Below are 123,684 nucleotides of genomic sequence, written 5' to 3'. Positions count from 1 at the left end.
TCTAACTTCATACTAACTAGCTTAGCCTCAGCATACTGCAGATCCTCCTTTGCACTCTGATTCATTTCCGAAACTTGCAGAGACCTTCAGGAATTGACGTCAGGCGTGTGAAGTTATGGTGGATACATCATGCCCCCCCCCCAAATTACATTCAGAATTTAAAGTTTTAAATTCTTGCTTTCTGTCAACCAATTATGCAAACTGTTCCTTTCTTTTTTTTTTTTATAATTTATTTATCCAATTTCAGATACAAACATCAGACATGAACGTATATTATACATGTCCACATTTAAAAAACATACAGTACATATAAAACACATACTACATATAAAGACAATCACAAATACATACAATCAATCAGATCTTATATAAATAGATTTCTAGGTTTCGGACTCTATCCCCTAGCTTTTAAGGTTTTTTGGTTTCAAGTTTTCGTTTTACCTAGTTTTCTAAGAAGGTTCCTATAGATTTACCTTAATACTCCCATCTGTTATTTAACATTTATACATCTTTTATGGCCTCCCAGAAGGCATCTCCCTCACGTTCTATATATTGTTTCCAGACTTCCCACTTTTTAAGTGTTTTCATGTTTCCTATCGAATCGTTTGTCTCCATTCTATAAGCATAATTTATTTTATTTACTATCAATATAATGGGTGGATTTTTTTCTTGTCTCCAATTTGTATCCAAGCCCAGTCTATTGCCGTTTTTGCAGCTATAAACGCTTGATTTAAAAAATATGCATTTGTCTGCTTTCTATCTTGTGTATCAACGTGAAGTAGTGCCTTCTGGGGGGTCAATTCCACTTCTTCTCCTAGTACTTTTATTAGTAAAGCTCCTACTTCTCTCCAGACCTCTTGTACTTTATTACATGTCCAAAAAATATGTATTAAATCTGCGCTCCCCTCCCCGCATCTCCAACACACATTTATTTGCTGAGGATGTATCTTATTTATTTTTTCTGGGGTGTAGTACATTCTATGCAGTAGCTTCATATATCTTTCTATATGTGTGATGGATTTAGTCATCTTGTGTATTGTCGAGAAGGTCTTCTCCTATTGTTCTTCATTAATTTCGAGATCTAGGTCTTTCTCCCATCTAAGCTGTCCCTTCATTTTTCCTTCTATTTTATTATTTATCAAAGTTTTATACTAGAAGGTAATCCCTGCTGGTTGATATCCTCCCCTTATTCTATTAATTACGCTATTTGTCAATTGTTTTAACTCTCCTTCTTTTATTTGTTGTTTGTTTACCCAGCTTCTTATTTGTAGATATTTATAAAAATCTATTGACATTACTCCATATTTTTGTTGGAGTTGTGCAAATGGAATTACTCCCTCTTTGTCCATTATATTTTACAGAGTTTTTATACCTCTGAAAATCCAGGTCTCGACCCTAAGGTCTGGGATATGTTTCATTATTGTTTGTATTTCCATATATTTTAGAGGCGTTCTAATTTCTTCATGTGTATTCAGAAACAGGTCCCAGACTTTGAGTGTGTCTTTAATTGCTTTTGGGGTATCATTGCTTATTTTTCTCATATTTGGTGGTATAAAATTAAGGGCCTTATTCTGATCGGTGCGGCCGGATTCGATTATGCGGCCAGGACCTTGCGTGCGAAACCCCGCCTTCCATACGGATCGCCAACTCAGTCCGTATGTGGTAAGAAGCTGGCCTCCTCCATCTAAGGGAACCTCCCCCATCATTCGATGGTCGCAGACCATCGAATGCAGGACCGAGTGCTCCACCAGCTCCCGCAACCTCAGACCACACGGACATTTTTCCGTGCAAAAGCAGGGATCTGGGCGGGCAGCTGACATCCGGCGATGTCATATGTCCACCCCCTACACGTGCGTCACGACCGCATTACCATAGGTACGCCCAGCGTTTGCATGGGAACGCCCATGAAACGCGGGGCGTATGCATATGGTAATGAGCCCAAATAGCCCTTCACGCCCCTCTCCACCCCCTGTTCAGAGTGTTCACATATCATGCGGGATTTGGCCGTACGCCCCGCTCGCACATGCGCAGAGACGCCTCTGCACATGCGCAGACACAAAACATCGGCGGGCCGAACGCACGCGGATATATCCGCACTGACCAGAATAAGGGCCTAAAGCTGGGTACACATATGTACAATTTCATTTTTCTTGCGACCGTTCGATCGACCGAATACACGTTCGGCCGTCCAAAACATACGACCGTTCTGCGCGTACACATATGTACAATTTTACTTGCGACGTCCGATGTACTCCCGTCCAAACAATCGCAAGAAGAAGTATATGAGAGACCCTGTAACCCTTTGCCTGCTGTTTTAACTAATGTGTGTTTAATGCCTCACTGCCTAACACTTTAGAGGCATCACTTTAAGACATTAATCAATGTTGAAGTTTTAATAGTGTGTTATGGTGCCCTGCAAAGAGCTTCCAGCACACTCTATTAAAACTTCAACATTGATTAATGTCTTAAAGTGATGCCTCTAAAGTGTTTGGCAGTGAGGCATTAAACACACATTAGTTAAAACAGCAGGCAAAGGGTTACAGGGTCTCTCATAATGCAGCATACCACCGTGCTTTGTCAAACTGTCAAGCATATCGATCGAACGTGCGTACACACTTCACTTTTGTTCCGATATGGAGCCGTCCTGTCGGATGAAATATTAAGCAGCAAAGAACCTTCAACCGACCGACCGTGGACGGCCAAGAGCGTTTTTGGCCGTTTATCGATCGCACAGCAGCAATTGGGACAGCGTACACACCTATACAATCGAACGGCCGTTTGCCCCCAGATTGGAAGAACGGCCCAACGATTGTATATATGTGTACCTAGCTTTAGTCTTTTATCCCAAACTCTCCCATTAATAATTCTTCTAGTTTTACCCAAGGTTTCTCTTCCCCTTTTCTTATACTTTCTGGGATCTGGTTCAGAATACATGCCTGTTGATATATTTGTATATCGGGGAGCGCCACTCCTCCTTTTGTTTTTGGTTTTATCAAGTGTTTTTTTGCAATTATTGCCTTTTTATCCTTCCAAATGTATCTATTTATTATTGTATTAAATCTATTTAACCAATATTTTGGGAGCACTCTTGGTATTGCCCTAAACAGATATAGTAGTTTGGGTAATAGAAACATTTTCATTGTTGCTATTCTGCCCATCCATGTTATTTCTTTATAAATCCAGTCTCTGTTTTTTTTTCCAGTTGTTTTAGTAGAGGCATGTAATTGTACTCTATTAAGTCTGATTCATTAGCTACCAAGTTCACTCCCAAATATTTTATGGACTTATCTTTCCACTGGAAGCTATATGTCTTTTTAAGGTTCTCCACTACTCCTATTTCTATATTTATTGGTAATATTTCTGTCTTGTTTTTATTTAACTTATAATATGAGACCTTTGTGTATTGATCTATTATTTGCATTAACTTGGGTATTGAAGTCTGGGGTTCAGTAAGAAGTATCAACACATCGTCTGCGAACAGTAGTGTCTTATGTTGTTTTCTATTAATCTCAGGAGCCTCTATCGATTGTGTACCTCGTATTGTTTCTGCAAAGGGTTCTATTGCCAGTACAAATATGATTGGCGATAGTGGGCAGCCTTGTCGTGTCCCATTAGTGATGGAGAATTTGGGGGATATACAAGAATTGCACAACACATGCGCTTCCGGGACTGAATATAATGCCATTACAGCTTTCAAAATTTTCCCTATCATCCCAAACTTTTTTAATACCTCTTCCATGTAGCCCCAATGGAGCCTGTCAAAGGCTTTTTGTGCGTCTAGTGACATTACCATTAGGGGTTTGTCTTTTTTTATATGGAATTCCATCACATCTATCGCCCTTCTTATGTTTTCTGTCCCCTGTCTATCTTTGAATCCTGCTTGATCTGGGTTGATAAGGCTTGGTAAAAATTGTTTTAATCGATTTGCTATAATTTTCGCATATATTTTTATGTCCGTATTTAAGCGAGCTATTGGTCTGTAATTTTGTACATTTTTTGGATCTTTACCCTCTTTAAGTATTGTCACTAACCTCGCCTCTAGCATTTCTGCTGGGAATTTTTCTTTTTTTATTGCTTCTTCGAATGTGGCCATTAAGATTGGTCCTATTTGTTTCTGGAAAAGTTTATAGAATTCATTACTAAATCTGTCCGGTCCTACCGCTTTATTTAATTTTAAAGTTTTGATTGCCTCTCGCATTTCTTGGTCTGTCAAATTTTTATTTAATTTTGTTATCTGATCTGTGTCTAATTTTGGTAATTTTATTTTCGATAAAAACTTGTTTATTTCTTCCTTTGTTGGTTGGATCGTTTCCTTGTCTGTTTTGAGATTATATAGGCTTTTATAATATTCTGCAAACACGTTTTTTATTTCTGATGGGTTAGTAATTTTCACTCCATTTTTGTTATAGATTTCTCTTATTTGCTTTCTTGTCTGTCTCCCTTTTATTTTATTTGCTAGTAGTTTAGTTGCTTTATTGGTCTCACAATATAATTTTTGCTGAAATTTTTCCATATTTCTTTTTATTTATATTATATTTTTATTTTCTATTTCTGCCCTTACTTTATTCAGTTTCCCCAGTATTTTATCATTTTTTGGGTTATTTTTATGTATTTCTTCTAATTTTTTTAGTTGGTCTTGTAAGTGAGTTTGCTTATCCTGTTCCTGTTTCCTCTCTTTAGAGTTTATTTGAATGATTTTACCTCTTAGTACCGCCTTCAAGGTGCACCAAAAGTTCACCTGATTTGTTTCCCCTGGTGTATTAGTGATACAAAATTGTTCTATAGTGTCTTCTACTTGTTGTTTTATATCAGCTCTTTTTATCAGATATTTTGGTATCGTCCACATTCTATGTTTTGGTACTCTACTTTTATTATCCCATATTATCATAACTGGGGCATGGTCAGACCAAGTTTTTGGCAAAATCTCTGCTCTTTTAACCTGTTGTAGTGTGTTTTTATCTGTTAATACCAAATCAATTCTTGAATATGTCTTATGTGGGTTAGAAAAAAAGGTATAATCCCTTGTATTCGGGTTTTTCACCCTCCAGACATCGTACAGTCCTGCTTCAAAAATGTTGTTACTCATTTTTTGTGAAAATGTTTTTTATTGTCGATTTATCCATATGTGGGTCTAGTGTAGCGTTTAGGTCTCCTAACATAATTATTGTTTTTGCTACTTGTTTTAATTTTTTTAATACATTTTTTAAAAAAACGTCCTGGGCCGAGTTGGGTGCATATATTGCTATAAGGGTTACTTCTTGATCTTCTAATACCCCATTAAGTATTATGTACCTGCCTTGTTTATCAACTATTTGAGTTTCCAATTCAAAATTGATGGTCTTTTTAAAGAGGATTGCCACCCCTCTTTTCTTACATACATCCCTAGCAAAATAGGCCTTTGTATAATTGTGGTCCCCCAATTTGGGAGCTGCGATCCTAGAGAAGTGGGTCTCCTGTATGGCCGCCACCTCGATTTCATGTGTATGTAAATATTGGAGGACTCTTTTCCTTTTTTGGGGCGAATTCAAGCCCTTTGCATTAACCGTCAGTATTTTAATCATAGTTATTTTTCTTATTTTTGCTTTTTCCTGCTTTTCCTTTAACCTTCTTATCTAACCTTTCCAACCTTCTTTTTGTTTCCGATCCCTGAATCTGACATTTCAACACATATTCTAAGTTCTGATTGTTACATTTACATCTACACTTACACACATCCATTTTTTTGTGCTCTTTCGTTATTTCTAGAGTGTCAGCGCAGGCGGGTTCTGTGTTCCCGGCTGTGACCGTGGTGGACCAGTGGAGGGCGCTGGAGAGCCAAAGGCAGAAGGTTTGATGTAGGACATACACGGGGAGATCAGGGCACAGCGAACCAGAGAGTTGACGGAGACCAGGAACAGGGGCGCGGAGTCTAACCTGCCAGCGGTATTCACCAGGGAGCCCCGCAAGGAACTTTGGACTTAGCTGCGTCTGACAGGCAGGTCGCGGCCCCCTGCCCTGGTCCTCTGGACGCAGGCAAGGGAGATGATACTGGAGGTAATAATGAAGAAGGAAAGGCAATCTGGAAACTGCGGAGGATTGCCCAGGATGTCGACAACTGAGGTAGACTGTGGTGCCGACAATGGTGCCGACGGCTGGTAGATGGCTCAGGTATATGCTGGAGCAATAGGACGTAGGTGGCAAAGTCTCTATAGAGCACAGCAGCTGAATGTCGACGCTGGTGTCGACAGAGCCAGTCGCTAGTTCAGGACAAGATGGAGAATGTCGCTGAAAGGCTTGGAAGCCAATGGTGGTAATGGCGAGGCACCTGTACTCGACTGCAGAGGTGGAAAGGCAGGAGTCTTCTGGAGATGGATAACCCAGGAAGGTATAGCGGGTGCAGGTAACGCTGGAGAGAATCACAGGGGAGCCTGGAGATCTCGGAGTCTTGGGAACTTCTCTGTCACAGGAGAATACTGAGAGCAGGTAAGCAATTGTTCAAGACAAGGAAGGAAGGCCGCAGGCCGGCTTTATCCCCCTTGCTTGTCTGTGATTGGCTGCCAGCTGCAGCACCAATCAATGCTGGGAAAAGGAGCACACATCTTGATCCAGGTACAGGTGTGTGGGTCAGAGGTGACGTGGATGCGCAGCAGGGATTGGTCTGGGGAATCAGCTGACCTGAGAGTGTCATGGCGGCACCCATGCTGCCCGGGAACGGCGTGCGCTTGGCAGGGAACCATGGCAACGAGCCGTGGGGACACAGGGGACATCGCGCCACACATCAGAGACCATGCGGATGACAGGCCTCTCACGCAGTACCGACCATCGAGATGGTAATGAGCGATGTTTCCGATGGTAAGATCTGCGGTTTGTGACAGTACCCCCTCCTTTTAGGGTGGGCACCGAACACCCTTTGGGCTTGGAAGGATGTTCCTGATGGAACTTTTCCCTTAGACGAGGAGCATGAACGTCTTCAGCATTGGTCCAACTTCTCTCCTCAGGACCATATCCCTTCCAGTCAATGAGATACTGAAGGCGTCCATAACGATGGCGAGAATCCACAATCTTTTTTATCTCAAACTCCACTCCTCGCTCAGTTCTGACTTGAGGTGATACCGGGGATGAAGACTGGAAGCGATTAAGAATTAGAGGTCGTAGCAAGGAGACATGAAAGGAGTTGGGAATGCGTAAAGACTTGGGTAATTTTATTTTGTATGCTACCGGGTTGATCTTCTGTTCGACAATATATGGACCTATGAATCGAGGCGCAAATTTCATTGAGGGAACCCTCAGTCGTATGTTTCGGGTAGACAGCCATACTTTGTCACCAGGACGGAATTCTGGTACTGCACGTCTCTTACGATCCGCAAAGAACTTGTAACGAACAGAAGCTTTTTTTAGATTGAAGTGCACTTTTTTCCAGATTTGTGAAAAGTGTCTTAGGGCTGCGGTAGCTGCTGGCACTTCGATGGTTGCTAATGCCTCGAAGGTGGGTGGCCTGGGATGTTGGCCATAAACAATGAAGAAGGGGGAGTGACCTGTGGATGAATGGTACCTGTAATTATGGGCAAACTCAGCCCAATGGAGTAGCTTGGACCAATCATCCTGGGAAGATGAGATGTACAGCCGTAGGAATGTCTCGAGGTCCTGATTGACTCTTTCTGTCTGGCCATTGGACTGCGGATGATAAGCAGATGAAAACTTCAATTTAATTTGAAGGGCTGAAGACAGGGCTCTCCAAAAGCGTGCCACAAATTGCACTCCTCGGTCAGAGACGATTTCTGTAGGCAGGCCATGGCTTTTGAAGATGTGCTGCACGAATAACTGCGCCAAAGTAGGAGCGGAGGGTAACCCGGAGAGAGGTATGAATCGGGCCATCTTCGAAAAACGGTCAACTACCACCCAGACGGTGTTGTATTCTTGGGACTTGGGTAACTCTGTGATGAAGTCCATTGAAATGTGCGTCCATGGACGCGTTGGAATAGATAAGGGGCAAAGTTTTCCAGCAGGAATTTGACGAGGGGTTTTATGCTGGGTACAGACAGTACACGATGCCACAAAGTCTTTGACGTCTTTTCTCATCTGGGGCCACCAGTAAGAACGTTGGAGGATTTCAAAAGTGCCCTGAACGCCAGGGTGTCCGGAGAATAAGGACTTGTGAGCCCAGGACAGCAGTCTTTGGCGGAGCTCAGGGGGTACAAGAGTTTTGCCAGGAGGAGGTACCGGAGAAAGTTGCGTGGGAGCAAATGCGATGGGGTCAATGATGGGATGATTCTCGGGTACTAGAGGATCCTCTTCCATGGAGCGAGATAAGGCATCGGCCTTTACATTTTGAGAACCAGGACGGTACAAGATCTTGAAAGAAAATCTGGAAAAGAATAAAGACCACCGGGCCTGACGAGGATTCATACACTGAGCCGACTGCAAGTACAGGAGATTTTTATGATCAGTGTATATGATGACTGGAAACTTGGCGCCTTCCAGGAGATACCTCCATTCTTCGAGTGCTAATTTAATAGCCAGTAACTCCTGGTCGCCTATGGAATAATTTCTCTCTGCTGGTAAGAATTTGCGTGAGAAAAAACCACAGGGATGCTGTTTCCCATCCTCGGATGTCTGAGACAGTACTGCACCTACCCCTATGTTGGAGGCATCGACTTCTAGGGAAAAAGGTCGTTCCATATCAGGCTGGGACAGGATGGGTGCAGAGATGAATGACTGTTTCAGCAACTGGAATGCCGACAAGGCCTCTGGGGACCAGACAGACGGGTTGCTACCCTTGCGGTTGAGAGCTGTAATAGGAGCAATCAGAGTGGAGAAACCCCGGATGAATTTTCGGTAATAGTTGGCGAAGCCAATAAAGCGTTGTACGGCTTTCAATGTAGTGGGTTGAGACCACCCAGTGATGGCTTCCAATTTCTCGGGGTCCATGCTCAATTGTGACCCGGAAATTAGGTATCCTAGAAATGGGACTGAGGGTACCTCAAATGTGCATTTGGAGATCTTGCCGTAAAGTCGATTTTTTCTGAGACGGAGGAGGACCTCTTTGACTTGGGAGCGGTGTGAATGTAAGTCTCTGGAGAATATTAGAATGTCATCCAAATAGACCACAAGACAGACGTACAGCATGTCCCGGAAGACCTCATTAACGAATTGTTGAAAGACAGCTGGGGCATTGCAGAGGCCGAAGGGCATCACTAAATACTCGTAGTGACCATCCCTCGTATTGAATGCAGTATTCCACTCATCACCCTTGCGGATACGTATCAAGTTGTATGCCCCACGGAGGTCCAGCTTGGTGAAGACGGTGGCACCTTCCACTCGATCGAATAATTCTGTGATCAAGGGGAGCGGATAGCTGTTTTTGACTGTGATGTTATTTAAGCCTCTGTAATCAATACAAGGTCGCAGACCACCATCTTTTTTTTTTACAAAAAAGAATCCTGCGCCCGCTGGGGACTTTGAGGGCCTGATGAAGCCTTTCTGTAAGTTCTCACGAATGTATGTAGACATGGCTTGAGTCTCAGGAACCGATAGGGGGTATGTACGTCCCTTGGGAGGAGTCTTTCCAGGGAGGAGGTCAATTGGACAATCCCACTGACGGTGGGGCGGCAGTGTGTCGGCTGATTGTTCACAGAACACATCAGCAAAGTCTCTGTAAACTTCGGGGAGACCAGGCACAGAGGTGGCCACGGCAGAGCGCACAGGTATCACAGGGTTAATGCAATGCTGATGACAATGATGACTCCATTGCTCTAATTGTAAAAGCGACCAGTTGATGGTGGGGTTGTGGAGCCTGAGCCAGGGAAGGCCCAATACAATATCATAAGACACCTTAGGAATGACAAAAAATTTAATGTGCTCTTGATGTAATGTGCCCACTTTCAGCAGAACCGGTTCGGTACTGGCACGTACCTCACTGCCCGGAATTTTACTGCCATCCACTGCTGTGACAATGAGATGAGGATGTAGAGGCGTCACGGGAATTTGTAACTTGGTAACAAGATGCTGAGAAATGAAATTTCCTGCCGACCCGGAGTCGACCAAAGCGGAGCTTGATCTGAGTCCAGCAGGGGTCTCTAAGGACACTGGAAGGGTAAAGTCAGTACTGGGAGGAGACTTTGAGACATGACCTAACCTAACTCCTCCGTTACAGGTTAGGCCCTGGAGTTTCCCGACCGCTCGGGACAATCATTGATGAAGTGACTGGGAGCAGCACAGTAAATGCAGAGTTTGTTGCGCTGTCGACGGGAACGCTCCTCAGGAGTCAGGCGTGATCTACCTATTTGCATTGGTTCTTCACTCGCAGGGGACTCTGAGCGTACTCGAGGAGTAAACTTGGGAATTAACTTCTTTTGTTTCTCTAGACCTCTTTCTCTGAGGCGGAGATCAATCTTTACACACAGAGAGATTAAGTCTTCCAAGGAATCAGGAAGATCGCGGGTGGCCAGTTCGTCTTTAATGCGGTCTGATACCCCTAGCCAGAACGCGGCTGTCAGGGCTTCGTTATTCCATTGTAACTCAGAGGCCAAAGTCTGGAACTGGATCACATATTGTCCCATGGATCGGGACCCTTGTTTGACCCGTAGTAAATCTGTGGATGCTGAAGTAGAGCGTCCAGGTACATCAAATATACGGCGGAAAGTCTGTAGGAATTTGCCATAGTCTGACAACAGGGGATCAGATCTCTCCCATAACGGTGATACCCAATTGAGGGCGGAGCCAGTTAGCAAAGAAACCATGTAGGCTATGTTAATTCTGGCGGTAGGGAAATTGTGTGGAAGAAGTTCAAACTGGATCTGACACTGGTTGATAAACCCCCGGCAGAGTTTTGGATCGCCGTCATATTTGCTGGGAACAGGTAGCTGGAGACGGGAAGGTAAAGCAGCGGGTGGAGATAGATTCCCCTGGGTAGTTGACACAGGAGTCGGCAATGACTGCTGCAATGTGTCCAAGCGATTGGATACTTCTTGAAGGAATTTTATCACTCGCTGCTGCGTGGCTTCTTGAGTCTCTATTCGGGCGGTAACATTTTGAATGACCGCTGGTCCCACACTGGGGTCTTGAGCCGAGTCCATCGGTCTTGAACAAACTGTCAGCGCAGGCGGGTTCTGTGTTCCCGGCTGTGACCGTGGTGGATCAGTGGAGGGCGCTGGAGAGCCAAAGGCAGAAGGTTTGATGTAGGACATACACGGGGAGATCAGGGCACAGCGAACCAGAGAGTTGACGGAGACCAGGAACAGGGGCGCGGAGTCTAACCTGCCAGCGGTATTCACCAGGGAGCCCCGCAAGGAACTTTGGACTTAGCTGCGTCTGACAGGCAGGTCGCGGCCCCCTGCCCTGGTCCTCTGGACGCAGGCAAGGGAGATGATACTGGAGGTAATAATGAAGAAGGAAAGGCAATCTGGAAACTGCGGAGGATTGCCCAGGATGTCGACAACTGAGGTAGACTGTGGTGCCGACAATGGTGCCGATGGCTGGTAGATGGCTCAGGTATATGCTGGAGCAATAGGACGTAGGTGGCAAAGTCTCTATAGAGCACAGCAGCTGAATGTCGACGGAGCCAGTCGCTAGTTCAGGACAAGATGGAGAATGTCGCTGAAAGGCTTGGAAGCCAATGGTGGTAATGGCGAGGCACCTGTACTCGAATGCAGAGGTGGAAAGGCAGGAGTCTTCTGGAGATGGATAACCCAGGAAGGTATAGCGGGTGCAGGTAACGCTGGAGAGAATCACAGGGGAGCCTGGAGATCTCGGAGTCTTGGGAACTTCTCTGTCACAGGAGAATACTGAGAGCAGGTAAGCAATTGTTCAAGACAAGGAAGGAAGGCCGCAGGCCGGCTTTATCCCCCTTGCTTGTCTGTGATTGGCTGCCAGCTGCAGCACCAATCAATGCTGGGAAAAGGAGCACACATCTTGATCCAGGTACAGGTGTGTGGGTCAGAGGTGACGTGGATGCGCAGCAGGGATTGGTCTGGGGAATCAGCTGACCTGAGAGTGTCATGGCGGCACCCAGGAACCGGGAACGGCGTGCGCTTGGCAGGGAACCATGGCAACGAGCCGTGGGGACACAGGGGACATCGCGCCACACATCAGAGACCATGCGGATGACAGGCCTCTCACGCAGTACCGACCATCGAGATGGTAATGAGCGATGTTTCCGATGGTAAGATCTGCGGTTTGTGACATAGAGCCTTGGTCTCTATCCATCGAGACTCCTTTGTTTACAGGGGGTAGTGGCTTGCCAACCATACGCCTACGTTCATTACTCTATATTAAGCAGACGCAGAAGAATGAGGACAAAGAGGTGTATCTTGTTAGACAGAAGGAGGCTAAGAAGGTAATCAGATGTGCAAAAGCACAGGCTGAAGAGAAAATGGCCCAGTCAGTGGGTAAAGGGGGGAAAACTTTTTTTAGGTATATAAGTGAAAGGAGAAAAACAAAAAGTGGAATAATTAGACTGAAGACAGAGAGTGGAAGTTTTCTTGAGGGGGACAATGTAATAGCAGATAATATTAATAATTATTTCTGCTCAGTATTCACTGCTGAAAGAGAGGGGAAGGGGCCACAGTTAAGTTGCAAGTATAGTCAGAAAACTGAGGGAGAGACAAGTACATTTACAGAGGAGAAAGTCCTCACAGAACTCTCAAAACTGAAAGTGGATAAATCAATGGGGCCAGATGGGATACATCCAAGGATATTAAAAGAGTTTAAAGGGGAGCTGGTAAAACCAATAACAGAATTATTTAACCAGTCACTAGCTACTGGAGTAATCCCAGAGGACTGGAAAACAGCGAATGTAGTCCCACTGCTCAAAAGTGGAAGCAAGGAAGAGGTAAGCAACTATCGACCAGTGAGCCTTACATCAGTAGTAGGGAAATTGATGGAAACACTCTTAAAACAAAGAGTTGTAGAATATCTCAAAACCAGCAATTTACAGGATCCAAAACAGCATGGGTTTACTGGGGGAAGATCATGTCAAACAAATCTTATTGACTTTTTTGACTGGGTGACTAAAGTAATAGATCAAGGTGGGGCTGTAGATGTAGCTTATCTAGACTTTAGTAAAGCTTTTGACACTGTCCCACATTGCAGACTGTTAAATAAACTTGAAAGCTTGGGATTGGATTCAAAGATAGTTGAATGGATAAGAGCATGGTTGCAGGACAGAAAACAGAGAGTTGTAGTAAACGGAGTACAGTCAAAGGAGGGAAAGGTTACAAGTGGAGTACCCCAGGGATCTGTACTTGGACCGGTGGTTTTTAATATCTTTATTGGTGATATTGCAAATGGAATTGAGGGTAAAATGTGCCTTTTTGCAGATGACACAAAGGTATGCAACAGGGTAGACACACCAGGAGGGGTAAAACAAATGATTGAGGATCTAGGCAGATTAGAGAAATGGTCAAGAGAATGGCAACTACAGTTTAATGCCAAAAAATGCAAAATCATGCACTTGGGTCTCAGAAATCCAAAGACTCAATATAGTATAAATGGCACTATAATGGAAACTACTGAGGAAGAGAGGGATCTAGGTGTCACTATTTCAGGGGACTTAAAAGCAGGTAGGCAATGTAACAAAGCAATGAAGAAGGCAAGTCAGATGCGTGGTTGCATAGGGAGAGGTATCAGCAGTAGAAAGAAAGAAGTAATAATGCCACTGTATAGGTCATTGGTACGACCTCACCTAGAGTATTGTGTTCAGTTCTGGAGGCCATATCTCCAGAAGGATATAAATACATTAGAGACTGTACAAAGAAGAGCAACTAAAATGGTGCATGCCCTACATCACAAAACGTACCAGGAAAGACTAAAAGATCTTAATATGTATACTTTAGAGCAGAGAAGGGAAAGGGGGGACATGATAGAAACTTTCAAATATATCAAGGGCTTTAACAAGGTACAGGTGGGAGACATTCTTCAAAGGAAGAGGAGCAACAGAACACGAGGACATGCACTGAAACTAGAGGGAGGAAGATTCAGGGGAAATGCGAGGAAGAATTTTTTCACAGAAAGAGTAGTAGATAAGTGGAATAGCCTCCCAACAGAGGTGGTAGACGCAAATACAGTAGTACAATTTAAACATGCTTGGGATAAGCATATTGATATCCTTTCAAAAAAATAAGGATCAAATATGGTTTGAGGTAACATGTTTAAAAAAAGGGGCAGACTAGATGGGCCAAGTGGTTCTTATCTGCCGTCAAATTCTATGTTTCTATGTTCATGCTCTTCTCTTCCAGAGTGTGTTTTTACTTTTCCTTTCTTTTCCCTACTCTTCCCTCCTCCCATCTTCCTTTCCCCCTCCTTCACTCTTCTACTCTGCCTCCCTTTTCTTCAGTCCCTTCCCCGCCCCCTCCTCCCCAAATAAAAAATAATAATTAAAAAAAATAACAGAAAAAAAGAAACCCCCTCCTCCAATCCCCTTTCTCCTGCTATCAATTATATATCTTGTGCTAACACTCTCGTCAGAGTACCAATTAATCTTATTACAATATAGCACATACTGTAATGTTAATATTTTCCCTATTGGAGTTTATCTTGTGTTTTATGTTGTTTCCCTCTTTTTTTTTTATTGCTTCTGTACCTCCTTTCGATATTTCCCTACATTTTTCATAATATTATACAACATAAGCCAGCCAAGAAAAAAAAAAAAAACATAGTGCCCAATTCACAATCAATACTTAATTTTCATAATCATCGTCCTATTATTGTAGATCTAATCTTTATTCTGTGTATGATAAGCTTATGTATATATAGCTTATGTATCTACTCACCCGTGTTGACATATCCTGCCACTACGTACATTAAATCAGTTCTGTGAAATATATGCCGAATCTTTCCTTTCCTTCTTTCATATATGTATATCCTATGTTCTATTCATCACTCATTTGTCTTTTTCCCCTGATTAACTTGGTGGACCCATGCATTTTTAAATTCATCCCATGAAATTCGTGATACTGTAACTGTACTCCTTTGCACTCTGATTCATTTCCGAAACTTGCAGAGACCTTCAGGAATTGACGTCAGGCGTGTGAAGTTATGGTGGATACATCATGCCCCCCCCCCCAAATTACATTCAGAATTTAAAGTTTTCAATTCTTGCATTCTGTCAACCAATTATGCAAACTGTTCCTTTCTATGATTTAAATATCTGCACTTTACAGGGTTACGTAGAAACTATTTATTCTTTAAATGTACATAAACTAAATAAATTAAAAAAAAAAACATAAAGTTGAACCCCTGCATTCCCCTTGTGGGCCTTCATGTCTCAGACTAGCACTGTACACAGAGTGAGCACAAATTAAACACTCCCATATTTTATAGGCATGGTAAATGCTATTCCCAGTTTTAGTACTTAAATCTGAAGCCCAATACACACTAGCTGACCCGTCCTATGTCAATATAGTTAACTATATCGACCACTGGTGTGGGGCGGCCGTTATTGTGCGTACACACTAACTGATTTCATTGTTGAGTGTACACACTAGACAATATAGTGTATAATGTCGCTCAGAAAGCCTTTCTGAGTGATATCTTTCACTATAGCCACAATAATGCAGCGATTTTTAACTTTTTTAACTTGTGGCACACCAAACAAGATTTTAAAATTGCCAAGGCACACTATCAGACCCCACAGGAAATAAAACAAAAAAAAAACATGGCCCTCATATGAAAGAAACAATCACACTAGTCCCCACAGGTAAAACAAATATAATACATTGTCCCTCACAGGAATAAAAACAAACCCCATATGAAAACAGATCACTGACTAACAGTTGAACTGGTGGTTGCTGTATATGGATGTGGGCATCTCTAGCTCTGGGGGAATACTTGAGAACAGCTCGAGGCACACTAGATGAAAATAATGCTCTAGTGCAGGCATGTCCAACGTTGGCCCTCCAGATGTTGTGAAACTCCACATCCCAGCAGTTTTGCTATTAGAGAATGCTAAAACTATTGCAAAGCATGCTGGGATGTGTAGTTTCAAAACATCTGGAGGGCCAATGTTGGACATACCTCTAGTGTGTGCATGGGGCCTTAAGGTGTCTGGTATACAGTTTATTGTCAATTGGTTTTGAATATAATATTGTCTAGAAAGTGGCCTTTATTTCCTGTACACATTTGTAGTTTATTCCTGAAAATGAGCTTTGTCACTTTCAGACCAGGGATTGCAGGAACATTTGGTGGGATATTCTCACAACATACCATTCTATTCCATCTGCACAAAATGATGGTTTGTCAGGAACTTAATGACTGCAACAGGGAGAACTGAATGTCATGTTGTGAGGATAACCTTCAAAATGTTCCTGCAAACACTGTTCTCCTCACAAGTACTGACGCTTACAGTTCTTTCAGAAATTGACTACAAGTACTGTACTGTATGTACTGCAAATACAGGCCTCCATCTGGATGATATATTCAAAACCAATTGAAAATAAGCTGTATTCCATGCATTTTTAGGTTATGCACTAACATTTTGAATAGGATTTACCATATTTTTTTTTTAAACCCTTAAATTTGTGTGTTTATTTGACTTCTCTCCTGATCTTGACTACTCTAATCCAGAAGTGTAAAACCTATAGAACAAAACTTTTTTTTGTGATAGGCCAGGAAGATTATATTGTTCCTAATTAATTGCTTCCTAATCTATTAATTATAATTATAATTGTGTATAATAATTATTACTCACATTTGATTATACTATACTTGTCCCCAATAATAGTAATAATGGTTTAGTTCTAAATCTGACTTTGAAGTCACTGCTTTAAAAACATATACGCGACAAAGCTAAAGTAATATACACATTTTCTATTGGTGCAAACACACAATGTGATTTTGTTTAAGGGCAATTTTGATTATGTGATTTCGTTTGCACCCCTTGGGTCCCAAAACCACCGATATTTACTAAGGTAGTGCGATTTTGGCTATGGACGATTTTGAGTGGGTATTTCTGATGCTGTATATTGGTATTGCAGGCTTTAATCGGTCACGACTGTACACCCTTACCAATATGCACTAGATTGTACTTTCTAGTCAAAATGGATCTGCCTGCACTATACGTTTTTTCTTGCAACACTGACCCCACTATCTTGCGCATCAGCATCATAAGTTATATACATACAGTACACAATATGTACTATATTTTAGATCTGTAGTTCATATGGCAGTGTGCAGTGGGACGTACTAAAAGGAATGACAGCGAAAAAAAGAGGTACAATGTTCCCTCCACTGGCGCTTGCTAGGATGGTACCTCCCTTTTAATTGAGGTACGATCCTCTTCTCCCAATTAAACGATAACCAAGGTATATAAATAAATACCATACATCCCTCTTAGCGTGAAAACGTTCCTCTTCTCCGCATCTGTTATAGATAATTTCTGTGTCACCAGAATGGAGTCCCTCTTTTTCTTAGTAGGTCTGTGAGTGATGTAAACTCGCCCCAAAAAGAGATTCAGAAAATGGCAAAATAGTGTGATACCATTTAATAAGACAATACACAATGACAAAAGTGACACAGTTAAAAAATAGGTGAGTGTTAGAATGGCCTGTTACCCGATGTGGTGGAGAATATGGATGAACAATCCAGTCCTCATAGATCGCAAAAAGAATGAGGATGATCCCGGGTTTCACCCTCAAACAGACACCGCAGCAGGCACAGAGTCCATCCAGTCCAGACATGCTATCCACATAAGAAGTCCCAGCTCCAAGCGCTTTCAACCTCCACTGAGGTCTTTTTCAGCCGCACAGCCGTCACTGCAACAACGGGGGGATGTCACGCGGCCAGGTCATAGTGGTGCTGCCATTGTTGAAGTGGGGAGAGGGCGGGAAGATCTGTATACCCTGTCCCACTTCCAGCGCTGTTTCTTCCGGATCTCGGTCTCTTAGTTATGCCACTGGCTGCTGCTGCTATTAAGTGGCCGCTGCATCATGCCTGGTGCTCCCATTTGCAGTGAGCAGTGCTTTGCATAGGAGCTGCCGGGCACTCGGAAGCAGCAACGGCAGGATGAAAATAGTAAATTGTGGCGAGTGATGCGGCAAGGGCCGCTAGTCACTCTACGGGGGGTGGGGGGGAGATGAGAGTTGCTGCTGCTTACCTTAATCCCATCCAGGGGGGGGGACACACCTGATCCTAACGTCCGCCCTCTAGTGGCCGGCGCCCTAGGCAAAAGCCTAAAGCTGCCTAGTGGTTGCGCCGGCCCTGCAGATAGAGCAAATCCGGCCATAGCGGAAGAGGCCGAGGGGAAGGGGGAGCTATGGACATGGGAAGAAGGTCCGCGTACCAAACCCTCTTCGGTCTGTTGGGAGCCAACTCCTGCTTGAGTTGTCTGAGTAGATGAGGTAGCAAGGCTACTAGTGGATAGAGCGTCCACTAAAAAGTTGTCTGGGTCTCTGGCGCGGGACCCATAGCAAGGCTGTTGTCAATTGAGCCAGGAGGACATCAGGTCTATCTGTGGAAGGCCCCAGCATTGGACGATTGTCTGAAAACTTATGGGTGCAGCGCCCATTCCCCCCGCCAGAATGTCTTGCCAACTGAGGAAGTCTCCCAATACTGGCCTGGTTAGGAAGGACAACGCCTCCCTCATCGCTGCACGACTTCTGGACTTCAGAGCTTTCACCCTACACAGAGTGATATGAATTGCTCTTAGCTCTAGGTGTCCCGTTCACTCGTCACCGCCGGCAGTGGGTGCCCTACTCACCTGCTCAGTGGGTGCCTCTCCTTGCACTGGTCGGGGGGGGGGGGGTTTGACATCATGCTGGAGGTTGGTGGTCTCAGCAGAGGTCCAGTGCAGCAACCTGCAGGAGTTGTGTGGGAGACCGGAGCTGCCATCTTGGATATGGGCAAAAGTGCCAATGGCCAGTCTGCACTCCTTTCCTGTGCTTCCTGACTCTCAGCCTATGAGAGGTTTGTGCTGGGTATATACCCTAGTCTTTCAATCCAGAGAGCTGTCAGTCCAAAGTGTCTCTTCATCTGTGCACTACCTGGAACATGCAGATTTCCCTATGCCTATGCTGGTCACTCTGCCCAGCCTGCCACAGCTTCTTTCCTGAGGTTTACTTCTGGCAAACCTGCTGATGACATCTTTACTCCTGTTGACGCTAGTACCATCTGCACAAGTGGACGCAGGGGGATGAGCCACAAAGCACAGGGCTACCTCTGTCCTTTTTGGCTCCCCCCCCCCCCCTGCATCATTCTTCAAGCCATCAGGATTCAGCTAAGTCCAAGATATCATTGTTGTTTCAAAGTTCAAGTATTTCACAGACTGTCATTATTTCTTCTAAGTCCAAGCAATGATGGTTAAAGTTCTAAGTCCAGCTATTTCATAGACTGCCATATTATTTCAAAGTCTAAGAAGTTTGTTGTTGTCGTTATTCTTCAAAGAAGTCTTAGTATATTATTCAAAGTCAAAGAAGATAGTGGGGAAAATTTACTAAGATGTGAGTTGTATTTCACATTGGATGTTGCTATGGGTAACCAATCAGAAGATAATAAATAGCATCTGATTGGTTGCCCATAGCAACATCGCATGTGAAATAAATCACAACTCCACCATTGTGTTTATCCTATTCTCTATTGGCTTGTAATCTTAATGAGCAAGAATGATATAAAACCTGCAAGCTTTAACCCTAAGTCGTCTGTCTCCATGACTCCTGCTACACCACTGATTCCATCATACACTACAGTTGTGACACTAGAACATTGATGGGGAGAGAGGACTCCTCGCTGGACCAACGGTTCAACAAAACTGCCCGCCCAGCTTCGGAGACTAGCATCTGTTGTTAAAAACACCCAGTCTTGAATCGAAAAACAGACGACCCCGCCAAACAATGGAGACATGGAGCCCCCAATGGAGAGATATTGAACTTCCCTGGAGAGGAGAATGGTTTGGGACCACAGGCCCCAGGGGGAACGGTTCTACTTGCAGAGAGTCTCCAGCTGTATGGTGAGAGAATGTAGCTGGGCATATTCTACCATGTCAAAACCTATGACCAAGTTTGTTCTATCACTGTCTGCTGCGCTATATAAGAAACTGTAAATAAATAAATAAAACAAATAAATAAGAAATGTATGGATACTCTGCATTGTTTGAAACTCCCGCACGAGAGACTCAAATGCCAGGATTTAGTCCTCGGAATGGTAAACTCTCTTAGCTAGAGAGTCCGGATTTGCCCCCAAATGAAACATTAATTTAGATGGTGTAAAACAGAATTTGCGCCAGTTCATCAGCCACCTGTGGAACAGAAGCAGGTCTAGAGACAGTTGCAAATGTCAGCAAAGTGTAACGGATCAAAGTGATTCCATCCTGAATTTTGGGACCCTGAGGAAAATATTCAGGTCGTTTAGAGTCAGGATGGGATGGAAGGAGCCACCAAGCTCCTAACCAGGTAACAGCTTTGAGTAGAAACCTGAGCCCAGCTGGTAACATGGTACTCGAACAATCAAGTCCGCGAACAGTTCTGAAAGGTCTGAACAGCTTCTGACAGTGCGGACTCCCATTCCAGCTCTGATTGGAGGCCAGTGGTGAAGAAAAGACCTGGAGGGTGACCCTGAAAAAAGTTAACTATGGCTCTTACCCACGTGTCTGGGGCGGCCGCCTGCCCCACCAAGGTGAAGCATAGAAAGCGGCCACCCACCCAAGAATCCTCTAGGAGGGTAGTTAAACCATCATGCTGCTGGCTTTTTAGGTTGTTTAGATGCCTGTTGACGACCGACCCAGGAATTCTGACTCCAAGATGCTTGACCCCACTTAGTGGGAGGAGGCAGTCTAGCTGAGAACTGACCTGTAGGTGAAAGGACCAGAAGGAGACGGACCTGGACTTTGGGGGAGCTGATTGTAAAAAGGCTGTCTTGTGGCAACAGTGGCCACAATCTTGTCAAGCTCTGGGCCAAATAATACATTACCAGAGAAGGCCTTCTTAGAATCAGTATCAGCATTTCACGTGCGTAACCACAGTACCCTACGTGTCACTTCTGATGATGCAGAGACCTTAGAAGAGAGGGCCACAGAATCCAATACTGCTTCGCTTAAATATGTGGAAGCTTCTCAAAAAGAATCTACGAACGAAAGGAACTCAGAATGGCGAGTGCCGGAACTGATATGCTCATCCACCCAGCTACCAATGGCCTTAGCTATCCATGCAGACGCGAGGGCTGGACACGCTGCATTAGTAAAATAATCTTTACAAGATGTTACAATTTCCTGTCAGTAGGGTCCTTAAGAGACTTCACTATAGGAATAGGGAGAGTTGTTGACTTAACAAGTCTGGGCATCAATTTGAGGAGGCGTCTCCCATTTCAGATGGTCTGCCTGCTCAAAAGGGTAAAATGAGGTAAAGCACTTTTTTTATTCAAGTGAAACCAAGCATCCAGAAGTACGGCCTACAGCTGTGAAGATGGAGGAAATATTGCTTGATCCTTTTAATTACATTTGAAAAGGGAGGCATCCAGAGTAGTGGGTTAGTCATCCTTATTCTTAACTGATGTACGAACCGCCTTAATAAGTTCAAATGAAAAATTCTGCTTACACTCAGTGTAGGTTTAGGCTCACAGCATGGGAGCATTCTTATCTCCATGTGAGGATTTAGATGGGGCTCTGTTGGAGGAACCCTAGATATTCCCACGAAAAAGATTTGTCACTTAAAGTGCAATAATAAACTGTAACTTGTACCAACAGATAACAATTATGAGTGGTGCACTTTGCCTGGGCAGCTTCTGTGTAAAAATCACTCATTTGCACAGCAATACACACACAAGAGAAGAATAAAAAAAATGTATATGGCACACTGAGATCTATATATCAACTAGAACAGTGTAGTATGAGTGCACATAGAATGGGGTGAAGAGAAGCATCCCCAGAGCATGAAGACCTAGAACAGGCACCCGATCTAAGGCCAGGGATGGAGAGACAGGAAATGCACACCCCCTCCTGGAACCCCTGAGGCCCGCTAATGTCTGTCGCACAGCAAGACAACCCAGTGGTCGCACTAAAACAACACAGTGCCACTGCCAGGGTTGCTGGGAAATGCACCCTTTCCTCGACAATGTAGCCTCTAATGGTAACCACCACCACTGGTGTAATTTCCCAGCCACAGCCACTGCTGTCTGTTAAAGTTTAACAACTGCCTCAAGTGTCTGCTCTATTCTGGATAGTGTTCGGCATGCTGCAGACTCGTTTATTAGACCTACCCAGTAGTTAATGCAGGGAGCATCTAGCAGGAAAGATCAGCCTTGGAGGGTCTTCTCCGTCAAGCTCAGGGACAAGCTCCAGCCCAAACACCAGAGAACAGGTTGTTCGTCCCTCCATCTCTAAGACGCAGAGTCTTGGCAGAATGTCATGACTCCAAGATTGCTGGTCATCCAGAAGTATATAAGACACTTGCTCTTCTGTCTCGTGTGGTCTGGTGGCCAGGGATGGCCAGCGACAACAAGGATTTTGTGCTGTCTTGTCCGGATTGTGCCCGACATAAGGTTCCACGTTCTCGACCCTTAGGAGAATTGTTGCCTCTGTCCATTCCCTGCAGGCCTTGGTCCTATCTGGCCATGGATTTTATTGTTGGTCTTCCGATCTCTTCCCAGTGTCAGGTCATCTGGGTAGTCATCGATAGATTTTCCAAGATGGCACACTTTGTGGCCTTGAGACAGTTACCTTCGGCTAAGGAACTGGCCACTTTGTTTCTCCAGCACATTTTTCGGTTGCATGGATTACCCAGTGATATCGTTTCCGACCGTGGTCCACAGTTTGTGGCACAGTTCTGGAGACTGTTCTGTGCAGCCTTAAAGGTAAAGACCAGTCTCACTTCTGCATTTCATCCACAGGCCAATGGGCAAACGGAACATCTCAATCAGTCTCTCAAACAGTACTTGAGGGTCTTTGTTTCCTAGCTGCAAAATGATTGGGTCAGTTTCCTGCCGTTAGCTGAATTTGCGTATAATAACGCACATCATTCAGCCTCTAAACCCTCACCCTTTTTTACGATCTATGGATTCCATCCACGAGCCAACTCTTTGGGACCTGATGCCCCCGGTTCTTCTTCATCAGCTGCCTCTCGACTCAGAGTCATATGGAAAAAGGTCCATTTGGCCCTTAAAGAAGCTTCTTTCAGAGAGAAGGTATTTTCTGACAAATCCAGACGTCCTTGCCGTTTTAAAGTTGGTGACTGGGTGTGGCTATCCACCCGTAATATAAAGCTTCACCAACCATCAGCGAGATTAGGGCCTCGGTTCATTGGTCCTTTCCAGATTGTCAGGAGGGTTAATCCGGTACCGTTCCGTCTTTCCCTACCTAAGTCCCTCAGAATTGCAAGTACCTTCCATGCTTCGCTCCTCAAGCCAGTGGTCTTTTCACAAAAATTTTCACGCAGACTGAGGAATGGCTCCGCCCCGGTGATGGTGCAGGGGCAACAGGAGTTCTGTGTGGAGAAAATCCTTGATTCCAGACTCATGAGAGGTTCTCTGCAGTTTCTCGTACACTGGAGGGGGTTCGGTCCCGAGGAAAGGTCTTGGGTTTCAGATAGGGATTTGCATTCACCCAACCTGAAAAGGGTTTTTTTTCCCGCAATTTCCCAATAAACCCGGTGGAAAAGGGTTGTTAACCCTTCCTCAAGGGGGGGGGGTACTGTTGCATGCCGCCGTCCGGGCTGTAATGCACCCGGACGGCCGGCGGATGCGGCACAGAGTGACGTGGCCGGGGACATTGCCAGGCAGTGTCCCAAGCCTCACTCTGACACGGAGCGTCGGGACGTTGCCAGGCAACGTCCTCGAGCTTCCGCCCAGCGGCCGCAGACGCGCGCGCCTGTCGATAGTCAGGCGGCGCGAAATTCAAATAAATAGCCGGCGTCTGCTGGGCACAGACGCCGGTTATAGCTTTTGCTTTTTGAAGCTCATAGCTTTCTGCCCTGCTAGCAGACAGCCCTGCTTTCCGGTCCTCTGGGCTTTCCAGTCCACAGTCCTTGTCCAGCTCCTTGTTCCTTCTGTGTCTGCTTTCCCCAGCCTTCCGTGGAGTGTCCTGTCCAGTATCCTGCTTCAGCCAGAAGACCTGCTTCAGCCTGAGCCTGCGCTTGGCCCACTGTCTCCATCTTCTCGTGGGTCATGTAAGTGCTCCAGTGGAGCCTCTGTCTTTTCTTTCTATCTCCAGTGGCCCGCCGTGGTCGTGCCCTTCCGTGGGTTCATTCTTCTTATCATTCTTTATTGTATCCTTCTTGTCCTCTGGTTCTTTCTCTTTTGTCTTTATTAGTATCTTTCAGGCAGGGAGTGTCCTCTATTGCTATCCTTGTTTTGGGGAGTCGCCATTCCTGGGGCGTAGCCTGCTGGGGACTCCTCTTCTGGTCCACTTGTGTCTGCGACTTGGTTGCATCCCGGTTTGGCCAGGTGCCGGCAGTCAGGGGTCACTCTCAGCTAGGCCCGGTAGTTAGCGATCCTCTTGGGTACTCTTTGGCGATCGTCTACCCCTTGTCAATTCCTAAGACCTGGCTGCATCGGGGTCGGAGCGGGCCTAACTCGCTCCTTCGGACGCGGCGGCCACAGGTGAAGCCTAGCTCAGCAGGGGTTTACCATCTACCTCAGAGACTCAACAGAGTTAGAGTAGCATCCGCTGTGGCCGTCCTAACCGGCGGTCCTGGCTACGGGCTCACGCCTGACCACCTGTCTACATCCACCAACCGTTGCTCCTTGTGCCACAGTGGGCAACGTAACAATTGCGGAGTGTTATATGGTATGTCGTGGGCATTGCGGAGTATTTTATAGTATGTTGTGGGTATTGCGGAGTGTTATATAGTATGTCATGGGCATTGCGGAGTGTTATATAGTATGTTGTGGGCATTGCGGAGTGTTATATAGTATGTCGTGGGCATTGCGGAGTGTTATATAGTATGTCATGGGCATTGCGGAGTATGTGGGCTTATGTGTAATTGGAATTACAAAGTTCACTAATGTGCAATGGGCATTACGGTGTGTGGTATAATGTTGGTCCGTGCCCACTTTTCACTGCGCAGGAGCCCCCCCCCCCCCAACAAATTGGGGGGGGCGCGAAACATGCCCTTGCTCCGGGCGCCGTGGCACCTAGCTACACCACTGTGGGTAGGTGAGAGAGGCAGTAACAGCAAAACATTGGTATAGAGCAGTGGTTCCCAACCCTGGTCCTCAAGTACCCCCTAACAATGCACGTTTTCCAGGTCTCCACACAGAATCACAGGCAAAATAATTAGCTCCACCTGTGGGTCTTTTAAAATATGTCTGAATAATGAGTGCACCTCCCAGGTGACCTGGAAAACGTGCACTGTTGGGGGTACTTGAGGACCAGGGTTGGGAACCACTGGTATAGAGCAGGCAGTCACTATTATGACATCACCGCACAACCTCATTTGTCTTCTACAATCCTTAAAGGAGAAGCGCTCAAAGTAATTTCTAGTGATGTGTGATGTGTCTATTCCTCCGTTATACCAGCACTCCCTATTATACACCTATTATGTAATACACATCTGTCCCCTTACCATCTCTATAATACCAGCACTTCCTATTACACACCTATCATGTAATACACATCTGTCCCCGTACCATCTCTATAATACCAGCAGTCCCTATTATACAGCTATCATGTAATACACATCTGTCCCCGTACCATCTCTATAATACCACTACTTCCTATTATACAGCTATCATGTAATACACATCTGTCCCCTTACCATCTCTATAATACCACTACTTCCTATTATACACCTGTCATGTAATACACATCTGTCCCGGTACCATCTCTATAACTACCATATTGCACTCAGGATATTGTATTTCAGGACTGCTAGTAGGGCAGAAAACAAGCAAAAAGTGTGAAATAATACCAAAACACTGTTTCTCCTTCTGGGGGGTATACGATCATTGGGTCGACACACAAAAGGTCAAAATGCATTGGGTCAACCATTGATGGTGGACATGGCTTAGTCGACACCTGAAATAAGTCAACATGCTTAATGTCAACATGGACTGAATGTTAACACAAGCATTAAGTCGACAGTGTCTAGGTCGACAATCAAAAGGTTGAACATTGGTGTTTTCACTTCTTTTTTGCACTGACATGTGCCGACAGGCGGTATTCATGCCCTACCACCCACTAGGGCATGGAGGGAGAATAGAATAGTGTGCCACGCATAGTAGGGCACCGTGCCCGAAGCATGGCGAGCGCAATGAGACATGCGAGGGGACGTGGTACACTGATATGTTGTCCATGTCGATATCAGGACAAAAAAAAAGTGAAAACCCCATGTTGTCCTTTTGCCTTTTGACCTAGATACTGTCAACCTAAGTCTTCTGTCGACCTTCTATCCATTTTGATCTTAAGCATGAGGACCTATTTTAGGTGTAGGAACCCCCATGAAAATCCTGCATTTGCCACTGGGGCCACATCATAAAAATAAGTGACTGGCTGATAAGTGGCCTCACTGGTGGGTCGGCCTACTTACAACTATTGTTTCAGTTTAAAATAAAATTTATAATGTAAGATCCTTTTCTGCCCAGTGCCAAATGCTCATTAGTTTAGAAGCCGCATGCATGATTGCCAGTACAGCCGGTTTTGCCCGTGATCCCTGCCACCCAATACAGCAAGCTATATATAACCAGATATAAACTATAAAGCTATATACAACCAGATATAAACTAGTACGTGCCCCCTGCAGCCGGCAGACCCAGCACCCATCTCTCACCCCAGCAATGCCAGCTCTATTTCCAGGGGTTCCGGTGCGCGGAGCTTGGTGCGGGCATCAGACTCGGCAGTTCCCCATTCAGGAGACAGTATGTTCCAGCACCTCCATGGGAAAAGAAGTGGCGGCAGGAGGAGGGTGCTGGAAGAGAATTACCGAGGATGAGAAGGCAGTGCCCGATACACGGGATAGTGTAATGGTCGGCCACCCCGGGATCTCCTCTGCAAGGCGCGGTCACGTCTGCAAAGTTCTGAAGAGAACATTAAATTAAAAGCAGTAATACTTGCCTGGCCCCATTGTGCATGCGCATAATGATAAAAAAAAAACCGAAAAAATAACGCAGGAGGGCTCAGTATACGCAGCCCATTCAAATTAAAAAAATAATAGTACATGACGTGGAAACTTCCAGAAAACGGCGGCGAAACGGGCACGAAAATTAAATTTACACTCACGAATGTTGATACACCCCGGCCTCAGTGCATAGGTTCCAGATTTTATGAAATATTCATTATAGCAATTTTGCAGTCTGAAGGCCAGTCTGTCATTCTTTTTAGTACGTCCTCAGTGCGTATGCCCCTTCAGTCCAGTAAATAGTAATATTGGAAATCAAAAGCTTATCATAAAGCCTAATCTTCCCCTGCCTCGTCTTGTTATTTTGTATGTTTTTAAAGTGTAGGCAATAGTATTTTATGAGCAGACAGAGCTGGGAGTTGAATAATGCGACATTAACCTAGTTTTCAGACATTAGCAAGAAATGTATATAAATAATGTAAGACAGCCAAACACTGGTTTTAATGCAGAGTATTATGTAAAATGCATTTTGCAAAGTTGAACATGCAGCACAATTCTCTGTAGCTGACAGGCTCCCATAAAGCATAAATCTGGGTAGGATGGAGGCAGGATGGAGACAGCTAAGCAAGGGCAGCAGCACCATGTGTGAGGCGATGTGTGTCACTGTGTGATGTGTGTCAGTGTGTGATGTGTGTGCGCATCACTGCTCTGCCTGATGCTGCTGCTGCTGCTGCGCTGTTCACCACACAGACACACACACTCACTCATTCAGTTTGTGCTGAGAAAAGGACGCGCCCATTCCCTACAAGAAGGGGAGCACCACATGTGTCATCGCGTACGAGCCGGTGTTATCAACCGCAGCTGCTTGTTTCCAGCCTACCCGAGAGGGACAAGCCCGGCGAGGGCTCCCATGAGGCGGAGTTGGCAGCCGGAGCCGATGTACCCTCTGTGGGTGTGACGATCGCTGCGGGCGCCCCCCTCCCCCGGCGTGTGCGGTGCCGGCTCACGGCTGGGCTGTAAGCTGCTGTACAATCCGCTCAGCTGCTGCCGCCGCTGCTACAGGGTGAAGAAGAGGAGATAGTGACTGCTGCTGTCACACACCGGCGGGAGACGGGCGCACCGGGTGACACCGGTTCAGCGGCAGCGGCTGGCAGAGAGAGGGTTCATACACCGGCACACGCAGCGGGCACCGGGGCACTGGAAGAGATTACACCCTGATCCGAGGATAGGACACAGGGACAAGCCAGGTAACATACAGGGGCGGCCGCCGGCCGGTGCGCCTAGCCCATATGTGCTGTTATCTAATCACAGGCACGGGTTACATTATTATCCTGCAGGACCCCACAGCGCATATTTATATAGAGCGTATAAAGCTAAACTTCGTGTAGCACATAAATATTTATATATATATATATATATATATATATATATATATATATAATGTGTGTGTGTCTATGTAATGTAACGTCATCACAGTTGTTTAAAAGACTGTCCCAAACATTCACTGTCAGTCTAAATAATATCACAAAGATTTGCCCAATTGCCTGGAGGTGACATAGCACTAGGTGTCATTTGTAACTGTAGTATACACTTATTTACTGTGCAGTTGTGCATATATAACATGACTTATGTAACAAATAAATATATTCATAGTACAGTAGGGTATGCATAATTTGAACAAACAGTGCACATTAGCAGTATGTAATATGTACCCGCCATATATCTGCCACTTCATCTGTAAATAATAATATAAGGGGAAACCTAAAAATGACGTTGTTCTGGCTTGGTATATGCTTTTCTGCTGCTCACATGAAATTCTGTTTTTTTTCTGTTTTTTTTTTTAAAGCGTAACCGTGTTATTGGATCATTTGTTGTCCAATCTTGTTTTGCAACTCCAAGCAAACATCATTGATGACTGTTTGGGCTCCCCTAGGATCCCCCTCTCCCTTAGAGGTCACATCTGCTGGGTTTGGTGTCCAGAGATAGTCTGCACATGCCAGCTGTGCTGAACAGCTGTACCAGACCCTGGGATAATCCGAGATCAGCCAGCCGGTAATGAATTCCCCTCGCACATAGGGAGGAGGGTGACATGCCTGCATGGAACACACGCATGTATTCGTGTATCAGGATCAGTAATTTAGGCCCTTTATTATGAACATGTTCCCTATGTATATAAATATCTACATTATATTAATGGTTTATATTAATTTAACATTTTAAATGTCCCCCTAAAAATAAATTATATTCAGCAGCTTTATAATTACTTAAATTTTTATTTATTTTATTCTTTAATTTATCTACTACAGTTTATGCCTATATTATCAGAGGGAAAAAATAAAATAATCTCTAATTGCAAAATGAATAGTCAGCACAAAGCATATGTACCGGTAGTTGCTAAAGATCATTTGCATACTGTAAAACACATGCAGGACATTTACATCTGAATCAACTATTGCAGAATTGCGCACACAGGTGATGTCAGATTGGCGCCTTTAATGCTTGGCATGTGACTGCACTGGGAACTCGATGCGTATTACCTCCTTATGCATGCCCTTCCTGGACGACTTACTGTATATGGCGGGTGCCGGAAGTGCCTAAATGACACCACCTAAATATGAATTTATTAGTTTTTATGCAAAAAGTCACAGAACAGGTTTGTGCATACTTCTGAGAGCTTTTTCTTAGATAGTAGGAGCGTCATTTACCTTTGCTGCCCACAATTGTATTAGGCCTTAATGTAACTCCTGTTTTGTGCCTATATTCTGTCTTTTATCATGTTTACTATAGTTTAAGGCAAATCTGTGAACAGTTCTTTAGTACATTTTATTGTTTTTAATTAATCATACCTTGTGCATAATATATTTAACAAAAAGGAGCCAGCTGATTAGTTATGTGTTGATCATTTGCCGAAGAGGCACTGTGCATTTCACCTTAAAAATTACCCTTAAAATTGTCCCTATTTTGGCATAAGTATTATAATGTCAGATTATGGAGGGGGAGGGGGGGGGGGGCAGAAGGGTCTGTAGCCAGCTAAATCCTGTGAAGCCCGGGCTGGATGTCTGATTGCTCACTGTAGTGAGAGGTGGTTCACCTGGCTAATGCAGCTGTAGAGTGACAGTCAGGGGTTCTCCTTTGTGTCTTTTCTTCTCCTTCACTACAGAATCAGATGGAGGGGGTATGCTTGGGATCAACCATTGTGTCCCCTAAATAACATTTCCTGTAATCATTATGTTCCATAATCCAACCAAAATAATCTAGTAGATATCAGGGAGGCCAAAAGTAAAAAAAAAAAGCAGATCCTCATAGTAGCTCACACTTCATGATCAGTAATATGCCCTGCAGTGAAGGATTATAGGGGACAGTCCTGGTAGACTCCATCACTAGAAAGCAAACTATACATTAAAACCAGGACACAGACAGAATTGTTTGTTGAAAATTGAAGCAAAGTGGCAGAAATGATTTAAAAAGAGTGAGGGCGATAGTCTGGCAACCTGCAAGCAGTTTGGGGTATGTGCCTGATTCACTGTGACCGTGTTATGTCTTTATTTCTGTCATTGCCATCAGGCCTAATGGAGATTCATTTCACCAATTCTACTGGTTGTGCCAAGCTTCCAACAAACAGGTTGGCATTTAACGTTCTCTTCAGGTACCCAGCAACAGAACTATGAAATGTGGGTGCGTGACCACTCGTCCTTTTAAGGTTCTACTATAATGCCTGGTACACACCAGAACGATCCTGATTGTTAGCAGATCTGAGATGGTCGCACGATCTGCTAACGATCCAATCCGATCTGAGTCTGTATCCAGTTAAATGGATCTTTTATAGATCCTATCTGCAGCAGGAAGGATCTGTAAAATGACCAAACGACAGCGGGGACGCGCATTGGATGGGAATCGGTTAGGAATCGGATCTAAACATGCAAAAAAATGCCTAATCTACATACAATCTACATCCAATCGGTCGTAATTGGATCCACATAGATGGGATTGAGCCCTAATCGTTCTGGTGTGTACCCTACATACTTCTTGGGGGGTATGCAATCTCCGTCGAGCATCTCCCATGGGGGAGATGCTCGACGGGCCCTATTCAATGCTGTCTTCCCCGACAGCATTGAACAGGGTTTCACTGCAGAACGAGCCCGACATCTCTAGCTGTCGGGCTCGTTATGCCGAGAACAGCCGGGAAGTCCTGGCCGCAACTCGCGGCCACGCCCCCTTCTCGCCGCTCGGCGGCCGGGACATTGAATCCCGACTGCCGAGCTCCAGGCGAGCTAACCGAGAACGGGACAGTGGCACGGCTGTCGCGCTAGCTCGACAGCCGTGCCCCTGACATTGAATACCCCCCTAAGGCTCAGTAAATCTTTCTGAAAATGAAAAAGCCAATACCAAAGTTAGGAGCCACAACCCATTTACAGCAGCATATGGTATAAAAAAGGAACAAAGTAAACGGTCAATAGGTTGACACCATATGTCAAGGTTGACATAAGCAAAAGGTCAACATGGCAGTGGTTGACACATGAAGAGGTCTACATAACTACTTGTCTACTTGAGTCCGATTGCGACTGTGTCCCCGAAGCCTGACGAGGGAAGCAGTACACAAATTTGGGGTCTATGTGCTTATATCAACAAATTGACACTATAAAACCATGAAAAACTCATGGAGAACTTTTCACGTTGACTATTTTCAAGTAGATTTTTTTGTCCATGCCGACATTGTGCATGATGACCATTTGGTGTCAAACTGGACCCAGTTGACCCTTTGTACCTATTGAGAATAAAATTCAATAAGAAGTTCTGTCACATATCACTTTTTTATCTAATGTGGCATATCTATACCTAGGTAGCGAACCAATGTGAGTATTCTCACATTCTAGCTGGCATCCCCCGGAGGTGGCGAGCTGAGATGTGCAAAAAGCTTAAATGGCAGCACTGTTCTCATTGCATCCCTTAGCTTAGTTGGGTTTTACTTCTTTAAGCCACTAGACCCTGACTAATTGGGAACAATATTTAAAGGGCGTCCAAAACAATTTAATTGCAATATTGGATGCCCATTAATCATTACAACGTTAATGCCTCCCCAATTAAACATAGCTATAAAGGAGATTTAATTAGTAAATTGGTTAATTGGTTTTAACTATCTGTCCTCAAGCATGGATATACTGTTACTAAAACCTGGACTGCTAGTGTGCCTTGAGGACTGAGTTTGGGAAGCACTGCATTAGATTTTGCAGCTAGATCTACTTCTAGGACGGTCTGTCTGATATTACCCAGTTTTGTTTGATCACTTCCAATGTGCGTGATTCCGTATCATGTTCAAAATAGAGCATACACACCAGACAATAAGCACTATCTATATCTTTATCGTTAACAATATGTCTCATTGTGTACCCAGCATTAATGCCAGATTTGATTCTGCTTTGTGTGTCTGATGCCATTAAATTTATCTGGTGCCTGAATCTTTTTTCAAATCATAAAGAATGTATGTGTGTTTCTTTGTAAAGTTTCCATTAAACCATGCAAAATTGTGCGTAAATAAAGGAATCCATAAACAGCACTTAGTCCAGCCATTCCATGGATACATTATAAATTCAGGTAATTGTAGAGTCAAATTAATGAAGTACTTTAAACCATTTCCTCCATTCAATGTGAAAACACCACATATTTTACAATGGCAGTTGGAAAGTAAATGTATCTCCTGTTACAAAAATGCAACAAAGCACAGCGGAGACACATATACAGCTGAATAGTTGTATTGTTGTGTTATAGATGTCTCACTCAGGATCCCTGTAATAGGTTGACAGTCAGTTGGTTAACCTCATATGGTCTACATCAGTGGTAGCCAACCCTAGCCCTCGAGAGCTACCAACAGTTCACATTTTCCAGACAACCTAGCTGCTGCACAGCTGCACTCATTAATCCCTGACACATTTTAAAAGATACACAGATGGAGCTAATTAGCTCACTTGTGATTCTGTAAGGAGACCTGCAAAACATGCACTGTTGGTAGCTCTCGAGGACTAGGGTTGGCTACCCCAGGTCTACATGTTCAAAGGGTCAATACAAGTTCTTATATTTTCATTTTTAGCAACTTTCTCTTCATTTACGATGAGCTCAGTGGTAGGAGAGAAAGAGACACACAGTTTCCGAAGAATGCCGAGCGAAGCGGTACACCTATTGGGTTCATGTGTTTTAAAATGGTATATGGCACCCAAAAAACCCCCTTTGACCCATTTCCATGTGTTTCTTCTCAGGTTTCGACCTTTTTACACATCGACCATTTAACCATGTCAACCTATTGACTGTTGTCCTAATTTTGGTCTACCCAATGATCCACAAAAGTTATTCCTAGGTTGATCCCTTTTACACTGAACCCATGTCAGACCTGCAAAAGTGTAGTCATCAAAAGTAGATGTCACAGGATGATGATTCACGAGTCAATGCTCCAGATCCACCAATTGGCTCTATTTAAGCATGACCCTGGTCGGCAAACTTGGGTACACACTTTCATATTCCTGGTTATTGCTGGATCTACCCCAACCACAGCTTGGTGTAAAAGGGCCCTTAGTAAAATAACTCCGGTTTTAGAGACCTGGAAATCTGGCCCTAGCTACCAGGTTGGAGCCAGATAATGGTGCAGTATAAACAGCTCGACCCTACCTAGGTTATGCATAAAAGCTGATTTGTAAGCAGAAGTCTAACTCAGTGGCGTGCTATCAAGTGACATGCAGGCCAGGCCTGACCCAGGTTCAGATTAATAGATCTTTCACATCATAAATGCCAAGAGCGACCCGGCATTTGCGAGGTGAAGCTCCCCTCAGCAAACCAGCAATAAGCCATGTTGCTGACGGCACACAAAGGCATTACAGGGCGTCATGGGGTGTGGGGGAGGAGGCAGTGCTTGGAACTGGTGCTGCCTCCTCTCTATAGTTTACCCATTTACATTGCCCAGCAACCTGAGTCTGACACGGGTAAAACCCTTTTAACCGGGGTCGGAATGCTGGGTTGCTGGAACTGGGTTTTTCCAAATGCCGCTTTCGCACCGCATAGAGACCGATGTCGGACCAGGGTTATTTGTGCGGTGTGAAAGGGGCATAAATAATCCAGGTCCAGGGTGCAGTGTAAACAGGGGCAGACCTGGTTCTAACCCAGGCTTTTGCCGTATTCAGAAACCTAGGTTGAACCTGGGTCTTTGGTGGAAAAGTTGTATAAAGAGCTCAACCTAGGTTATGCTTTAAAGCTGATGATTGGCTGTGAATGCAGAGGTACACCTCAAATGAGAGTCTATTACCCCTTTCACATTCCAAAGCTTGGTGGGATCTGGGATCACTATACCTAGTCCAACCTGGATTTGACCCGGGTACGACGCTTTCTCTTTAAACCTGGGTTGCCCATTATACAGAGGGCTACCTGGGTTTAACCTTTATATAACCCGGGTCAAATTGCTGGGTTGGTTGACCTGGGTTATAAGCTGTGGTGCTTTCTCACTACACCTCGACCCAGGTCCATACGGCAATAACCTGGGTACGATGTGCATTATGAAAGGGGTATATGATACCCCTTTTCTACTGTTCCTAAAAACCCAGGTTATTGCCATGATAACCTGGGAGCAGCTCAATGGAAAAGGTTTAACCTGGGCCCATTAACCCGGCAATACAACCCAGCCAGCTTGCAGGGTTGGTACTAGGATGGACCCAGGGTGCGATGCAGTGTTGATGCAACACGCTTCCCGTTTACTACATAGGGTGAGCCAGCACTAGGCGGTGACCTAATTATCAAATGCTTGCACTGGTCACGTGTGTGGTGACCTTATTGGGGGGTCCAGCTGCTACTCTGAAAGGGGTCTCGTCCATTTCACACCTAGGTATCCAAAATCCCGGGTGTGACCTGCATTTCAATAAAAAAAAAACTAGATGCATGACATGCAGGCCAGACCTGGGTTCAGTGTTCATGGAGTAGATGCTGGAATAAACAGGGTGGAGCAGTGTCCAGGTCCATAGGTAAAGTGAACATTAATGTAAGTACACATTTAAACTATTTTTATTTTAAACCTTTGTGAAGGTTACATATGAGGTAATTACAGATAATCACTGCAAATGAAAAAATGACTAGAATATCTATTTAAATGTAAAATGTCCTTTTTTTTTTTACAATATAAGTATTTCAAAATCACACATTTTAAGATCCAAGGGTCATGCATTATTTAATATCTTAATTAATTAGATGTTTCAGTCACTTCTACTATTAAAGGGCCTAACCTCTATAACATGCCACATAAAATAGGCTATTACCTGTTATCCTGATGGTATATGATCGACATAAGCATTAGGCGGACATTGGGAAGGTTAACAGTCAAAAGGTCAACAAGGATTTTTCAAGGTGGTTTCTTTTTGAGCCGACATGTGCCGACAGGCAGTATTTCATGCCCTACCATCCACTAGGGCATGGATGCAGAATATAATAGTGTGCTGAGCGTAGTGAGGCACCGAGCCCGAAGCATGTTGAGCCATGCGAGGGGAAGCGTTACGGTGTCCATGTTGATTATGTCGACATTTGGGACAAAAAAACATGAAAATTCATGTCAACCTTTTGACTTTCGATGTTCCCAATGTTGACCTAATGTATGTGTTGACTTTTTGACCATTCTACCTTAGACATGTCGTCCTTTGACTGTGTTGACCCAATGTATGTAAACCTTAATTTGGTCAACCCAATGACCCATAACCATTCTGATAATAATATCTTGACACAGTGGTATCATGTCTCGTTCATAATTCTGACGGTGAGTCAGTAGTGATTTTGGAAATTCTGACGGTGAGTCAGTAGTGATTTTGGAAATTCTGACGGTGAGTCAGTAGTGATTTTGGAATACTTAGGATTGGTGATTGGGTACTTGTGTAATATCTGGGCGCCCGATTTTTTCATTGCATCGCATGCAATATAGTGGCATACAATTCATGCGATGCAATTTTTCATTGTAAAGACCCAATTTTTAATTGTATAGTCACCCATGGGTGATTTCATACCCCCACTATCCAACTACGCATGGAGTTGATTTTATATAGTGTGGCGAGCGCAGCGAGCCACCGAGCCCGAAGCGTGGCGAGCGGATGCAGAATACATGTAAAGTAATCCGCGTCCCATCGCGGGGCTCGCCACGCTTCGGGCTTGGTGGCTCGCTGCGCTCGCCACACTATATAAATTCAACTCCATGCGTAGTTGGATAGTGGGGGTATGAAATCACCCATGGGTGACTATACAATTAAAAATCTGGTCTTTACAATGAAAAATCGCATCGCATGAATTGTATGCCACTATATTGCATGTGATGCGATGAAAAAATCGGGCGCCCAGATAATACACAAGTACCCAATCACCAATCCTAAGTATTCCAAAATCACTACTGACTCACAGTCAGAATTATGAACGAGACATGATACCACTGAAAAATCGCATGCCTTAAGTAGTGGCATGCAATGATAAAATCGGGCGCCCAGATAATACACAAGTACCGGTGATTGTCTACATCCCAAATAATAATTGTAAGGAATTGTACACAGGGGAGTGTCTAGAAACCCAAATAATATTTGTAAGGAACAATACACATAGGGGGGTATCCAATTAACCCGGTAAAACATTGGAAGTGAAAAATGGAGAGTTTTCACAAATTTTTCTGATGTTTTCCGTTGGGCGATCGTATTGGATCACCCAGTAAAAGCCCTGTGAATGTGGCTGGTTTCAAAGATTTTGCTTCACCTGCCTGAGTTAGTTGAAACAAACCCCTGATAAGCTGTGGCATGTGCCGGGCTTATCGGGACTAATTAGTTAGCCTGGGCGAGCCAGTTACCTGTGATCAACGATAGCAGGTAATAGGATGTTGGGTAAAGTCAATTCAAAATTGTTAAGCATAGACAAAATCTTGTACTTAGTCCTCATTCATTCAAAGAATGTTCTCAAGGACCCTCTTCATATAATATTATTATCATTCTCATCATCGCCACTTTTTTTTTGGGGTATATAGCACCAACAGATTCCACAGTGATTTTAGATGTTTAATTCGCCCATGTCCCAGTGAAGCTTGCAGTCTTGATCCTAGCAATTTGTGTCGGGCTGGAGGAGAGAACCTTTGAAGGAAACGGACATGCTCACAGGAAACCTAACCTCCCCAATCTAACCCTAATCCCCCCCCCCCACCTTCTTACAGTGGTATCCTAGTATGTATATGTATCCCAGCATCATGACCGCATCCCCTCTGGACAGCCCAATATGATACTACAGTGGTTCCCAAACTAGTGTCCTGCAGGTTTCTTGCAGGGGTGCCTCAGGTTGGTGGTCCAGGACCAAACTAAAATTTTTATTGTCCAAACCAATAGACAAAACCAGTGCTAGTGGCTAAAAAACGTGGACAATCAGCAGCACAACGCTGCACACCCCCACATACTGACCCTAAGGATGAAACGAGGCACAATTTACTTAATAGCAAACAAATAAATGCCGCCCGCTGGCTGTTTGACCGCCTGCCCCGCGCATCCCTGCAATTGCTTGCGAGGGGAGGTATACGGTTACACATTCCCTTGCATACGGCCGCACGGGTGAAAAATCATTTAATGGTCACCAACCATCGAGTTATGTTTTTACCCGTTCGCAGATAAAAGTCAGTCTAGACCAGGGCTGGGCAACACCGACCCTCCAGATGTTAATGAACTACACATCCCAGGATGCATTGCATTAGTTTTGCTATGTGGCCATGCTGAAACTGATGCAAAGCATGCTGGGATGTGTAGTTCATCAACATCTGGAGGGCCGGTGTTGCCCAGCCCTGGTCTAGACTGACTTATATCTTGGCTGGAGATGGCCGAATTTGGGGCGGGTGCTGACGTCATGTGATGTCAGCTGCCCATCTGAGCAGGCATAGACAAGCCTGCGTTCACGGGGGAACGCCCAGAGTTTTTATGCACTTGCCCATAAAATGTTTTTATGCACTTGCCCCTGCACCAGCCCCCTGTCTGCCCCCTTCCTTCCCCTCAAAGTGCGAACGACTTAGCAAATGTGATACTGGTATTTGTGCATGTGCAGACCCCCGCCATCGTAAACGGGGCCGAATTTGGCACCATCTGAATCAGACCCGTTGTCCCGGTGCAGTATACAGACCTAAGGGCCAATGGGATATCTCTGAGCACATGAGGCAGAGGCATGACCTGATAGGCAATAAGAAGGTTGCTCAGGGTATTGCTCACATGACTGTTTACTGTCTACAATGAGGGAATGACTGATTTTAGGGATTTGGGGTCTAGGCGCCTAATTCAGTATGAGTTGTAACTGTGCATTTTCACAAAATTCCAATTCCCCACGGGTGGGCTGCGGGGGCCGTTGAGCAAAGGGCAAGGCCGCCCCACATATCAGGTCCCTCCACGGGATGCAAACGCCAAATTGTGTGTTTGCATATCTATTGAGTGCAGCACTCGCACATTACTGTTGGTCCCCCGGTTGTGCAGCCTAACTGCTAAGCCAGGCGTAGTACAGCATCATTTAGGTTGCAGCAGTCTGTAAACTCCTCTGCTGTCCAAAATGCGCCCCAAAAAAGTTGTTGGTCGATGATGGATTTAGAGTCATAATGAACAGTATTTGCTAGCACTGTATGTGGTGCTTTGTTACTGCTTTTATGTGTGATAGATTTGTACTGTATCATTGGGGCAGATGTATTAAGCTTTAACAAGAGATAAATGTAAGGGTGATAAAGAGAGATAAACGTCCAGCCAATCAGCTCCTTAAGGCCCCCATACACTAGCCGATTTTGGTCAGATTTAGGCCAGATCAGTCGGATCTGGCCTAAATCGGACCAAAATCAGCTAGTTTTGATGTCCCCTCAGATCCGATGCGCAGTCCCGTGCGCATAGGATCTGCGTCGGGTGGTCGGACCTGCTGCACGTCCGACCACCCGACTTGGGACCTAGTGGGGCGGTGCGGCGGTGGAGGGAGCAGGGGGGGCTGGGGACGCTGCGGGGGACACAGGCGGCATAGAGCCGGGCAGGGGGAGCCGGGAGCTGTCAGCACTGAATAAAAAAAAAAAGCCCATACAATGAATGGGCGGCCTGTGATTGGCTGAGCGCTCTCTCAGCCAGTCAGCAATTGGCTGAGAGAGCGCTCAGCCAATCACAGACTGCCCATTCATTGTATACAGTAGGCTTTTTTATCTAGCACTGACAGCTCCCGGCTCCCTCTGCCCGGCTCTATGCCGCCTGTGTCCCCCGCAGCGTCTGTGTCCCCGCAGCGTCCCCAGCCCCCCTGCTCCCACCAGCAGCCCCCCCCCCCCTGCTCCCCGGGTTTTTTACATGTGATAAATCGAGACGATTTATCACATGTAAAAAATGGCACATAAAGTGCCAATCTAAGGACAAGTCGCCCTAGTGTATGGGGGCCTTTACTGACTTTTTTTAAACACAGCCTGTAACATGGCAGTTAGGAGGCGATTGGCTGGAAGTTTATCTCTCTTTATTACCCTTGCTTTTATCTCTTGTTGAGGCTTAATACATCTGCCCCATTATTAAACAAACCATCCTCCTGTCGATGTATTGTTTGATATGTTTATAATGAGAGTAAAGTTTATATATCTCAGCGTTTTTTTCAACACTATTCCCTCCCCCCATTGCCACCTCCAAATAACTAAATCTTTATCAATTATGAATTTTTTTATATTGAACTCGAGATTAACTATTTTAAATTAAATAATTCACTAGTTCAGGGGTTCCCAATCTTTTTCGAATCACGGCACCCTAGAGTATCAGAATTTTTCTACGGCACCTCTAGGCCCCCCAAAAATATATAACATTAGATTGTGTTTATATGTGCCTCTTATGGTCAGTTAGGTGGTAAAGGGCAGGATTTGCTTCTGATTGTACACATATTTTATGATTGGCAGCCACCAGCACTGGTTTTGGCCATAAATAATTGATCATAAATAATTTGAATTGGTCCTGGACCACCAACCCACGGCACCCCTGCAAGTGTCCCGAGGCACCCCAGGGAGCCACGGCACACAGTTTGGGAACCACTGCACTAGTTTTTAAAGACTCTTGCAAACATTGCTTATTTGCATACTGAGACACAGTGCAAGTCTGCCTTTCTGCCACATTCCTGTTGTCCAAACCATGCCCTGCCTCTTAAAGATGGAGTGGGGGGAATCTCTTACTGTGCCTCTCGTAGTAACATAAGTGCAGTGCAACTCTTACAGAGGAGGGAGTGAATGCAGCTGAAGGGGGCACATCCATTGCTCTCCCTGCACCCCTCATCCCCCATTTATCTAAATGCCATGCAACCAAGCTGAGTCCTAGGAAGCTGTGCTGCTCGTCCAGTTTCATGGGTGTTCCCATGGGAACGCTGGGTGTTTTCATGGTAATAAGGGCATAATGGACAGGCGGGGGGGCAGGCAGCTGACCTCACCTGATGTCAGCTGCCCGCCTACTTCCACCCGAGCGGACATGCATATGTAAGGTTCCTCAGAGCAATCTTACATATGCCTGGGCCTTCACCATCATTCGATGGGTGGGTCCCCAGAGCCTGTGAATGGATGTTTATGTTAAACATCCATTTGCAGCCAGTGGGGACCCGCACCTCGAGGTAGAGGGCGAAGTTTTGTTGCATATTCTGGACAGGGTTTGGTGGACTCGTAAGGCTGCGAATTTGCAGCCTTGCAAGTCAACAAGAATAACCCCGTGAATCTCCTCCAAAGGAGCTGGCAAGCTGTTAGGAAATACGAATTTAATGCACTTATTAGTCCAAGTAAATTACAGTTGGGGAATGTAATTAGTGGTATATCTTCCAGTCATGCAACCATGTTGGATAGACGATCACCGGGTTCCTTAAGTATGGATGGAAAACAAGGGGAAGTAATTAGGCCGAATAGAAGGGGTGTGGGAGAAGCACTTGTATACATTTGTTTCTTATTAGTTTCCTTTAGAGCATGCCATAGTCTGATGTGATTTACAATTGGAAGCTACCGTAATAAAAAAAAAATCTTGATAATAACAGATAGAGGTGTATGCAATCCCGGATCATGGCTGTCTATTCCTCCCGACAGCCATCATAATGGCCCGTTTGAGCCACCGAAAAAGGGGGCGTGTGGGCGAATCGGCCTTAGCTTGTCGATCTGCTACAGGGATCGCAACAATCCACAGCCGTTATCGTCAGAATGAGCCAGAGTTTCTAAACTCATGTCGACTTTTTGACCTGTCTACATTTTAAATGTCTGTATTTTGACCGTGTCTATATTTTGACCTTATCAGTATTTTGACCGTTGATCAATGGTTGTCGGTATTTTGACTGTCTGGATTTTGATTCTAGGTATATTGACTGCATCCCTCCCTCGAATGGCAGGAGACAGTCATTCACTGACAAGTCTGCTGCCTTCCTCTTTCCAATGTCATAGGAACCGGTTGCACACACACACAGAACAGGTCCTGTCCATGTGCAAAGTACCAAACATTGGTAATTTGTGCATGATATTGTAGGTGCAACTGCTCCTGAATGCCTCCTGTGAGCATCCAATCAGAAGTATAGTACTGAAAACAGGTTTCAAAGTAGATATTTGGGGTAATGATATACTTTGACTTCCAGGCATTAGTGAAATCCCGGTTTATTAGGATTGATGATTGCATCTGGCCACCAGCAGTGAATATAGCCAGGGGAGAGCAGGGAGTTGCCGCTATCCTTAGCCTGGGCTGTAGGACTACTGTCTTCCTGTAGCTAGGGTGCTACCCTGCGTGGTGGCTGTTGCTGTGGCCTCGTGAGCTGAGAGAGATGCAACTGTTTCATGGAAAGCCCAGGCTCCTGGTTGAATGAATGCTTCTTTGAACAGGCGATTACTTGTATACCAAACATTATAAAACATTAGTATATAGTAGAAATGGTTCCTACAGTTTGTTTCCCGTCACCTGTGGATCTTTCAAATTTGACAGTTTTTGAGGTACTTATATGATAGATGGGCACCCACTAAGCTATTTGCTTAGTTTTACACGTCCCTTACACTCACCACGCTGCGCTCGCCACACTATAAAAAAATCAACTCCATGCCGATATGAATAATGGGGGTATGGAGATAATGCTATACTTATCTGTTAGTGGGCGCCCAACTAACATATAAGTACTGTTTTTCATACACAGCACTGGCAGTCAGAAAAAAACGTGAATTGTTAGGGGTTCCGAGGACCGAGTTTCAAAAGCCATGCACTGGAAGTAAATTATCAAATTAAGAGCAAAAAATGGGATAAAGTAGAGAGAATAAAAACAAGGGGAGGGGCTACCCACTACTGAAGTAGACATTGGTCCAAGCCAGTTATTAAATAAATCAAAGTGGCCTCTAGGCTTGTTACCCGGTCTGGGGAAAGGAGGTATGGGCCCGGTTCATGGTGGTAAAGATGTTACACATCCCCCACAGACATAGGGCCTGTGAACAGGTTTACTACTCGTTCCAAGCATGACTTGCATCATTCATCTGAGAGTCCCTGTCCCCAATACACCCGCTCTTCTACAGCTCGGACACAGAACCCTGCAGTTGAGGATATGGAGAGCTAAACATTACAGGATTTTAAACAGGTTGCTGGATAGCGCACTCTGTGATTGTTTGCAGTGTTGGTCAGTTTAAGTGTAGGGTGGGGGAAAGGGGAGGGTGGGGGAAAGGGGAGGGGGGGTAGGGTGATGTGGAGGGAGGGGGAATAGGGGATTGGGGTGGGTGGAAAAGGGTTGGGGAGGGAGTGGGGTGGTTAACAGGGTTATCTGGGTATTTAAAGGATGGTCAGAGAGAGGTTTATGGTAAAATACATGAATTTATTATGTGGAAATAATAATACGATATGTAGGGCTTGTGCTCCAAAGGAGATAATGGTGACACTGTCAATTAATGAGTTCAATGGGTGTCTGGGAATCACCCCACTGTTCCTATTAGGAGCCCTTTGGGGGAATAGGGATGCCAACAGGTTCCCTTCTACCATATGTCCTAAAAGGACCAATGTCTCCTCATTGGGGTGCAGTATGGATGCGGGTGGTGTGCTGCCTCTGTGTGTTACGGAGGTAACAATTGTTGATGGCGTAAGTCTGTGCTGGTCAGGAGCCCCGTGGGAATCAGGACACCAACAGGTACCTCTAAACCATAGATCAAAATGGACTATGTCTCCTGGAGTCTCCAGAATAAGTTTACTGTACAGTGGTGATGCGTGCGGAAGTCCTGGAGGGGAGAAAGATACGCAAGTGGCAGCGTCCCGCAGCTCGATTCTTACCCCGTTCCTAGTAGATATGTTGTGCCGTCCAAACAGTTCTCCTGGAGTTCAGAAGGCTCCTGTTCGTGCTGGGATCGGTGCGGCGTCTGTTGTGGATGATGGTACTTGTCTGCTGACAGCGTGTGCCCCGAGTTGCCGTTTTGTCAGACCTGGCGTGTCTCGGCGCACCGCTTGTGATGTCAGCGCGCTCGACTCACTTGGAGGAGGCTTATTGGAGGTCTGCAATGACTTGTGGGTGCTGTAGACCAACGCGTTTCGGCTTCAAAAGCCTTTGTCAAGGATACTGACTTGTAGTGTGGGCAATCTTATATAGGACATGGGGGTGTGTCTGACCTTGTTAGTAATTGTGCCATCTACAATTGTTACCTCCGTAACACACAGAGAGACTTACGCCATCAACAATTGTTACCTCCGTAACACACAGAGGCAGCACACCACCCGCACCCATACTGCACCCCTATGAGGAGACATAGGTCCTTTTAGGACATATGGTAGAAGGGAACCTGTTGGCATCCCTATTCCCCCAAAGGGCTCCTAATAGGAACAGTGGGGTGATTCCCAGACACCCATTGAACTCATTTATTGACAGTGTCACCATTATCTCCTTTGGAGCACGAGCCCTACATATCGTATTATTATTTCCACATAATAAATTCATGTATTTTACCATAAACCTCTCTCTGACCATCATTTAAATACCCAGATAACCCTGTCAACCACCCCACTCCCTCCCCAACCCTTTTCCACCCACCCCAATCCCCCATTTCCCCTCCCTCCACATCACCCTACCCCCCCCTCCCCTTTCCCCCACCCTACCCTTAAACTGACCAACACTGCAAACAATCACAGAGTGCGCTATCCATCATCCTGTTTAAAATCATTACCAAAGGGGTTCTGGACAACCCCTAGGACTAGCAGCACCAAGCACATACATCAGGTAGAGCGCAATATACCCTGATTTTCTAAACATTACAGGAGACTGCAGGGTCCCTGCAAGATTCACGGCTCTGACAAATACGCAAGCTAAACTGCACTTCTGACATCAACCACAAATGCTAAGCACCTAGACAAAGCTTTGAATTTTGGGGAAGCAACTGTAACAGAAGGGTCACAAAGTACCGGGTGAGTAGGTGGGCTGCTCTGTGGATGTTTTGTCATACCCCCCTGAGGTGTAATGTTGTTGCAAGTCTGCTCCAGATTTTGCAGCCCGCCCGGATCAGCCAGGTGTTTTGCAGTACACATTTTTGCAGAGTTCAGGGATTCTGATGCTGAACAAGCCAGCTAGACAATAGGCTGGGGGTATTGGTTAGTGTCGGGATGCTGGGAATAGGAAGGTCCATAGATATCCTGCGTGTTGTGAGCTGGAGATGTATACCTGCTGCTGTGTATGCTTCATATTATATCAGAGCAGGTTACAGATGCAATACAACCACTGACACTTGCAGTACAGTGGGCTGCTAAACTGAGTTAATAAACAACCCACTGTTACCACATACTGCTGGACAGGGTTCTTCCCAAGTTGTCATACAAGCAACACAACTAAAGCCTTGATCTATAAAATCATTTTGGATAAAAAGGCCGGTATCCAATTAGCCACCATAAAATTGCCTGGGTCTATCCAATTAGCCCTGATAGTTGGCACGTAGAGGCCTTATAATGTTTAAATCTTGTGACAGCAGGTGTGTAAGGTTCCCATACACTAAGGCGATTCCACAGTGATTTGGTGACTTTCATCCGATTCTGTTGAGAAATCGGATGAAAAGTCAAAATGTGTTTAAATCAGGTCTGTTGCGGTGCGCGGTCCCGGGAGAATCGCATTGGAGCCTGATGTTTGCACGGGCTGCAATATAGATATATTGCATCGGCAGGCGTGGCTGGTATCACATACAATACATTGGCATGTATTCAATGACGGTGCGAGGGGGTTAAACTGCGAGGATCACAGAAAACCAATGGTCCTCGCAGTTTAACCCCCGCGCCGGCCGCTCGCACTATGCAACGTTCCGGGGGAATCCTCGCCGTCACAGAACGGCGAGGATTCCCCTAAACTGCGAGAGCCGAGGCTAGTGCAGCAAACTCGCTATAATTAGCCTCGATTCTTGCAGCTTTTGGAGGCACATATGCCAATTCTCCCTCGCTCAAAAAACGGAGCAAGGGGGAATTTGCGTATGAGGGGGGGTCAGTTGAATACTGACAGGGTGAGCGGTGACTGCGAGCAAAAAGTCCTGCTCGCAGTCACCGCTCACCCACGGCATTGAATATATGCCAGTATATGCAAAAGGACTACAAACAATGTATCATATGCACTCATGCCATCCGTGAGGTTCCTGAGAAGTTGCCTGCACGCAACTTCTCCCTTTTGTAGAAGTCGCCTTAGTGTATGGGCACCTTAACCCTTGGATTAACTTTGTGTAGCTGTCGCTATTAAAACACGGGTGAGTAAATTCATAAGCTACTTTTAATGAAGGAAAGTATGAATCTCCCTGTCTTTTCTAAAGGCTATTACCGCTTGAATATTTCATTTATGCCGTTGTTCACATTCTCATTATTTTTTTAATGGTTTCTTTTAGTTAATTTATAAACTCTTTAGGTGTTTAGCTGCAGTTATTATCTGTAATGTAATGCTGATACCTGTTTGTCTAGGATAAGTGTATTGGAGCCAGACAATGCTTACTGCTCCCACTCACCGCTAGCAATGGACAATAAATTCCTGATCTACCAATCCCACTTCCCCACACAGTTGATCCTAATCCCTCTATACTACTGTGGTTTCCTAATGACCCTTTCAGACCGCACTAAAAAAACTGCATTTTGCAGATTTTTAACCGTTTTAAAACGGTAATATGTGCGGTCTGAAAGGTGCAGAGTGATTTTACCGTTTCCCAAAAAAAACCACGTTTTGTTTTGGTGAGTGCTGCAGATAGCCGGCTCCTGCACCCAGCAGCTTCGCGGTCCTATTCCGGTAGTAGCCAGCGCCTGGTGCAGCCTGTATGGTGGTAGTATCTCCTGGGCGAGGTGAGTGATCCGGGGGGGGGTGCTGCCCGGGGGTCCACCCGGGCGAACTAAGTTAAGACAGCCCTGGGGGGGGGGGGGGGGGGGAGCTGCCCCCAGAATGTACTTACATTTGATGTGAAAGGGGTTAAACTTGCTCTGACCCCTTTAAAAAAAAAACACATTTTAAATACCTGGTCTAAGCAGGTTTTGCGGTGTGAAAGTAGCATAAATGACTAGTCCCATCACATGTGAGTAGAGTTGGATGGTTATAAGGGGACAAATCTGTGAGGGATAGGGGGAAATTTACTGAGATGGAAGTTCTATTTCACATGGGATGTTGCTATGGGCAATCAATCAGTCTACTTCTTATTATTTAGCATCTTCTAGAAGATAAAAGTATCTGATTGGTTGCCCATAGCAACATCCCATGTGAATTAGAACTCCCATTTTAGTTAATTTTCCCTCATATTCTTAACCCCATATACCCTAAGCGATCTTTTAGCCGATTATCGCGCAAGACTATAGAGCAGAATTTACGGACTCAGGGGCAGATTTATTAAGCTTGGTGAAGTGATACTGGGCCAGATGCACTAAATCTCAAAAGTGATAAAATGGAGAGTGATAAACAGCCAGCCAATCAGCTCCTGTCTGACATTTTTCAAACACGGTCTGTGACATGGCAGGTAGGAGCTGATTGGCTGTCTGTTTATCACTCTACATCTTATCACTTTTGAAGCTTAGTGCATCTGGCCTAATTCTCTGGTTTTTATCACCGGACAATCCGCTCCTACCTGTCATTTTTCAAACCAAGCCTGTAACTTCACAGTTAGGAGCAGATTGGACAATTTATCACTTCACCAAGCTTAATAAATCTGACCCTCAATTCTGAGTGAGCTACACCAGAATGCAACCGTTTAGGTACTAAACATGGAGGCTGAGGGAAACCATTAATTCCTCCAAATCCTTTCAATAAACATGTTGCATTTGTAAGTAAGTATAAAAAAAAAATAGATTTTGTGTCGGCATCTTTTTGCTAATTGTATGTTCTAGAAACAGTTTGTCTTATGTAGGGTACACACCAGGGCGACCCGCTCACGATGCACATCGTGAGCGGGTCGTCAGTGTCTCGTCCGACCCGCTCACGGTGAGCGGGTCCGATCCGATGGTGACCCGCACCCGGCTGTATGGTCGTCATTGAGATCCTACCTGCAGCAGGTAGGATCTCAATAACGACCGACCGACCCACGGGACCGCGCATCGGATCGGTATCGGTCCACACCAGGACAGAAAAGGGCCCAATCACCACACAATCTACATCCAATTGGTCGGAATTGGATCTAGATTGAGGGGATCGGGCCCTAGTCGTCCTGGTGTGTACCCAGCATAACTTGGACTTAATTTGTTTTTACATATGTCTAAGTATGACATCCCGTCACCTTTGCTGGACCTGAATCTTTCTCCCTCTAGCTTAAGTGCATGTCCTCATGATCTGTTGCTCCTCTTTTTGTGAAGAATGTCTCCCACCAGTGCCTTGTTAAAACTCTTCTTCACCTTACCCGACATTCAGGAAAATGTGACTGCAGTCAAAGGGCTGGCAGGGTGAGGCGATGCAGTGTTTCCGGAGTGTTGCCATGGCGTTGCGGGTATGTGGTCAGGACAACGCAGGCATGTCCGGACTGTTTGCGGGGCTGCCACCCAAAAGATGGCGGCCCAGCAACTGGCTTTGATGCTCGGCTGTGCAGTCAGAGGGCTATCCTTAACATTCGAGCGCTTCTTTGTATAGCGCGTTTGCATAACTTTGCAATCACATCGCTGATAGGGACCTGGCATGTGGGTGGCTCTACCCTGTGCTGGGTGGGCCCCCACATACTGGCATCGGGAGTTGGAGTTTTGTGATTATTCACAAAACTACAACTCAAGCTGAATTACTGTAGGCCTATTGTGTGATCTCATCCAGGTGGATAACTGGTACAAAATACTAATTGGATAGAAAGTCTTTCACTTTCTTGCTTTTGCCATATAAAGAAAATCAAAAAGATTTCGTGAGAAGGATTGGATCCCATCAATTCTTGCTTCGATCCTATGCAATCTGCAAATATAGTGTGCCTAAAACATTTATTGTAAATTGTGAAGGAAACATGTTACCATATTAACCATTTTACAGATTACTTAATTTAGAGGGTTCTCTGACCCCATCCACATACTGTATGTAGAATATTTGGAGAACAAATACAATTATTTAGGTGTAAAGTCTACCTAGTTGACCAGACACCTATACATTGATCTACTTCACTACTTTTAACGAATACTGTTCTGCTGGGTATAGAAATATTAAAAATTGCATGTTATATTGGAAATGGGTATTGAAAAGTCTGCATTAAAGCAAATTAAAAGATCTCAGCACGGTAGCTTGCTGAGGGAGTTGTGACTACATTTTTTCCCATTGTAAAATATGCATTCTACCCTGACTATATTTTTGCATTGTTTCTTTTAGTTCCATTGTCCTAGTCCTGAAAAATTATGATTTTTGTACTTATTGTAACATACTTTTCTCTATCATTATGGGGAACACTGTGGCATGGAGAGTTGCGTAGGAGGCTGGCACTTTGAGACCTAAGAATGTTTGAATTGGCTATTCCATTATATCCGAGATCAGTTTTATGGCAAGAACAAAAATCTTAATGTCTCCTTCAACTATGGCCAATTCCCCAAAGCTGTCCTCCCAGGAGACAATGCTCTGATGCAGCCTGCAACAACTGGGAAGCGGTTGAAAGGTCTACAGTGTCTAGGTATACAGTAAATAGGTTGAAGCCAAAAGATGGACATACAATAGTCGACATAGTTAAAAGGTTGACATGAGTTTTTTTAGATTTTTTTTAAATTCATTGGACTTTTTCCCATAAATTATCATCCACGTGAGCTACAATTGCGAGCGGTAAAGTGTGCCGATCAAAGCGAGGCACCAGCTCCGAAGAATGGCGAGTTTTACAATTGTGGGTCGACGTTGACCCTTTCAGGTACCGACCTTTTGTGTCAACCTATTGACTGTCTAACTAGACACCGTAGACCTTTCAGTCCACACCCCAACAATTTATGTAGAAAACTAGTAAGTGTATAAAATGTATATAATCTGGTGAAGGTATGCACAGACAACCAGATGTTGAGTAATGTTAATCCTGGCACCGGGATGTTGGTTTTCTTATATAAACTCGTAATAGGGGGAAATGAGCTGTGGAGATCTTTGCGAGATCTAAGGATATACAAAACAGGGAGAAAAATAAGACTCTTTTGTGGGAGAACTGCTTATTACAATTCAGACAGAAAAAGATATGGTATGGCGTACAAGTTTCACAAATACCCCAATAGTGTAGCTTTAAATCATACAGTTAAGATGTGTATATGGCAAAAGATAAAATGTAACCTTTATTAGATTCTGGGGGTATGCAATCTGCCGCCACTATTTCCGACGGGGGAAATAGCGGCGGCTCCCTATTCAATGCTGTCTTTAGCGACATCATTGAAGTGGGATCACGGCAGAATGGGCTCGAGTTTAGAAGCTGTCGGGCCCATTCTGCCGATAACGGCCGTGGATTGTTGCGATCCCAGCCGCAGTTCGACAATCTACGGCCGTATTTGCGGCCACGCCCCCTTTGCACCGATTGGCAGGCGGGACATTGAATCCCGCCTGTCATTCTACAGTCAATCAGACCGCAAACGGGCCAGGATCATGGCTGTCTGAAGGGGTCGGCAGCCCTGATCCCGGATTGCATACCCCCCCATAGTATTAAAATAAATAGAGGAACAATCACATAAACTGGAAAATGTGCTAAATATTTATGTCCCAGAATAGTTACCATAGGTACTGCTGGATAGATATTAGTGTCAAATACTCCAAGATGTAGCGTAGACTGGCACAAATAATAATTGTATTGTCAAAAATCTGTAATAATTATAATTCTGTAAATTAGTAGATGGTGGAACACTCTTGACTGTAGTGTTAAGTCAGTCAATATAGGACAGCTAATAGCTGAATATATTTGTATCAGGCTCTCAAATGAAAATCTGACGCATCAAACATCAATCAAAGGTGTCACTGATCTTCAGTCAGTTGGACACTTTATCCAGCATATAAACTTGGATGACTTATATTAGGAACATAGAAAGAAAAACAGATACATAACATTGTATCTAAAATGATACCGTTCTCCTAAATCAAGCGTATATTTTAAACAGCTTGAAGCCCAGGTGATTTATATTAAACACAACGTACAGCATAATTTGTGGAATAAAAAGTACTGCATATCACGTATAATCTCCGTGGATCAAATGGACACTAAGCGGAATGTAAGCCAAGATCATTTATTTTAGGCCCAATGCACAGCAAAAAAGTAAAGCATCAGAATCGTGTGTATATATTGGCTTATGCACAGTATAAATAGATCTCTGCATGTGCTCCATTAGAAGCAGTCCACAATTCTGTCTACATAGAATACATCCTAAGTGCAAACACCCAGTTACACCCACGCAGATGCAAGTGGAGAGGCAGCTGAGATGCATACACATATAGGGGTGTATTCAATGCTGCCGGCGAGGGGGTTAAACATCGGGGATTGACGAAAAACAAGTGATCCTCGCCGTTTATCCCCCGCGCCGGCTGCTCACCCTATTCAACGTTCTGGGGGAATCCTCGCTGTCACATGATGGCGAGGATTCCCCTAAACAGCGAGGCTCACGGCTAAGGCAGGAAGCCTGCTGCATTTAGCCATGAGTCTCGCTGTTTCAGCGGCCGCATGTGCCGTTTCCTCCTCACTCCAAAAACGGAGCGAGGGGGGAAACAGTGTATGCAGGGGGGTGAGTTGAATACTGAGCAGGCAGCTCTGTGAGCGGTCACAGCTCGCCCCAAGCATTGCATATATCCCATAGACGCTCAAAAGTTGCATATAGAAACACTGACACATGCACGGTTGCTAAAATTCTTCTGTCTGCAAAGCGGACTTGAGTGCAACTCAGAAGCAGCCTCCGCAGGTCCAAAGGTAATTGGTGCTTTCTTCATGTTAGAGACTACGAGAGATGTCGTCGTGATAAGGGTTGTTCAGGATTTCATGGGAAATTGGATAGATATTGGATCGGATTATACCGGATATTTATCAGTGTGTGGGCGCCTTATGTAGTTCTGCAGGTGTACCTAGGGGCTGAAATCATTTAGCTGATAGAAGAAAAGTGCTTGTAGCCTTAGTCTTTTGGGGTGAAATTTACAAAGAATCCTGATTACGGATGATCCCATGTATGAACAGGTATGACCGGGATTGGGCGGAATTGGCCCGAAAATACAAACTGAGAATACTCAAATTTACTAAGCTGCTGTATTCTCAGGATTTGTATTTTCCAATGCCAATGTCATTCATATCTGGCTGCCAAATTGACCTGCAATGTTCAACAGACATGGAGAACAGAGGGGTTGATATATGAAGCAGTGATAAGGGAGGAGAAGTGATACAGTGCCTGGTACTTTATCACCGGCCAATCGGCTCCTGACTGTTAAGTTACAGGCTGGGTTTGAAAAGGGACAGTTAGGTGCTGATTGGCCGGTGATAAAGTACCAAACACTTTATCACTTCTCCTCCCTTATCACTGCTTCATATATCTATCCCAGAGAGTGGTTGCAAATGATGCAGTTTCAAATATGATACCTGTACTAAGTGGAGTGACACAGGTTTCAGTGCTAGGGCCTATTTTATTTAATATATTCATTAATGATATTGGGGTGGGTATAATCAGTCTCAATCTTTGCTAATGACGCAAAACTGAGCAGAGTAATTAGAGCAGACATGGATGTATCTACTTAATTGCGCTCCTACCACTTTAACACGTAACTATAAGATGGATATAATAAAAATAGTGGGACAAAATGATCGTCTGTCGCTCACTGCACTCACAATCAAGGGGTGAATAACACGAGTTTACACATGAAGTCCTTTATGTTCCCTTTCCAATATGTATTCTTATACGATTCAGGATCAGTTAGATATGTGAAAGAAAAAAGAAGCCAAATTGTATAATATGTTTCGTAACGGTGAAATAGAATTTACACCAAAAATTCTGTATTATTTTGCTCAAATAAATGGCATACCGTACTCACGCCAGGGTGATGGACGTTCTTCCTATAAAGGTATATTTTTTCTTAGACTTAGATATATTCGCGTACCCAGACTCCCGTTGTTCTAAATATTTATCCTTACATAAGGGTATCTTTACTTCATAATGCACCCGCAGCCACCAGGATCACCACTCAATGGCCCTTATTCTGATCGGTGCGGCCGGAGCCGATTATGCGGCCAGGACCGTGCGTGCGAAACCCCGCCTTCCATACGGATCGCCAACTCCGTCCGTATGCGGTAAGAAGCTGTCCGAATGGACCGCACGTGTATTTTTCACGGAATACGCCTCCTCCATCTAAGGGAACCTCCCCCATCATTCGATGGTCGCAGACCATCGAATGCAGGACCGAGTGCTCCACCAGCACCCGCAACCTCAGACCACACGGACATTTTTCCGTGCAAAAGCAGAGATCTGGGCGGGCAGCTTACATCCGGCGATGTCATATGTCCGCCCCCTACACGTGCGTCACGGCCGCATTACCATACGTACGCCCAGCGTTTTCATGGGAACTCCCATGAAACGCGGGGCGTATGCATATGGTAATGAGCCCAAATAGCCCTTCACGCCCCTCTCCACCCCCTGTTCGGAGTGTTCACATATCATGCGGAATTTGGCCGTACGCCCCGCTCGCACATGCGCAGAGACGCCTCTGCACATGCGCAGACACAAAACATCGGCGGGCCGAACGCACGCGGATATATCCGCACCGATCAGAATAAGGGCCAATGTGACAGAAAAGGAAACGTAGGGCGTACCTAACTTACGAGTTCAGCTGCAACACCATACATATAATGGTTTCTATGTAGGTTCCCAGAACTCGGAACTTGGTTTTTCCCACCGTAAATTTCGGATGATGTTACCTACAGTCAATACCTGCATCACCGTTACAAAACATATTATACAATTTGGCTTCTTTTTCCTTTTACATATATAACTGCCGAGGAGAAGGGAAGATCCTGAATCATATAAGAATACATATGGGAAAAGAAAAGGGAACAGAATGGACATTGTGTGTAAACTCATGTTATTCACACCTTAGGTTGTGAGCGCGGTGTGCAACAGGCAATCATTTTGTTCCACTATTTTTATTATACCCATCTTGTAATTACGTGTTAAAGTGGTAGGAGCCTAATTAAGGAGAATATCCTTTACCCCGTTTTTCTACTAGCTATAAGAGGTTTGGCGACCTCTTTTTAATATATTCCTTTTTTGCTACTTGTGGCGCAGTCAAAATTGTCGTTTTATACCTTTTCATGGATGTATCTATTCTTCAGAGCAATCTAAAAAAACTTGATGAGTGGCCAAAAAAGTGGAAAATGAGGTTCAATGTGGATAAATGCAAGATTATGCATCTCGGGAGACATAATCAGTGTGCTAGTTATAACCTAAATGGAGTCATTGGGTAAATCAGAATTGGAAAAGGATCTAAGAGTTCAAATAGACATCAAACTGGTGTGTAGTGCTCAATGTCACCTAGCTACTAAAAAGGCCAGTAGGATACTAGCATGTATAAAAAAAGGGAAGGAGTCTAGGGATGCAAATGTAATTATGCCGCTTTACAAAGCATTGGTCAGACCGCACCTAGAACATGGAGTACAATTCTGGTCCCCCACTACAAAAAAGATATCATGGAACTTGAACAAGTCCAAAAAGGAGTAACAAAGCTAATAAAAGTGTTGGAGAAATGTAATTATGTAGACAGATTGGACAATTTGGGATGGTTTACGCTAGAAAAGAGATGTTTAAGGGGAGACATGCTTAAGATTATAAATATATTAGGGACCAATATAATGAACAGGCACCCTCTTTGCTTTGAGGAAGGACTCTAGGACATGTGGGCATGAGTTTAGACTAGCGGAAAGAAGATTTTGTACCCTTAAAACAAAAAAAAACTTTTTTACAGTCAGGGCAGTAAAATTGTGGAACTCTCCTCCTGAAGAGGTGGTGTTGGCAGAGACAATAAATTCTTCTGAAATAAGGTTGGACAATTATCTATTGGGTAAAAACATCCAAGGGTACAAATAACAACCAAAATCTGTAAATAATTAAATCAGATTTCAGTTTATATAAGGGATGGAACAAATTTTTTGAAGGTTGAACTTGATGGACGCACGACTTTATTCAGCCTTAACTACTATGTAACATAAGTCATTGTTAACAGCGTGTGCTAGCCCCTTTCTGACTGATATTTTTCACAATATCCTCTAGTGTGCATGGGGCTACACTGTTGATGTAAAAACCATGTTGATACTTAATTTTGCCCTTATTAAATGCATCAGTCAAAGCCACTGATCATCATCAGCTTTGTAAATCTGTTGTTTAGTAAATCTAATCCTTAATGTCATACAACTTGTTGCAGTGTAGGTACAAATGGATTTTTTAAAATGAAAAATGGTTACTTGTTTCCTAGCAGGGCACCCAGATTTCCTATAGTGTGGCTAGCGCAGCGAGCCACTGATTCCGAAGCGTGGCGAGCGGACGCGGAATACATGTAAAGTAATCCGTGTAACCTCGCGGGGCTCGCTACGCTTGCCACGCTTCGGGCTCGGAACGCATCCTCCGACCTTTTCATACCCCCACTATCCACGTCGGCGTGGAGTTGATTTTATATAGTGTGGCGAGCCCCGTGAGGGGACGCGGAATACATATAAAGCAATCAGCGGACGCTCGCCACGCTTCAGGCTTAGTGGCTCGCTGCGCTCGCCACACTATATAAAATCAACGCCACGCCAACGTGGATAGTGGGGGTATGAAAAGGACGGAGGATGCGTTCCGCTGCGCTTGCCACACTTCGTGGAGAGTGGTGCTGTTTTAGGTGTTTTACCATATGAACTACTGAGATCTCATCTAATCTGCGATGGGATTTCACTCAGGGTGCAGTGAATAAATTAACTACTGAGATTGCATCGCACACATCGCAAGGCACAAAAAGCCATGCGATGCGATTTCACTACGCAGAATAGCACACTAAGCAAATAGCTTAGTGGGCGCCCTGCTAGGAAACAAGTACCGAAATATGTAATGATCCCATTTGCCCAACCTACACGTTAACTAGAACAGTGAAATCTCTCCTCCCTGTCTATGTGTAAGGAAGTCTAAAATGTATTTCTTTTTTATTCCTTGGATTGTACAGGCAATGGGGAAGCAGAACAGCAAGCTTCGTCCAGAGATGCTGCAAGATCTGCGGGAGAATACAGAGTTCTCGGATCATGAGCTGCAGGAGTGGTATAAAGGCTTCCTAAAGGATTGTCCTTCCGGCATTCTTAATGTAGAAGAGTTCAAGAAGATCTATGCCAACTTCTTCCCATATGGAGATGCCTCTAAGTTTGCTGAGCACGTTTTCCGTACATTTGACACAAATGGTGATGGGACTATAGATTTCCGGGAGTTTATCATTGCTCTGAGTGTCACATCAAGAGGGAAGTTAGAGCAGAAACTGAAGTGGGCGTTCAGCATGTACGACCTGGATGGGAATGGCTACATCAGCCGCGATGAGATGCTGGAGATAGTACAGGCAAGTGGGGAATGCAAACCTGTGGGTCTGCGCATACTAAAATACTATATAATTTCCAGTGTTTTCAGATTTGTTAAATCAAAAGAAAATCTAAAAAGCAAATTGATATACATTTAATTCTTTGTTGAATTGGACACATTTTGTACTTCATATTTGCTTGGTTTTATTATTCTTTCAGTTTCTTTTTGAAGATGTGGGTGTGGATAATAAGGTTGACGTACAATAGATCGACCACTATTGGTCAACAGGCAAAATGTCGACATACATTAGGTCGACACAAGCAAAAGGTCAATACAAGAAAAGGTTGACAGGAGTTTTTCAGGTGTTTTTGTGTCTGCCAGCAGATGTTGACATGGACACCGTTTGTACCGCGTCCCCTCACATGGTGCACTGCGCTTGCCATGCTTCAAACACGTTTATGTTCTCCCTCTATGCCCACTGGGATGGTAAAGTAAGAACAAGTATGTTCTAACAAAGCAAAAAATCACGAAAAACTCACATCGACCTGTGGACCATATCAACAGTTTTCGGGCCTTATTCAGATCTCAGAATGCGCGCAGTACCGATGTTGGCGGGTATCTGTGCATGTGCAGGCGTATGGTGCGTGCACCCACGGAAACCTTTCGGTTCGCCAGGTGCACGCACCCATGGGGGGGGGGGGGGGGGCGGAGATGGGCGGGGGGTGCCGGGCTGCCCCATTACCATATGGGAACGCCCAGCGTTCCATGGGCGTTCCCATGAGAACGCTGGGTGTTCTCATGGTAATGAGGCAGTGACGCGAGTGTGGGGGGCGGGTAGCTGACATCACCGGATGTCAGCTGCCCGCCCATATCCACGCCAGCGTGCACGCAAATGTAAGTGACTGTAAAGTCACTTTTAAAGGCGTGCACGCTAAACATCATTCGATGGTCGGTGACCATCGAAAGATGTGGGAGGTTACCCGAGCCATGCGAAGGGATGTTTATGCAAAACATCCATTCGCAGCTGTTCGGGCGAAGCCGCACTTTGAGGGGGGGGGGCTGTCGTTCGCCGGGCGGGGTTTGGTGGACTCGCAAGGCTGCGAATTTGCAGCCTTGCAAATCAACCTGAATAACCCCTTCATGTGTTGACCAATAGTGATCGACCTGTTGACTGTGCGATATGACTGCATATTGAAGATGCAAGGATTAATACTGTATGATTAGATATAGCAATTTTAGGCTGTGACTCCCAGCATGCTCAGGGGCAAGCTATAAATATGACAACCAAAAATGGTTCATGTAACAATTGATAATTCACAATAGATACATTTTTATTAAAAACATTACACTGAATTATGTCTGTACTAAAATAAAAATACAAAAATACACATACTTTCCCGCATTTATCTTTTTAAACATTTGAAGGATAAATGTACAAATGACATTATACAATGAGCTGCCACTCTTACTGGCTGCTGAACAACTTAACTTAGTGGCAGCATCATTTTGCAGCAAGCTTCTCTGTGTGATTGTTGATACAGAGACATTACATCACTTTTCAGTTATATTGAAAATAAAACATTATATACAGGTACATTTCTGCTTGAAATAGTGTTTTTTTTTTTTTTTTAAGAAGATCATAGTACATAACCAAATCTTTTATTAGAGGCAACCAAACTGCTGTGGTGATGCATTGACCTGGAATGTTATCCCATGCCTGCATGCTTTGTTTTTCTAACTTTTTGGATGTATACGTTTTTTTTGGTGCTTGTGTATTATCACGGCGCCCATTAAGCAATTAACGTAGTATCCTATTCAGCGTAGTGAGATCGCATCGCATGCAATTTGCGTGCGATGCGATGATACTTGTTCAGTTTCACTGCACCCCTGCCCCAGGATCGCATCGCACGTAAATTGCATGCGATGCAATGCGATTAAGCATACAGCGTATGCGTGGCGAGCGGATGCGGATTACTTGATGTGTATTCCACTAAATCGCATTGCATCGCACACATTAAAATTGCATGCAATGCGATCCGTGGGCAGGGGTGCCGTGAAACTGAACAAGTACCATCGCATTGCATCGCACGCAAATTGCATGCGATGCGATCCCTGCACCGACGTACAAAAAAATTATTTGGGTGCCGTGATAATACACAAGTAAAGTTTTTTTAATTGGTTAGTTCACACTGAACAACAAGACCCATAAAATTTAAGTCTCAGTGCAGTATTCGTAAATCGCGCCCGCCGCCTATTCAATGCTGCTGTATCTGTCAGCATTGAAGGCGGATTTTGGCAAAACAGATCCGACTCTAAAACAAGTCGGATCTGTTGTGTCAGAAACGGATGTGGAATGTCAAATTCACTGCTATTTATCGACAATCTGCAGCCATTTTCGCCAATGCGCCCAGTTTTCAACACTCGGCAGGTGGAACATTGAATTCCACTTGTTGAGTTGCAGGTGAGCTGACTGAAAACATCCTGGGATTCTGACTGTCAGGATCCCACATTGAATACACCCCTTAATATCATAAGAATGAAGTAGTATAGAAACTGATCCATACAAAGTTAAACAAATACTATGATCTATTCTAATCGTAATACATAAGAAAGAATTCTGGCATACACAACAACTAAGCAGGCCATAAGAAGGCAGTGGGAAGGGAAGAGAAGAAAATAAAGAGAAAGAGAGTGAAGATGGGTGAATCTTATATGGAGGTTCCTAGATTAGGACTAATGCTGCCCATACATATGTGAGATATTGCATGCAATCATTTGATTTCGGCCACATCTGGCCGATAAATTTAATGATTGCATGCATTTTGAAGGGGACATTCGACTCGATGTGCAGGCATGCCGTCAAATGTCGCATCGATAGATATTATGTGCTGCACATAATATTTATCGAATTGGTTTTTAACCACATGCGATTGCTCAGATGCAATTGGCAGGGGACCGGAGCTGGCAGTGGCGGAGGAGCGGGACAGGAGCGCTGGTGGGGAGCGGGGTACATACCTGGCTGGGAACTGGAGCTGTCAGGCGGCAGGACTCAGCAGTGGCAGCATATGACTTTGAAACGCTGGATGGCCCTCTGATTGGCTGAGGCCGCTGAGAGAGCTCTCTCAGCCAATCAGCAGCTGTCTGATCGCATAAGTGTATGGGCAGCATTAGGAAAAGTCACTTAATGCGAAGACTATCACATTGCAAAAGGGGAAGGGGCTTGTTGATGGTATAACCATGGGTTCCATATTTTCTCAAACAATTTGGAGGAATTCTTAATGATTCCTTTCATATACTCCTGAGTTTGGATTGAAACGTTTAATAGTAATAATAAAACTTATACATTTATTCCAAAGTGTTTGTTACATTGTATGATGTTTTATTGTCCACATTTTATGACTTTCCTTTGCTGCTGAACGGTTGCAGTGGCTGCTAAATCCATAGTGTAGAATGTCAAGGCTGTATGTAGCTTTATTTAAAAAGAATAAGGGGGAGGTGTACTAGGTGGTCTACTAAGCGGTGTACCAGCCAGTCAGCTCCTAATTGCCATTTTACAGGCTGTGTTTGAAAACCAATGACAGGAGCTGGCTCTTTAACTCTCCACTTTATCACTCTCCAAGGCCCTCTGCCCCTATTTTGCTAACTGTAGTGAGAACATGCACACCAGAGTAGTTTATACTAAGAGCTTACACCAGGGCTGGGCAACACCGGCCCTCCAGATGTTAATGAACTACACATCCCAGGATGCCTTGCAGCAGTTTCAGCATGGCCACATAGCAAAACTAATGCAAAGCATCCTGGGATGTGTAGTTCATTAACATCTGGAGGGCCGGTGTTGCCCAGCCATGGCTTACACCTTATTCATCACCCACAGTGATCAAATATAGATTATCATTATTATAGCTAGGTGTAAAAAAAAACCTTTCTAAAGGTGCCCTTACATGGTGCTATTTTACCTTGCGATGCGCGCTCCCACATACATCATATTGTGTACATCATATCGCGTGCATCATATCGCAAGGTACAAAAAGTATGTGCAGCACGTACTTTTTTGTACTAGATTGCATCGCATCTAGTTCAAAACACACACTGCTTTAGCATATTGCATGCGTTTTAAACTAGATGCAATGCGATCGAATCCAAAATTCATGGAGCTCATCGCGTATGGGCAGAATAAGATCTTTGGAGAAGATTTTTAGTATCCATACTACAACATTTGTGTTTATTTTACAGGCAATTTATAAGATGGTTTCCTCTGTAATGAAGATGCCAGAGGACGAATCCACTCCAGAGAAACGTACAGAGAAAATATTCAGACAGATGGACACAAATAATGATGGTAAGTTGGAAGCATAGACCAAAGTCCTTTCTTAACTAGACATAAAAGTATCTGTCAGGTTTGTGAGACAGAACATTTTATATAAGGAGGGATGCACTATGGGAAAATGTGTTCAAAAGCCCGTTTTGTGGCCTTAGCTGCATTTCCCATATATACTAAGGCCTGGACGCTGAGGCTGAGGGTAATGCCAGCAAAACCTGGTACTAATCTATAGAAGCCTATGGGCTTCTTTCTGTATCTGTGCTGTATTCTTCCCAGCATCCCTTGTATCCTTCTGGGTGAGCACAATTGGACTCCTGGGCCATAAAACCAGAAATCCAAGGACCCGTGCTCATAGTAAAGTGCAGCTCCTAATGGGAGAGCTGCCCTATGCGTTCTTAATCACATATGTTAGTACATATGCAATAAGTATTGATGCAATGTGTGGTACGATGTACTACAAGAGGTTGGTACGTCCTAACCATATTGCTCTATGTCTATGCTGTCCTCAATATCACTTCTGCTCATTTCAGTTTCCTGCAATATCACAGCATCTGTCTGATGCAATATACGAGGAAACCACCAGGAACATGAGTGACACTGAGGCAGGAACACTTCATTGACATGTACTTTAGGGTGCAACAATATTTAACCTTTTGATTGCCAACTCAGAATATCCGCTAAAAATACCAGCGTCGCTCACAATTGTTATATAAATGAAAACACACAATGTGTAAAAAAAGATTATACAGATGGAGCGCCGCTCGTTCTTGCAGGGGCTGGCGCTTCCATCGACAGGGGGCGCACAAGCACGGGACACTCGTGCGCCCCGTAGAGATGGAGCTCGCCGCCATTGCCGGCCCCCACCGCCGTCCCGGTTTACCCCCCTACCCTGCGACGGGCAGGGTCCCGCCGCCGAGAGACTGTGACGCACGTGCGTCCCAGTCTGATGGAGTCCCTCTCTGCTGGCTCTCGAAAAGGGGGACTTTCTGGCGAGAGCTGAGCAAGAATGAGAGGGGCTCCATCTGTATTTCCTATAAACATTACAGGTCATTGTGATGTTTGCTTGCCAATTTTTACACCTATTTTGACAAATTCACTTGGCACTCAAAAGGTTAATGCTTCTTATTGGGGTTATTCGGAGTATATGCAAACAGGATACCTGTATATTGTATAAAATGGAAACTGTTCATGTTCACAAACCTTACAGGGCCATTTAAATTGTCTCTATATTGCTGCACTATTATTATCCTCTCATCTCTTGTTTTGCTTCATTCAGGTAAGCTATCCTTGGAGGAGTTTATTAAAGGTGCCAAGAGTGACCCATCTATTGTACGGTTACTGCAGTGCGATCCCAGCACGGCCTCACAATTCTGAGCCTTGATGCACCCTGGGAAATCTCAATTTCTTCCAGTGGCAATGCCTCGCCTCTGCACAGCGGCATGTCCCAGAATCCTTTTGGGCATTAGATGGACATGATTGCACTGCCAACCAATCAGCCCACTTCCTACCCCCTATTTATTTATTACTTAAATCTCGTATTATGTTTATTATATGGAAAAACCATGGGTTGCATGGAGAAAATGGGCACAAGGGAAGGGTGGGGTGGGCATTATGAAGTGTGTAATTTGACCAGACACACACTGCACGATATCAGTATTTTGCTAAGTAAAATAACTGGCCATCAGCTGTTTTGCTTTAGTACAGCCTGCTGGAGAAAGTGGGCTATTCCGAGGGAGCAGCAGTGGGTTTGGTTGCACTAATGCAGGGAGTAACTATGCACGTTACATTTAATATATTTATTAGGGTATGGGGTGGGTAGATTATAGATTATTATATTGTCTAGATTTGCACTTCCCACACTAGTGTTTGTCCCTCTGTGGTTAAGAAATGTGTACATCCACTGATTTCCTGCGTTTATGAGCAAAACAACACATGTGAACTGACTCCCAGCTCACAGATCTGTATCACTCCTTCTGCTGGTTTAGTAGTTGACCATAAAGCAAGGAAGCGAACACTATATCTTACTGAAATGGCACATCCACACAGAACACTGCAGCCATACCGAACTGTTTACACTGCATTTGAGTGAATAGTTATTATTACATACTATTATCTTGCTCATGTGACTGTACGTCCTGAACAAACTGGATGCGGAGAACATAGCCTGGTCATGTGTTTTTGTTTTTTGTCAATCGCTCGTTCTCCCAGTGGGTGTTTGCCCTGCACAGCGGATTTCAGCAGTATTGCTGGAAACTATAGCCAAAGTCCATCAATGCTATATTTTTGCAATGAGCATAGCTTGTTTATTTATTTATATATATATATATATATATATATATATACATACATATATATATATATATATATACATACACACACACACTCTCTGTTCAGAGATTGACCTTAATCATACCGTTTTATCACTGTTAAATACCCAGAAAAGGTGCATTGCTGTAGACGTTTCTGTATAAAATGAAGGTTAATGTCCATGTCCTGAATACCAGGTACTGTAGATCTACTCAGTGCATGTTCCAGGCAGCACCCATGTTAATACTCCATAAACACACATTGGATCTGCAGAAACAATACTGGTGCCAAATGCAGCTTGTACCATATAGCATATTATGATGTAAATCTTACCCACACAGCCAACATGCCATTACACTGCACCATCTAAAAATAGGGTCCTGCTGCATAAATATTCTTCTGGAGGATCCTCAATGCTGGATATTTAAACTGTATAATCCTGTGGATTGTTTGGTAATCTAGCCTGCAGCCAGTGGGACGAGTCCATATACAGTCCTTGTATCAAAGCCACTCACTTTGGCTGCCATTCCCATTCAGATCTTCTTGTTCTGCATTCATACATTCTTTTTCTTGAGGAATCTGTATTCTGACCTATAATAGAATGAGAGAAATACACTGCTTTGCTCCAAGTTGCCAATTAACCATCTAATCACTGTCATCTACATGGGCTTACAAGTGTAGGGTATTAGCTGAGGGACAAGGATCTCTTCTGTTGTAAAATGTTGGCTCATCATTAAGGCATCAGAATCTTGATTAATGAGTCATTTAGACTAATTTACAACAATTATCTATTGTCATTGGAAATTGTATTAATTATTAATTAATCATTTGGCAGAGTGATTAAACATGCTACTGTGTTACCCTAAATTACTATTAAATATAAGGATCCTCTATTCAGGTTTCTTGTTTAAAAAAAAAAACAACTTTATAATAAACCTTACTTATTTTGTATATGATATGAGGGGATATCAAATTATCTGTGGTAATTTACCACAGATGATGGATTTGCTGGGGGCTGTCCAAGTAGCCCCTGATATATTACGCAAAGCATAATCTACATAATCAGCTTGGTTTTTCAGCGACAACTCACGGGTCTGGATATTTAGCATGAAAACCTGACCTATCCAGTCAACAAAAATGGCCTGCAATTTGATAGCCTGATAATGACCATCAGCCTGTTTTTGTTGGCTGAAAAATTAGCACATGTAATTGGCAAAGGCTAAAATTTGGTCAAACCAGGCTTGTCTAAAGTTTTAATTATTTATTGTCAATGATGATCATTTTAGCAATTGCAGCAAAGTCTACTAAGGATGTTGTGATGTTACGCTATTCTTAAGCACATCAAGATATCTACTAAGCCAGTGGCAGCCAACTCCAGTCCTCGAGAGCTACCAACAGTGCACATTTTCCAGACAACCTAGCTGCTGCACAGGTGCACTCATTACTGACTGACACATTTTAAAAAAATCCACAGGTGGAGCTAATTACGTCACTTGTGATTCTGTGAGGAGATCGGGAAACATTAACTGTTGGTAGCTCTCGAGGACTGGAGTTGGCTACCCCAGTACTAAGCTGTATGGCTCTGCATAGAGGGCAGGGGGCATGGTGAGGGTGTACAAAAGCACAGCCCTGCAAACAAACTAATTATGTTTAAGCACTTATCCGTAATATAAGTGGTTACATTTTTAATAAAGCATTTATAGGCCAATACAGGAAAAAAAAAAAAAAACAGGTGTATATATAAAAATCTATCCATTAATAACAAGTTAAATGATCAAGTCTTGTGGGCTTATTGACATTGCTGAATAAAGTTTCCTTTAGGGTAGTGCACAAAAGCAAGAACAAAGAATCATTTGTCTATTCCACATAACCTATCATTTCTATTATGTGCACTCACTTTCCTTCTCCTCTTGTGGCACAGGCGGACATTCATCAGCTGGATTACAGTAAAATAGCAGCGTGCGCTGAATACCACCTCTACAGCATCCAGCAATACTGAAATCACCCACAGACTTAGTGTAGTGCTCTGAAATATATATAAAAGAAAGTAGCCATCATGTAGGCCATAGTGTGCAATCTGTGTTCACACAACAGTTGTGCTATAATCTGTCATTACTTACATAGATTCGTGTAGGATCGAAAGGGCACTCATGTGAAATCTGTATAAGCTGCAGATTGGTGAACGTACATGAGGACAGTAATGTACGACCTCCATTGGCCACAGTGATTATGACTGAGACAGCAAGGCCTACCGTGCAGGCAGCAGAGAGCACCACATTAATTATATTTAGAATCACTGCTGACCAACGCTGCAAGACAAGACACACCGTTAATACTTATGAACATGGATACGTTTACTAAAACATGAAAAGGGTAGAAAAAGCGGCAAAACCCCATTCATTTTTACCAATGCCAACATGTAAATAGCACCCAACGTTATATGTTCTCTCACCAAAGTAGTGTGTGCAAGTAAGCGTGAGAGGACAATGGCCACTATTCCACAGGATATGCTCTGTGAGACAAAAAGAAAGAAAGTTGGTCATACATCACACCTATACAATTCTCAAAATAATATAGCAGATTCATAAATGCATGCAGGAAATGTCTGCTTATACCAGATACCTCTTGCTGCATTAACATATCTGTGCGACGCTGCTACTTCCAAGTAAGCAGCCGCGATGCATTCTCCACCCACATCTGGCTCAGGCCAAATGTGAACAATTGCATCAAATACTGTTGCTGAGTTTTGCAGCTACCAGATTTTCTATGCATCTACAACCGTCTCAGGGGTAGATGTATGAAGCAGTGATTAGGGAGGAGAAGTGATAAAGTGCCTGGTACTTTATCACCGGCCAATCAGCTCCTATTTAAACCCAGCCTGTAACTTAACAGTCAGAAGCTGCTTGGCCAGTGATAAAGTACCAGGTACTTTATCACTTCTCTTTTATTACTGTTTCATACATCTAGCCCTCAATTCCACCCAGATTGCATTGTAAACGCGATCATTGATAAATGGGCCCCATAGTCTCTTAATTTACATGATAGGAGTAGGATTTTTCTAGGTAGGTCAGACCCGGCTAGCCTTTTGGTTCTCCAGTTGTAGTTAGTTAAACTACACATCCCAGCATGCCCTGCAACAGTTTAAGCATTTCCTAATAGCGAGACTTGTAGTTTCACAACAGCTAGAGAGCCACATTTTGGCCAGGCCTGAGGTTAATCTTGTCTGCTGTCTACCCTGAACTTTGACTATACTCCACTGGCTTCATACAATCTGTTTGGCACCTACATTTTTAGTTATACTATGAGTTTTAGTTATTTTTTTTTATTTTTTTCTATTTGTGTAAAGTAAGCAGGGTATTATGATCATTTCTGTCAGAAAGGTGTGTGAATTCAAGAAAAAAAAGGTTCTATAGTAGATAAAAATGATTTCATATATATAGTATGTATGTATATATATATATATATATATATATATATATATACATATACACAGTGTATATATTATTTATTTATTTTTCAAAATAGTTTTTATGCATACCTCCCGACAGTCCCGATTGTCAGGGCCTGTCCCGCTGTCCCACCCGCGGGCGGCAGTGTCCCGCGGTGTGGGGGGGCTGTTGGGAGTCCCCCCTGTCAGCTGCTAAGCAGCGGGGAATAAACGCTGTGCGCATGCGCACAGCGTCTATTCCCGCAGCCAGGGGGCTGGGGGCATGGCTAGAGGCTCACAGAGCCTCTGGGTCATGCCCCCATAGCGGCAAAATGGGGGCGTGGCCTCGCGGGGGAGCCGCGGGTATAGGCCACGCCCCCGAAAATTTCGGCGCGAGGCAGCAGCGTCCCGGCTGTTGAACATCCAAAGTTGGGAGGTATGTTTATGTATTCTGAAGCATCACAAAGATTTAGCAAACCACAGAATAGATGACATTGTGGTACAGTCAGTAATAATTACTCACAAAAAAAGAGTGGGTGCTATAATACATAAGGCATTCATAAATATAAAGAAGATTTAATCAGCCATTTTACCTGTTGGGGACTTTAATGTTGTGCATATACAGTCAGGAAGAACCTGGCCGGCTGTATTGTTGTTGCCAGTAGTGCTGGGTACACATTGGATGAGATGATGTGAGGAACGTTACACGAGAGCGTGCAGTAGTGCGTACACATTAGAAAATGTGGACGATTTCTCATTTCAAAAGCTTAAAAAGACAAATTTCCCAATGGCCATCTAATGTGTACCCAGCTTAAGGACCTATATGGATGCTTATTTGTTATACCTGGTCATGTGTATAAACATGATCACGCACTGCTTTCTAGTATTGATCCATCACTTGGTTCTCATAGACAACAAACCATTCTTCATTAGAAGTATGTTATTCCACACACAAATGATCCTGTGTATAAGTGCACTGAAAATACCCAAGGCATTCCAGGCAGGCCACTAATGTTTGTATTCAGACCTGCACAGTCTCCTAGCACACACTTTCATGTTCAGCTGTTTGTTAACTGGCCTCTAGGGGGCAGAACTTTCCAACCATACAGATATGTCTGCATACACCTACGCTCAATATGCCATGTGGTATGAGACGATTCATGCAAGGGAGCAGTGGCGAGCGATGTAGCATCTTTTTCACCGTGCCGTGTGTTGCAACAAAACTGCTTCACAAGACTGCATTGATTCATTTCATATGAAACACTTGTATGTGACTCAGTCTAAAGGCCCATACACTCTGGGCGATTTTGAGTTGACAGTCGCTCAGAACACCAAGTTTGAGTGGCTTTCAGCTCAAAGCCACCCAGTGTGTACAGCCCCGTGGTGAGTGGTGATCATCGCCGGAAAACGGCTGAGCTATGCAAAGCCATCCGCCCCTCCCATGGACAGCAAGTATGGACAGTCATCGCTGTGCATACATGATGGGCATAATCACCCAGTGTGTATGGACCTTAAGAATTGTAAACTAAGCACCACGGAAATTGGTGTGAAAAAAGCCATTGCATTGTAGCACTTCATACAGATTCAGGCTCCGTCTGTCACATATCAAATTAATGAGTGCAATCCTGTGAAGTCATTTTGTCACATGAATTAAGACTCCCATTTGGGAAAAAGGCACTCGATGCAAGCTGAGTCGCATTGAACTTGACACTCTGAGAAGGGAAGTTTGGCGTGACTGCAGCAATGTATGAGGACACATCTGTACCTCTCTGTAACAGCGCACTCTTCTATGACCTACAACACCAAATTCTACTGAAGACAAATTTCCATTTGGTGTTAGGGCATGTGATCTGATAATGGATATTCTTCAGATGGTGACCGATAATTCATATCATCACAGAAAACATCTGTCACAAAGTTCCCATTTTGGTGTTGCCTACAACTTGATGTCTTTCCTTCTATGTACATTCCTACAATCTCATGGCTAGTATTTATATATTATTAAATAGGTAGTTATGTGAGATCATTTCATTCTGTTTTGTATATATGTTTATATATATTAAAGGCTTTTAACTTTTCTTGCTTCTGATTTATATATTAAGTATTCATTCATGTACTCTGATGTCACGCTGACACCAGCCCATCAGGATGGGAATTCTTTCATTTGCACATATGACAAACAATAGCTCTGTTGGTTAAAGGTCTGTTAATAATAATGATGTCTGTTTTACACTGAGCAATGCACTTATCTGTGGAAAAAAAATGGTTCAATAAAACTTTTAATTCATAAAATAACAAGCATGTGTTTCTTCACCAAACATTACAGTACTTTTATCGCATGAAAAACAGACATGACCCGGGCAGGTATCCCGTGTCCACGACCCTGCTCGGTACTAGGGTTACTCCTGGTACTGAGGGGCATATGGATGAAGCAGTGATAAGGGAAGAGAAGTGATAAAGTGCCTAGTACTTTATCACCGGCCAATCAGCTCCTGGCTCTTCCTTTTTAAACTCAGCCTGTAACTTAACAATCAGGAGCTGATTGGCCGGTGATAAAGCACCAGGCACTTTATCACTTCTCCTTCCTTATCACTGCTTCATACATCTGCCCCTGACTGTGTTCTGAAATGCTTTATCCAGGTCACAATGACCCAGTTCATGCCTAAAAGGAGCATACTGGTAGGGATAGTAGCACGTGGAGGTGGCATCTCTAAGTGTCCACTGTGATATTAAAGACCCGGGTACGGTGTGAATGGTCAGGACACGAAAATTATCTGGGTCCATCAAGCCATGTTCAGTGTCCAGAGTTTATGTGTGAAAGGGGTGTTAATCATTGAAAGGAGATTACATTTATATAGCTCGGTCAGTATCCTAAAAATTACTATGGATGATATCCTTATAAATGTGCCATGTTAATGGTACTTGAGATGAAAAGTGCTGATTTTGAATATTAGAAATACAAACATAAAAAACAAATTGTAGAGGGTGAAAAAAAGTGTCAGGAAAAAAAAGTGTGTAAACTAGAGGTAGCATATTCAACAACTGGAAAAGATGCCATAATCCACAGGATTGTACATTGAAATGGTAAACATTGTTTACTAAAATAATGGGGGAAATTTAATAGGATGAGAGATTCAGAAAGTGAGAGATTTGGTAAGAAATCTCCAGGGTTTTTTTTAAAGCAGCAATCCTTAACAAAATTTGTTTGATTTTGCAGTGTAAATGATTGCAGCTTTAAAAAAAAAAAAACGTGTGATTTCTTACCAAATCTCTCACTTTCTGAATCTCTCATCCTATTAAATTTCACCCATAATCTCAATAAAGCAGTTCAGCACTTTGTCCATCTATGTGCCAGTTCCCACATATTGATTTCTCATTAGAGTTGAGGGAGTCGATAGAGGGAATTTGGTACTCCCTGCAGCTGCCACTAGATGGCTCCATGGCGAGACACTTTTTGGGCCATGCCCTGCACTTTGGTTGGGTTTAGCAGTTTTATGGGTCTTAACCCATCCTGGCTGGGCATGATAAGTCTCCTCCCAATTGCTAAGTTGAAATTTTAGTTCACTCACATGTTTTGGGTCAATCTGTTTTGTTTGAAATCTTGCAAATGAAACGGTCACCATGTTGTAATAAGGGAGCATGGGTGAATACACTGTAGGGCCATTCCATGAAAAGTAGTAAAAATGTCCCATACATGACACACAAAAAAACCTTTAGCTGTGTGTCTTGCCGCCCACACAGGATGATACGTTAAATATTTGGGATTTCGCATAGGTTTTCAATTAAAAAAAATTACAACATAGCACAGGCTCTTAATTTTAAGTTGAGGAGAATTTTCTATCAGAAGTTTCCTTTACAGACCATCGGACTTGTCCTGTACGTGACAACTACATTTTTTATATTTATTTTCTACCTTTGATATTACATACAACTTTATTTGATTTTTTTAAAGCAAAACTTCCATTTGTTTTTATCATAATATGTCATTTTAAAACCTGTTCAAGTGTCCCCTACATGACAACGGAATGGCCTTTTAGCTAGTCTACTGCCTCAGGTGAAAACTGCGTTACAATACTATCCCTTTAAACCAGTACAATTATAAAATACACAGATTTTGTGGCTGACTAAACCCAGGTAAAATGTATTTTGAAGTCAGCTAGCCACAGAACCTGTGTAATGCATAAGTGTCCCTGATAGTATAATAAGCCTAACTATGTAGGGATGAGTAGGAAGCTGTTCCAGTTTGACAGCAGAATAGCTAAAGGGCCGTTCCACTACAGTGTTACAGTGCAGAGTACTGATGCATCAAAAATGCAATCTGCCTTGATGCATAAGCCTTCATTTAAATAGAATACATATAAGCTTATGCATCAATGCAAATTGCATTTTTGGATGCATCAGTACTCTGCAGAAAATAAACTTACTCAAACTTTTTAATTAAACAAACACTACAATTGTTGTGCCTACTGGCTATTAGTATATTAGTCTATTTCACTCATCCAGCTTCCTATGTTTAAATGCACAGTATAGGGATAATAGTACAATGTACATGCTACCTTGGGGGTTCTATCGCCTATCCTTAAATAGCCCCCACTCAAGTACACCCCCCCCCCCCCAAATAAGTTTTAAGGATTTTCGTCTGTAAAAAAAAAAACAGGTAATATAACTACGTGTGGCATGACGGGCCAACAGTTGGGATTCAGTATACATGCATCAGAATCCAATACACCAACAGGGGGGCTCGCCATGCTGCCGGCTCTGTGGCTGGCTGCACTTGCTACAGGTTCTATTCTCTCTCTATGGGGGTCATAGACCCCCACGAGGGAGAATTTCCCCAGTCAGTCAGGATCCCGTCGGGCATTTTAGCAGTTGGGATTCCGATGTCGGGATCCCGACTGTTGGGCTGTCATCCAGCCCCTGATCATTACTATCCTGGATGTCTGAGCGATTTCTGAAGCTGAATATGGACAAAACCGAACTTATTATCTTTCCCCCACCCAGAGCTATGCCCCCTACTAATATCTCTATCACTGTTAACAACACCATCATCTCCCCTGTTCCCCAACTCCGCTGCCTGGGTGTCACACTTGACTCCTCCCTCTCCTTTGCACCCCACATCAAAGCCCTGGCCCATTCTTGCCGGTTCCAGTTACGCAACATTGCTCGCATCAGGCCCTTTCTCTCACAGAGTGCAACTAAGCTGATCATCCACTCATTAGTCATCTCACGGCTTGACTACTGTAATGCTCTTCTCACTGGCCTCGCTCAATCCCAACTAGCTCCTCTCCAATCTGTCCTCAATGCTGCAGCCAGGCTTATCTTCCTCTCCCGCCGCTCTAACTCTGCTACTCCCCTTCAACAAAATCTGCACTGGCTTCCATTCCCCTACAGAATCCTCTTCAAACACCTCACACTCACATACAGGGCCATCTCTAATTCCATTGCTCCATATATCTCTAACCTCATCTCCATTCATACACCCTCCCGCCCTCTACGGTCAGCTGACGACTGTCGTCTCTCCTCCACCCTGATCACTGCTTCCCATGCTAGAGTACAGGACTTTGCCCGTGCTGCACCCCTTCAGTGGAACGCACTCCCTCGCTCCATTAGACTCTCCCCGACCTTGCAAAGCTTCAAGCGGGCACTGAAAACTCACCTATTCATCAAAGCGTACCCTTCCACTGCATAAACCAGCTGGTTCTCCGACCCCTTGCCTGTTTCCTGTTTACATCCTGCTATCTAACCACCACCCCCTTGCTTGCACCTCTTGTAATCTGTCTGTCTCCCCTTCCTACTAGATTGTAAGCTCCTCCGAGTAGGGCCCTCTTCCCTCCTGTTGTCAAAGCCCACTTCTCTTCACATTTCACTCACAGCTCTCCTTTACTCCAACACTCAGTGACCATCTTCATACTCATCTCCATCATTGGCCTCAAGCCTCTAGTTGTATGTTGATTGGGTCCTCACTACTTACATTTAAGCTGTAATGTGTATTGAACTGTGGTGCTCTTTATTTGTACTGTATTTTTGTTATTTATTCAATGTTATGCCAAGTTTTTGTCTCCCTGTATTGTTCCTTTGTACGGCGCTGCGAAACACTTGTGGCGCCTTATAAATAAAATAATAATAATAATAATAATCCCAGAAAAATATACTATCTTAGCTGTACAGTATAAATGAAACCCTGAAAACATGACATGCTGAGGATTGTTAGTCCTAATAGTGGTGGGTGGGTAGACATGTCAACCTAACATGATTAATGTTGACTTAAGTCTACATTAGGCCCAATTCAGTTACTGACGTTTGGGTCCTCTTATTTTTTCCCCTGCTATGTTTAACTGCTTAGTCAGTCTCCCATCGGGCCAGCATACATTGGTTTGTGCCCCAGACACATTATTTTCTGTGTTATATCCCTCCTGGGGCCAATCTGTGTTTCCTCTAAATACTGTACTCACAATATTTGTTCCCTATAGGATGCCCACTATAAAATGATGTGCTCACAGTGATGTCATTGCCATAGCTACTTGTCTTTCTCTAAGATAAGGTTTACCATGCACTCTCTACATTATGTGACAAGACTTCACACCATGTTACCCTTAATGTTACCCTTAATCTCAGCAATAAGCTAAACCAATATACAGTATTTTTATCAGAGATGGAGACACCTGTTCATATTAATATATCAGAAAGTGAGGCAAGCTATAACAAATATGACACTTAAGCAGGTGCAGAAACAGGGCTAGTCTGACTGAATTTATATAAACACGCTGTAATGCTACCATTTTATTCTAGTATTTATGCAAATTTTATATACATGACTTTTCTTCTAGGCTGATAGTCGAACCTCAATATTTGTGTTCATGTTTCCTTTGTTTTTGACAGCCCTCAAATCTCTTATTATCATCTGATATTTTTTACACTTCTTAGAGCCAACCTATGTAAAGGCCATTCCTATCAGCTGAAGTAACCATATACCTGCATTCGCCCTCCTCTTGGTCCTCTACACTCCCATTGACAGCATGACTGTATGCACTGCAGGGTCAAGTAGACCAACACCATCATAGGGGTTGCCTCCACTCGCCTCACACACTTTCTTAACTCGCACAACATATTGGACCCGCTTCAGTCAGGCTTTCATTCCGAACACTCCACTCCACTAAAGTTGTGAATGATCTGGTCATTGCTAAGTCTAAAGGCCACTACTCACTACTAATTCTATAGATCTCTCTGCTGCTTTTTGACACTGTTGACCATACACTTCTCATACAGCTAGGTCTTAAAGGCAGAGCCCTCTCTTGGTTCTCATCCTACCTCATACCTCCCAACTTCAGTGCTTCAGAAATAGGGACACTCGCCGCGCGAGCGCCCGAAAAGGGGACGGGGCATATGCAAATGAGGTTGCGGCTTATGCTAATTAGCCGCAACCTCATTTTCATACGAGAATAGACGCTGTGCGCATGCGCACAGCGTCTATTCTATTAGATTGGGGGGTCTCCCAACTGCCACCCCCCGCAGCGGGACAATGCCTGCCGCGGGTGGGACAGCGGGACAGGACCCGAAAATCCGGACTGTCCCGCTGTAATCGTGACAGTTGGGAGGTATGCTACCTAGCTAACCTCTCCTTTAGTGTTTGTTTCTCTGATTCCACCTCCTCTTCACTACCTCTATGAGTTGGAGTGCCTCAGGATTCAGTCTTAGGTCCTCTGCTTTTCTCAATCTATACCTCATCTGTTGGCAGCTCTTTTGTATTTCAGTATCATCTGTATGCAGATGATACTCAGCTCTACCTATCCTCCCAGGTCCTGTCCCTATCTGTATTGGGTCATGTCTCTGAATGCCTTTCTGCTGTTTCATCCTGGATGTCATCTTGACACCTCAAACTGAATATTTCTAAAACCAGAATTAATTATATTTCCACCAATAAATAGTAGTTACCAACAAGATATATCTATCGCTGTTGAGAATATGACAATCACTCTTATGTCTCAAGCTCACTGCCTAGGTGTTATCCTTGACTCTGAACTTTTGTTTGTTCCCCACATTCAATCTGTCTTGAAATCATGTCACATGCACCTAAAAATCCTATTCAAAATTTTCCCTACCTTACACAAGGCACTGCAAAAACTCTAATCCATGCTCTCATCATCTCATGCCTTGATTATTGCAATAGTTTCCTTATTGGCCTTCCCCAATACAGACTCTCACCACTACAGTCCATCATGAACGCAGCTGCGAGGCTAATCTTCCTAGACAGCATTCATCGTCTGCAAACCTACTCTGTCAGTCACTTCATTGGTTACCTGTATTCTACTGTATTCAAAATCCTTTTACTTACACACAAAGCCACAAACCAAACTACACCAACATACATTTCTTGTTTTATCTCAAAATATCTTCCAACCTGACCTCTACACTCCTCACAAGATCTACGTCTCTCATCCACACTCATTACTCGCTCCCATTCCCGATGGCAGGACTTTCTTCAGGCTGCACCCACTCAGTGGAGTCCTCTCTCCCGCACAATAAGACTCTCCTCCAGTCTCCAAACCTATAAGCGTTCCCTGAAAACTCACCACTTCAGGCAAGCTTATCAAATTCCAGAACCAGACACTTAACCTTCATATACCGTTCCTATCTAATCACATCCCCACTGTACAGTAAACACATATCTACTCTTTCTTTTTCACATTTTCCATCCTCCTGACCCCTGGCCAAACTGCTGGGTCACCGTATCATACAGCACACTAGGGGCGAAATGTAATAGGGTGCGATTTTTTAGACTAAAAAAAAATCGCACCAAATCGCACCTTTAAAAATCGCATTTTTTGCCGCGAATTCGCATATGTAATGAGATGCGAATTAGCGGCAAAAAAATGCGATTTGCCGCGATTTTTAGTCATGAAAATGTGCGCATTTTCAGTCATGAAAATGTGCGCATTTTCAGTCATGAAAATGTGCGCATTTTTATAAATGCGCTTTTGTGCAAAAAAAAAAAAAGTTAAAAAAAAAACGGCGTGGGGTCCCCCCTCCTAAGCATAACCAGCCCCGGGCTCATTGAGCCGGACCTGGTTCCAAAAATACGGGGGAACAAAAAGCATAGGGGTCCCCCGTATTTCTGAAACCAGCCCCGGACTCTTGGACCGGTCCTGGTTCCAAAAATACGGGGGACAAAAAATCTGGGGGTCCCCCGTATTTTGAAACCAGCACCGGGCTCCAACAGCCCGCGGTGTCATGCCACAGCCGGGGGACACTTTTTATACAAGGTCCCCCGGCCAAAACATGAGCACCGTGGCTGGTCAGCCTTGGACGGGGTACCTGGAGGAGTGGGGACCCCCCCAATAAAGGGGTCCCCCCCCCAGGCTTCACCCGTCCAGGGCTGAAGCCCGGGGCTGTCACCGGCGTCCGTGGCCAGTGGACGCCGGCCTGATAGGGTTAAATCCATCATACATATCATTACATTGCTTTTTACCGGCGAACTACAAGTGCCAGCAGACCTCCCCCGCATGCTGGGACTTGGAGAACCACAAGTCCCAGCATGCAGGGCATTAATGGGCCCGCTGGGACTTGTAGTCCACCTGTAAAAAGAATGTTTATAAAAAACACACACACAGAGAAGTACAAGTTTATTACACACACACACCTCAATTTTACACCAGCATACTTACCATTCCTGGATCCAGCGCTGGTCTGGCTGCTTTACAGCCGGCTCCCCCCGCACTGACAGGCAGCGGGGAGAACCGCTTTCTCCGTTGCCTGTCACCGGCTTTCTCCGTAGCTTCTGTAGCTCTGTCCCAGTGCTACAGAGGCTGAGAGCGTGATTGGCTGAGCTACAGTATGCGTCTCCATGGAGACGCATAGCTCAGTCCTGATTGGCTGAGCTATGCGTCTCCATGGAGACGCATACTGTAGCTCAGCCAATCACGCTCTCAGCCTCTGTAGCACTGGGACAGAGCTACAGAAGCTACGGAGAAAGCCGGTGACAGGCAACGGAGAAAGCGGTTCTCCCCGCTGCCTGTCAGTGCGGGGGGAGCCGGCTGTAAAGCAGCCAGACCAGCGCTGGATCCAGGAATGGTAAGTATGCTGGTGTAAAATTGAGGTGTGTGTGTGTAATAAACTTGTACTTCTCTGTGTGTGTGTTTTTTATAAACATTCTTTTTACAGGTGGACTACAAGTCCCAGCGGGCCCATTAATGCCCTGCATGCTGGGACTTGTGGTTCTCCAAGTCCCAGCATGCGGGGGAGGTCTGCTGGCACTTGTAGTTCGCCGGTAAAAAGCAATGTAATGATATGTATGATGGATTTAACCCTATCAGGCCGGCGTCCACTGGCCACGGACGCCGGTGACAGCCCCGGGCTTCAGCCCTGGACGGGTGAAGCCTGGGGGGGGGGGACCCCTTTATTGGGGGGGTCCCCACTCCTCCAGGTACCCCGTCCAAGGCTGACCAGCCACGGTGCTCATGTTTTGGCCGGGGGACCTTGTATAAAAAGTGTCCCCCGGCTGTGGCATGACACCGCGGGCTGTTGGAGCCCGGTGCTGGTTTCAAAATACGGGGGACCCCCAGATTTTTTGTCCCCCGTATTTTTGGAACCAGGACCGGTCCAAGAGTCCGGGGCTGGTTTCAGAAATACGGGGGACCCCTATGCTTTTTGTTCCCCCGTATTTTTGGAACCAGGTCCGGCTCAATGAGCCCGGGGCTGGTTATGCTTAGGAGGGGGGACCCCACGCCGTTTTTTTTTTTATAAAAACACTTTTACACATTTTTATTAACAGAACCATGCACAGATCTCAATGATCTGTGCATGGTTCTGTCAAATTCGCCTGTCAGAACCTGGTCTATTTTTTTTGCGATTTTTGGTAACATTGACCAAAAATCGCACCCTATTACATTTGCGAGTTGTATACTTTATAATGGGAAAACATCTGGATGCGAATTGAAATGTGACTAAAAATCGCACTTCTAAAAGTGCGATTTCGCGGTAAAAAGTGCGATTTTTTACCGCGATTTTCAACCTATTAAATGTGCGATTTTCGGAAAATGTGCGATTTCGGCCGTTTTTGACCAAAAATCGCACATGTCTAAAAAATCCCACTCTATTACATTTCGCCCTAGGAATCTTTGCATTCTGGTGGAATTAATGCAATAATAATGCTTGTGTATCAATGCCTATTTAGCTATAGATTGTAAGCTTGAGAGCAGGGCCCTCATACCTTTGACTGCCTGTAAATACCCAGTGTTTTATCACTGCCTCCTATTGTAAAGGGCAACAGAATATACTGTGCTATATAAGTTTACTGTTAATAAATAATAATAAATAAATCATAGAGTAAAGCAAACTGGCCAAAGCAGTGTTTTTATATGTCATAAACAGTCTGTGACCTTAGGGCAGCGGTTGTCAAACTATTTTGCTGTGGGACCCTACAATACAATAAAAATTATTAAGGGACCCCAGCAAGTTATCACAGAATGGTCAACATGCATGCATGGCAGTATTGTGGAGGCACAAAATTATGCAAGGCCTCTGAAAAATCAGTTAAATTGTCGGTACTTATGTAGTTTCACGGCGCTTGATATATCATATGCGATATTGGCCGATATATTGGATGCGATATTGGGCAATATATCAATGCGATCCAAAGCAATTTTTCACCTGTTCATAACCCCACTATTCACTACGCATGCAGTTGATTTCATATAGTGTGGCGAGCGCAGCGAGCCACCAAGCCTGAAGCGTGGCGAGCATAGTGAGCCCCGCGATAGGACGCGGATTACTGCACTCGCCACACTATATCAAATCAACTCCATGCGTAGAGGATAGTGGGGTTATGAACCGGTCAAAAATCGCTTCGGATCACATCGATATATCGGCCGATATCGCATCTGATATATCGGCCGCCGTGAAACTACACAAGTACCAAATTGACTGTTAATTCAATCTCCTTGGATCACTGGCTGAGAGATTAAAGAAGTCATCAGCCTGATGGTCAGCCACATGGAGTTGCGACCCCATGCAGTGATGGTCACGGCCCACAGTTTGATAAATGTATGCCCGGCCCCTCAGGCAGTGGTTCTCAAACAGACTTTAAGAAAATAATACACCCTTCCAGTAAACTGTCCTCTATGAACCAGACTTTGTAGCTTGCACAAATGGAACAGAAGACACAAATACTGCAGGTCTAGCAGAAGTATCTGCATCTAAACCCAACAGCCTCAGCAAGAGGCGCCCTCATCTTCTTACACAAGCTCCTCTGTTCTTGATGACTTACACATAAAGAAGTGGCTGCCCTGATGGTAATAAAATACTGCACATGTACTTACTACCCATTGTGACTTTGCCTAGATTCAGTTGGTGCGCACTCCGCAACAGGTTTGCATGTAGTGGTCATTGTTCTACACTGAATGTATGAATAACAAGGCTAAATTACTGCCATGCCAAGGACAACCAAGGAGTGGACTCAGACTCCCACAGCTGGAGCAGGTGCCATGGATTTTGGTGGTTGAACAGTTGAGTTTCCAGGTGTTACTGCTGCATCAGATGAACCATTGGAGAACACTACACTGGCAAGAATGACCTCTGAATAAATACAAACCCAGAACAGAGGGAACAATCAATCTCATTCGGTTAAGAACAAATAAGTAAACATATTTGACCAAATAACACAACTAAGCTAACAATAACTAAGCATAACAATTCAGACCTGATCGCTGTTGTGCGAATTGCAAGATGATCGTCTATCGCGCGAATGCACATGCGCACTCATTGTAGTGCGCATCAGTGAGGCCAAACAGCAAAAAAAAAAAAAAAGGGATTACAGGGATGGGCAGTTCCCAAGCAACTTGACTGTCAGAATGCCGCTGTGTGGGTGGTAAGTGCCAATACAAATGCAGTCCCAGATGCAGGACCCAGGCATTTTCAGGGATGGTCTGTGCCATCAGCTCCGGCCTCGATCAGCCTGATTCTGTCACACAGTTGTGGAAAACATACACTTGCACAGACTGGGAAAAGCATTTGATGGTGATTGTGTTTTGGAGCGTATGGATTTGCAGCTGGCCACCGATCTGTGATATTTTTGAAAGTCATTTGCAGAGTTGCACAGGCAGGTTTTCACTGTGTCCGGGTGGTGACTGACTGTTTGGAGGGCTCTGCAAATTTGCCCGGCAGGGATCAGGTCTGAATCAGGCTCTAAATTAGTCTCACACACAATTTCATGTAACCAGCGGCAGTTCCTACCGCAGTGTAGGAGGGGGGCTGGCCACAATGCCACCCTCCCCCTCCACTGCTGGTCACTGTGACTGCCCCCAGCTGGTCCCTGCTGTGGTCCCGGTTCATGTGGCTGCTTCGACAGCAGCTCATAGAAGCTAAATCACTGTCCCGACGCCTGTACACTGCAAATGACAGGGACCAGCACATGCACATACCCCAGATCCTATGGGCTGCAGCCAAAGCAGCCCATAGAGGCATCCCTGAGGGAGGGAACACTGGACTGCCTTGGGTGACTGACAGATTGGACTTCCAATAAGAAGTCAATGCTAGTCACAGTGAAGCCAGTGCAGTCTCACAGACTGCAACTTAGGCAGAGCACAGTGGTGGATTTTACAGCAGCCCATAGGTAAAAACTGCAACTGAATGTAACTGATGTTGCTTGGTACGATTAAATGAAAGAAGCATACAGTATGTTTGAACAAAGATGCATCTGTATTCTGAGTTTAACATTTTTATTGCAACCTTAAATCTAGCAAGATGAGACTACCATCGTCAACACAATTTATGTAGATGCTACATTTACATTTTTTAGCTTCAAGATCTGTAACTCAGATAAGGAGCATAAGGTCATGCATAACTTGTGTCGACATGCTCTCCCTGTACTAAACATGCAGGTTACTCCCATCGTGCCTCTTCAGCACAAGGAGCCGCAAAGTACAAAATCAGATGAAGTGAAATTGAAAACAATTAAAGCTGGCAGTGTTAAGTTGTGTACACACGGCAGTTACTGCCGTGAGATGCGAGTCCCGGTGCGATCAGATAGCATCGGGACTCGCATCTCACGGCATGCCAGAGGGGCACAATTTACACTATATAGGGCAGATCTGCACTATATAGTGTTGCCTGCCCTCTCTATCTGGCTGCCGATATGGGCTCACACGGGAGCGCGCATCGGGCTCGCAAGCCCTAAAAAAGCATGCGATTTGCATGCGATTTGGCATCCGATGTTCCCGATATAGGGAACATCGGAAGCCAAATCTAACTGTGTGTACACACTATAAGGAAACACCCTCCATAGCAATATTTGGCAAAGTGACAGAAGAGAAAAACAAAGATGGCTCTAGAGACACCTCCACAGTCACTTCCTGCAGGAAGACAGAGGGCGAGATGTACTAAGCTTTGAAAACTGATAAAATGGAGAGTATTAAACCACCAATCAATCAGGTCATAACTATCATTTTTTCAACTCCCCATTTTATCACTTTTCAAGCTTAGTACTTGCTCAGTGGGAGTGGTTATACTATATAAATCTGGGGTAACCAACTCCAGTCCTCGAGAGCTACCAACAGTTAGGGGGAAATTTACTAAAGGAAATTTGTAAAAAAAACAGGTGTATTTGTATTTAGAAATACACTTATTTTTTACATTTACTATCCCGAAAATACGGCAATTCGTATTCGAATTGATAGCACATCAATACGAATACAAATTGCCGTATTTTCGGGATAGTAAATGTAAAAAATAAGTGTATTTCTAAATACAAATACACCTGTTTTTTTACAAATTTCCTTTAGTAAATTTCCCCCTTAATGTTTTCCAGATCTCCACACAGAATCACAAGTGAAGTAATTAGCTCCACCTGTGGATCTTTTAAAATATGTTAGTGAGTAATGAGTGCACCTGTGCAGCAGCTAGATTGTCTGGAAAATGTGAACTGTTGTTAGCTCTCTAGGACTGGAGTTGGCTGCCACTGGTATACATGAAGCCATTTGTGCCCATGAGTCTGAGAAGAAGTTGCTTAACTCTACAACTATATGCAGTGCAATCAGTAACTGAACCAAAAGACCCCTGCCCAATTTACTAAATGAGTCAAATCTAAAAAAGACACAATTTTAAAGTGAAAATGTAAAGTCAAAATTTGATATCATCCACCACTTTATGAAGAACAGCAATTGATCAAAAAGAAAAAAATTGCAATTTCCTGCTCTCTTTACACCTGGTGGAAACCTAGATTAGGTGCACAGGTCATGCAATGTCATTTGCCCTTCATAAAGTGTTACAGTAAGTTCCAAAGAATATAACTTTTTTTACAAAATCTTCTATCACATATATATTATAAATTCATACACTCACAAAACATTCTAACACGAGGCTGGATTGAAAAGTAATGCCGGGACCGAACGGCTGTTTTCACCTCCTCACAGTTGACCCTTAAGGTCCTCTTTCATCTTTGGGAAGAGGTGAAAGTCGCAGGGCGCAAGGTCGGGGTTGTATGTCGGGTGTGGCAGAACCTCCTTGAACTGCAGGTGCTGCAACCCTCTTTGCAAAGATGAAAGATAAGGGTCAACACTTCAACTCTGATGATGAGGTGAAAGCTGCAGTTCGGTCCTGGTGTCACCAACAACCACCAGCTTTCTTCTCCGACGGGTTTGCCTGACTCGCCAAGTGTTGGCGCACATGCGTGGAAAGGGATGGGACTATGTTGATAGTGGATAAACTGAGTTATCATGTACAAAAAAAGTGTTCAAATGTGTTCACAACTAAAAAACGTATAGCCATGGAGGCATTACTTTTCAATCCAGCCTCGCACAATTAATTTCAGAAAGGGTTTAACATCCCCATGTAAGCTAGTAGCTGCATATACAGTAGACGGGGGTTTATCAAAGACTGGATAGAGATAAAGCGAAGAGAGATAAAGTACCAACCGATCAGCTATTGTCCTGATACAGGCTGTTAGAAGCTAGTTAGGAGCTGGTAGTTACTTTGGGGCCCATTTATCACAATGTTTGTGGCCACATAAATTATGTATCACTTGAATATATGTTGGAAGGACTGCAGCAGATACTGTATCTCTGATACCTTATGTGATCTCCCCATTCCCAACTGGAGCTGCATCCCCTTTAGGTTTCTATGAGAGATATGATGCTGCCAGACTTACCAACATCCAGAATGCGAAGCACTCCAAAGATTGACCCCACAGCTACATTGGCTACGCTTCGCATTTGTAGATGGTTGAGGGATCTCCCAGAACCCTCACTGTGAATGGCCACTGTGATAGTGCGGTCAGCGAGCCCACGCCTGCGCAGCAACCCTGGAAACACACTCAGCACATCACAGGGACCAGCTCTTATTTTTCTCGAAGCCGTCTATGCAGATATCAGATGATAGATCCCGCCGATGTGATCGCATTCTGCAATGCTAACTTGGACGCTAATATCACAGCCAGATCGCATTGCAAATGGGATCAATGAGAAATGGGCCCCTTTAGTTCTCCCCACTTTATCTCCCTCCATCTTTGATCATTTTCTTCTGGGTTACAGCAGCCCTGATATACAGTTATAATTACAGTGCACATGTCCACACAACAAGCTACTTATTTAGACAAGCTTATTCCATCAACTTACCAGAACGGCAGATGCCACAGCAGTGATGTTAGTTACAGAATACTGCAGTGAGACGGTGTCCTGCAGATGAACCACATGTCTCAGCACTAACCCGTGCAAAATCGCCCCCACTATAAAATTGAGGTGCCCGACCACAAGTAGTCCTAGGCCCAATTTCATCAGAATCTTTCCAAACTGGGCGCCATCCAGTATCTCTGTGGAGACAGGTTGGGAAATGTCAACTATAAACAGGTAGGGTTACATCGTGCTCATACAGAGTGTTTGTAACTTGTATGTGTATCATGTATATTATGTGTTACAGTAGACATTGAGTGATAGCCAGTTTGCCACAATACACCATTCAGGAACATGCATGGTTTGTGGAACACTATTTCCGTACTTGAATTTGTAACCAATGAGTTCCAGGACAATGGGGCAGAGGTATTAAGCCTGGTGAAGAGATAAAAGTAGAAGGTGATAACACACCAGCCAATAAACACTAATTGCCATTTTTGAAACACAGCTGATTGACTGGTGCGTTATCACCTTCTACTAATCTCCACTTTATCTCTTTACCAGGCTTAATATATCTGCCCCAATACCCAGAGTCCTGCATCACCAAAGCAATACTATCCTGTCTTGGACGGAAATGTTCCAGAAAACAGGGTCTGTGGCTAATCATAATATAGGATGTTCCGGCAGACTCTGCAGCACCGAAGCAATGACAATGTTGGGCATGTGTAAATTCATTTGTCTATACTTAAATAGAGAAAATGAAAAAGCCTCCAAATTTAAACAGCCATTCGTTCTCTCACATCCCTGCTCAGATTTGTGTAACACATTCTCAGACTGGTGAAGAAATTTGCCTACTACTAAAATATAATTGTAGGGCATTTATGCAAGGCACATCTGGATATTATATTCTGTTCCGCTTAGTGGTAATGTTCCCAGTGCCATATTGGTGGCATGGCAGGTGGAACCTATTGTACCTTATGTTCAAATAATAATCTACTTTAGATCCATATTTATTAATAGCAATCAGAAAATCCCCAGCACTACATGTGTGGCAAACATGCATCTAAACATAAGTTTAAAATGCAATAACCTTTGTGCTTCTCCTTCTGGTAATTCACAACCATCCACAGCCCTTGTCCATCCTATTATACAGCCAAGTGGAACGCAGGTGGTCTTATTTTTAAATTATTCAGCCAGAGGTCCTCTCTAATAGATTTTGGCAAAAGTGTACTCCTCCAGGTCTCAGTAGCTCATAATGCATTTCTCCGCCTGGTCATGCTGAGGAAGCTGACAATAGCATGACCAGGCAGAGAAATGCATTATGAGCTACTGAGACACGGCAGGGGACACTTTTGCCAGCAATTGTATCTCTTAAGCCCCGTACACACGGGGCAATTTCAGTCACAATCGCCGGGGATATGGTCGCTGAGTGACAATTTCTTTGTGTTTACGGGGCGACGGTCACTGAGAGCGCACTCCCATGACCAGTCGCTCCATGAATGTCTTTGTGTTTGTGTACATGTGGTAGGGAATATAGATTGTAAGCTCCATTGGGGCAGCGACTGATGTGAATGTTCAAATATTCTCTGTAAAGCGCTGCAAATGTGTGCTATATAAGAAACTGTTAATAAATAAAAACAAAATGTGTACGGAACTTTAAGGTGCATTTACACTGTTCAATGTATCCACTGAAAGACATTGATGACCATTTTCCTTGACCTTCACCAGTGTCCTGGACGATGTATGTGGTGCTACAGTCTATAGGCTTTTTTTTTTTTTATATAGATGTCCAAATTGAGCTGCATGCACAGTTGATGAACAACCTTGATAAAGGACTGGCGGGTGTGCATCATCATTCGTCCTTCGTTGCATACACACTGAAAGATATTTTGACCAATATCGTTCAGAAGGGCTAAAAAATCGAACAGTGTGTATGCACCTTTAGGGCGGGATGTATTAACATACATCGCCACCCCTCGCCACGCCCCCACTGCGATGCTAGCACATATGTACTAACATATGTGGCTAGCATTGCGGTGCGGTGACGGAGGCCCCCCCACGTGATACCTGTGATGTGGTGTGCGGGGGATCTCCGTCACCTCCTGGGCTCTGCGGTGGTCCTCTGCGTCTCTCCTCTTCCCCCTGCAGCCGGAAGAACATCACCGGCTGTGACATGCTACTGGGAGAGGAGAAGCAGCACGGAGGACGGGGAGGGGGGTAGGAGACAGCGGCGGACGGTGGGCAGCGGACGGTGGGCAGCGTGCGGCGATAGAAGCCCATAGGCTGCTATAGGGTATCACCACCCAAAGGTGGCGATACCCTGCCCTGCGATTACGCGGCCGGGATGAGTACATTTAAAAATGTAGTAAAATGGGGGTTTAACCGCATTTTTGTCTTAGTACATCCCGCCCTTAGAGAGGACTTCTGGCCAAATAATACCCCTTTTACACCAAAATCCCTGGTCGGACCCTGGTCTTTGAACACGGGAATTTCCAGGGTTGGACCCAGCTTCCTACCCCACAGCACTGTGACCCAGGTCTGCGCCGTTTACACTGAACCTGGGTCAGCCCTGCTTTTCTCTATGGATGACCTTAAACATTTTAGGACTGATAAACTGCCATCCAACCTTCTTTCAAAATTTTAAAAATTAAAAGACATGACTAGTTAGCATTGAAAAATGTTGGTTTGTTTACATAAAATATTTTTCAAAAAGTTTTATTCAGTGCTCAAGCACACATAGTGGTATAAAAGTGCAGCATCACCAATGTACTCCACCCCCCCCCCCAAACAAAAAAAAATTAACATAAATGATACTGCATCCAATTATGATTTCTGTGTGCGCTGCCCGTATCCTTCCTGGCTGCTGTCTTTTGCTACTGCAGCGCACTTCGGAAAGGTGTCCGGCACTTCTGGTATCCTTTCAGCACTACCCGGATGTCCCAACCTGGGTTGGAACCATTTACACCGCCCACGACCCAGGTCCAACCAGTGTTCAACCCTGGTCAGGACCTGGGTAGGAGACCAGTGTTACTGGACCTGGGTTGGCTCTTTTTACACAAACACTGACCTGGGTCCAACCTGGGTCCGACCTGGGTTTTGCCTTGGTGTAAAAGGGGTATAACAAAGTTGTAGTTCTGTGTGAATTAATTACTCCCTATATGCAGCAGCAATAGGATATCCCGCAACAGTGGCATAACAAATATTGGTTTCACACACCAGAGACGGGAGAAAAGCCTGTAATCTAGCTGGACACTATCAATGTCTGGCATAACAGGAGACTACAAGTGAGATTTAATAGGATGAGAGATTCAGAAAATGAGCGATTTCGTAAGAAATCTCCAGTTTTTAAAGTGGCAATCATTTGCACTTCAGTACTAGTTGGATTTTGCAGTGTAAATGATTGCCGCTTTAAAAAAACTGGAGATTTCTTACCAAATCTCTCACTTTCTGAATCTCTCATTATTAAATCTCACCCTGTATGTATATGCCTCAAAGGAGTAATATATTTGAAGAGATGCATGCAGAATAATTCATATATATATTATATATGCTTTTTATTTATGAATAGCTCAGGGTTGCCGACTTTGACATTCTCCTCTCCGGGAGAAGCCCGGAGAGGAGAGTTTCAGCAGCCGCTCAGGGGGCGGGGCTTACGAGTGACATCACTAAGCCCCGCCCCCATACTGTTAAAAGCCGCGAATTCAGGTATCTCCATGGAGGGGGCGGGGCTAAAATGACGCGATTGTGCCGTTTTAGCTCCGCCCCCTCCTCTGAGACCCGAGGATTGCGGCATTTTAATGCCGCGATCCGGGGGTCAGCGGGGGTCCCCCCTGAATCCGGGAGGGTTGCCCACCCTTCCGGGGGCCGGGAGGGGGTACCCGATTTTCGGGAGACTCCCGGAAATTCCGGGAGGGTCGGCAACCCTGGAATAGCTAATGCAGTTTATCTGTAGTTTATCTTAAGGGATTTTATTATGAGGTTGTAAAATTAATTGATTATGAATAACACACTGCTGTTTTTATTGTATTTCATTGAGTAGTACGTATTTCCTGTCAGCCCGTCTGGTCTGCCTGGTAAAAAGATTTAATTGTGTTTCCACAGTTTTGAATGCTTAGCTGCTCCAAAGTGAAGGAGTATTGGCTAGGCAGGGGGTACAGTCCTCTGAAGCTTGAATAAAGGGTGTAGGGGGTAGGGTTTATAAACCATTGTACAGTGAAAAAGGACTGCAGAAGGGCATTTGGAAAATCAAAATCACAGTTTTTTTTGTTTACAGCAACTAGTCACTGGGGATTTACAGAAATTCCTGGGAGACATGTATTTGTTTACAGCCACAACAAGATCAATTTAATGGTTGCATCAACTTTCATATTTTCTTGCCCATTTACCCAATGTGACTGTTTTTTTGTCAATTAAATAAAATACCATATACAGGGGTGCTGAGAAAGAAAGGGCCTGGGTACTGACTACTGGGGCCCTGGTCTCTGATCATGCTAGGCAATTAGAACAAAAGGATGCATACAAATCTAAATGTATATATTTTTACTGTAAGAAAAATATAGAAGAATGCAACAGAGTTCAATTTAGGAAAACCTCACTACTACGGGGATTGCTACGCCTATATTGCCCCCTATATTATAAACGGATTACAAAAATGACACATTATCATTATTACTTTGGCAAGAAAAGGCAAAATAATAAGGAAAAAATAATTACAGTAGAATACAAATATTTGACAAATTATCTGTACCATGGACAGTACAGAAGGCCCAACTCTCATCTTCAGGAGATATTCATATAAAGACAAGGGTTTGACTAAATCTTAGAGACCATGACCCCATGGGCAGCATTTAAAAAAATGTTTTGCGATACATGAAGGCACCAACCTTTGCTGCATGCGACAGTGGAATACCACCCATTCACTGTGCTGTGGGGAAATCTACGGAAATACTGTATGAACCATTCCCGGGCAAAATCAGGATTATCAGGATATATAAGAAAAGGTCAAGATGTCACCTACTGCAAATGTAAGGAAGACAATTTGGCCATCGTAGGAAGGAGCCCTTACCATAAGGTGGTTCGTTTGCGACATTCCTGAACATATGTGGTTGTGAAGCCTATCATACTAACATAGGTTAAACAATAAATTGGATGCTTTTCTTTAAATAAATGGTATCTGTAGCTGTAAGTATCAGAAGATATAATAGGAGCACTGATAGAAGAAGGGTCTCAAACTGTCTCCTTTTTGTGGGTACATCAATCATTCACCCTGGAAGCTGTATAGCACAGTCTCCACAATGTTAAAGTGGATATCTGTAAATGGATCTTATGGATTTACAACAGAGCCCAGGCATCATATGCACTTTTGAGCTACAGAGTGATATTGAGCCATTATTATTATTTTTTACAGTTTCTTATATATCGCAACAATTTCCGTTGTGGAAACAGCAGTGAGAAAACAAACTGGGCAGTAACAGACCGACATAGAGGTAGGAGGGCCCTGCTCACAAGCTTACAATCTATACGGTCTATACCAATTACAATGCATATACTGTATGTGTCGCCAGCTAATATGTTAACAAGTGGATGATGTGACTATGTAAAGAGACATACTGTATATGGAAGGTTCAGGGTCTCACTACAATCTATCCGTAAAATAAACAGACTGTAATTATTAACCATTCATTCCATGCAAGGACATGGCTGGTAACAAATGTCAGATATTTGTTTGTACCATCATGTGCATAGGGTTAGGTTGTGTCTCGGAATGCTCTTCGTTACATGAAATAATACCAAAGGCAACAGCAGTCATTAACAAGTTTAACCAGTTTATAATGTCCTATGAATCATCGATCCATACACAAGTATATATATATATATATATATATATATATATATATATCTCTGTTGACCACCTGTCAACTGTCTATAGCCTGTAAATCAAAGAAGCAAACATCTTTGGGATATCAGTATATGGAGATAGTGCTACCTAATACAGCATCAGCTCATCACCGACAAGATGCACGTTAGAAACCACTAGAAGTTCAGTATCCTGTACACTTGTATGGGAGGATCAGATAATAGACATCCCATCTCTTGTTTTGTGACAACAATACTAATTGATCAGAGTATAGGTAACTTACTGGGTCCGCACATGCTTCCTGTTGCTGTATCTCTTCTGCTGCTGTTTGCTTCCTTTAGTCCCAGTCTCTTCTTCTCTCCCCACAGACAGAATGCTCCTGGGGGCGGCTCCACTCCTCTCAACCAGTCTGACTGGTTTGAAGGCTCCACCTGCACCACTGTTTTATTTCATTAATCATTTCAGAAACAGTAGGAGCCCCTGTACTGCTGCTGCTGTAAGAGATGATAGTTATTATCAGCAAGTTCAATCCAGAGGTCATCAGTGAGGCTCTGTAATAAGGCACATCTCTATTTCTTGTTACATCTTTATTTGTTCACATGGATTTAGGGCAGTACGGATGGTGTAATGGTTAGTATTACTGCCTCACAGCATTGAGGTCATAGGTTCTGTTCTCACCATGGTTCTAGCTGTGTGGAGTTTGTATATTCTCCCCGTGTTTGTGTGTAGCTCCTCCGGGTACTCCGATTTCCCCCCACAATCCAAAAATATACTGGTAGGCTAATTGGCTCCCAACAAAATTACACAAGTGCTATTTATTACATTTTTGCAAACAATCAAAAATTCTGTGCATGAGAGATAAAGTTACCAAAGGCGACCAGTATAGTAGGACACGTATACCTTGAACTATCATTATAATAAGCAATAACAAAATAAGATAAAGATGTGAACATGACGTGTCAGCTGAAGCATACACAGATAGTTAAACACAAAACAATTTGTATTCTCTAACATAACAAGAGAAAGAGAAAACAGAATATAGTCTAGACATGAAAAGAGTCCCAAATACGGAAGATAAAGAGACATTGCAAATGGTATTGAAGGGAAAGTATGCCTTTTTGCAGATGACACACCAGGAGGGGTAAATCAAATGACTGATGATCTAAGTAAACTTGAGAATTGGTCAAGAGCATGGCAACTACAGTTTAATGCAAAAAAATGCAAAATTAGGCACTTGGGACTCAAAAACCCAAAGGCTCAATATAGTATCATGGGTACTATAATGGAAACTACTGAGGAGGAAAGAGATCTAGGAGTCACTATTTTAAGTGACTGATGCTGCTTTCAGACCGCATAACTGGCTTTGACCCTGTATTTGGAAACGTTTCCAAAAACGGGTCTGCCAGATAAAACCCCTTTCACACCGCAGCACTTAAACGGTATATTACCGTTTAAGTGCCGATTTTTTGACACTGGCAGACCCGTTTTTGGAAACTTTCCAAATACAGGGTCAAAGCCAGTGCAGCCTTCAGCCCTCCCCTCCGTTCAGCTCCCCCCCCCTCGCGCGTGTCGACCGAGAGCATGTCGACGCCCCCCCGCGCATGTCGACGCCCCCACGCCCCCCCCCCCCCGTGTCGACTTACCCCGTGCCGGTACCTCCGTTGTGGATCCTGGCACTGCAGCTCAGTATGCTCGGAAAGCACTTATGAAAAAAGTGTCTTCCAGAAAATGGCTGCCCCATAGGAAACCCTGTTTAAAAAAACTGTCTTTCGTATGGGGGCAGCCATTTTCTGAAAGACACTTTTATCATAAGTGCTTTCCGAGCATACTGAGCTGCAGTGCCGGGAACCACAACGGAGATACCGGCATGGGGTAAGTCGACACGGGGGGCGCCGACACGCGGGGGGGGGGGGGCGCGTCGACACGCGCGGGGGGTGTCGACACGCGCGCGGGGGTGTCGACACGCGCGGGGGGGGCTCCAGTGCTGTGAATACTTAATGAGCGCTCATTAAGTATTCACTGTGCTGAATTTAGGACCCAGCTCATTGGCTGGGTCCTAAATACCGTTTCAGAACCGATTTTGAGCCTAAAATACCGGTTCTGAAACGGGTAGGACCCTGCATTTTAACCGGTTAGAAAAAACGTTTTTTTCTAACCGGTTAAGTGGTCCTGCACCTTTCAGACCGCACACATTACCGTTTTAAAACGTTAAAAAAACGGCAATATACCGTTTTTAAAGTGCGGTCTGAAAGGGGCATTAAAGGCAGGGAGGCAATGAAACAAAGCAATGAGGAAGGCAAGTCAGATGCTTGGTTGCATAGGGAGAGTAATCAGTAGCAGAAAAAAAGACGTAATAATTCCACTTTATAGGTCATTGGTACGACCTCATCTGGAATACTGTGTCCAGTTCTGGAGACCATATCTTCAGAAGGATATAAATACATTGGAGAGTGTACAAAGAAGGGCAACTAAAATGGTGCATGGCCTACATCATAAAACTTACCTGGATAGACTAAAAGATCTTAACATGTATAGTTTGGAGCAGAGAAGGGAAAGGGGGGACATGATAGAAATCTTCAAATATATCAAGGGTTTTAACATAGTACAGGAGGGAAATTTTCTTCAAAGGAAAAGAAGTAATAAAACACGAGGACATGCACTGAAACTGGAGGGAGGTAGGTTCAGGGGAAATGTTAGAAAGAATTACTTCACAGAAAGGGTAGTGGATATGTGGAATAGCCTTCCATCAGAGGTGGTAGAAGCTAAGACAGTAGAACAATTTAAACATGCTTGGGATAGGCATATGAATATCCCTACAAAGAAATAAGGATTAAAAAGGGTTGAGATTACCTGAAGGGTAAAAAAAGGGGCAGACTAGATGGGCCAAATGGTTCTTATCTGCCGTCAAATTCTATGTTTCTATGTTTCTAAAGGTGGGAGAAGGAAGGAGGGGGGCCATAGGGGGGGGGGGGGTGGGGGTGCGAGGATCCACTGGGCTTCTATGGGAGGTATTTGGGCTTTTTCAGACTAATTGAACAAAGCGTTAAGTTAGGAGGTTCCCACAAGGGATTTATTTCTAACTGAGGGGCAGATTAAGCTTGGTGAAGTGATAAAGTGTCTGTTTTTTACCACCGGCCAATCAGCTCCTAACTGTGATGTTACAGGATTGGTTTGAAAAATGACAGGTAGGAACTGATTGGCCGGTGATAAAAGACACTTTATCACTTCACCGAGCTTAATAAGCCTGCCCGTGAATCAGTGAAGGTTAGCCATGGGGTCCATATCACTGAGTAAGACTGAAACCTATCATGAGAGGACAGAATTATATCATCCATCGAACAATATCTTTCTAACCTTTGGAACCATTCGATAAGAGTTGGAGGGGAGGTAGATTTCCAGTGTACTGGAAGAACTGCTTTATCAGCACTATTGAAATATTTTAACAATGATTTCTTATAAGCTGATAAAGTGTGAAGATTTAACAGCCAGAATTTAGGTGTGTCTGGCACTTCTGAGCCCAGAATCTCACAGGCAATTGCAATAACATTGTCCCAGAAAGGACGCATGGCGCAATAGGACCACCATATATGAAGTGGGTTGCCCAGATCGGCATGGCATCGCCAACAGTTGGATGGCACTCCCAGGTAGATTTTTGATAAAAGGGTTGGACACCTATACCACCTAGTAAGAACCTTAAAATGGGTTTCTAAAGTGAGTATGTTACTAGAACTGCTCCATGATTTTTCAAAAATGGCTTTCCATGTAGAAGCACTAACCTCCATGCCAAGGTCCCTAACCTAACTGTTTGTAAAAATCTGGAAGGGTGGAGAAACGATCCTCAATCAGATACTTATAGATAGTGGATAACAGGTGAGTAAAATAATTCTTAGATAATACTAATTGCTCAAAAGTCGTCAAGTCTTGAGATCGCTCACTACAAAGGTCTCTGGACATAACAGAATGTTTGACTTAAAGGTGACTGAGGAAGCCGGTGAAAGATATTAAGGCGGAGAAACGCGTAGAGGATACAGAACCTGCACCATTGAGAGCATCCTGACAGGAAATATTACGGCCTGGTTTGGTAACAGCACCAAAAAGGACAGACAAGCTCTCCAGAGGGTTGTGCGATCGGCAGAGCGTACCATCCGTATCGAGCTTCCAGATCTGGACACGATATACAGCAAGCGATGCTGGACAAAAGCCAGGAAGATAATAAAGGACCTCAGCCATCCCAACAATGGACTCTTCTCCCTATTGCGATCAGGGAAACAATACCGCTCATTGAAGGCAAACACAGAGCGAATGAGAAGGAGCTTCTTCCCGCAGGCCATTAGAGCCCTCAACCAGACCTCCTAGTACTAGGACTTTCCTTCCTTCTTTCTAGACATACCCCACACAATCTCTCTATCTACACTCTTCCTCAGCCTACTTATTCTAACGTAAAGTAGGACAGTTGTATAGGCATTTCACTACATTTTGTACTATGTATGACTTGTATGTGACAAATAAAATTTGATTTGATATTTGATTTGGAACACAGTGGGCTGCCTTTGAGACAGAGCCAGCGATCCAATCTCGGATAAGACCGCACATAGGATGGTACCAGCGGTCAGAGAATTGTGTTAGTGACTGCAAGCCGGATCCCTCTTGTTATTTCTGGAAACTTATTTAAGTATATACCACTTATAAATGTGCACATAAAGTGGGGACTGTAAAATATAAACTGCAAAATTAATTATGCTAACCGTTTATAGCAAAGGATAATCCACCTTAATTGCATGCTGCTACTAACCAAATAACACCTCTATGAAAGAAATGGGGAACAAATAAGTTCTTAATTTATGTTTGTAAGTCTTGTCTTATTGTTGGCAACAATATTATATAAGTTTCAAATAAATATTACTTCTATTCAGCACAGCGCTGTTCCATTTTTCTCTTTTTTTTTCAATGGACTGGGGCCTTACACCCTGCAATCACTTAATGCTGCCCTGCTTCAAGTGATGTTGCCACACTAACTCATGGGGGTAAAGGGGCATACACTTGGGGCGAGTTCTGCCACTTTTCTAAGTGATCTGATTGCTTAGAAAAGGAGCACAGATCACTTTGTGTATGCCCTGCAGCAATGGCGATGTGCGGTCTGGCGTGACGCTATCGCCTGCAGGGAAAGCCAGTGCTAATCTCAGGGCTTTTTGCTGAGCGACGTGTTCATGCACGATTGCTCAGCACACAAAAGTGCCGGGTGGCCCTGTGTGTATGGGGCTTTATGTGGCCTTAGAATCTCACACCCAATTGGACTGACCCCCAACATGTTTGTCACTTTTCTATAGACCTGTGTGTTGCTTAATGCTATTCTCCAATTAGGTTTGATGCTATGCCATATTATGTGCATACTTTTCCAACACCCTTTTATCCATGCTAGGTCTTCCTGAATGGCTGTCCATAGTTCTGTCCATTTGGCTACACATCTTAGACCTAAGAAACCTATATATTTGAAGCATCCCCTGAAGACAGAACTATTTATGTGTCAAAACAAAAACATTTTTTTTGGGGGTACTTGTGTAGTTTCAGGGCGGCAGGCTATGCTACGCTACCAGCGTAGCCCAACGGCAGCCTAGCATAGTTAGTGTAGTGTCCCAGCAGCAGCCCTGCATAGTCAGCGTAGCCCAATGGCTGATTTTATAAAGTGTGGCGAGCGCAGTGATCCACCAAGCCCGAAGCATGGCGTCCGCAGCGTGCCCCGCGAGTGGATGTGTGAAACGAGCTTCAAGCGTGACGAGCTGACACGGAATACACCTCAAGTAATCCACGTCCCTCTCAGCGCTCGCTACGCTTCAGGTTTGCTTTACTTGCCACGTTTCGCTCGCCATGCTTCGCGCTCGCCACACTTTATACAATCAACTCCATGCCCACGTGGATAGTGGGGGTATGAACGTGGCGGGGGTGTTTAAGAAACACATTCACACCTGTCATGTCATCCATCTGAAACAATAATGATGACACGTGTTAACTGTCAAATGGATTTTACGGTCATAAAGAATAAAGAAAAAAAACAATGAGCAATGTTAAATAATAGCATAGAACAACAAGTCCCAGAAAGGTCAAAAATACTTATTCCTCCGGCACAGCAGCCCATCCAGATGCAGATGATGTCGACGCAGCTGCGTCATCCTCAGCGTTGGCTGCTTTGTTGGCAGTTGGGACAAGAGTCAGTGCATGTAATATGCGCAGGAAAGCGTCCTCCGCTAGATATACCCTAGAAACGCGTTGGTTTAGCGCTCTTTTTGGTACCAGTTTATCAGTTGTGTTGGAAAACCCCTTCCGGTGGGCGGACCCTGATAAAGCAAGTCTGGAGTGCTAACTGGGAACAGTCGGGAGCCAGGAACCCACCATCATCTCCAAAATAACAGGTGGCCACCTGTATCTACCGCATAACAGTGCCTAAATATTGCTGTGACCACTAAACTTCATACAAAGCAGTGGTTACTATAAACATCCATACTTATATGCTGGCATTAGTCCATAGAAGCAATTACTATAGACCATACAGGCTAAACTAACAACTAACAGCTGTTTTCCTGCGCTTAACAACTCATATGCTTATGCATGAACTGCTTCATACTCATTATCTAACTATCTGTTAAACATCTTTTTGCTTTTGGGACTTCAGTCTTGCCAAGAAGGGGTATAATTTTCCCTAGGAGATCTCTTACCTGCATTAACATAAATATCCCCCTAAGAGGATCTGTCTTGTCATTTTTATTTTATATCAGATTGCACGCATCTGTTTTGTATTGTGAATATGGGCCCTTATTCAGATCTAATCGCAGTACAAATTTGTTCTCAAAATGGGCAAAACCATGTGCCCTCCAGGTGGGGCAGATTTAACATGTGCAGAGAGAGTTAGATTTGGGTGAGTTATTTTGTTTCTGTGCAGGGTAAATACTGGCTGCATCTGCTGTTTCGGCTTGTCCAGCAAGGTAGCAGTCCGCGTCAGCAGCAGAAGTGAAGTCTTTAACCTTATCTCCCTCGAATACTCTCAGTCTGGACGGGTAGAGTAATGCAAATTTTTTCTTTGCGTTGAATAATTTTGTGCACACTGTTGCGAACTCCTTACGGGCCCTGGTGACTTCCGCAGAGTAGTCCTGGAAGATGAATATTTTGGCGTCATACCATTTCAAGTCGCAGTGTCTCCTGGAAGCTGACCATATAGCGTCCTTATGTAGGTAGTTCAGGCATCTAAATATTACGACCCTCGGCCTGTTGCCCCTCGTGGTGCGAGTCAGGCCCAGGCGGTGCGCTCTCTCGACCACCATGTCTCTGCATTGTTCCAAAATCTGAAGCATTTCAGGCAGGGAAATTTGTAGGAACTTGTATAGGTCAGGGCCCCTAATGGCTTCATCCAGGCCCACAATCCTCAGGTTATTCCTTCTCGATCGGTTTTCAAGATCGTCAATCTTGTTTTGCAGCTCATAACAGGTTTGCTGGAGGCTGGAAGAGGAGCCCTTAAGTGTGGCCACATCGTGAAAAAGTTCCCCCACTCTGCATTCAGTGGTATGTTGCATGTGAGCTACTTGTTTCAACTGGGCTGTGACATCCTTAATAGCTGTGTTGAATTTGGCTGCCTGTGCCTCCAACAGGGGACCCATAGTCTCTTGTATAGCCTTAACAACCTCAGAATATGTGACAGGTGGTCCTTCAATGGTGTCAGGGATTTGTGAAAACAGTACCTGGGACGCTGTGTCTCCCTTCTTATCACGTGCAGTGGCCATCTTGGATCTGGACTGTGATCTGGCCCTCTGTTCTTCTGGCTTTTGTGACCTCCTCGGCATCTGTGGAGAGAGAAATCTCTCCATCCACCGCCAGTGGTGGGTGTAGGGGTATGGTATGGGCCGAGTCTTGTGCCCCGCTGTGTCCTGTCTAGCAGGCTCTGTCTTGGGCTATGTCTGGGCTCCAGAAGCGCCCTGCCCCCAGTGTGAGTTGCTGGAGTGTCCTCTGCCGCAGACTCGCGGCTCTGTCTATGGTTCTGGGAGCTCCGATGGGGCAGAGCGGGGCTCTGGGGCTGTCAGGCAGCTCAGATAGGCGGCAGGTGTCCGTCCGGCTCAGCCTCTGTACGCTGGGACCGGGAATGGGGGATTCACCCAGTGTCTGGTGTCCAGCGTGGCTCGCCAGGGAACGTGCTGCAGCCGCGATCGCGCGGCGCTGTGCTCGGCGGGGCTGTCTCTGCTTGTCCGGGGGTTAGGTGGAGGGCTCCAGGGTTGCCCGGAGTAGCAGGGGGGTGGTCGGTACCGGGGGTGCAGCGGAGGTCTCGTCAGCCGCGGCCGCTCACATCAGGACCGGAACCGGAAGTCCTGGACTTCCCTCTTAATTGATAATTGCAGTCACCTGTGTTGAACTAGTTCAGTGATGATAACGGTGTTCCAGCAAAGGTGAAGGCAATCCAAAATTAAGGAAGTCCAGAGGCAGAGCATTTTGTACCTAATGGAATGGGTCATGTTGGAGGGTATGCAGTCCTCCAAAAACCATACTGATAGGATAAATTGGCTGCCGACACCTGAAAAAATAAAGTTACCCTAGTGCCAATATGTGTCCAAGCAGTAGGAAATACCATACCTTCCAACATGACCCTCTCCAGGAGGGACAATCTACTCTACTTCTGGACTTTCCTTATAATGTATAATTGCCATCACCTGTGTTGAACAGGTTTACCAATAAGAAAAGTGTTTCACCACAGGTGATGGCGGTTATACATTAGGAGGAAAGTCCAGGAGCAGAGCATTGTAGAGAGGGTCATGTTGGGAGGTATGTCTTAATGCAGTGGTAGCCAACCCTAGCCCTCGAGAGATACCAACAGTTCACATTTTCCAGACAACCTAGCTGCTGCACAGCTGCACTCATTAATCACTGACACATTTTAAAAGATACACAGATGGAGCTAATTAGCTCACGTGATTCTGTGAGGAGACCTGCAAAACATGCACTGTTGGTAGCTCTCGAGGACTAGTGTTGGCTACCCCAGTCTTAATGTATGATTTCCCTCATCTGTGTTGAACAGATAAATTGCTAAGAAAGGTGCTTCAACATAGGTGATCACAATTATAATTTAAGAGGAAAGTGCAGGAGCAGAGCAATGCGTCAATCCTTGAGAGGGTCATGTTGGGAGGTATGGAATATAGTTAGTTACACTGGGGTAGGACATGGTTGCCTACCTAACCCTCTCCATGCGGGAGAAAATGCTCTGTTCCTGGCCTTCCCTGGTAATGTATGATTGCCATCACCTGTGGTGAAAAACCCTTCTTATCAATTACCTAGTTTACCACAGGTGATGGTAATCCTACATTACCAGGGAAGTCCAGGAACAGAGACTTTTCTCCCTGAAGAGAGGGTCAGGTAGGCAACCCTGGATACGGCCATTGGGTCACCAGCATGTTGGTCGACAGTCATTAGGTCGACATTATCTAGGTGAGTTAGGTCGACAGGGTCATTAGGTCAAGATGGATTAGGTCGACAGTCAAAAAGTGGACATGTTTTTCTTTAAATTTTTTGTGCTGACGTGCCGACAGGCGGTATTTCATGCCCTACCATCCACTAGGGTGTGGTGGGAGAATAAAAGTGTGCCGAGTGCAGTGTGGCACCATGCCTGAAGCATGGCGAGCCATGTAAGGGGACATGGTGCTACGTTTTAGTGTCCATGTCGACTGTGTTGATGTTCAGAACAAAACAAATGTAAAAAACCCCATGTCAACCTTTTGATTGCTGACCTAACCCCATGTCGAGCTAATGACCCTGTCGAACTAAACTCATGTCTACCTTCCAGCATGTTGAGATACTCATGTCGACCTAAATGCATGCCAACCTAATGGTGTCGACCAACATGCTGGTGACCTAATGATCCATAATCAAAATCAGAATCAGCTTTATTGGGTATGTAGACTTGAGTATATTAGGAATTGGATTTGGATTGCTGTGCAGAAGCCAGTTAGGTAACAGTAAAACAGTGACAGTACAGATATACATGACACATACAGGTATACACTAGATGTACCCTGGGGAGGGTGATGGACAGGTACAGGGGAGTACAGGGAACATATATTTGCTGGGCAGCACAGCACCTAGGCAGCCATCCGCGGCACCACTGGTCACCACAACAGCCAGGCAGGCAACAATACAAGCACATACATTACAGTTATCACACAGAGAACATATACTTGCTGAGCTGCACAGCACCTAGGTAGCCATCAGCGGCACCATTGGTAACCACAAATCCAGGCAGACAACATTATAAGCAGAGACAGTACAATTATAGATTGCTGTGCAATATGAGAGACAGGGAAGACACGGGGAAACGTGGCCGTGTTGCACAGTTCCTAGGCAGCCATTAGCAGCGCCATCTTGATCATGCTGCTCGCAGGCAGCAGTAGGAGGACTCAACAGGCCATCTGGGCGGGGGGGCAGCGTGTCAGGGCTCTGGCTAGAGCTGTGGCTGGTGGGAGAGCCAGTGTGCAGAGAGAGGGGGTAGGGGCTGCGGCCTTTGTTTTGGCACCTGTCTCCAGGCCGGCCGCACTGGGGGCATCTGCTTCCCACCTTCGTCCTCTGGGCAGGCTGCAGCACTATGTCTTCCAGGCCGATGAGGGCCCAACCCGTCTTGCTATTGGGGGCGGTTTTTCACCACCGCAGTGCCGGGGGTATCCGCTTACCTCCTCCACCCCCTGGGCAGGCTCTTCCGTGCCATTGGGGAAGGGGGGTAAAACATCTTGCCGACTGTTTCCCGGACGGGGGGGGGGGGGCTGTCGTGCTGGGGACATCCACTTCTCAATGTCCGTCCTCTCCTCTGTTCCGACCTCCTCTGACCGCTCGGAGTGAAGCGCCCCTTCTTCCCTTCTCCGGGGACCAGGGAGCTCCATGTGCGTGCGACCATCCCCGGCTCCTCACTTTGAAACTAACGACCACTAGATGCCTGGGAAGAATCAGAATGCAGTTGACAGTAATAAAGGTAGTCAGTCATCAGGTCAACCATAATTGGTAAGTCACCACATGAAAATGTTGACACAAGCATAAGTCAACATGTTTTTGTTTTTTTTTTACAAAAAAACTCCTGAAAAGTTTTTTCCCCATACTTTGCTATCCAAGGGGACATAGAGTTAAATTATAATAGTGTGCAAGTGCAGTAAGGCACCGTACCCAAAGCATGGCAAGAGAAGGGCCATGCAAGGGATCGCAGTACACTTATACGGTATCCATGTCAAAACAGACACCAAAAACATGAAAACCTTGTTACCATGTTGACCTAACGTATTTTGACCTTTTCATGTATCACCCTATGGCCTGTTGACCCTATGACCCATACCAGAAAGAAGCCACTATGTAAATGCCAGTACACACTGTACCTGCATACCTAATCAATGCAGTCTCTTAACCATAATGATACAATGGATTTGGAAACTTTTCTCTGTTACTATAGCGCCTTATAATCTGCTGTTTTTTACCTTTCAGCACATAATTATTTTTTTTAATTAATTCTTGCACTCATTAAATGGGATTAACATACAGTACACATACAATTTGTAATGTGAAATACAGAAGCAGTAGTTGTTGACATAGGTCTGCTCCGGGATTTATTATCCATGATGTTCAGGACTAGGTTTCATTTGGTGCACAGAGACTTATTCTTCTGGTCTCTCTGCATACACATTTTATTTCACTTGTATGTAAATTTATTTTCCACTATGCTGCAAAAGAGCAAGATGAAGTTTACACCTGGGCTTGTTCGATTTTACCCTCAAGCACTGTGAACATAGAGAACTCCATCCAACCTAAATTTAGTAATGTTTAAAAAAGAAACCACTCCAGCACCTCTTACAGGGCCTGCCAGGCAAGAGTGGACTGTGATATGGCATTGTTACAACCATCAGGCATGTTTGCAGACTGCATAACAAGTAGCACAATTTATTATCCCAGTAACTCCACTCAAAACTGTCTCTTTAACCCTTCGCAGACCATTTTTCTTGCAATTCAGGGCTAGTTTAAATTAATTGTATAAAAGAGTTCCACATTGAATATTCTTACTTTAAAAGGGCGTCACCATTGGATCTGCTACTAGCACTAGGGCTGTGGAGCCTGAATAGACGTTTAACCTGAAAAGGTTAACTATGAATCTCTTGCACAGTAGGTTAGGTTTAATTATGTGGATATGCATCAAGTCAACATGTAAATGCTGACACTCAAAACATTGGCATGAACGCATGTCGATATTAACCATGTCAGCATTCATCATGTATGCACAGATGACATCTCAACATGACAGACTGTTCACCTAACGTCTCTTGCGGCCAACAAAGCACTTACCTGGCCCTGACGTATGCAGTGGTTCTAGCATAGCTTAAGGCAGTCATGTGACCATCACTTCCAACGTAGACCTCAGATGGAGCAGCCGTGTCTGTTTTATACCAGTCCCTAAACTTCTGAGGATGTTAACATGGTGCCTTATCCATATTGTAGTGTTAACATATTGGTTCAATAGTAAGAAACTGCAAGTTGCATGGAATACCTCTGACTTCTTAAGCTGGGTACACACTATATAGGAAGTCCCACCGCCAACATCATGAACTATATCAGTGGTCCTCCTAGATGAACGATCTAGCAGGTACACACACTGAAAGATATTCAGTGACTTCATCCGTCCCCCGCTGAGAATGCAGTCATTGACGATATAGGCAGATTTGACAGCATGTCCAGATGACATGGGCTTTGGGGTCATTAAAAACCCGTGTGAGCACACATCATTAACTATATAGTGCGTACATACTAGACCAGCAGTTTTCAAACTGGGGGTCCTGACTCCATGTTGCTGACCATCAGGCTGATGACTTTTCTAATCTCAGTCAGTGATCTAAGGAGTCTGGAAAATCTGTTGAATTGTCTGTTATTTTCGACTCCTCCCATCACTTTGTGCCTCCACAATGCTGCCATGTATGTGCTGTCTGCTGACTACCCAATGTGATGTGATGACCTTCTGCAGTAATCTGCTGGGGGCCTGCAATTATTTTTATTGTCCAATGGGGTCTAAGAGCAAAATAGTTTGAGGACCCCTGTACTAGACAATATACAGGATATCATTAATGTTATTGTGCATATTGTATAGTTCAGGGGTTTCCAAACTTTTTTGAACCACGGTGCCCTGGGGTATCAAGATTTTTTTCACAGCTCCCCATGGTCAAGAATTTCTTATTTAAAATGTATTAAATTAAGTAAATTGACTGCCTCAATAACTGGTTTTATATATTAAAATTACCGTAAAGAATTTGAATTGTACCTAGATCACCAGCCCAAGTATAGTGAGGCACCCCAGGGTGCCACGGCACACAGTTTGGGAACCACTGGTACCCAGATTTACAATTAGTACTGGAAAGTTACAATAAACCGTATGATACAGGGAAAATGTGAGCACTGGACACTTTGTATAAGACTTTGGTACAGGACATAAGGATTTATGTAATCTAGATAATTGCACACAGCATAATGACACAATGCACTATTAGCTTATTACTTTCCTGCATGCTTTGAGCTTTCAGTCATCCAATTTCACAAAACAAAAAAATGTAATAAATTCATAACTGACTTCAAAGCAAAAATCTGAAGAAATTAAAAAGATTTTTAAGAAGTTTTATTTTTATCGACAATTCCTTACAAAGGAAAAGAACACAAAAAAAAAATCTGATTCACCAAATCCCTTTGTAAATGTTCCACAGAACCAAATTAATTATACATCCAGTCAAAGTCAATAAATTAAAGGAATTTACAGGAGCGAGACACAGGCCTTTCACAGTGACGGGCAGAATAGAATATAAAGGTCCAAGACAAAGCGTTTATGGAGTATAGCAGGACGGTGCATTGGTTGGCCCTGTCCAATTATAGCAGTGTGAGGAATTTCCCTTTCTGGGAAACAAAAAAGAAAAGAAAATAAGTTGGAAACTCTATTTTCAGAATTAGTTGCTTTCTTCAGACTCTTACTTCTATGAATTCCAGTTTGGAGAGGCCCCCCTCTCGTGCACACAGGCCTTCTTGGTGTGCACACATGCGTGGTGGGGGGCTTTCATGACGCTGTTCAGGAGGAGATGGTGGGAGAAGATGGGGGGAATCATACTCCTCTGATGCCAGGTCAGGCACATCATCGGATTGGGCATCAGAACTTTCCAAGTCACTGCGAATGCTCTCGGGTTGTGCCAGCGTAATGTCACGAGGAGCCATTTGGCCTCTGCAAGCATCATCTTCCTCCCCTTCCACAAGAGGGGCTGCAGCATGAAGCGATTCCTCAGTGCTGCTCTCACTCATCAACTGGTATCGGGAAGGTTTGGCCTCTATGTGAACTTGAATTTCCAGGTTATTGACTTCCCTACACAGAACAAAGAAGACATGATAAAATGACAAAAATAGTTAAACAAGCAAAACAAAATCAGTGCACTGAATTACAAGTGGTGTTTTTTTTTTTTTAAGGGAGCGCTCTCAGCAGGGCAGGTTTTTTAGGGGAGCGCTTCCAAAAAAAAACAAAAACAAAAAAAAAAAAAACCCACCACTGTCTCTCCTGGGGCCGGGCAGGGTGGTTGAGCCCTGCCCCCGGCAACCTGGCTGTATGCGGCGTGACGTTAGCAAGAAACGCCACACACAGCAGGGGAGGAGGGGGGGGGGGGGGGAGGAGCTGAGCAGTGGCTGACTCTGAGCTCAGCACTTAGATCAGTGACGCTGCCCAGTACTAAACATCACAGACAGTGGTAATCCCGAGAATTTTCCGGGTTTGCCAGTCTGGGCACTGGAGCATAGCCCGAAAAATACTAGGGATTACCATTGAAGGGGTTAATACAATGGAGGAGATTTAATGAAGCTTGGAGAGATATACAGATGAAGCCAGGCTCATTACTGCCGCCAGCAATGGCGTGTTGGCGACAGCAATAACAAGTCTGGCTCCATCTGTAAAACACCAATCAACTTCTCCGTAGCATTTTGATTAGAAGCTGAATGGTTAGTACTTTATCTTTCACAGCTTTGTTAAATCTTCTTAGAAATAAAGTATTTTTTTTGGTACTTGTTTCCTAGCACGGCGCCCCCGATTTTGATCAAAGTGCATCTTATGCAATCGCATCGCATGCGTTGCGATTTTTAATTGTGCAAGCACCCTAATGGGTGCTTACAATGTTAAATGCACCCCCATTGTCAACACCAACCGGAAGCGAAGCGTGGCAAGCGCAGCGAGCGGCGGCAGTACGCGTCCACCGACCTTTTCATACTCCCACTACCACGTCGGCGTGGAGTTGATTTTAGATAGTGTGGTGAGAGCAGCGAGCCACCGAGCCCGAAGCGTAGCGAGCCCCGCGAGGGGACACTGATTACTTTACATGTATTCCACGTCCGCTCGCCACGCTTCGGGCTCGGTAGCTCGCTGCGCTCGCCACACTATCTAGAATCAACTCTACGCCGACGTGGATAGTGGGGGTATGAAAAGGTCGGAGGACGCGTAACGCTGCGCTCGCCACGCTTCGGGTTCGCGTTGATAGTGGGGGTGCATTTAACATTGTAAGCACCCATCAGGGTGCTTGTACAATTAAAAAACAAAAACGCATCGCATAAACTTTGCTCGCATGCGATATTTCATTGTACAAGCACTCCTGTTAATTTAACGGGAAGATCGCATCGCACACAACACCTGCTTGGGGACCATCAGAGGATTACAGTCACTCTTTACAAAACAAAAAACGATATATATATATTTTTTTATAGACAATATTTGTGTAGTTGCAAAGTTCTTAAATGCCATTTTAAGTATTTGAATAAACCTCTCATGAAGACAGGTAAAGCGGATTCTGGGTATTTTATATGACGCATAAGGTTTCATGCTTGTGCAGCAAATGATGTAGTGCTAAATTGTATACAATAAGAGGTTAAAATGGTATGGATATGAGGTAAGTAGTCAACTGCATAAAACACATCTCACTCACACATAGTGCTCACAATAACTTGCAAGCTACACTGGCATTTTGGCTGTGGCATACTGCTAACCGCTTCATGACCAGACTGATTTTCAAGGAGGAAAATCCACTTAGTCATAGAACTACGTTTATGAAAAAGTGGCTTTTAAAAAGCAGACACTTGTCAGAAGGTTTGAGCTCTTAGCATAAAGCAGCCTTGAGTGCTTTACACTTCAAATTAGTGTTTGTGCTATTCTTGAGAACCAATGGATGGATGTTGAAGCAGATCAAATTTATAAAAGCATGTATCAAAGAAGATTGAGCTGTATGAGTGATGTGGTGCAATTAGCAGAGTTTTATAAATAACCAATCAGAAGCTGCCCAAAAATTGGTCCTGTGTAAGGCTAGAACAGGTCACCTAATATATGTTACATATAAACACTGCATCTGTTGACTGGAACTCCGCCCCCTCTAACCACAGCAAGACCTCAGATTTGTCTATGAAAGCACATGGAGATAGAAAGTATTAAAAGCTAGTGCAAAACCAGAGAACAGTCCGAACATGGAACAAGACAGGGAGGAGGAATCATAGTATCTCCCAGATGGATGGATTCAGAGGAAAGGTTCGTACAGAGAGGACAAAAATCACATTTCGTTTTCATCCAATCTAGAGAGACACTGCATTTGCTGACTGAGGAACTTCAATGCAAGCCACTCAGGGGGGCCTCATCCAGTGAAGCCGCACTTAAGACTGTACGCTTGAGACTAGCGCCATGGAAATTGAAATGATGGAATATTTAAGACTCCATACATGTATGTAGAGAAGACCAGGTAGACCCTTCTGCATAGTTGCTTCACCGAAGTGGAAAGGAGTTTATAGATGCCGGTCAACCATATTTGGTAGAATCAATCAGGATTGCCCTTCTGCTCCACGGGAGGTTTCTGTCCTCCCTGAGCTCGCCTTAGGACACCTGCGTTACGGTTTGACAGGTGTACCGTGTGTGGCGGGGAGACAAAATGCTATCCAGACAAAGCTGAAGCATACAAATCAAACCCAAGAGAGCCAATGATGAAGACTGAGCAGTCAAAGACTGCTCTGGAAAAGCCATAAGAATGAAATCTTCTTTCAAGTGGAAATTAAGGGAGCACCTTGTGTAGGAAGGAAGGCTTAGTCCAAAACCTCACACTACCGGAAATGAAGGGGATCCTTACGAGATAAAGCGGTCAATTTCGAAACCTGTCACATGGACGCAATAGAGAGCAGAAAAATTACATTCATGGTAAACCAGAGTAATGCCACCATCTCCAGAGGTTCAAAGGGAACCATCTGAACATCTTCCAAGATTAAAGATCCCAAGGAGGAATCAGAGGGATGTATGGAGGCTAGATGCAGAGTACACATAGAAGAAAAGTCGGTACTCTTTACCTAGCACGGCGCCCACGTTGTCCATCGCGGTCATCTGGGGTAAAAAATCGCGGGCATCGCATGCACTAAAAAAACGGGTGCGACCCGATGCCCGCGATTTCCCATAGGGATCAATGTTAAAAGTGTGATTGGACGCGATTTTACTGTTCAATGCCTCAATGCCCGCGATTTTTCCATAGGAAACAATGTTAAATGGGCCACAGAGCCCTAATAGTCCCCCTGAAGTCTTAAATGGCCCCCACAATTGTTAACGCCACCCCACGATCAACGTGAACCCGAAGCGTGGCGAGCGCAGCGTGCCCGCGAGGGGCGGCGGTACGCGTCCTCCGACCTTTTCATACCCCCACTATCCACGTCGGCGTGGAGTTGAAAATAGAATAGTGTGGTGAGCGCAGCGAGCCCGAAGCGTGGCGAGCCCCGCGAGGGGACGCGGATACCTGTGAAGCCCGCGAAGGGACGCGTTTACCTGTGAAGGTATCCGCGTCCGCTTGCCACACTATTCTATTCTCAACTCCAGGCCGACGTGGATAGTGGGGGTATGAAAAGGTCTGAGGACACGTACCGCCGCCCCTCGTGGGCTCGCTGCGCTCGCCACGCTTCGGGTTCACGTTGATTGAGGGGTGGCGTTAACAATTGTGGGGGCCATTTCAGACTTCAGGGGGACTATTTGGGCTCTGTGGCCCATTTAACATTGTTTCCTATGGAAAAATCGCGGGCATTGAGGCATTGAACAGTAAAATCGCGTCCAATCAGACTTTTAACATTGTTCCCTATGGGAAATCGCGGGCATCGCGTCGCACCCTTTTTTAGTGCATTTGATGGCCGCGATGGGCGCCGTGCTAGGTAAAGAGTACCGAAAAGTCTGTACCTCTGTAATTGTAGGTAAAGGCTTCTGAAAGAGAATTGGCATTGCCAAGACCTGACCCCTGAGAGAGGAAAGATAAAGGCCCTGGCAGAGACCCTTCTAGAGTCTGGACAGAGTATTTAAATTAATAATCTGCAAAATATTCCTAAACGCACACCAGATTATGGAAAGGTGTAAATCCCAGTAATACATCTGAGCTACAGATTTTTGGGCTCAGATCATATTCTGTATTACAGATGTAGAAATCCACACAAGACATACAAGATCTGGGTCTCAAAAGTAATGCTGTCAAAGACAGATAACATAAATGTGGGTGACAGCATGGGCCCCAAAGCAGCCTTCTTGAAAAATCCACTGATGTACCTTTGCTCGGAATACCCAAGGATAAGCCATCTCCATTGCCAGGACACTAGTCCGACCCTTCTTGTTTATGTAGGTCACTATGGTGAGATTGTCTGATTGAATCCGTTAGGGTCAACCCTGGAACTGCAATTGGTCTTGCAGCAGAGTGAATCTGACCACCCTTAACATAAGAATATTGATAGAGACTGTGGGATGCCATATCGTAACAAAGACCCTGAAGGTGAAGATTGTGGAACTGCACCCCAGCACCCAAGAAGGGGTGTACCTCAAACATTTTGCAAAGTCTTTTAACAGGCCACTTTTTGGTATCATTAAAATAAGCTGGGAATGTAGTTAACTGCTTTTACTTTTGCTTTAATAAAAGGGCAAGGAACTAGTTATTGCCACCTCTGACTCATAAATATTAAGGGTCTGTCGGGCAGCTCAAATCAAATCCTGGATGTAAATACTAGAAGAGGTATCCTCCTCCTAGCCAATAGTATCTTTTGAAAAGCAAGGACTACCAACTCCTTTTCCTGATTTAGAATCACCAGGAAAACCAGCTTGTGTACAAAATTAACATTTCTTACTGGATAATGACCCAGAGGATGCAAGGATATTATCCACAGATTCTGAAACCTTGGAAAGGCACTTTCCAATGTTATGGGACCATGAAAGCTCTGTGGACGAATCAGATTAAAGCAGAAGCTCTGACTAGGCAACAGAAAGGAAAGAGTTAACGACCTGGTTGACCAACCACTGTAGGTTAAGCTCCTCAAAGGCCTGAGTCATGGCCCTAGCCCACTCCAAAACCACTGTCTTGTCCACTATAGCACCATACCGTTGTCCCAGGGAGGCTCTGTCACAAATAATACAGAGGGCACCAGCTATGGGCCTGATTCAGACCTGATCACTGATATGCGATTTTGCAGAGGGCTGCATTCAGATAGCCACTGCCCAGACAAGAGTAAAATCCCACCCCGTGCAAGTCTACAAATGACTTGGGAATTGATTGCTGATCTGAAAATCAATTCGCAACTCACTCACATGTAATGATTTTAGCAGTCTGTGCAATTGTGCATAACTCTAAAACCTTCCATAAGTCTGCAACAGAGAGAGGCCGGAGCGGACATCGCACACCCTCCCTGGGCACGCCTGCATTTTTTCCTGACACACCCAGAAAATGGACAGATACTAGCCACAAACGGTAACTTTGCCATAGACTGTGGGGGATTTCAAATAAATTAATCCCTTCTTTTTGTCGATCGTTGGCATTGTGCATGTGCACTGTAACAAAGACGCATGCCCAATTGTTCGATAATCAATAGGTTTTAAAATTCCCACAACAGCGATCAGGTCTGAATAACTCGTTTTATGGGATCCGTATGTAACTTAGCCTTACGTCTGGAACATGAATAGTATGAGGCAGCAGAAGGACCCCTTTGTTTCTTGGAAGCCTTGTCTTCCCTCCCAGCCAAGTCTGAGCAATCTTGACAACAGAGGAAAAAGTGTAGGAAGAACAGAAACAAACATGCAAATATCCATGTATGCTGATATTTCGGACAGTCTCTAATATCTGTACACATCTATTCAATGTGGCTGTTTCAGACCGCATTGAAGGCACGCAGGATTGTCAAATCAGCGACCCTTTTCAACAATCTGCAGCACTTAAAAAAAAAGCAATAAATAGAAGGGAAGAGAAAACTAAGAAAACACATACAGTACCTAACTTCAAGGCATTCAATGAAAAATGGAGGTCTCATGGCAGATTTTAGAGGTATTAACACTACACTCCAAGCCAGTACCTCTATCCAAAGAGAACAAACACAGTGTCCCTCAGAGCGGATTTGAGGGCACCAGGGGGACCTACACAATGTTAAGAAGGTATTTATAATGTTACGGCTCATCAAAATGGGATGCAGTTTAAATCCCGGCGTTCAGAATCCCGACGCCGGAATCCCGACCACCGAAATCCCGACAGTTTCTCCCTCCGTGGGTGTCCACGACACCCCTGGAGGGAGAATAAATTAGCGTAGCGAGGCACCGGCCCCGCTGCGTGGTAAGCGCAGCGAGCCCGCAAGGGGGGGGGGGGGGGGCTATCCACGTCCCCCCCCTTGTCGGGATTTCGGCGTCGGGATTTTGAACGCCGGGATCCCGACCGCCGGGATTTCATACTGAATCCATCAAAATATAGAGACCTGTAAAAAGTCAAAGTGCAATTAAAAAAGTATCAGAGGTTTCAGAACGTTGAAAAAAATGTACCCAAAATTAATAAGGGTTTACCTTTCCTGTGGGTTGTATGAACTGATGATTGAACCAGCCATGGCTCTTGTGCTGGCACTATCACTGACTGCTCCCAGGCTAACAGAGTCCTTCTGGCATGTGTCTTTCTGTACATCTGCCTGGACCTCTAACCTGCATAAATAAGGTAACAATCATTAGTTGCAGAGTCAAACATGAAGCACAGCATTTCATATTGCACAGTATTTATATCCTACTGTATCATACCAGTGTAATACCATTACATACTAAACCAGATGGCGTAAAATTGTTTATTTGAATTAGGAGGAAAAAATGAAACAGTATTATCTATGTGCATGTACAGTCAGGTCCATAAATATTGGGACAGACACAATTCTTATATTTTGGGCTCTATACAGCACCACAATAGGTTTGAAATAAACCAAACAAGATGTGCTTTAACTGCAGACTTTCAGCTTTAATTTGAGGGTATTTACATCCAGATCTGGTGAACAGTGTAGGAATTACAATGGTTTCTATACATGCCTCCCACTTTTTAAAAGGTATGAAAAGTAATGGGACAAACTAAACAATCCTAAATCAAACTTTCACTTTAATACTTTGTTGCAAATCCTTTGCAGTCAATTACAGCCTGAAGTCTGGAATGCATAGACATTACCAGACACTGGGCTTCATCCCTGCTGACGCTCTGGCAGGCCTCTACTGCAAAGTCTTCAGTTCCTGCTTGTGCTTGGGTCATTTTCCCTTCAGTTTTGTCTTCATCAAGTGAAATGCATGCTCAATGGGATTCAGGTCAGGTGACTGACTTGTCATTGCATAACATTCCACTTATTTGCCTTACAAAACTCTTTGGTTGCTTTGCAGTATGTTTCGGGTCATTGTCCAGCTGCACTGTGAAGCGCTGTCCAATGAGTTCTGAAGCATTTGACTGAATATGAGCAGATAATATTGCCCGAAACACTTCAGAATTCATCCTGCTGCTTTTGTCAGCAGTCACATTATCAATAAATACAAGGGAACCAGTTCCATTGGCAGCCATACATGCCCACGCAATGAGACTACCACCCCCATGCGCCACTGATGAGGTGGTATGTTTTGGATCATGAGCAGTTCCTGTCCTTCTCCATACTCTTCTCATCACTCTGGTTCAAGTTGATCTTTGTCTCATCCGTCCATAGGATGTTGTTCCAGAACTATAAAGGCTTTTTTTTTAGATAAGGTTTGGCCCACACCGATCCATGAAAGAGCTTTTGAGTCTATTGTTCCATTACTTTTGGTCTCTTAAAAAGTGGGAGGCACATATAGAAACCATTGTAATTCCTACACCGTTCACCTCATCTGGATGTAAATACCCTCAAATTAAAGCTGAAAGTCTGCAGTTAAAGCACATCTTGGTTCATTCCAAATCCATTGTGGTGGTGTATAGAGCCCAAAATACCAGGGGCGTAACTACCATAGGGGCAAGGGGTGCAGCTGCTATGGGGCCCAGAGATGAAGGGGGCCCATCTTTGCTGTCAAACTAATATGTTTTGCATACATTTATCACCATCAGTTGCTAAATAGGGGGCCCTTACAAACTTTTGCTATGGGGCCTATGAATATCTAGTTACGCCTCTGCAAAATACGATAACTGTGTCAATGTCCCAATATTTATGGACCTGACTGTAGATGACCAGGGGAATGAAGTAAACAACTTCTTGTGTACTTAAAGTGGAGTCAGCTTACTACCAGCCACTAGCATTCATAAAGGATGTCATGATACATAGTCATGAAGTGCTAGCTCTTAATTTAATTTAATAGGCTGTATTTTTATTAATATTAGCTCAACCCACATAATATCTGGCTGTATGTAGGTAACAAAGTGTACATTAAGTAGTCTCTTCTTAAGTAAATTAAGCCTATATACACTGATCTCTATCTGTACAAATAAATGTCAAGTCAACTGAAAAAGGTATATATGTGTTAAATGTATATGGAACACATAAATCTACGTTAAAACAGATGTTCCACACTTTGGAAATTGTCTTTGTCCTTCAGGCTTCTTTTCTTTAAATAACACTCTACTCATTTTCTGGAAACCCCTAGTGGGCTTCTGCTCATGGTGGCCAGATTGGTCCTGAGGTAGTGTTCTTTAATGCTTATTCGTAAGTGACCCTCCATAAAACCAAGCAAAATAATGGATATGTAATTCCAATCCTACAGTTTTAATGCTCATTCAGATGAACATGTCAAGAGATACCTGCAATATTTGGCTCTGCCTCCACTCAGCATGCCACCAGTTAATGTGCCACCTGTTAAGGTTCCCCCAGATAGAGCAGCAAAGCTGGCAGTTTCACTGTAGTTTCCCTGCAGAACACTTAATCCATCTGTGGGGCTTCCACTTGTGCTGAGGACACTAGTCAGACCTTCCATGCTACTTTCGCCAATGCTTGGGTTCTTCAGTGCCCGCCATGCATCTGCCACTATGTGGAGAGAATTAAAAAAAAAAAGTTATTTTACAGAGAAAAAGTCCTGTTTCAGCCAGTCTAGATGCTCAATAAGTTGAATAAAAAAACCACAAAGCAATATATTGACAAACTTATACCTGTGATTGGTCCATCTTCTTCAAAGTCAATTTTCACACCTTTGCCATTAGCAGTGCTAACACCACAGCCTCCCCCGCGGCATAAGGACACTGGTACCACTCCATACACATAAGCCAGCATGATGGGAACCCCAATTCCTAAGAAGATACATAGGGACAACAAATTAGCAGAGAAAAGGTTATGTTACATGAAATGGGCTTCTCATTTGCTATCACTTACCAACACTGACTGCTGCAACTACGGGAGATGCTATTACAGACAAAATAACACCACCTGTCACAGCCAAATTCTTCTTGTGTTTGGAAGTTTTTTTGTTCTCAAAGCGGCCATGGATCTATAGAAAATTAATACAGATTAGAGGAGGTCAGCCTATGGTTTCCAAAGAACCCATATCTATAAAGTTTAACCAACCTTTCTCCCAACGTAAACTGGGATCCCTATGACCATAGCAGGAATGGCAATTCCAGCAATTAAGGATATGCCAACTGGAGCTCCAATAAGTGTGCCCAACTGCCATATGATTTTCTTCTTCTTGCTCCATGGCTTTTTACCCCAAAATGTACACCCTGAGGGGCTGTAAAGGAACATGAGAACACATTTAGTGGTGAAATAAAATGTTCTTAGAACATAAGGATGCAGCAGAGACGGGAAGGGAAAGGGGGGACATGATAGAAACTTTCAAATATATATCAAGGGCTTTAACAAGGTACAGGTGGGAGACATTCTTCACAGGAAGAGGAGCAACAGAACACGAGGACATGCACTGAAACTAGAGGGAGGAAGATTCAGGGGAAATGTGAGGAAGAATTACTTCACAGAAATAGTAGATAAGTGGAATAGCCTCCCATCAGAGGTGGTAGAGGCAAATACAGTAGTACAATTGGATCCGATATGTAATGCCGGCGGTCGTAATCCCGGCGGTCGGAATCCCGACACTGGAATCCCGACCGCCGAAATCCCGACATGGGGGGGGGACGTGGAGCGCCCCCCCTTGTGGGCTTGCTGCGCTCGCCACGCAGCGGGCCCGGTGCCTCGCTACGCTCGCCACGCTATTTTATTCTCCCTCTATGGGTGTCGTGGACACCCACGGAGGGAGAAAGTTTCGGGAGAAAGTTTCGGGATTTCGACTGCCGGCAAATTGACTGCATCCCGTACAATTTAAATAAGCTTGGGACAAGCATATTGATATCCTTACAAAAAAATAAGGATCAAATATGGTTTGAGGTAACATGTTTAAAAAAGGGGCAGACTAGATGGGCCAAGTGGTTCTAATCTGCCGTCAAATTCTATGTTTCTATGTAAGGATGTGCTATATTGTATAATTACCTGAGGTAGTGGAGGTCGGAGATCTCCTTCATACACAGCCAACAGAATTCACATCCGCACACTGCACAGGTCATGTGATTACAGCTCCCATCATTCATCTTGATTATGTAGGCACTGCACCGGGGGCAGGATTTCATATCATCAGCTGAGAAAAAGTAGATATTTGTCAGAAGGCCACTGCTGCCACCAACATTCCCAGTTCAACATCTAACCTTTGGTCTGACCATGCTTTATAGCATGTTCTATGGAAACTATGGCACAAATATGGAATGGACATGTGAAGCCGATTACAGTGTTAGCATGTAAAAGCATGTTGTCCCCACTTAGTAACACTTCCTAAAGTAAATGACTATCATATCATACACACCTAAATATTACATGTTACTAAGACCACTGGTCAGTAACTCAACCTTGTGAGACTGCAAAAAACATACAGCCATCATAATAAAATACATACCGGAGCCAGATTCCTGACCATAGCTGATCCCAGAAGGGTGTTTTCGTCGTACACCGAATGATGGTGCCCGCTGCTGACGTGCCATGTCACAGGTTTGATTTGGGTGCCACACATGTTTGCAGTGGTAACAAAATTCGGTTTGACAGCCTTCTCTCTCGCAGGTCAGTCTGGGGCAGCTGGCACACCCATATGCAATCACTGCATAACTAAAACACAAGTACTTGGTCAGCAAGCTTATTACAGATGAGCAGTGCTCAGGAAACAAAAAACACTTCTTAAAAATCACATTAAATATTCAACATTCCTAAGTATTTAATATAATATAGCAGTGGTGCACAATACATTTTAATATTGGAAATTAATGGAATTAAGTGTTTACAAATTAGATTGTCCACTTAGAAAGGCCCCACACACTAAAACGATTTTTTTGGCCGATTGCCCGATTTCCGACCAATCGTCCGATATATGGGCCAATTTTTACAGATAATTGGCAATAATCGGTCGGCTATTGTCAATTATCGTTAAAAAAATTTGGCCGATAGATCGATCGGTCGGAAATCGGACAAAAAAATCGTTCTAGTGTGTGTGGGCCGATACTGTAATCGGAAATAAGTAAATATGTTACATTTAGAAGTGATCCATAGTAAAACCAGTAAGTATTTTAGGAAGACACCATCAGAAATACAGTACAGTATATCCCTCCCCTGCCCCTGCTCTGCTCAGAGGTGTTCTTAACCCTTTTCAAAAGGCACAATGAGTTACTTGGAGATAGGCATTGTTCAGACGTGCCTATAGCTTGCCCTAAAAATACAGAGAATAGTTTAGACCGATGGCTCCCAATCTTGGGGGGAGGGATCGCAAAGCACTTTTTTTCACAAATGTGGACAAAACTATGTTGCACTTCAGGTGGGGAAAATGTAACATGTGCTGAGAGAGTTAAGCCATGTTTACACAGGATTTGGGCTGGGCGATGCAGAGTCATAAAGATGTAGTTAGCCTCCGGAGAATAGAAAACGAACTACATCTTGCCATCCCCACCTGCTGCCAAATATACTGTGCACGGCGGCTTAGTGAAGATTGCATTGCCTGCACGGTTTATTTGGCCGGGCGATAATGACACCACACATCGCTATCGTCCACAGTTTACACCAGGGGTGGGGAACCTGAGGCCCTGGGGCCTTATGCGGCCCCCGTAGCCGGTGTGAGTGGCCCTCCCACCCGTTGCCAGGAGTCAAGTACAGGGGAATTCTCGCAAGAAGTAGGTAGTTCTTGCGAGATTCCTCTTAATTAACAGCAGCCGGAGACTGTCAGCCCTATTCAGCGTCAGCCGCCGGAGCGTGAAACGGCTGCAGCAGGACAATTTGTAAGAGAAATTTTTACATATGGCCCCCGAAGGATTTTTTCCCCATACAAACGGCCCTTGGCACAAAAAAGGTTCCTCACCCCTGGTTTACACACTGGCCAATTCTGGTTAACCCACTAGGCCATTTTGACTATCTAGTCAAAATTTCCTGGCCAAATCACACCATGTGTACACCCCTTTAGATTCGGGTGGAGGGTGTTCAAACTAAAATCGAAATTGCAGTGTAAAAAGAAAGCAGGCTGCATTACTCTGCACAGAAACAATATATCCCACCCAGATCCAAATCTCTGTGCATGTACTACATGTGCCCCAACTACAGTGCAACATGGTTATGTCCATTTGCTAAAAAATGTGCTTTGTGATCAGGTCTGGTTAACCCCCCCATGGTCCTCAGGGCTTCCTAACAGTCCAGGTTTGAAGGATATCCATGCTTAAACACAGATGACATAATTGGTACCTCATGTACCTCAGTTAGTTTGATTATACCATCTGTGCACAAATATGGAAATGTTAGGGTTCCTGGAGGACAGAGTTTGGTAATATCTTTAGACAATAATGCTAAATTATTTAGCCACTTAAATAGGCTCAGCAGATATAATCCTCTGGCGATAAATGATGATATCAGCATTAAATGCAGTCTTTAATTTGCCAGGTCCAGACAGTTTACGCGGGACCGTGTGACACAACTCGCAGGTAATTGAAAGTGGCCTAAAACATCCACATGAACAGAGATAAACTGTATCTGACAGAAGTGTGGTTCAGCTCACAGACAATGTTCAGGTCGACATATACTAGTAGTGTTCATTCTAGCACCATGCACCTTTCAAAACTTGAGCAGTTCCTATTTCCTGTCTGGGGTGTCGCTCTGTGCTGTGGTGCAGCTAGTCTCGTCTATCTCTCAATATAGTCGAGACTATAATAACAGCAGCAAAGCAGACAGTGACACCCCAGGCAGGAAGGAGGAACTGCACCGGTTTTGAAAGGTGCAGGGTCCTAAAATGAACCTTAAACTAGGCCGACTGACAAAAATCAATGGGTGAAAATGTCTACATGAGCTGTAAAAAGGTTTTTTTGGGTGTCAAAGTCGACACCTGAGCACGTAATTAGTGTAGAGTGTACTGTCACATTGCTATGCTTGGCACACTTTACCATTCCCAATCTGAGTCCACGTGGATGAAAAATACTATATATATATATATATATATATATATATATATATATATATATATATATATATATATATATATATATATATATATATATAAAAAAAAGACGGCAGGTCAGGCACTCCCAACAACGATAAATGATATGTCCGGTTCCCTCACAAAAAGGGTAATGCAAACGGAGAAGGTGCGGCACTCAGCAAAAATATAGCAATAAATCACGGAGCCATGTGAGTGGACAACGTTTCAGTTGTATTAAACAACTTTTTTCAAGTCTTACATCATGTAAGACTTGAAAAAAGTTGTTTAATACAACTGAAACGTTGTCCACTCACATGGCTCCGTGATTTATTGCTATATTATTGCTGAGTGCCGCACCTTCTCCGTATATATATATATAAAACTCATGTTGACTTTTTCATATGTCAACCATTGCCAGGTCGACCTAGGGCATGTCGACCTAGTGACTGTCTACCTAGACATTGTCTATGAGCTAGCAGGATACCATCTTAAAGTGACCAATAAAATCACATATTGGTGATTTCTGCTACCTAAAAAAAGGTGCATACACAGCGATGATGAGGGGGAAAAAATGCAGGGCTGAAAAATCGCTTAGTGCATACACACTGAGCAATTTTCACCGGTCCAAGTGATTTTAACAAGGGTGGACGGCTTTCCATAGCAGGACGCTATGAAAAGCTGTCCACCCTGTTGCTCATCTGCTGGTAATATTAGCAGATGCGCGGCAGCGGCCGGCAATGATGCGGAAGCACGCATCACCACTCATTGCTGGGCTGTGCACACTGGGCGGTTTTTGAGCTGAACAAAGCTCAAACCGCAAAACTGAGCCACTTTTAGTGCAAAATCACCAAGTGCGTATGAGCATTAATTTTAGGTATCCCAGTCTAACTTGACTGGTAGTTTAAATAGTAAGCAATAGTTGCAGCAATTCTACATACTCATTACTTTCAATGCACCATATGAACTTATTCAGAGAAACACAGACAGCTATTATCTCCAAGGTAGGAGCAGAATACAATCATGTAAATGTAACCTTACCCTGCCATAAATACCAGGCTTAAAGGGAAAGTGCAGCTCCTTTATTAATTACTAGTCTTAAGGCCCATCCGACGGACAGGCAAAAGTTTATGCTAATGCAATTCTTGTTCCACCTTCCCTTCCCAACCGCAGCAGGGCGGAAGCTGCTGCAGCAGGTACAGTAGATCCCGAAATTCCTCAACAAATAAGCAAACAATCAAGAGGAAAAAAAAATAACTGACTGGGGATCGATCTCACAACGATATCAACAGTGTTCGATTCACAGACCGATGAGTCGCTTATTAATTTCAGTCTGTCAAAGTTTTATAAAGTGAATATTTTTTAAATTCATGGACCCTTATAGGCCTTTAAGAGTCCTCTTAAGGGAGTATGTTTATTGTGTTGTATTCAGAACGTCATAAGCTTTCCAACGACATATCACAATGCATTAAAAAAAAAAAAAAAAGCATGGACCCTTATGACAGCACCATTAAGGGCTCGTCTAAAGCCATCTCTGAACTTAGATTGTCCCTTAAGAAGATAAGGTAGTGCGCAAAGTTTGAAGACTATTAGTAAAGCGTTCAAGAGTTATCGTTGAACATCCATACACACAAATATCATTCAATTATACGGGATGCGGTCATTTGGTCTACAGCATTATGGTAGATGGTCATTAGGTTGACATCATTAGGTCAACATGGAAAAAGGTCGACATGGTTCTAGGTCGACAGTGAAAAGGTCGACATGGGGTTTTTCACTGTTTTTTGAGCCGACAGGCAGTATTTTATGCCCTACCATCCACTAGGGCGTGGTGGGAGAATAAAATAGTGTGCCAAGCGTAGCGAGGCACCATGCCCGACGCATTGCGAGCGCAGCGGTGCACTTTAAACTGTGTCTGTCGACTGTGTTGAAATTCAGATAAAAAACTGTGAAAAATCCCATGTCGACCTTTTCACTGGCGACCTAGACATTATCAAACTAATGACCTGTCATACTAACGACCCATGTTGACCATCATGCTGTAGACCAAATAATCTCAACCCAATTATACTTATATAGATATGTCACTACTTGACATAGCAGAGCTTACACAAATAATAGGGCCTGATTTAATCAGAAATTAAAATGAAACACCCAGAAGAAACCCTCAAACATTGGGGGAGTAACTTACAACTGCACAGAAAGCACTATAGTCATAACAGAATCACACCAAAAGCTGCTAACCACTGAGCAGCCCACAAAATAAAAAAAAAAGGAACAAACTACAAAATGGCTGTAATAACTTGATTTCATATAAAATGACATCTTACTGTATATCACAATCATGCGAAGACCACCATATAATGCTTAGTATGTAGCCTCACCTGTCACCACTACACTCATCCCACAAACGTCGCACTGTTACGTGAAAACCTGCCCTCACTACCAATCCCATAAGTGACCAGACCAAGGTCACTCAGGACGCAGAATGATCATTGCTTGCACTTATAGGATTATAAATGTAAAATATTTAAAATGTAAATGATCTTACTGGATGTTACACAGCGTAATGCAAACAGGATTTTGTGTTACTCTGTTCAAATCAGATGCTGGCTCTGTGACAAACCGCTGCAGGTTACAAGTCAAATACACTATGAGTAAATAATCACATATTCAACCTGTATATGGAATACTTTCTTCTAACAGCTCAATGACCTTTAGATTAAACGCACAAACATAATGCAGGCACAACCATAGAAAGGCTTTTGCTCTCCATAACATACTGTATTATATTATCCCTTCTATCAGCCTACATGGGAAGCAGGGCTTGATTCAGTAAAGATCATTTATGCTAAGCTGCTTGCAGCTCGGTCTATACCATCTGTGTAGAAACAGGGATATCCCCAAAATCTGCCTTGAGGATCACGTCTGAAAAACACTGCCCTGTGTGATTCATGACTTTCATATTGAACACTTCCTGAGACAAAACAATTCAGGTACCTTGAATTTATTTGGTTAAAAATAAACCAGATAGCAAAAAAAAAAAAAGCCCCATACACATTACCCGATTCAATATCAGCATCGGCAGGGACCAGGCATCGGCAAGGGCATACACTTGCCGAGGTTTGGTGCGAGTGAAGGGAAAAGGGGGGGTAACAACGGTCAAACTGCAGCTTGCCCGTTGTTAATGAGGACTACCCTCATTTGAACAGGTGCCGGACGGGATCCCGTCATTTACCCGACGTCGGGATCCCGACCGTTAGAACACCGACAGACAAGTTTGACGGCCACCGGCTATGCTCCCTCGTGGGGGTCCATGACCCCCATAGAGGGAGAATAGAAGAGGTGGCAAGCCACCGTGCCCGCAAGGGGCTTTGTTGAGCTTGCCATGCTGTCTAAGTCTAGGCAACAAAAGGGGGTTTTGCCAATCGCACTGGAAGGTAGGAGTTAAATACACTTGTTGGACCCCTTTATTACAGTAAAGAACAGTATTCACTGTGGGGTGTGCTGCCTAAGGACAATGTAAATATTGCAAAAGGAAGAAAGAGAGATTGTCACGTGTAAGGCGCACATAACGAGAAAGGAATTTATAAAATATAACTTTTATTTTCTTTATTTTAAGAACTGCGACATATAAAACACATATAAGGGTAAGACAAGGTAAGTATAAAAATGGGGAATGACCCCGCGTAGTGGATCCCCTCTATCCTCAATGTATCTGTTGTGATGCGTGTGTACTTGGTGTCAGATAGGCTAGGCGCATTAAACAATCTTTCTTTTGTTTTTAATTTTTGACAGGGCAGAAAGATATATATGTATAATGTGCTGTTTCCAGCTAATTGGCACAATTAAGCAGACAAATGTTGGTTGTGGTAAAAACACCTCAAGTACCTGGCTAATTTAATATGCCGTGGGTGTCCACTACCATTTACTTCTGCTTTTAACAATACTGTTTGGTGTCACTGTACATATATTGAACACAGGGAATAATCATTAAAATAGAGTGGTGTTTGCCCCTAGAGTAAATTGGCTATTTATGTCACCAGGGGTTATCCACTGAAAGTAACCTGTCTGTATGTACTGTTGGACACACAGTGCCACAATGTGAGGGACAGCACACAGGAAGATCTCTATCAGTGCTGATCCCTGTAGTATCGTGTCCACTGCCGGCTTCTCCCTAGGTAGTGGGAGAGAGCCGCGCTGGACGCCGCGTGCACTGGCGCCTCCGTGTCAGTGTAGTCTGTCCGCCGGCTTCTCCCTGTAGTGTTTGGAGAGAGCCGCGCCGGACACTAACTACATGTGCGCCCGTGCAGTGAAGGGTGTCGGATTTGTATTGGTATCACCAGCAGTGAGTGCTCTCGTGATCCAAGTCCGGTCACCAATCAATCACCTCAGTCCAAAGGAGCGCTGCCTATCTAGTACATAAATCAAAATGCATTCAATGGGGAGGGGGAAGGGGGGATAACACACTACGTGTGTTTGTTCGGCGCACATGTCGCCACCAGCTTCATCAGGACCAACCTGTCTGAGTCTAGCCAGTCGGGATCCTGACGTCAGGCTAATGACTGTCGGGATCCCGACTGTTGGAACCCTATACCGCACCCCATTTGAACATGTTCAGACGAGAGAGGGGGACATTAAAGACATGCAGGAGCAGGCCTCGTTAACGACGTTGAGTGCACACACTAGGCCAGTGGTTCCCAACCTTTTTTCTCTCCCGTACCCCTTGATTAGGCTTTTCATTTATAAGTACCCCTCCTCTCAATTTGAAATTTCCACAGTATTTATGAGTGGATGTGAGCAGTATGCGTGTCCTAATATTAAGGAGTAGCCAAGGACTAGTATATGGTCAGGAATCAGGTCCGCCTTTGTCTGGCCGCTGGCTGTGTATTGTCTCCAGAGTTCCCGCTAACGCCTGTAGGATTAATGCTTCTTCCACCCATGTCAGTGCAGGGCAGATGTTCACAGGTAGCTCTCAGTGAATTGCTGGTTGGGCAAAAGCACGAGGAGACGCTGATGACACTGCAGATGGAACTGGAAATGACACAACGTGGCTTGTTTCCATGTCAATGGTAGACTTCTTTTGCCATTGGGAGACTTTCTTCTTCCGCCATTACCAATATTATTTCCAAGTACCCCCAACTGGTCTGCAGAGTACCCTAGTGTTCATTCTAGCACCCGCCATCTTTGAAAACCTATGCAGTTTCTCTTCCCTGCCTGGGGTGTCGCTGTCTGCTGTAGTGCTTCTAGCACAGTGTGGTCCGTATGTCAGCACTGATTTGCAAACCAGACCTGTGCTAGAAACACCACAGCAGACAGCGACACCCCAGGCAGGGAATAGGAACTGCATAGGTTTTTAAAGATGGCGGGTGCTAGAATGAACACTAGTACCCCCAGGGGTACTAGTACCCCAGGTTGGGAACCACTGCACTAGGCGATATTGTTCACAATATTGATCAGAAAGCCTTGTCTGAGCAATATTATGAACCAAATCGTCTAGACTCTAGTGTGTTTGTTTATAAAAAGTTTGTTAAACCGATTCAAATAGTCTAGGGAAACTTTTTTTTACCTTTTACCCAAAAACATATTTACAAAAGCCTATGTTACCTCCTTGATTTAAAAGGAAGGAAATCATATAATTGTAATACACACTGTGCCCCCAGAAATGGATGATATATCCTGCTAGTACGGTACACAGCCTGGCAATTGATGATGATTACCATGTATGGCTGCGTGTGTGTGGTGCAAAATTTGTACCCCACACAGCCATACATGTAATCAATATTATTATCAGTGGCTGCCAGGCTGCGTGTGGTATAGCCATAGATAATGTGACGTGTTAAAACATCCTTTATCGAATTATTTAAGTCAAAATAATGTAAACAAATTAGCCCCTTTGGGTTAAATTTACTAAACTTTATCTGCCACATGGTCTTATATTGAAATTGTAAAATATATATATATATTTGCAGGTATTCAATTATCTGCTGTAATTTACCATAGCAAATTGATTCAATCAGCCCCGATGCAAGCATTGTTTGGGGATTAAGCTTTGCGTGTCTCAGAGACTCAAAGCAAAAACCAGCCCATTGAGCCGTGATTACACATGGGATCCGGATACTTATCCCAGATCACATGTGTTATCGTTTTAATACCAGGACAGTCTCTGAGTGTATGTCAGCTTTTTTTTTTTTTTTTTTAAGTGCCTACTACACATAAATAGTATTGGTAAAACACAAATGGTATTGTGTGTGGTCCCTCTATTGTAGACACATTGGGGAAGATGTATTAAGCCTTAACAAGAGATAAATGCAAGGGTGATAAGGAGAGATAAACGTCCAGCCAATCAGCTCCTTACTGACTTTTTTCAAACACAGCCTGTAACATGGCAGTTAGCAGGTGATTGGCTGGACGTTTATCTCTCTTTATCACCCTGGCATTTATCTCTTGTTAAAGCTTAATACATCTGCCCCATGGCCACACATTCTGGCCTGTTCCACTGGTACATACTGCTGCCGACACTATGGATGCAAGCTCCAATGCCCATCACTTTGCAGTCAGAAAATGAGGATGGGAGACAGGGAGATCAGACAGCCACCACCAGTATTACCTGCGAGAGCCCCCACCTCCCGCAATTATATCATATACCAGAATCCATTAGAACAACTACATGAACCAGCATCGCCTACTGCTGATGCTAATCATCATACAGCTGCTACTAGCGCAGGCAGCAGCTCTCACCCGCAGTCCGGGGCAGGGCACCACCTGCAGTCCGGATCGGCCGCCAGGCAGCGGCGCAGCAGGAACTCTTCGTACTTTCGGGTGAGCGGAGGGTCGCGCAGGATGGCCCGGACATGCTGGGGGCTGAGCCGCTCGGCGCACTCTGGGCACCGCAGGTTCACCCGGCTCTCGGTGATCTCAATCCGCAAATACTGGCGCAGGCATCGTAGGCAGGAGCGGTGTCGGCAGCTCAGGATCTCGGGCAGCTCCTCCGGAGGCTGACGTACCAGGCACAGTGGGCACTCGAGGAGAGAGTCCTGGCCTCCTGGGGATGATGGTGGCACCGGGGCCGGCATCGCCGGAGGGGAGGGAGGTGATGGCGGGGGAGAGGGTGCAGGAGGTTCGGGGACTGAGCGACTTCGTCCAGGGAACACATTGGGCAGTGACAGGAGGAGGCGGCGGCGCCGGGCCCCGGGGCAGGGGGGAGGCTCCGCGGAGCCCTCTGTCATGGTCAGAGAAGACCGGAGACTCCAAACCAGGAAGTGATCCGAGCCTCGGTCCGGTCTGCGCATGCGCCACGACGCCCAGGCGAGACCTATGACAGGCACAAATGAGAGCGCAGGGAGGCGAGCATGACGTCACCCGGGGAGTGCACTGCGCACAAGCAGCACTAGGGAACACTACTGACTGCTGGTAGCAGTGATGTAGCGTGTTCCCACAGTGCCCGGAGCATGTGTGTGCTACGGCGCCCCCTCCAATCCAAGGGCAGTATTGCCATACAATTATGCCATTTACAATGAGACAAAATTCACTTTATGCCACATAGAATTAGACAAAATTCACAC

The 123,684-nt window shown here is 44.3% G+C and overlaps 3 protein-coding genes across 3 annotated transcripts; 1 reads left to right on the top strand and 2 right to left on the bottom strand.

Moving 5' to 3' along the window:
* The first annotated feature begins 27,719 nt into the window (after positions 1 to 27,719).
* HPCA (hippocalcin) lies at positions 27,720 to 67,979 on the top strand. Its single transcript, XM_083173844.1, has 4 exons — positions 27,720 to 28,198; positions 55,506 to 55,886; positions 60,080 to 60,185; positions 61,444 to 67,979. The coding sequence occupies exons 2-4, from the start codon at positions 55,509 to 55,511 to the stop codon at positions 61,539 to 61,541; spliced, it is 582 nt and encodes a 193-aa protein (XP_083029970.1). The 5' UTR covers positions 27,720 to 28,198; positions 55,506 to 55,508; the 3' UTR covers positions 61,542 to 67,979.
* Positions 57,199 to 88,750, bottom strand: TMEM54 (transmembrane protein 54). The gene is made up of 6 exons (XM_083173845.1): positions 88,640 to 88,750; positions 82,506 to 82,699; positions 64,927 to 64,986; positions 64,595 to 64,783; positions 64,372 to 64,500; positions 57,199 to 63,065 (listed from the first exon to the last, which is right to left on the bottom strand). Exons 1-6 carry the CDS (start codon positions 88,650 to 88,652, stop codon positions 62,976 to 62,978), a joined length of 675 nt encoding a protein of 224 aa, XP_083029971.1. The 5' UTR covers positions 88,653 to 88,750; the 3' UTR covers positions 57,199 to 62,975.
* Positions 88,751 to 102,001: 13,251 nt separating this feature from the next.
* RNF19B (ring finger protein 19B) lies at positions 102,002 to 123,426 on the bottom strand. Its single transcript, XM_083173843.1, has 9 exons — positions 122,861 to 123,426; positions 113,576 to 113,781; positions 113,119 to 113,263; positions 112,204 to 112,366; positions 112,012 to 112,126; positions 111,792 to 111,929; positions 111,447 to 111,669; positions 109,229 to 109,360; positions 102,002 to 102,745 (listed from the first exon to the last, which is right to left on the bottom strand). Exons 1-9 carry the CDS (start codon positions 123,409 to 123,411, stop codon positions 102,352 to 102,354), a joined length of 2,067 nt encoding a protein of 688 aa, XP_083029969.1. The 5' UTR covers positions 123,412 to 123,426; the 3' UTR covers positions 102,002 to 102,351.
* Between the last annotated feature and the right edge of the window lie 258 nt (positions 123,427 to 123,684).

This window comes from Crinia signifera, chromosome 2 (assembly GCF_055691185.1).
Source record: "Crinia signifera chromosome 2, ASM5569118v1, whole genome shotgun sequence".
Lineage (NCBI taxonomy): Eukaryota > Metazoa > Chordata > Amphibia > Anura > Myobatrachidae > Crinia > Crinia signifera.
The sequence above is the reverse complement of the archived record's forward strand: the minus strand, read 5'-3'. Positions and strand labels throughout refer to the sequence as shown.

What these genes read in the sequence shown, in the direction of transcription:
- HPCA (XM_083173844.1), top strand. Translation starts at nt 55,509, where the DNA reads ATGGGGAAGCAGAACAGCAAGCTTCGTCCAGAGATGCTGCAAGATCTG. An exon ending in AGATGCTGGAGATAGTACAG is followed by an intron (nt 55,887 to 60,079) that starts GCAAGTGGGGAA and finishes TTTATTTTACAG; the next exon opens with GCAATTTATAAGATGGTTTC. An exon ending in GATGGACACAAATAATGATG is followed by an intron (nt 60,186 to 61,443) that starts GTAAGTTGGAAG and finishes TGCTTCATTCAG; the next exon opens with GTAAGCTATCCTTGGAGGAG.
- TMEM54 (XM_083173845.1), bottom strand. An exon ending in CTGTGGCATCTGCCGTTCTG is followed by an intron (nt 64,987 to 82,505) that starts GTAAGTTGATGG and finishes TTTGTCTCACAG; the next exon opens with AGCATATCCTGTGGAATAGT. An exon ending in GCCACAAGAGGAGAAGGAAA is followed by an intron (nt 63,066 to 64,371) that starts GTGAGTGCACAT and finishes ATTCTATTATAG; the next exon opens with GTCAGAATACAGATTCCTCA.
- RNF19B (XM_083173843.1), bottom strand. Translation starts at nt 123,411, where the DNA reads ATGCGCAGACCGGACCGAGGCTCGGATCACTTCCTGGTTTGGAGTCTC. An exon ending in TGCCCTGCCCCGGACTGCGG is followed by an intron (nt 113,782 to 122,860) that starts GTGAGAGCTGCT and finishes CTTGTGTTTTAG; the next exon opens with TTATGCAGTGATTGCATATG. An exon ending in TCATACAACCCACAGGAAAG is followed by an intron (nt 102,746 to 109,228) that starts GTAAACCCTTAT and finishes TGTTCTGTGTAG; the next exon opens with GGAAGTCAATAACCTGGAAA.